The sequence below is a fragment of the Thamnophis elegans genome, chromosome 4 (assembly GCF_009769535.1).
Source record: "Thamnophis elegans isolate rThaEle1 chromosome 4, rThaEle1.pri, whole genome shotgun sequence".
In the NCBI taxonomy this organism is placed as follows: Eukaryota; Metazoa; Chordata; class Lepidosauria; order Squamata; family Colubridae; genus Thamnophis; species Thamnophis elegans.
In genome coordinates this window covers 83,855,855-84,000,033 of record NC_045544.1, presented here as the reverse complement: position 1 = coordinate 84,000,033, position 144,179 = coordinate 83,855,855, and the positions used below count along the sequence as shown (strand labels likewise).

The 144,179-nt window shown below is 38.8% G+C and overlaps 1 protein-coding gene across 8 annotated transcripts; it reads right to left on the bottom strand.

Annotated features, from left to right (window-relative positions):
- Positions 1-47,789: 47,789 nt before the first annotated feature.
- Positions 47,790-119,666, bottom strand: LCLAT1 (lysocardiolipin acyltransferase 1). 8 transcript variants are annotated; one of them, XM_032215522.1, is made up of 8 exons: positions 119,558-119,666; positions 111,238-111,461; positions 102,558-102,713; positions 101,112-101,280; positions 90,948-91,146; positions 84,961-85,107; positions 80,413-80,529; positions 47,790-49,733 (listed from the first exon to the last, which is right to left on the bottom strand). In XM_032215522.1, exons 4-8 carry the CDS (start codon positions 101,274-101,276, stop codon positions 49,234-49,236), a joined length of 1,128 nt encoding a protein of 375 aa, XP_032071413.1. In that variant the 5' UTR covers positions 101,277-101,280; positions 102,558-102,713; positions 111,238-111,461; positions 119,558-119,666; the 3' UTR covers positions 47,790-49,233. The 8 variants fall into 8 exon arrangements, with proteins under 8 accessions (XP_032071413.1, XP_032071411.1, XP_032071412.1 ...); XM_032215520.1 differs by lacking the exon at positions 102,558-102,713; XM_032215521.1 differs by lacking the exon at positions 102,558-102,713 and having other exon boundaries at positions 111,238-111,431.
- Positions 119,667-144,179: the final 24,513 nt, after the last annotated feature.

Genomic DNA, 144,179 nt, shown 5'->3' with positions numbered 1-144,179 from the left:
GATGTAGATAAATAAATAAATGGATGGAAATAACACCCATTTGAATCTGGAAAATTCCAACAACACACATTTCCAAGTAGCCAGTTCCCGCAAAGGATAATGGCCCCAAAGGTACATGAATTAAGTAAACAGTTTTAATGGCTACTAAGAAAGCTAGTTCCTGTTCATAGATTTTCTTTTGTCTATTTGACTTTAGTTATACAGGTGCTACTTAGTCCTTTTTGGAAAAAAAAAAAAAAAAAGAGGGGGGACCAATTATGTAAGAATTCCAGGAAATCAATCAGACAGAAACAAAGAGTGCAATTCAGAAACAGAAATGTCTTTTTCCTTCCCATCATCCTTATAAAAACAGCTCCGGTAATCAGCCCCTTCTTAAAATATCATCTTCAGCAGAGGTTTCTGTCTGTCCCCAACAACTCCATTGTCACTGTCAATGGGAAACGGACTCACTCTGGCATTCTGTGAATGAATTGGAAAGCCGAGCAATTAGGGAATAATGAAACTATTCATCCTAAAATACCTGCTCTGTCTGCTGTAAACAAGCAGGTTTCATTCTTGACTTTTGCAAGCATTTGTCTATTTTGAGAAGCAGTGCAAAGGCAATGATTCATGTCTGCATAATGCTGGCTATATAATTAAAGACAAAGGCGGCCCTCTTGGGAAGCAGTCACCAAGGAGCTGAGATTTGGTGTTTGTATAATAACAAATACCATATGTTTCATAGCACTCATATAGCCAGAGGCTGACCTGATTGGCCCTATTAGATACCTGGCCCCAAAAACTCAGAGGCCTCTCCAAGATCCCCACATTCGATAAACTCAACCTGAAATTATGGCAGCAGACACACCCAAATTGCAAAGTGGTAAGTTTGCTGAGCCAAGTGGCACATTCAGCAGTTCTTTCAGCAGTCTTCACTTAAAAGCTTACTTTCAAAACTATCTGGTCCTTCTGACAAAGAAGCTTTTTCATAGGACAGCAGTTTATATACAGAAACCTTTTTGTAAACATAATTTACTCCAGGTCTGCCATGGACCTGCCCCACCACTTGACTGACTTGGTGGCTTGTGACCAAGAAAGAGGGCTGATGACCTTGCTTATTTAGAAGTTAAGTTGGGTATCGTATTGGCTGAAGAATTCTAAAAACTGAAGCTGCAACCATCTGGAAGGCAACAGATAAGGAGAGTCTTAAACCATACTTGTAAAATGTTTTAAATACATGAAAGCATTACAGCAATGTTAACTTACAACCTTTAGAAACACTGGTGGCTTCCCTTTTTCTGACAGTCATTTGGTGACTTTTGTTTGACTGCAGCAAAGAAGAAAAATATCATTATTAGCAATAGCAGTTAGACTTATATACCGCTTCATAGGGCTTTCAGCCCTCTCTAAGCGGTTTACAGAGTCAGCATATCGCCCCCAACAACAATCCGGGTTCTCATTTTACCCACCTTGGAAGGATGGAAGACTGAGTCACCCTGAGCCGGTGAGATTTGAACAGCTGAACTGCAGAACTGCAGTCAGCTGAAGTAGCCTGCAGTGCTGCATTTAACCACTGCGCCACCTCGGCTCTCTGTGTTATAGTCTTACCTTATTATTCATCCCACTCTGGTCAGAATCAATATTTCTTTTTTTAAAAAGGATCATATTTAACATAAGATTTACTTGATATAATGCTACAGTAACAGTATGCTGTTAATGTATTACAGATGGTATGCTGTAAGAAGGTAAGGCTTATGTTTCTCTCACAACTTCTATGTTCCTTTTAGCCAAGCAGGTTTTGTAACTGCCTTATATGCTCTGCTTCTATAAATCCTATTTTCTAGTTCACTGTTAAATGAAACTGTAGTCTACATCCTCTTCATTATGCTTCTATTGTATTACCGGTTTTTCTCCCAATCCCTTAACTTGATCCTGGTTGCAGAATTTTGCACAAGATGAAACGTGTTCATTGTTCAGCCAAGGAAGTTTGGCTAAACAATATCAGCAACCTTGTATTTGACTAAAAATTATCTATGCATCCTATTTTTAAAACACTGGACAGCTTTTTAGATCATGGAAAATTGCTGGTGAGTATCACGACTGCTCTTGAAGTGTGAAATGGTTGTGTAGATGATCCGCTCAATTCCAAATTCTTGAAAGATCATAAGGATGCTTAAACAGTACATTAAAGTTATACAACATCATCAAATGAAAGTAGGAACACTGTGATGGATTGAGAACTGTTGCTTCCTGCATTCTGCACTTGAAAAGGTTATGTTCATCTGTTATAGTCAGCTTTCTTGGTAAAACTTGGAGGAAAGTTCATTCAAAATTGGCATTAAAATCCTAGAATCAACTCTAAAATCTAGAGTGAAAGGGTAGAAAGACTAGGATAGACAAGAGCAACTCTTTTCCATTCTTCCTTTGATTGATAGAACTCAACTGCTAGAACAAAATAACATTGACTACCACTATATGTGCCTTGGGACGTAGTGGCTCAGTGGCAAAGACACTGAGCTTGTCGATCAGAAAGGTCGGCAGTTCAGCAGTTCAAATCCCTAGCTCCGCATAAGGGAGTGAACTCTAGCTCCGCATAAGGGAATGAACTCCCGTTACTTGTCCCAGCTTCTGATACTCTAGCAGTTCGAAAGCATGTAAAAATGCAAGTAGAAAAATAGGAACTACCTTTGGTGGGAAGGTAATAGCACTCCGTGTGAATTCGGCATTTACTAATGCTGGCCACATGACCACAGAGACATCTTCGGACAGCGCTGGCTCTTTGGCTTTGTAATGGAGATGAACACAGCCCCCTAGAATTGGGAATGACTAACACATATGTGGATGGGGAACCTTTACTGTCACGTTCTGAGCATGCTCACTAAGTTGTATAAAGGCGGGAGATAGCCGACAGCTGATTGGCTTACCATCTGACAGCATCGAGTATACAAAGGGAGTTGTCAGATGAGAAGCCTGCTGTTCCTGTCTCAAGCCGGTTCCAATTGTTAGCTTGTTACGTTCAGGGAATACACTTATTAGCCCTTTTATTTCTGTCTCCGCCTCAGTTCTTCGGCCATAACCCACAGTCCTAGTACACAATACTGGCGATGAGGATGGGATTGCCGAACTGAGGTCGGGAGCGAGCTGGTCACTACGAGCTGAAGTCACTAGCTGAAGTCACACTTTTGGGAACCGAGCTTTGCCACTCGCGATGAGACATCGCTGCTGATTCTGAAAGGAATGGCCACCCTAGTGTTCGCACTGTTCAGCCAGGGCTCCAAGACCTGGGAGTCATACATAGCCCGGTTCGAATGTTTCCTGGTCGTGCATGACATTACGGACTTGACGGACGAACAAAAATGCACATTTTTCCTGTCAGTTTGTGGGTGCGACGTTTTCCACACAGCGAGGGCTCTCACAGCCCCTGACCCCATCAAAGCGGTCCCATGGCAGATGCTAATGGCAAAACTCAAGAGTCATTACGCTCCATCACTATCTAAAATAGTCCACTAGCACGCATTCCACCAAAGGAACCAAGGTGAAGGAGAGTCCATCAATAATTACGTGGCCATGCTAAGAACGGCAGCTCTCCATTGTGAATTTAGAGACCTCGACGAGGCCCTACTTGACCAGCTGGTTTGCGTCATCCAGGACTTGAGGCTTCAGAGGCGTTTCTTAGCGAAGGCTGACCTGTCATTCCAGTCCGCATTCGATGAAGCCCATACCGCGGAGCTGGCTGCGACCTCTCTGGCTGCTATTAAACAAAACCAACCCACTGCCTCTGCTCACCCCTCGGGAACGTACAGCATGGCTGCGGTTCACCAAGGGGAGGTGAGTGAAGAGTCAGAGCCTGAGGAGGAGGAGGACATCAACCGCCTTAATGAGGCAAACAAAAAGGGCTTTGCGAGAGGCAAGGGTGCCCCTAAATTTGCATGTAGTGGGTGCGGAGGCAACCACGAAAGAGCTGAATGCAGATTTAGGCAAGGCCTCTGCCAGCACTGTGGCAGGAAGGGCCACATTGCCAGAGTGTGCTTGGCCGCCCAGCCGATGTCTGCTCCAGGGTTCCAAGCTGACAGAGTTCGGAAATTCCGCAGCATGCCAGAGGGTCCTAAGAAGCTGAGAGTCGAGTGCCACGCCATTCTCCGTAATACACCAACCAGTAAAGCAATCAACTGGTAATTGTGCCACAGCATAAAGAAAAAAATACAGCTGATGGTCTACATCAAAGGGGCCCCGTGCCAGATGGAGCTCGATACTGGCTCTGCCACATCCATTGTCTCCTGGAGCACCATAAAAAGACTCATTCCACAAATTGCGAAGTGCCGATTGCAGAGCTGCAATTTGACCCTCAGAGACTATCAGGGAAACCTGATCCCTGTCATCGGCACTAGCAAATTTAAGGTGCAGTTCAAGGTGTTTGAAGGCAGGCTTCCGCTCATAAATGTGGAGGGAAGGCTGCCCAGTCTGCTTGGCCTGGACTGGTTTGACTCCCTTGGCCTGCAGATCAGTGGCATACACATTGTTAATAATTCTGACCTGGACTGCCTAGTGAGAGAGTTTCCTGCTGTGTTTGATGGCCAGCTGGGCCACTACACAGGCACACCTGTGTCTTTCAACCTTGACCCGTCTGTGCCACCTATCCGAATGAAGCCACGGAGGGTACCAATCACCCTCAAGCCGAAAGTGAACGCTGAGCTAGACAAGCTCGTTGCGCAAGGGGTCTTTGAGCCGGTGGACCATGCACGGTGGGAGACCCCCATCGTTGTGCCAATCAAGCCGGATGGCAGCGTCAGAATCTGCGGTGACTACCGCTGCTCCATCAACCGCGCATTGCCATCTAATGCCTAACCTGTGCCGGTGGTTCAACACCTGCTTCACACCTTGGGCAAAGGCTCCATCTTCACAAAGCTGGACTTCGCCCAGGAGTACCAGCAGCTGGTGGTCGACGATGACGCAGCTGAAGCTCAAAAAATCATAACCCACCGAGGCGCCTTCAAATGCCGCTGATTACAGTTTGGGGTAAGCATTGCCCCAGGCCTGCTTCAAAGCTTGATGGAGCGGTTGCTCCAAGGACTCAGTGGCGTCGTCCCGTACTTTGACGATGTCCTCATTTCTGCCTCCAGCCATGAGGAACTGATGTCTCAGCTGTGTGCTGTCTTGCAGAAATTTCAACAAGTAGGACTGAAGGTGAAGTGAGAGAAATGCCAGACTGCCATCCACCAAGTCGAATTCCTGGGGTTCCTGGTCGATGCCCAGGGCATCCACCCCATTGCTGCCAAAACCAAAGCTATTGTGGAAGCCCCTACACAGGCCTCAAGGGCTGAACTCCAAACCTTCCTTGGACTACTAAACTTTTATGCCGTTTTCCTTCCTCGCAAGGCCTCCGTGGCCAAACCACTCCACTGCCCCTGGGTTTGGGGCCGCAGAGAAGCCACTGCTTTCAGAGCAGTGAAACAATTGATGGTGTCAAACACTGTGCTCGCCCAATATAGTGAACACTTGCCCCTGTTGCTGGCCTGTGATGCTTCTCTGTATGGGGTCGGCGCAGTCCTGTGCCACCAATTGCTCAACGGTGCAGAGGTCCCGGTGGCGTTTTTCTCCAGAACCCTTTCCTCAGCAGAAAGAAACTACGTGCAAATTGATAAGGAAGCCTTTGCAATTGTTGCCGGGGTCCGCCATTTCCACCATTATGTCTACAGCCGCCGGTTCCAGATCGTTACCGACCACAAGTTGCTCCTTGGGTTGCTGGCTGGGGACAGGCAAGCTCCGCAAGTTATGTCCCCTCGAATGACCTGATGGTCTGTTTTCCTAGCCGCTTATGACTACTCCCTAATCCACTGCCCAGGCAAGCAAATCGCCCATGCCAATGCCCTGAGTAGATGTCCCCTGCCAGATGCTCTTGAAGACCCTGTGCCTGTGTCTCCCGTGTTCCTGGTAGATGATCTTGGCCTGCCGGTCATGGCTGCTGACATCACCCGATTGTCTGCAAAGGATCAGGTAATCTCCCGGGTCTTAGAGTGGGTAAAAAGGGGGTGGCCCAGGGATAGCGTAGGGCCAGACTTCCTCCCATACAAAACTCAGTTGCCGGAGCTCTCTGTACAAAGTGGCTGCCTGTTATGGGGCCATCGAGTTATAGTCCCGCCCTCACTGAGGCCTACTGTCTTGCAGCAGTTTCACTGCGTCCATCCCAGCATTGTACAGGCATAGTTACATATGGTGGCCTCAGCTAGACCCAGACATCACCGCCCATGTCTCCAGGTGTCCCCAATGCCAAGGCTCCCAGGCAGCTTCCCCTAAGGCAGAGCCTCAGGTATGGGAACGGCCTTCATCTCTGTGGTCCCGCCTACATGTTGACTTTGTGGGCCCCATTCAGGGGCAGGTCCTCCTCATTGTGGCACGTTCTCCAAATAGCTGGAGGTTATTAGAATGCCATCCACCACTGTGGATGCACTGATAGGGGCCCTCTGGAGATTGTTCGCCACCCATAGGATCCCGGACGTGCTGGTGTCTGACAATGGACCTCAGCTGACTGAGGTCCAGCCAAATTTGAGGCTTTCCTGGCCTCGTTGGGTGTTCGGTATGCCTTGATCTCCCCGTTTCACCCGGCTAGCAACGGTTTGGCGGAGCGCATGGTTCGCTCCTCCAAGGAGGATCTTGCCAAAATGAGCCAAGCCAGTTGGCAGGAATGCATCGATGCTTTCCTGCTGGCCCATCATACAACTCCATCCCCAAAGTCCAACGTTAGCCCTGCGGAGCTCTTAATGGGTCGCCGCCTTAGAACCTCCCTTGATTGGCTGCACCCCAATTATGCCAATCCTAAGCCCTTAGACTCCAGGGGAGGAATGTGATCTTTCGCCCAGGGGGAGGCGGTATATGCTAGGAATTACGTAGGCCATCCCTTGTGGCTGCCGGGCGTTGTGACTGACCAGACCTGGCCCTGTTCTTACAGGGTGAAGCTGGACAATGGACGAGAGTGGAGGCGCCACTGCAACCAGTTGCGGGCCAGACAAGGAAGACCAACGGACCAGCCTGTCCTGCACCAGGGGGAGAATGGCGCCGCAATCAGAAACGCAATTGCCGCGAGCGATCGTGCAGCCGGCCCAGAAGTTCAAAACAGCGACTTACCTGGTGGGCCGGTCGAGTCCTGGGTGCCTCTGCATCCCGTGCCACCGCCATCCTGCGAGACAGAGTCCTCGGAAAGTCGACCGTCCACCCCAGGCATCGAAAGAGAGCTGCGCTCTTCAGGCTGAGTGGCCGGCCTACTTGCAAGACTACGCTTGCGCGAACATGGAGGGAAGGAGTGTCACATTCTGAGCATGCTCACTAAGTTGTGTAAAGTTGGGAGATAGCCGACAGCTGACTGGCTTACCATCTGACAGTGCCGAGTATAAAAAGGGAGCTGTCAGATGAGAAGCCTGCTGTTCCTGTCTCAAGCCGGTTCCAATTGTTAGCTTGTTATGTTCAGGGAATAAACTTGTTAGCCTTTTTATTCCTGTCTCCGCCTCAGTTATTTTGGCCATAACTCACTGTCCTAGTACACAATATTTACCTTTTACCTTATATGTGCCTACATCCATACATTTGTTAGGTAAGGAACTGCTGTCATCCCCAAAGAACTCTGAGAGCCAGCTTCAATACTTCTGTAAGAGGGACAATACTAATGCTGGGCTCAATGCCTATTTGCCTTTTATCTCAAAACTGTTTTGACAATGCACATTCAGCTCCTGTATATGATAAATGTAATAGAAAGAAAAGCCAAACCTCCTTAATAAATGTGGCCCAGAGAAGCAGCATTTGGTGCCACCATATAGCTATGACTCAGCAATTGACTTTGCACGGTGTAGCAAACTTTCTGGAGTTGGAGAGAGAAGAATCCCATCAGGTACCAGACTCAGAAAAACTGGTTTAAGAGGATGGGAATTCTCCTTATTCCTGAACTCCGTACTTTGCATAAGTTCCAATAAACAGTGGCCATTTCTGATATCATGGCACAGTTGAATGATGGGAAAAATGCCCCAAATAGCCCCTAATCTGTCAGGTACCTCAGACAACCTTTTACCTCAGAATGCATGAGGTTGCTAGGGTATTAGGAAATCAACTGCTGTTGCTATGGTAATGATAGTTCATCACCCTTCGATGCACAGAACAGATGAGTACACAAGTAAATTATAGGAAAGGCTTGGAAACAAGCCGGCTTCCTTTGCATCACAGGGAATTGTTCAGGTAAGAGAAGCAAAAGGACTTTTCAATTTTATTAACCTTCCTACAATACCAGTAACACAAAGAAAGATGGAAGTTTTGCTATATATGGATTTAAATAATTAATTTGTAAAATAACTGTGACTTTAGCTGTTTGCTTGGCTTCAACAAAATACCATAGGAATGGTGTTATGTAGTGGTAAAAGACCCCTTTGAGACCGACTTCACTCCTGGTGACTTTGTTGACCTACCCAAATAACTTTTATGACAAAAATTCCCAAAAGTTCCTGGTGGCCTTCCAAAATTCTGAATTCAGCTAGGGTTAGATCAGGGGCCCTCAAACTTTTTAAACGGGAAGCTAATTCATGATCCCTCAGACTGTTGGGGGGCTGGACTGGGTGGGTGGGCATGGCTAGGAGGTCATGTGACTGGGTGGGTGTGGCCAATTTAGTAGTCCATTAAACAATACACACAAGTTAACTTTAATTTGTTTTGTTCCTGGAGGTGTTTTATTTGCTTTTGTTTGCATGTTGCTCTTATGGTTGACTTTTCTTTTTACCAGATCATTTTTTTCAGTTGTTTAAGTGTCTAGTGGTCCACAAAACTCAGTTTTGCAGGAATTCTTCTCAGCCCCGAGAAGCTTACAATCAACAAGTCCCTCTCCCTCCCTCTCTCTCTTTCCCTCTCTCTCTCTCTTTCTGTCTATCGCTCTCTCTGTGTAACTCTCTCTGTAGCTCTCTCTCTTTTCCCCTCTCTCTATCTCTCTCTTTCTTTCTGTCTGTCTATTGCTCTGTCTCTCTCTCTCTCTCTCTCTCTCTCTGTCTCTCTGTGTGTGTCCATCTCTCTCTCTCTGTCTGTCTATCTTCTGGAGGTGGGGGAGGTCAAAAACAGAGCATGTGGATGTCCCGGGAAGCCTCCGTGCACCACATGTTTGGCCTGCAGTGCCACTGGAGGCAGAGTGGGCCAAAACAGGCCCATTTTTGGCCTCATGGGGGAACCACGCATCCTGCTTTTGGCCTTTTGTTGTGGGCCGGCAGGTGGGTGTGGTGTTGGGGGTGGAGCAGACTCGTGGTCCTGCGCAAGCTGTAGTTTGAGGACCCGGGGTTAGATAGATACTGGTACCTAGTTAGGAATTTAAGATAAGTTGCCTCAATGTCAAAACAGAAAGTTTTTTTCTCTTTCTCTTAAATATCTTGTGAGGTATCAAATATCTCATAGCATGGACTTTGGGACTGTTCCAATATCATAGGAGCTTGCTAATGTAAGGAGACACCATCATTACAGAGTGGCAATAATTGGAATACCAACAGAGGCAGAGGAAGTTGAGGAAAGAACCAGGTTCAGCTCTAACACAACTCTGGTTAACTCCATCTTAGTTGTCCTCCTGCCAAATGTTGTGCTTCAGTCCAAAGGTCTTCTGAAGCAGCAAAAAATGATCATGCTCTGTGCTGGCCAAGAGATGTCTATATTCTTCAGTGAAAGGATGTTCTAGGTGTCTAGACTACCTCCAACTGAAGTGAACAAAGTTACTCAAGAAACTCCTTTAGAGGGTTGTCAATTTCAGAATTAAAAGGAAATATGCCAAGGAGAGAAAAAAAGGGAGGAAAAGAACATAGTGCTTCCCATAAACTTTAAATAACAATGGTTCTAGTTTCCAATTAAGGAATGTCTTCATGAGGATTATCCAGGAGCCGTTGGAGCTGCCAACAGACTCTGACAGCGAGGCACCCTATGAGTCGGCTCTGGAAGATGTGGAGGACCCTGGACAGGGTTCAGACTCCAAGCAGGGACCAGAGAGGCTGATTGGCCACCAGGAGGCACCTGAGGCATGGAGCAGCGGGGAAAGCCAAAGGGAGTTTGTCCCTGATGTCAGGCTCTGGAGCAGTGGTGAAGACATCAGGCCCTGGAGCAGTGGGGAGGAGCTAAGGGAGTTGGTCCCAGACACCTGGCAAAGACGGGCAGATAAGCGCCGGCAGTAACTACAGAGATATAGAAGATAATTGGGACCAGGTGGTTGTGATTAGGCTCCTCCCAAGAGAATATATAAGAAGAGACTTTGGGAGGAGACCTTTTGCAGGACACAACTGTTATACTAAAGCTGGAGAAGCTCTTGTGTGTATTTCTTATCTGTGGAAGTCTGGGTTGCTGCCAAAGTCTTGTCTGTGTGGTAATTACTGTGAATAAATTGGCTAGCAGTAAACTTGTGTCGCTGTGACTCACTGTACGGAGGGGGGGTCAGAACAGAGGGCAGTGAGATAAGATAGTTTCATGCTTTCTACTTTCTTTTTGTAAGCTACTTTTGCACGTTTTAGCACAGAAACAGCCTCAATATTTGAAACAACAGTGCAAATTTCACCTAAAGTCCCAAAGAAAGTAGAGCAGCACACACATTCTCTTTCTTTCTGTCTTCAGAATGAATTTGTAAATACTGCTTGCACAAAAGCAGGATTCAGAAGGGGTGCTGCCTTGCAAATTTCATGCAATCATAATGTCTTTTCTAGAGTTGTAGCAGGAAAAAATGAACGGACTCTCTACTTAGAGCAAAACCAAAGCATGTGAGATGTCAGCCCAAAGTGCTAAATTGATCTACTAGCCTTAGTACCAAAAATATCTGTCTGGTTTTCCTGTTCAGGATGGGCTGCAGCTAGTTTTCTACTTTGCACTATCCAGTTTTCAATATAAATTAGCTGTGATATAGCATCAAATTCAGGTTTAGTAGATGCCATCCAAAGTATGTCTTCATGATATCTTTATTTTTTTTACAAAGCAGGCACGTGTATGATTTTCTGCCATAAAAACAAAATACAAGCATATAATATGAAATTTGTTACTGCCAGAAGCAAGGTAGCAGATGGGAAGAGATCACTCATGGTTCTTCACCCTGGTTCACCGACAAAACTGCACTTGACTAAACCGCGCCCGACTAAACCGCGTCGCTGACGTCATCAACAGGGCGACAACAGCGCAGAGACAGAAGCACACTGTAAACCCTAAACCTAAAATTAACCCCTAAACCTAAACCTAACCCCCCTAAACCTAATCCTAATCCTAAACCTAACCCTAAACCTAACCCTTAACCTAACCCTAAACCTAACCCTAAACCTAACCCTTAACCTAACCCTAAACCTAATCCTAACCCTTAACCTAACCCTAAACCTAACCCTAACCCTTAACCTAACCCTAAACCTAACCCTAAACCTAACCCTAAACCTAACCCTAAACCTAACCCTTATCTTAAGTTGAATTGGCTTGCTTTCAAAGCGCTATTTAAAGCGCCCTTCTTTCTCCGCACTGGCTGTTGTCGCCCTGTTGATGACGTCAGCGACGCGGTTTAGTCAGGCGCAGTTTAGTCGAGCGCGGTTTTGACAGGTCACGCTTCACCCTGCTTGCTCTCTACAGAGAAATGTAGGATTGGTTGATATTTCTGTTTTTTCCACAAATGGACAGAATTACTTTCACATTGCAATATTCCACTAACACACACACACATATAATATAGTATGCACAATTTGATATGCTTTTTCAGATGCTTTTTGTAATTTTATTTTGGGAACTGTTGTTTTCTTTCTATGTTCTTCTGCAGTTTAGAAGGCCTTGTACGATAAACATTTATGCACAACAAGCCTGTAGTTCTCTCCCTTGAAATGTTTCTTGGTGAGCACCAATTTGCATTTTAATCTTAGGCTAATAATAATAGTCATCATCTCTACCCAGTCCAAGTAAATAATCAGATTTGCCTGAACAAATTGATGGGAAAGTGGTGTCATGTTTTTCAAATCATGTTTACAGCATCAGTTATCCTGAGGTCACAGTCCTTTGCAATTTGCATCAAATTCACATTAACACTATAGTCTGGATAGGCAGATAAACTTTGGGAGGAAAAAAATGGAAGTGAAAGGAAGGGCTTCTAGTTGATTAGGATCTCATGACCTTTTGTTCTTTTCAATCTGGGGAAAGTGTCTGTATAAATAAATGAAAAGAGGCTGCTAGAAGTGATTTCAGATTACAGCGAAGAAGGAAGATGCAGGTTAAACCAAATGGTTCGATTCATGCATTGTCTTAAGTTAAAATTTGACCTGTTGAGATTGGGTTTAGTGTGATGCACGAAGCTAACATTATGATTTATAAACAACAGTTTGTAGCTTAACACATTTCATGACTTACAGTAATATACTTTGACAGCCATAATTTTGCATGATAAATTATCTAACCCTGTTTCTTTGCCTATGAAAATTATTTGGAGAGCCAAATTCAAGCAATCTGAATATATCTGTAGGGTGCCACGTTGTGTACCCATGTCTCCTCGCATTTCCATGCTCAGTAAGAAATGCCAAAGCAAATTTATTTACTTATTTATTAAATTTATATGCCCCCCTTTCTAGCAGTCGGAGGTGACTCTGAGCAGTGTAATAAAACCTACTGCTATTAAAAAACAATTATAAACATAAAAACAGATTAAAATTACACAAGATAAACTAAAAACCATGGTTTGGAGTGGAAAGGTGGTGGAGACTTCTCTGTTTCTGCATCAGCTTTTCCAAACTACAGCTTCTCCTTCAGAGCCCTATGCTACTGATACTTCTCAAGACCAGGAGAGAGAGAATGTGAATCTCACTTCCTGCAGCAAGATGTTCCCAAGGATGAGACCATGGCAAAAAAGGCTCTTCTCCTGGACCCCACCAGCACAATAGTTTGGCTGATGGGATCCATAATAGGCCGTTTTTGACAGCATGAGTGGGATGGACAATCCCACTGAGAAAAGAAAACTCAAATATTGTGGACCTATGTCATAGGGTTTGCCCTCTCTGCGGGCACGCAAGTCATCGTCCCAGTTTAGCTTTACAATGCATGCACGCACACCTCCCACTGGCCAGCTGATTTTCAGGTCTCTGCCGTGCATGTGCAGGGGGCGAGACACATGTGGGAGATGCACATGCATGCTCCAGGGGCCACATGCACATACTGCGGGGGTGGAGGGCGCATTCTCCCCCCCACACACACACAGCCCATTTTTGCTTTCAAGATGAGGCCTACTAGGTCCAAAATGGGGTGCAAGGGGTGCGGGGAGTGCTGGGGAGTCATGTGCACATGCGCAAGGGGGTTGCGTGTACATTGAATTGAACACACGCTTTTGGCACATGACAACAAAAGGTTAGCCATCATTTCCATAGGGGGCTTTAAAGGTCATGACCAACACCTTGAATTAGAACTGCAGCCAGTGTAGCTCAGGACTCTGTGGGGCTGTAATGCAATCGCTTTTGCAGACTGTATCGAATTTGTCCATTAAAGTGGGGTCTAATGGTGGCATCTCAAGGAGAGGGTAGACACCTTAAAGTTAAGGTGACAAGATTTTCAGATTGGTAAAGAGGGACACTTTTGACCCGGGGGGGGGGGGGGCGTGATTAAAAATTTTATACGGAGCAACAAAAATTTTCATACAACGCCAAAATAGTATTGTAATATTTTTTTTATTTCAACATAACTACAATTTACAAATATAAATTGTAACTGTTGCCAAACATCAAAATGTTGATCACATGACCATGAGGATGCTGCAACAGTCGGTAAGTGTGAAAATGGTCGCTAAGTGTGAAAAATGGTCATCAGTCACTTTTTTCAATGCCATTGTAACTTTGGTCACTAAATGAACTGTTCGAAAGCTAAGACTAGCTTGCATTATAATGCCTTATGCTAGCTTACATTTTCAAGAGAGAGAAGCTAAACTCCTTATTAGAATTGAAATAGAAATGAATAGAGTAGAGTAGAGTAGAGTAGAGTAGAGTAGAGTAGAGTAGAGTAGAGTAGAGTAGAGTAGAGTAGAGTAGAGTAGAGTAGTTTATTAGCCAAGTGTGATTGGACACACAAGGAATTTGTCTTTGGTGAATATGCTCTCAGTGTACATAAAGAAAAATAAAATAGAATACATTTCAAAATATTGTGCATAGAATTTTTTTTAATGGTTTATTTCAATTTATTTTGGATATAATCTTTTTTTAAATAGTCTAAGACAATTAAAAAAAAGAATCCACACAGAATAAAACTATTTTAAAAAAATCCTATGCACAATAAATAAAATATTATTTTTAAATACATTAAAAAAGAAAAGAAAAAAACCCAGCTCACTTACCAGCAGGCAGGCACTCCAAGTCAATCCAGAATGATGTAGATGTTAATACAAAGAACTGAGCAAATTAAAATGGTGACATTAGTCCCAGGGAAATATTTTTCAAAGAAACCTTGCCACCTAAAAGGGGCGGGGGGGGGTTCAGTTTTCTTGTTTTAACATTTTAATATCTTCAATGAAAGTACTAAGACATAGAGAGGGGTTAGAGTTAGACAGAGTGTCTTTTGTCTTGCCCCAGTTAGGATTTCTTAAGCAAATCCACTGCGCTTTCAACATGAAGCCAGAAAATCAGGACTTTTTTAAAACGCCAGGGGACGCGGGACAAATTGTTAGAAATCATGACTGTCCCGCCGAAAGCGGGACGTCTGGTTACCTTACTTAAAGTGTGCCAGGAACTCTTCCTCTTGGAATGATGCATTAATCAGTCTGTGCCCACCCAGAATTCAGTTTCCTGGAAGCTTTAACCAGGAGGGGCAGGGATCTAATAAACAAGTAGTTATGCTAACAGCCCAGAAGGCCCTGTCCACTTCCTCAAGTCCTGCCTTAGGACTATGGGTACATTACTTGGAACACTGATACCAACAGGATACCAGAGGACTTCAGAGGATTACACTGCAGTTTTCATCATTTTTAAAACCACAAGGTAGGATCTTAGTAGCAGTATAACCTGTGTGGTGTTGAATTCATTCTTTGTTTCCTTCAGCAGCCCTTTTCAGCGTACTCAGCTCCTCCATGAACCACAAAGAGTGTCAGAGCCAATGAGCAGGAGAGGTGCACCAGTGTAATCCTGCCCAGAGCTGTGGATGCTTTCAGACCTTGTGGCTCTGTAGCTTCTGCAGGGGTGTGCAGCAGTGTCCCTGGGATCTTCCCTCGCTCCCTTTGGAACCCAAATAGATCCATTAGTCATCGAGGGGGTGGACCATTTGAATAGAACCCCTGTGGAGAGGGGCAGCATAAGAAAATCTCAACAGTATAGTCTGACTATGATAGAGAGCATATTGACAGAACCCCCCCACCAGATCACATTGCCAGTGCGCCAACAAAATTATATCCAAATAGTGACCATTGTCTTGAGACAGACCATGGATGACCTGGGATCGGCCCATGGAGAATATCAGAAGACAAATCTGAAAAAGGAAGACAGACCAACTGAACATCAGTTTTTGTGCTTCCAGGATATATATCCTGGATACTAGATCATTCTTTCTCAATCTATTTTCTTCCAAATATATTGTCAAGGATGTGTGTGTGGCACATCCATTTAATATGTGTGCGTGCATGTGTGTGTGTGTGTGTGTTGATATACATACAAAGGAGCAAGGTTTTGATCATGCTGATATACCCATCATCACTTTTTGGCCTCTTCCCTCTGAATGTCCCTTTTTGTTGTTATTGTTTCCAAAATAATTAAGTCAAAAAGGGCATTAACACCAGTTTCAGGAAGGATGTGCATGCTGTTCAAGACAGCTTCTATAGAAGCATTGTGCCATTTATTGCCTTACCCATTTTCTGTTTGCATACAATTTCCTTTCGGGGTTATTATTGTCATTGAATTGTCCATGGATGCCTTAATGCTATTGTATTATATATTAGGTAAGCCAGTGAGAATCAGCCAGTCATTGGGGGGGGGGGTATGTTTAATAAATAAATACATTCTTTAAGCCAAAATCTATCTTTGAAATCTTTACTGATAAAAGTGGAAGCCACTTAAATAATGTAATCATTCACTTTTTATTCTTCCAATCCTATGGAATATGGGGGGGGGGGGGGGGGTAGGAATTCCGTAAAGGTGCTCAGGGCTCTTTTTGCTAGTAATATAGTATTTCAAATGCTGAACACAACAAGAGCAAATTTGGTTTGGTGGGGAAAAACTGGCAAAAGAAAGTGGTAGTGCAGTGTTAGAATGCAGTATTGCAGGCTAATTCTGCCAACTGCTAGGAGTTTGATCCTTTCTGGCTCAAGGTTGACCCATCCTTCCATCCTTCTGAGGTTGGTAAAATGAGGGCAACATGTTGTCTCTGTAAACTGCTTAGAGAGGGCTATAAAGCCCTATGAAGCAGTATGTAAGTCCAAGTGCTATTGCTATTAAATTTGAAAATGGGCTACATCTAGCCAAAGCATTGCTCCATTCTGACACCCCTCCCCAATTTTCCTCCCCTTCCAAATTTTGTGGCCCAAAGAACAGCAGCTATTATGGGGTTAGAAAGAACTGCAGAAGGTCCAAGGAATAATTACATTTGCTTTCCTTGTTTGGTTAATGAATGGATTGCAAACATTAGCGCAGAGAATAGGCCAATTAAAATCAGTGGAACTAATTTAAAACTTCCTAATTTATATACTGTATATGTATATGTATATGTATATGTATATGTATATGTATATGTATATGTATATGTATATGTATGTTTGTGTGTGTGTGTGTGTGTGTGTGTGTGTGTGTGTGTGTGTGTGTGTGCAACATAAAAAATGGCTTTCTGCCTGGATGGCTCCTAGGGTGAACCAAAAGACGGAAAAGGGAAGCAGTATGCTCCCTCAAATATTTGGCCATACCAGGGGTTGTGACACAATACATACCTATTTCCCTGGTTTAGCTGATAAAGGAGGAGAGCCTGTGGCTTAGTGGCTAATACAACTGCCTGACATGTGGTACAGGCCAGGTTTGATTCCCAGTAAACTGATGAGAGCTAAATAGCTTGAAATAGATGTGTACTAGTCTCCCTTTATTTATTTATCAGCACAAATGCAAAACACACACACACACACACACACACACACACGTAATATAAATATATGTATATTCTTCCATATATTATTTTAATTATATCTGCAACCCATTTGAATCTTTCTGGAATTAACTATATCTTACCAAGAATCCAGACCAGCTCAGTTTTAATACTGCTGCTTGTCAACTCCTCATTTTTGCCTTTGATTCAAAGGAATACATGCACAAAAGAAAGTGAAAACAATGTGAAGCTGAGAATGATGCTACAGAATTATTTCTCACAGCATTTTTGCCAAGGAGAAATCTTTGTGGTTGTCATCTTCATCACTTCATCTCCATTTGTAGTTCCAGTTTCCACAAGTATTATTCTGAAATCTAAGGAAGAAAGGAAATTTTCAAACCTTTGACAGTAGGCACATGTTCAGAGTATATAACTGTTTCATGGCTGAAAAATGACCCTTACATCTCCGTTAATAACTGCTATCAAAGTCCTATGTGAGCCTCCAAGTAATCTTTTTTTTTTCCATTTTTTTCCCATGGACATAGAAGATTTTCAGAATATTGTCATTATGTCTCCTTTAGATCTTTGTGTGACCTCTTGTAATTTGAGGACATCTGATTCAGCTGACTGGAAGGCAAGTCTCAGCCAACATCTTTTAGTAGTGAATCTCCTTTTCGCTAAAGATAAAATTGCTGGCATTACATAAAAGCTTTGTAGATTTGATTTCTTTTCTTATAGTCTAAGCACTCACACACACAAAAATGGGATTAACAAACTCTTGCTTCTGCTTGGAGAGTTGTGTTTGCAGAAAATGGAAGATGTGATTTGGTTCTGCAGAGAATTACTTGGCTGGCCTTGGATATTTTCTCTGCCTAGCCTACTATATAGCCTACAGTACTGATAATAACAATTATTATAATTGTCCTCTTTATGAGGAAAAAAATGGGAATGTGTTAAATATGTGACTACAGAATAATATGATCTATGTTTAATGTAATTCAATCTAAAGAAAATCAAATCAAATTTTTGCCCTGGTCTGGCCAATTGTTTAGAATTATGCCCAAGCACACTCATCAAAGAGCAAGTATGGCCCTCAGCATGGATTAAGTTCACAAAATTGTAGAACTGTGGAAATGGAAGTGACCACAAGATCATAGGATTAACATCTGCAGGAAAGTTTGACTGGCTTTAGGTTAAACTTTTCTTTAAAGGTGGTTGTCCAGAGACGGAAAACCTATAATTTCTGTGGGTGGACTTTCTGTTTCTGCCAGGAAATTTATCCTTATAATTAAATGAAATCTAAGTGGTTGCAATTTGTACTTAAGTTTCTGTGGAACTAATGGAAAATAGTTCTTCACCATCTTCTTTATTGGCATAAAATTTAGTTCAAATACTAAACTCTATTTAGTATTTGAACACTAATCTCATGTTTCTCCTCAGTTTCCTCAGACTGAACATCCCAGGTAGTATCTTCAGCTTTTTTTGCCCGTATGTATGTATGTATGTATGTATGTATGTATGTATGTATGTATGTATGTAATCTCTGACTATTTTTCTGCAAACATGTTATCTACAACCACTCATGGTCAGGCTGGAAGCCATCTACTTGGAACTCTGACACATACTGTATTTCAGGATGAGGTCTCAACCTAGGTAAAATAGACAGGAATATAAAGATTTGACATGTCTTTGTTAGAAAGGTTTATTCTAAAGGATTAGGCCTTCTAATCTTTGTATCACACTATTGTGTCAATGAACACCACCATTTTTTCTCCAACACAATGCTATGGAATGAAGGCTCTATATTTCTTTCCCTAAATGAAGATTACGTTTTCCCTGTGGAAATATAGGTGAAACTCAAAAAATCAGAATATCATGCAAAAGTTCATTTATTTCAGTAATGCAACTTAAAAGGTCAAACTAATATATGAGATAAACTCATTACATGCAAAGCAAGATAGTTCAAGCTGTGAGTTGTCATAATTGGGATGATTATGGCTTATGGCTCATGAAAACCCCAAATCTCAGAAAATTAGAATATTACATGCAATCAATAAAACAAGGGTTGTACATAGAACAATATCGGACCTCTGAAAAGTATAAGCATGCATATATATTCAGTACTTAGTTTGGGCCCCTTTTGCAGCAATTACTGGCTCAATGCGGCATGGCATGGAAGCTATCAACCTGTGGCACTGCTGAGGTGTTATGGAAGACCAGGATGCTTCAATACCGGCCTTCAGCTCTTCTGCATTGTTCGGTCTCATGTCTCTCATCTTTCTCTTGGCAATGTCCCATAGATTCTCTATGGGGTTCAGGTCAGGCAAGTTTGCTGGCCAATGAAGCACGGTAATCCCACGGTCATTGAGCCAGGTTTTGGTGCTTTGGGCAGTGTGGGCAGGTGCAAAGTCCTGCTGGAAAATGAAGTCAGCATCCCTATAAAGCTTGTCTGTGGAAGGAAGCATGAAGTGCTCCAAAATCTCCTAGTAGACAGCTGCGTTGACCCTGGACTTAATGAAGCACAGTGGACCAACACCAGCGGATGACATGGCTCCCCACATCAACATAGACTCTGGAAACTTCACACTGGACTTCAAGCATCTTGCAGTGTGTGCCTCTCCATTCTTCCTCCATACTCTGGGTCCTGGGTTTCCAAATGAGATGCAAAAGTTGCTCTCATCAGAAAAGAGGACTTTGGACCACTGAGCAACAGACCAGGTCTGTTTTTCTTTAACACAGGTAAGACGCTTCTGACATTGTTTGTTGTTCAGGAGCGGCTTGACAAGAGGAATATGACATTTGAAGCCCATATCCAGGATCCGTCTGTGTGTGGTGGCTTTTGATGCACTGACTCCAGCCTCAGTCCACTCCTTGTGAAAGTCCCCAACACTTTTGAATGGCCTTTTCCTGACAATCCTCTCCAGGCTGCAGTCATCCCTGCTGCTTGTGCACCTTTTTCTTCCACACTTTTCCCTTCCACATAACTTTCTATTAATGTGCTTTGATACAGCACTTTGGGAACATCCAACTTCTTTTGCAATTACCTTTTGAGGCTTTCCCTCCTTGTGGAGGGTGTCATTGATGGTTTTCTGCACAACTGTCAGGTCAGCAGTCTTTCCCATGATTGTGATTCCTACTAAACCAGACTGAGAGACAATTTAAAGGCTCAGGAACCCATTGCAGGTATTATAGCTTAATTAGCTGATTAGAGTGGGATACTTTGAGCCTAGAATATTGCACTTTTTCACAATATTCTAATTTTCTGAGATTGTGGATTTAGGGTTTTCATGAGCTGTAAGCCATAATCATCACAATTATGACAAATCACGGCTTGAACTATCTTGCTTTGCATGTAATGAGTCTATCTCATATATTAGTTTCACTTTTTAAATTGCATTACTGAAATAAATGAACTTTTGCACGATATTCTAATTTTTCGAGTTTCACCTTTATATCTTGTTTTCATTGATTTAGTCCTTCAACTATCCAGACTAGATTACAATCTCATTCTGTCTTCTTGAGTATGGACCCTATCTCCAAACTTTATGTCACTGGCAAATTTGAAAAGCGGTGGACTAATTTTGTTATTTAGGTCACTGATAAAAATGTTAAATAATAGTGGTCCCAAGACATAACTGAGTGGGACTCGACCATTGCACCATACCCTGAATCTATTGAAAATATAAATGGGATACCAAACATAAAGCACTTTGTGAATTGAAAAAAAAAGAGTAATGTGAAGAACAAATGTTTCCCAGATATCTCAGTGTCATTGGTCAATAGCAATATTTTGAAGAAAGGAACTCCAGGGAACATCAATAACACTGTCTAAAGCAGGACTGTTAAACTTCTGGCTCTCAGGCCAAATGTGTCATGCGCTGGCCACATCCACACCCGATGTAGCAAAGGAGAAAAAAGTCCCATATGTTACGTGTTGCCACTGTGATGACGTGAGTTTGACATGACTGGTCTAAAGTGTAAAGCAGGACCAACAGACAAACAAGCCAGCAAGTTTGAGAAATAAGCCGAATGTAATCTTGGAAGTAGAATTTAGGTTTCATTCAGATATGCAGCCTAAAAATACCGTATTTTTTGAACTATATGATGCACCTTTTTCCCTCAAAAAAGAGGCTGAAAATCTGGGTGCGTCTTATACACTGAATACAGCATTTTTTTGCCTCCCGAACCCCCCCCCCCTTCACCAAAATGGCTGTACATAGCCTTTAGGAGGCTTTCAGAGTGCTTCTGGGGGGGCTGAGGGGGGCAGAAATGAGCGAAAAATGGGGCATTTTTTTGCTCAATTTTGCCCCCCTCCATGCCCCAGGAGCACTCTATAAGCCTCCTAAAGGATATGCATGCCCTTTCTTTGACAAAAAATGGGCCTGTTTTCACGAAAAATGGGCCGTTTTTTCTTGTTTTTGCTCCCCACCTGCCAGGAGCACTGTACAAGCATCCTAAAGGCTATTCATGCCCTTTTTTGAGGAAAAAACAGGGCTGTTTTTGCAAAAAATGGACTGTTTTTGTGAGGTCTGCAGAGTGCAAAAACTTTTTTTTAATTTACCTCTTCAAAATGTAGGTGCATCTTATACCCCAGTGCGTCTTATACTCCGAAAAATATGGTAACTAAGAACTCACACAGACATGAAAGAATAACCAAAGACACGGGATTTAATTAGGTTTCAAGAATTTGTTGTTGCTCCAAGGAATACTTGACTGAACAGAAAGCACTCTAACTTCCAGTGATGTGCGGTGAAGGATACCGTTGGTGAGGCAAGAGCGGTGAGTCCATCCCCAGCCAGCCAGCTACCCACCCCCACCCGACCTGCTCCCTGCCTGGCCGGCCAGCTGGCACAAAGACAAACCGCTCTTCTCCTCCCAGCCAGCCAGCCACCCGACCTGCTCCCAAGAATGTCAGCGGGGACAGAGGAGGCGGGGGGCGAGGTGGCAGAGCGCGGCAGCGGCGAGAAGCAACGTCCCCGCCGCTGTCTCGCCGGTCGGGTGGGGGTGGGTGGCTGGTTGGCTGGGAGGAGAAGAGCGGTGAGTCTTTGTGCCGGCCAGCCGGCCGGCCAAGCAGGGAGCAGGTCAGGTGGGGGTGAGTGCTGGCTGGCTGGGGAGGGACTCACCGCTCTTCTCCCAGCCAGCCAGCCACCCACCCCCACCCGACAAGGGCTCACCGCTCTTCTCCTCCTCCTCTTCATCGTCCTCCCCGCTCGGTGCTGGGCTGGCTGCTGAAGAAATGGAGGCGGGAGAATCAGTGCCTCTTTTGCATATTAAATCTTTTGCTTTTTAACTCCGCCTTAACTTTTAAAAGGCGAAAAATTCCTTAAGCAAAAGAGGCTCCAAATTCTCTCGCCTCCTCCTAGTTAACACTGAGAGCAGACACCAAGCCACTGTGACTTGAAATCTGGTAGCAACTATCCTGGCTTTAATTCATTAAAAAAATATTTAAAACTCTTTCCTTTCTCTCAAGAGACTGGGGAGGCTCTGCCTCCCTTGCCTCTAGTGACTGCATGTCCCTGCTAACTTCCAGTCCAAATGTTTTAGTGGTAGTTTGGATAGTTAAACACAATGACTGCAGGATTTAAAGGTGCAGTACTTCACTGAGAAGCTCTCTCCAAAACCTCACTCCATGAGACATACAAATCCTTGGACCAGCAAAACCCTGTGTGTGTGTGTGTGTGTGTGTGTGTGTGTGTGTGTGTGTGTATGTGTTATGTATGTAAGATATATACTTTCTTTTGAGAACAGGCAACAGAATTTTTGATGTGTGCCTTATCTTTGGTGCCTCACTGATATTTTTTTACTAAGAAAATTATCTTTTGTGTTTTGCTGAAGAGAAAATAACATATCCCTAGTATTGAATTAATAGAAGCTTCCTAATTCAATTTTAAATTTGCTTTTCAAATTCAAAGTACAAAAAGCACTAGGCAGATGCTCCTCACTCAATTTTCTTCTATTAGCTCAAAGCACAATATGACTATACCTGCTATTCATCTTGTTTTTGGTTCCATAAACACCACTATTACAAGAACTGCGGTGGTTGCCAGTTAGTTACTTTCTGGGTTAAATTAAAGGTGACAGTTGTCAACTTTAAACCCTTTCATAGCTTAGAATCTGGGTATCTCTGGGACCCCTTATCTCAAATAGATAATAAGCTCTCCAAACAATAAGATCCAGCAGAATAGTTTTCCTTCATATTGCATCTCTCATGAGATCATAAAAGTGAGCCTTCTCAATTGTTGCGCTTCATCTTTGGTCTCTCCTAGGTATCTATATGGCTTGTTCCCTACTGCTTTTTAGAAAACCCATTAACATGTCATTATTCCAGCAGACTTTGTGGGTCACTGGTTTTTGATTCTATTCCATTTTAACAACAGAATACTTTTGATCATTGCTAGCTGGTTCCTGTTATTGTTCTAATTATACTTTTGATTACCCACCCCATAGTTTATGCTTTAACCCAATTTGCAAATATCAGGGTGTGTGCCATTCCTTTGTGGCTTGTGCACCCAGTAAAACAAATAAATAATAACGGAAATGGGGACTATCACCTGTAGATAAGAGAACAAGAGTAGACGTGTGCACTTCAGGAAGAGATTAAAATGTACATCATGACCTTTTAGACTGCCATGTGGTGGCATCCTTGGGCTTTCAGTGAGAGTTTGCTGCCAACACTGAACTTAGAAATAAATGCTTATGTCTTCATTTTGTCCTGGTCTTCGTAGGATATGGTCAAATAAAACTGACATTTAAAAAATATTAAGATTGTATTACTGAGATTATGTTGATTATAGGTGGCCTAATCATTCCTGCAAAATCAAACATTTTTCACTGAGTAATATCCACAGAACATTTTAATGAAGGCCTCTTAGAAGAAGAAAACAAATGTCCTATTTTTCTACAGCCTTCTTGTCCTGCGCCATATCTGGCTGCACCAAATGATGCATAATGCTATTTTCATCTCTTCCAATTAGATTTAGTACATTTCCATCTTTGATCCGTCCATTTCAATATTCATTCTTCAAAGTACACTTAAATAGAGACAAGAATAGATATATATGGAAATCATTCACATGCTGTCTAGCATAGCTCAAAATTTTATTTCTATTGCTCAAGACCTAACTGACCAGGCAACGCTTGTTATTTGCACCCACTTTGCCAAATTGAGAGAGATCCAAAGTGACCTTGCATAGGATCACTTTCTTGTCAAAGGAGACAATAGATAAATATCTATTAAAATATGATGAATTACAAACATGCTGAACAACAAAAGTAACATATAGTCCAGAAGAGCCTCCGATCAAATTGTTCAATGGTCATAAGTTATGGATGGTGCGCAAAACATTTAGATGTTACCTGATTACATATTCCTGAACTATTCCTCATGGGCAAAAATATATAGGATCTGTTTCCTTGCCTGATCTACTCAAAAATGTTCTCACCAGTGGTGGGATTCAAATTTTTTTACTACCAGTTTGTGGGTGTGGCTTGGTGGGCGTGACGTGGCTTGGTGGGCGTAGCTTGGTAGGCAAGGCAGGGGAAAGATACTGTAAAATCTCCATTCCCTTCCCATTCCAGGGGAAGGATACTGAAAAATCCCCATTTCCCCCTGATCAGCTGGGACTCAGGAGGCAGGAGAATAGATGGGGGCGGGGCCAATCAGAGGTGGTATTTACTGATTCTCCGAACTACTCAAAATTTCCACTACTGGTTCTCCAGAACTGGTCAGAACCTGTTGAATACCACCTCTGGTTCTCACCTTAGAACAAGACAACACAAAGAAGCGTTTGTCTTTAGAGATTCTCAGTCATGCAGGTCATGGTTGTCCCAAATGTGGTTTTTCAAAAGGCAACTGGAGTTTGTTTTTTCAAAGTCCAGTTGACTTTTGAAAAAACACCTTTGAGACAACAAAAACAAAGTACAATTGCCTTTTGAAAAAGTGTCTTTGGGACAAAAAATTATGAACACGTAAACCAACTGATAGATAGATAGATAGATAGATAGATAGATAGATAGATGGATGGATGGATGGATGGATGGATGGATGGATGGATGGATGGATGGATGGATGGATGGATGGATGGATGGATGGATGGATGGATGGATGGACAGATGGACAAATCCCTGATTCCATTTTACAGCCATCATTTGCTCTAGAACCTGGGAAAATAGCAAGATCTTTTAATATCCTCCTAAATGTTGTCAGGATGGGAGCTAATGGGATGTGGGGGATGATGTCAAGGGGAGGCAACTTCTTGGTTCTCACAAGATGACACTGCTTAATTGACAGGACTCTATGTATCCACTCATTGTGTGAACTAAAACAACTGGAGACTATTGGTCCCTCAAAGAACAAAGTCCTATACAATGAAGGGCTTTGTCTGCACTTTGAATTACTCTCAGAAATCAATCAGTAAGCAGTGCAGCTAACAGAAAAATAGGGTGACGTAGGCATAATCCCTGCCCTTCATTACCTTCTGTGACAGCTTAGCTTCCAAGTCATATTCAAGGGCAGTTCAAGGTAGAATATATCACAGTAATCTATTTTCTGTTCCTCCTTTGTAACTGCAAACATCTTAAAATACTATTTTCCTACAGCCATTTTGTTTTTTTCTATAGAGCATCTGATGTAACTCTACCTTCTCTAGATGAACAAGTGGAAGGTAAACAAAGAAATATGTGTATATACAGTTCATAGGAATGGAATTTCCATTAGAGGTCTCTAGCATTTGTTCAAAGATGACATATACTGATAATATTTTTAGATCTAGCAGAAACTATTTATTTATTTATTTATTTATTGAATTTAGAGGACTCCGGGCGGCTTACAAAGAGGAAGGAAAAAAGAAAAGAAAAATGAAAAGAATAGTTTAAAATTCGCAACACACATTCAATCTAATCGGGGCTGGACCTTAGCAATGAGGTCAACAGCCCCAGGCCTGCTGGAACAGCCAGGTTTTAATAGCTTTCCTGAAGGCCATGAGAGTGGGTATGGTCTGGACCTCTGGGGGTAGCTGATTCCACAGGGTCAGAGCAGCCACAGAGAAGGTCTCCTCCGGGGGCCTGCCAGCCGGCACTGTCCGGCTGACGGCATCCAAAGGAGGCCCAATCTGTGGGATCTTATCGGCCGTTGGGAGGTATGTGGCAGTAGGCGGTCTCGCAGATACGCTGGTCCTAAGCCATGTAGGGCTTTAAAGGTTATAACCAACACCTTGAATTGCATCCAGAGACCAATTGGCAGCCAGTGCAGCTTGCAGAGGACAGGTGTAACATGGGTGTATCTCGGTACACCCAATATTGCTCGCGCGGCTGCATTCTGGACTAGCTGTAGTCTCCGAACACTTTTCAAGGGTAGCCCCATGTAGAGCACATTGCAATAATCCAGCCTTGAGGTGACCAGGGCATGAGTGACCGTTTGAAGTGCCCCCCGGTCCAGATAGGGCCGCAATTGGTGTACCAGGCGAACCTGGGCAAAGCCCCCCCCCCGGGTCACAGCCAACACTTTCTCTTCCCTCCTCCCACTCCAGTCAAAAAGTACATTAAATCACATCACAACACATTGAATCTGGAGAAATAAAATGGTTGCTCACTGTACAGATTTCCTCACTTTACAGGGATATTTTAGCAGATGGATTCATTATGATTTATTTGAAGCTATGCATTAAAGCTAATTACATTTGCAAGTTGAAAAAAAATGGAGAGGGGTGGACGGACACTATTCAACAATCCTTATTCATCTCTAGAATTTCTTTTTTTCCCTTTCCTCTCCCTTTCTCATGAAAACCAGGGTAAAAACCTATTACAGTAATCACTCTGGCTCAAATCATTGTACTAAACATTTCTGGCCAAGCATAGCACTAATTTTACATTTCATTTTTTGAAATGGTGCCGCTAATATGCAGTAACTTTATAAATGGCTTGACAGTTTCTAATGCTATGTCTCTGGAGCATGAAGTAGACAAACACAACTATACCAGCGGTGAAATCCTCTGAAGTCTGCTACCGGTTCGGTGAGTCTGCTACCAAGAGCATGTTTTGCGTGTGCATGCGCACTTCACATGCAGCACTAAAAAAGGAACATTTTGAAGCCTTCCCAGTCTGCAAAGGTAAGTAGAACACTGTGGGGTGGGGAATCCACTGTGCCACGCAATTTAGATTAGCTAGAAAGCAGGAAATCCGACGATTCTAGCTAATATAAATCACACATAACAGCTGATCATCGGAAATACTGTTTTGCCTGAACTGGTAGCATTTTTTTACTATTGGTTCAGGCAAACAGGTAGCACTTTTTACTACTGATTCAGGTGAACTGATCCAAACCGGTAGCATTTCACCCCTGAAATACACCCAAATCCATCATGTGATTTATTTGGTTCTGGTTGAGTATTCTGTATGAACCTATCTTTATTGTTTACTCAGTAAACATGGTTTAACAAGCAGTTCTGTCATTAGGAATTGTCACGCTGAGGCTATCTTTTATATATCACCATCTACATTATTAGTTGCATAAAATGATCTGAGAACAGGGGTTTGTTGTGCAACTTCTCTTTCCTACTACATTTGATTTGTTATTTTTTAAAGACTTCCAGTAGCTAAACTAAGGCTGCAATCTCATCATCTGGCCTTTTTGCCAAAAAGCAACTGGTTTCTTCTGATGGTTGCAAATGCAATGACATACACGTCATTTCTCGGTAACGAGGAAGGCTGGCCTGAAAGAGCCATTTGCAATTTTCTAGCCAGAAAAAAAAAATGGGAGGAAGACTTTGGCAGTTTCCAAGGAAAGGATAAATTCAGTGGTGAGACTTTAATTGCTTCTAAATAGCCTGGGGAAAAAAACATTGTTCTTTTAATTGCTGGTGCCATAAAACTATTATTGCTCTGTATTTTATCTATTAAAGCCTAAATACTTCTTAATGCTGCTGTTTGTCTTAACTGTGATGTTTTGCATATATGTTTTTTTCTTTCAGCTTCTGATGATAATTGTTTATGACGGTGTTTGAAAATATATTTATATTAATGCAATTGTATCAGATGTTCCTTCCTTGTGGCCTTTTCCCATTTGCATCTATCCACTGTATGAATATCCCCTGACAACATCATTGCTCTGCCACATCCCAATGATATCATCACTGTGTCACTGTGAAGAGGAAGCAATTCCCAGGATAGGGGAGGGAATGCATTAATTCCATCCAACTGAAACTCTAGGACCCTCCTTCAAAATTGCACTGTTGTAATTTCTTTTCCACTGCAGATGAATGGGAAGAAATTGGATTGTCAGATGGAGGCACAGCAGGATAGGGTCATGACACTGACCTTGGAGAGGCACAAACTAGCTATAAGGGCCAGCGAAGAAGGAAAATGAAATATGGATTTGGGATTTTCTTCAGATGACCCTATGGGAATCCCTTCCAATTGTCCTATTCTCAAATTTAAGGACTGAGATCCAGCTGGATCTGACATTTGGGCTGCTTGTTTGGTCATTTGGAAGGGGAGAATCTTGAAGAGGGTCTCAATATTTTAAGGAGGCTGGGAGTGAAGGCGACCATATTCTTCAAGAGAATTAGGAGAGTTCCTTGAGGGTATAAATGTTGGACAAAGATGATACACTTTCTTTCTCACTTCATACAAACCTCAAAGGTCAAGCAACTGAGTTCTGAGCATGTGAATAAGAAATCAGTCTGAGTTGGTATTCCATCTTAAAATGAGACTGACATCTGCCCAGATTCAGTGCTAGTGCCAAGCCCCACATTTCAAAACAAACAATGTTCCTAGTTACTGCTGAGCTTGAATGAAATCTTTCTCTGCTTTTGGAAGCCCAGGTACATCTCTCACTAGAACTTGCTTTAAACAGCAGCCACCAAAGATAATGTTTGCTTTGGCTTATAAGCATCAAACTGAAGCAGCATGTGGGCTACAAAGTTAAAAATAGGAGTTATGGAAATAGATTCCAGAAATAGAAAATTGGATTGCTTGCATGTGACTGGGTTTTTTTCCCCCCGCCCTTCCATCAGACAAACCCCACCAGCCGCCAGTGGGATCTGGGGAAAAGATGCGTCTCTGCTTCTTTGTATTGGAAGGGAACAAGAAGGTTGGTGCTGTTTACTGAAGACTGACACCCCATAATGGATGAGGCCTTTTCCTCTCCTTGGCCTCTTCCCTGCTGCTGCTGGAATAAAGAGAAGGCCAGCTGTGCCTGCACTGGGAGCCACTTTCCGTGACTTGGCGCCTGTCAGGCACGCTTGATGGTTGTGTTGCTTAATTAGGAGATGTGAAACTGCAGGAGCTGCACGCAAGCGATAAAGGTGGATCTTTTGTATAAGAGCGTATAAAAATAAAAAAGCAATTTCATCAGGCATAGCTGAGAAGAAACAGCCTTTGCAATTTCATGCTGGGAAAGAATGGAAGCAGGGGAAAGGGGGGAGGACTGAAGACACAGTGACGAAGGAGCATCAGCCACGGAGAGAAATGGAGCAGAGCCGAGACAGGAAAATATGTACCCAGAGAACTCTGCCAAGAGGAGAAATATTTCTCACCCAAATAAATTACACTCTCACAGAAATAAGAAATTTAGAGTCGTCGTCCTCCTCCTCCTCCCCCTTTACAGGCCATTTTTTAGATACTGTTTTCAAACATATCCTAATTCCACAGCAGTCAACAACATGCTCTTTCTACCTTCTGTGTGGTTGTAGGTCTTCCTGAAAAGTGATTGGGCTTCAGTGTCTAGCCTGGAGATCTCCCGATGCTATGTCTCTGATTCGAGAGTTTGGGAAGTTGAATTCCCAAGAATCTGGAGAAAGTTGGGCTGTTACTTGGTTTCCATTGGGCTTTCAAGTGGCTAACTATTCCATGTTTTTTTTTCAGAATTTTTTTTAAAAGAAAAAGCAGCTGGAAAACAAGATAATGCTGCAAACTGAAGGTGACAGCCTCTGGACATTCTGTGTAACTCTGTAGTGAGGCAGTGACTGTATGGAAAAAAAGCATCTTGACACTAATGCTCCAGGATATGTACTCTTTAAAGCAATTCCTGTACATGACCGACAGATCTGAATGTGGCATTTTCACACAGCCAATGAGCAATTGCCACCCAAGAGTATAAATAAGTGCAGTCTAAGCTAAAAAGAGCTGAATTTAAGCCACTTGGGCATATTTCTTTTCATATTATTATGTCCAATGTTGTTGGGAGTGTAACTTAGTATGAGGTGTAGAAATATCCTCATTTGAAAGTCCCCAAAGGAAATCTGAAATGAAGCATACCATATTCATGGCTGTTATGTCTCAAAAGAATTACTACACTTTCTGCTTTCTTATCAATTGGATCATATATACAGAATGTTTGTTTCGAAAGTTTGGGGTTGCAAGATATTGCTGATGACCTTTTCCATTATCTTTTTGATTTCTTTTTCTTTTTCTGTTATTGTCCTGATTGTTGGTGATTCATCCTCTCCCCCCCCCCCCACACACACCCAAAGCAAATGTAAGGCCTCCTCTTTCTTGGTTTCTTTACTCAGTTTAGATGTCTTAAGTGACCAAGCAACCATTCAAAAATGGGATGGGATGAGATGACTCAGGAGCAGGTTCTTCTGGAAAAGAAAAGAGAGAGATAGAGAGAAAGAAAAAGAATGAACGACACTCATTTCCATTCCTCTCTCGAAATATTAATATATGGTTTTATTTTATAAAACTTAATAGCTCTGGATTCTTGAGAGCTAGTTTGGTTAAGACAACAGGCTGGGAGACTGTGAGTTCTAATCCTGCCTGAGCCGCAAAGCCAATTGGGTAACCATGGGTCGGTTATTTTTTCTCAGCCCTAAAAAAGAGACAAACAACTTCTGAAAAAACCTTGCCGAGAAAATTTGTTCAGGCAATCACTGAGATTCACACACAATTGAATGGAAGAAAATAATTCCAGACAAAATAAAGCAGTTCTTTAGAACCACATAATAGGCTTATTTAATGTATTTATTTATCTACCATCTCTATTTTATTTAACAAAGGTATACTAACCTTTGTTAAATATTATCTAACTAAATATGATGTTGGCTATTGTTGAGTTTAATATTTTTTTTACCACTCTATACAAGAAATAAAATTTCTTCTCAAACTTTTTTTTCCAGAAAAGAAAAAGTAGATAAATTCTCACAGGTGGCCAATTCCTGCAATTATCACAGATGACTTTTCCTGCCTTTCGTTGTACAAAGATTTGTCTGGTGGTTTGCAACTTCACAGATGGCTTGACAAGGGAAACGTTAAAAGGGGAATCAGTCTGTGATGGGTTGTTTTGTCCAAAGCAGGAAGCCGGGATACACATGCCAACAACAGGGTGTGTGTGTGTGTGTGTGTGTGTGTGTGTGTGTGTAGAAATACAACACACAGCAGCACTCTTTTTCACCTCACAGCAATAAAAGAGCTCAAAAAGACAATGAAAAATCTCTTAACCAGCTGGAGAATGATTTGGAAAAATAACAAGGAAAAGATAAAAACTTTTAGGAAATTGGAGATGCAAACTGCAGCTTACTACTACCGCAGTTTGATAGCTTTTCAATGGAATTAGACAAGATCACACAAAGAGGCCTATTTAAAGTAATTCACCTTCACATCTGCCTATCAGTGAAGACAGGACAACTGAGGAAATTTCCATCATGGCCTCCTTATGGTTCCCCAAAAACTATGATGGCAGGTACTGGGGACTGTGTGATACAATGAGACTTGAAGACTTGGATGTACAGAAGAAGCATCAAGTTTGATTGCCAGTATGGGGAGTGAAATGCTTTGGATCTGCAGTGTTAATGGAGTTTAAGAATGGGCAGCATGAGGCTTGAGGATTCTTTCTAGTGTCCCTCTTGAATGATGAACTGCCACTGTCTGGTGTGGAACAGAGGAAAACTATAATGGAAACCCTAAACCAGGCATACTATATTTAAAATACAAAGCTATACCTCTCAGTCTCCCAGTTTGTATGATGTGGTCTCATCCAATTTTCAGCCCCCCATTTTCTGTCCCCAAATGTGCCACTCCTTCCCTGCTGAACATCTCCCTTTCCCTGCTTCTGTGCTTGAAGCAGGAGTTAGCCTGGCTTATTTACTAGTGTGATTTTGTATAGGCTTTAAGTTTGTTTGATTGACCTTGTCAGATAACTAACTGCACTTGGGTATACACTAGCTGATCCCTTGGGACTGAAAGGATGTTGAATTTAGTGAAGTGGCTCTTGAACTGAAATGGCAGGAGCCACAACTGAGAGGTGATACACAGCAGCCCATTCAAGAAATGTCTTTCTTTAAGCCCTTTGGAAATGTCATAAGAGAAACACTTCAGACTTTTCATTCTTTCCATGAGCTCACCCAACAGGCTGCTAACTTTAGGAAGGTTGGCCAAAGATTTCCAGCCCCACTGCACACACGGATGGACCTTAAAAAAAAATAAAAAATCTCAAAGTTATTTTAGTCACTCAATTGAAGGGCATTTGAGTCACGAGTAGGCATCTCAAAAGGATAAATAGAGGTTAAACTGAAGGAAGCTATTTTTCTCCCTAGAATTTGATAACTCATCTAATAAAATGAGGTTATGATTTTTGGTTTTTTTTTTAGTAGAGGTCATCAGTATTTGCTTTTAAAGAGTTAATCAAGATATTTGCTAACACTACTATTGAATTGTCCCAGCCTATTTATAAAAGGGTATTTGAAAAATAGCAGCAACTATGGAGGCTTGTGACATGATGCTTCTATTACAATGGCTTTATTTATTTACTTAAATTTATTGGCTGCCCAACTTACAACAGGGTAACTCTGGGTGGCTTGCAATATTATTATTATTTTTAAAAAAACCTATACAGTTGAAGCTGAAATGCCATTCTAGGCAGATAATAATAGGAAAATGCTTATGTGAAATGAAAAAGCATGTAGATTAGTTGCAAAAGAAATGTAAAAGCTTGCAATCTAGATGGCACCTTAACCCTAAATATATAGTATCTAAATCTAAACCTACATAGTTTGGGATTTTTTTCTTCCTTAATCAAAGAGGACATGTTTGTTTCATTCATCAAAGTGCTTCCAAAGCACTTCGCAGGTCTGCAATATGGAAGACAGAACCCAGAAGAAACTGGGATAAGAAGGGAAGAGGCTGACTGAAAACAATAGAACTTAAAATACAGTAAAGATCTGTTGGCTCAGGGAGAATAGAGGCCTGCTGGTGACGGCTTTTCTTCTTTCCCTCATATTGTGTTCTGTTACAATCTGTTGGAATCACTGTGGCCTGAAAACAGTTAAGGAGAGAGGAAGTGCTTAAAACATGATTCATCTTTATTTGCTAAGAGATAATACTTTGTTTGTTTTTTCCATTTTACTGAAACATGGTGGTCTACTTGATTTCCTGGAGGGGATTCTGGTTCCCTGAAGTTCATTTCCTGAAGGTGGGGTGGTGGTGAGGTGTAGAACAGAAGAAACTGAAAATCTCATAACAACATGTAGTGGCCTTCCTTTTGATTGTTAATGGGTTTCCCAGCACGTTGACTATTTAGATATTCACAAAGGCTTTCATAACTGACATTTACCGTTAGCAAGCATGGACTGCTTAGTGATGGCGGATGGAACAAAAGCACAGCCAAGGTGTATCTATATTGGTGTGGTAATGAAATGATCAGGTGAGCCTTAGGGTAGAGGAAGAGAGACACAATTGTTTGCTGAAATGCTGAAAGTACATTTGCACCGTAGGTATACAGGTCATGGTGACTTTCTTCTTGTTCATCTTTTGAGGCCTGCAGAGTAGCCCTAGAAGTCCCAGAGAATACCTTGAGTGAGGAAGGCCAATATTTTCAGTCTCTCTCTGGCAAAATTAAAGTGTGTTTCTTAACTTCTTAAAATTCCCATGTTGCTCCTGAATCTCTACTCACAAAACCCAAAACAGTCTTGGAAAGTTTGCCCTGCCTACAAAAAAAAAGTCAAGATAGCAGTCAGACTACATGAATATAAAAAAGGTACAAGGCTTCAATTAGATGCATCTCTTGACTTACATGGATGGACCTATGAAGTCATTGGGAGATAAACAAAAACTCAGATAAGACAATCATTTTAAAACATCTTTGGAATGTTAGTTAGAAGAACCTCAAGCAAATATAGATATTTAGGAAAATCCATAGGAACATAAGGCTTGATAGCAGTTTGGACTGCAACATCTTGATGACCACTACATGGAAAGAAAATTGGCTAATGTTATTTCTCTTTGTGGCCATCCTATATAGCTAAGAATATGTCACCCCATGACTTGTTTATAGGACTCCCTGGACTAAATCTGGACCAACATCTTCAGATTTTGCTTGTTAGCTTTGAACATTTATCTGGATGACACTGAATAAACATTTTGAATGGTTGTTGTACAAATAAATAAACAATGCTGGAAAGAGCTACCATCTCATTGAGACTTTTAAATTTACAATTCACATTTGCATCACCAATATAAAACTGTAGATAAATACATTTAAAAAAAAACAGTAAGGTGGCAACTATGCTTCTTATACATGGGGAGTAAGATCTATGTTTCTTATCATATGTGAAGGCAAGACTGTAAAAAGCATATAGACTTTTAGAGGTAGGGTACATAGGAATAAGTGAGCATATTGGTTTAGCTGTTTATCATTCATTCCTATTTAATCTACTTTTAAGTTAAACTGTCTAAGACAAGTCTAGAGAAAAAAAACAACCAGTACACTGTATCACCAAAACCAAAAGTAAAGAACCAGCTCTTCTTGTTTTAAAGTTGTTTTTTTAAAGCAGAAAGAATTAAGAACAATGCATTCATAGAATAATATCCACCTCCAGTCTCCTGCTGACACACTTGGCTCCTTGTACCTGGCACAATGAGTGAATCATGAGGTTTAGTGTTTAGCATTTTTGTGTGAAATGAAAAAAAAAATAGAAAAAAGAAGAACTATTAGGGCCCCTAACAGAACATTGCGTACTTAGGTTTAAAAAAAAAAATGACTTACAGTATATCACAATCCTGAATCTTAGTTCCTGGCAGGAACAGCCTACATTTGTCATCTCAACATTTCTTCCAGTAATCCTCTTAGATGCTGCCATAGCCACTTTCACCCCAGTGGGATGGTAAGCAGCTTCTAGCTGTGATTCTTTTGTTAACTGCCTTACCAAATTTAACAGGCATTTATGAATGTCTGGTGAAGGGGAGCATCACCATTCTCTGCTTGTAACTATCTAATGTTTTCTCACCATTCTCATCAATTTTCCCTCTGTGAAGCATCTAATAAGGAGAACCAAGGGGAATAATTGCACAACGTGTTTGGATTGGAATCCTTCAGGAGCGCCTTAAGGCTCCCCAATGAGATATGAGTAAGGTGACCAGACATCCCGCTTTTGGCGTGACACCCCCGCTTTTTGATGCATTTTCCCGCGTCCCGCCCGCTTTTTTAAAAGGCATGCTTTTTTTGGCGCTGGCAGCTCCCGCCCATCAGCTGCTGGGCTGGCTCATCGTTCTGTTCTATGCTACCTACAAATTTAAGCCAGCCCAGCCTGCTGCTCACTGATTTGATTGGCTGGACTCCAGCCAATCAGTGAGCTGGCCAACCAGCTCACTGATTGGCTGGACTCCTTAGCTGAGGACGCATGGGCGAGTCTCCATTTTATTTTGTCTTTCTTGTTGGGGTTGCAGCTGCGCTTACTGGTGGTGAGTAAAATAAATCATGTTTTGTAAAAAATTTTACTCGGGAGTAAATTTTACTTACTCCCGAGTAAAAATTTTACTAGGGAGTAAAATTTACTCCCGAGTAAAAATTTTACTCGGGAGTAAAAAGCGGCTGCCGGTCACGCAGAGAACTTCCATGTGGTTCCATCCAGACTTGCCGCCCGTGCTGGCTGTGAACTCCGCAAAGCCAAAGGGGGAGAAGGCAGGGGGCTGTCTCCTCCTCCCAGCCCAGCAAACAGTCCTTTTTTCAGCTGTGCAGACAACTTCCACGTGGCTCTCGCAGCCCGGCAGAAGCATTTTTTCGGGGGAGGGCTCTGCCTTAAGCAAGAATTGCATTAAAGACCAGAACAACAGGTATTTCCTTATTTGCCTGGAGAGACAAATAATTCCTAGGGATACTTGCCATGTTCTTTCATCACCATGACGATCTTATTTTTTTGAGCTAAATGTATTTTTCCAGTTTGAATTGGGCATAATCTTTTTTTATTGATCCACTGTCAGGAAGAGGGATTATAATTTAAAACAGATGATTTCAGTGGCATCTTTTTTATTAATTTAAATTTCTTTCCGTTCTCCATACCCATCTTCTTGTATCAAATAATAGCTGTGGATTCATTGGTATTAAGTGTATATGTTTGAAGCAGTGCAGGAAATCTTGAAAACTTATGAATTTCTCTCCCCTCTGTGGCATTAGGCCTTAGTATCTGATTTGCTATATAACTTAGCAGTAGTTATTAGCACTCTTGGTGAATGATTCCCTTTTCTCAAATTATCTTGAACAATAGTTTGCAATCTTTTCATATCTTGCATCCAGCTTTTTAAATTTATTATTAAATAATTTGTATTCTATCAGGGGCTTTCAGCAGTTTACAGCAACAAAAATGCCAAATAAAATTATATTATTATAAAATCATTGTAACAATTCCACAAAAACAATAAAAAGAAAATCCAGTGATAAAACCATATTAAATCCCAATGGCTCTAGAAGACAGAATAATTTGTACAGCCTTCCTGAATGGACAGCAGGTTAGGGCTCCCTGCTCTGGAGGAGGTTTCCAAAGGATGGGCACCAGCTGAAACCTTCCTCCTGAGAAAGCCCTACCTTTGTCATGAATGGGATTACAGGGCCTCCCCAGAAGATATTTAAAGCTCTGGTAAGATAGCTTTGAGGGGGGTGGTCTTTAAATATTTGGACTTTAAGCTGATTTTGGAACATCTGTAAATTTGAAAGCACAAAAAATGCTATTGGCTTGTTTCCAGATGAGTCATTTACTGTAAGGAGTATAGGCTCAATGTATTTTAAAATAATATTTTATTTATTGTGCATATGATTTTTTAAAATAGTGGTATTCTGTGTTGATTCTTTTTTTAAATTGTCTTAGACTATTTAAAAAAAGATTCTATCCAAAATAAATTGAAACAAGCCATTTTTAAAATTTCTATGCACAATACTTTGAAATGGACTCAGGAGTCATGATTGACACTGAGTGAATTTGCACTTTTAATAATCAGGAAGATACAATGGCATTGAAAAAAGTGACTGATGACCATTTTTCACACTTAGCGACCATTTTCACACTTAGCGACCGTTGTGGCATCCTCATGGTTACGCGATCAAAATGTTGATGTTTGGCAACGGATTCGTATTTCTGATGATAGTTTGAAATGGTGACAGTATAAATTATTGCTGGTGTAATACTTAACAATGGTTTTTAAGGATTTCTTTTATTTATAGAATACCTTTTTTATTATTTTGGGGGGATTTTTACTTTTAAATTGTTTATAAAATGTATTTACTACAAGAAATGTTCCTTTTTGCAAATGTGATCTTTGCAAATCTTTGTGATGCAATATGTTCAGACCAGGTTTATGTGTCTCAAAGTGGCTGCTATTCTATGGGCAGGCCAGGTTGGTGCAAGGCAGCTTTGCCAGATTTGGTGTGTTTCACCCTCATTGAATTTTATATCGTATAAAGAATGGAAGGAGGAAGGAAGAGAAAAAAGGAGGAAGGGAGTGAGTGAGGAAAGAAGAGGATGGAAGGAGGGAGGAAGGAAGGAAGAGAGGGAAAGAGCAGAAGACAGATAAGGTGAAGGTAGACAAGAGGAATGAAGGAAGAAGTGAGGAGTCTTGAGGAGGGGGAAAACATTTAGTGACCAAAGTTACAATGGCATTGAAAAAAGTGACTGATGACCATTTTTCACACTTAGCGACCGTTGAGACCATTTTTCACACTTAGCGACCGCTGCGACCATTTTTCACACTTAGCGACCGTTGCAGCATCCTCATGGTCACGTGATCAAAATTTTGTTTGGCAACAGATTCGTATTTATGCTGGTTTCAGTGTCCTGGGGTGACCTTTTGACAAAAAAAAATTTTTTTAATCAAGCCCCCCCCCCCCCCCCCGGTCATATGGTCATATACCTGCAAAAGTGAGAGGAGGTAAATCTGATTCAACCACATTTTGAACTTAATCTGCTGATTTAGATACGTTCAGGAGTTGCTTAATTTGGATTCAATCAAAGGGAAACTAAATTGAATTTGAAACTTCCAGAGGTTTCCATAGTGATCTTGAAAAGAAAGGAAGGAAAGGAGGGAGGGAGGGAGGGTCCAAGTCAACATAAGGTAATTCATACAAGCCCTGAACATTTTCTCCTCTCTCCCCTTAATTGGGAAACCTGACTTATCAAAAGTTTCTAATTGTGGTTAGGTCAATTGCAGTACTTTCTTATGCTTAGAAGTTTTTTTTCAGTCATTAAATAGGTTTTTATCCAGGTATTCTCTTTCAGCATCTTTTTCCTGTCAGTTCTTAACAGCTACTTAAGCAAAACAGGGCCTCATATTTATGGCTAAGATTTTCAGGAATCTATATGCAGCCCCACAACACTGAAAGGGAAGATAGACCACATTGTAAGGATGGAGGTGGTGAGACCCTTTCTGGTTCTCCCCCTCAGTGATAATTGAACAGGACAATATGATTGAAGAGACCTTCACATGTGTTTGATAGTAAATCAGATTACATTTATAGTATTTGGACTGCAACAATAATTAATTATTTTGGTTGCCATCTATTGGTGGGCTGTATTTTTGCAGCCCAGAGTTCAGTTCCACTTCAGATAAGTAACATTTGAAAGACAGTTGCAGAATAAGTTGCTGAAAGGTACTGAGGTTTGCATGAACCACATTTCCAAACACCAATGCTTGCTATTTTTAGTGTACCTATGAAATAATGAACCACTTTTTAATTGTATTTTTCCTCCATAAAATATTTCATTTTTACTCTTAATGTTAATATTAAAGGTAGAAAAAATTCTGGTGATTTATCTTCATCTGATTTTTTTTTTACATCTCAAAAACTTGGCATTTTAACAAGGGTGTGCAAACTATTTATATTCACTTTACATCAGCAGCGGATTTTTTTTTATTAGCATGGATATTACCATGGCTGCACATTTTACCCTGAAACATCAGGAATGTGATAATTTAATAATGAAAATGAAATTATATTAATCCTCTTGGTGCTTTTCAATATTCAGAGGATGCAGTTCTCCAAACATTTTTACTAGGAGACATAGATTGAATCACTCATTGTATGTGTTGATGTCTCATAAAGCTAATTCTCAAATTATAAATAAAATAAAAAGAGTGTAATGTAGACACAAAAGGCAACAGTCATCAAATCACACACACATACAAAATAAAAATTATCCATCGGATTAAAACTTAATCCAACCATATTTAAATGTCCCAAACTCACCGCAATAAAAGTGCTGCCTTTATACATTTTAATTGGAGCAATTGTAGTCTTTATGCTTTATGTAGTCTTAAGGTCTGTATAGTTAAAGCTATGATTTTCCCTGTAGTATTGTATAGCTGTGAGAGTTAGACCATAAGGAAGGCTAACTATTCAAATGCTTTTGAATGGTGATGTTGGAGAACACTCGAGAATCCCTTGGACTGCAAGAAGATCAAACCAGTCAATTTTAAAAGAAATAAACCCTGACTGTTCTTTGAAAGGACACATACTGAAGCTGAAGTTCAAATACTTTGGCCACCCAATGTGAAGAGATGACTCATTGGAAAATACTGTAATGCTGGGGGGGAAATGAAGGCAAGGCAGAAGTGGATGGCAGAGGATAAGATAATGGTTACATAGTGTCACTGTTGCAATGAACATGAATTTGGGCAAATTCAAGAAGGAGTGGAGGACAGGGGCCCCTGCAATACTATGGTCCATGTGGTCACAAAGAGTCAGACACAACTTAGTGACTGAACAATAACAACAAATATTTATGCTTCCTTTGTCTGAAATCTTCATTTCTGTTATCATATATTCATTTTTATAATTTTATACATTACCAGATAATATACCTTGCAGATAATTATGATTATTATTAGCATATGGTGTTATCTCATTAGCTAGGAGACCACAATGCTATTGCAGAGTAGTAGTTTGCTTGCCAATTTACTACCTCTGTTGTAGGACACACTTGCATGCTCCTGAGGTGTGCCTCAGGAGGGCAAACTGGCTTCACACAAGAAAGAAAGTGGCTCTTCTTGCAGCAGCATCCTAGGCCCCCTCCAATCCCTGGAGCCATCTCACAAATGGGGCCCTCAAGCAGGAAGGTTCAGACCCAGCAGGAATGTGACTGCCTACCCAGAGAACCAACTTGTCTCCCTGCTTAAGTGGTATCTATTTCTCTACTTGCATAGAGCATGCTTTCAAACTGTTAGGTGGACAGAAGCAGAGACAACCGATGGGAGCTCATCCCACCACATAATGCTAGGACTCAAACCGTTGGAGCAGAAACCATTTTCGGCATCATTAAGCCACAGAGCTACCACACCTGTTCCTCGAGATAATGATTTTAAGAGAATCAGTCAATCAGTTAATTATAGTATTCTAGAGCGCAAGACACCATCATATTTCCACTTTCAGGGCTGCCACTTTGACAATTCACATGTTAAATACTAGATCACCTGTCAGATACATTTGCCATCATCTATTCTTCCTCAAGGGGGAGTTGTCCCTGACCTTATCTCTGTCCTTATTTGCTGTTAAACACACCATGCACTCTAACTAAAATAGTTTCAGAGGAGGTTGGTTATGCTGCTGGCAGTATCCTTCTGGTCACTCAGACTCCTTTTACCTCCAAGTTATTGTCAGATCAATCTGATTCTACTTCAGTGATTATATGTACTACTGTCTGTACAATATGCCTCAATTGTTCTTCAAGTAGATCTTAGACATTTCATATTGGTCAATAAATTGTGTCCATGCCTAATTTTTTATATGTGCCTTTATTAATTATTGTTTTTTTAAATAATACTTGCAATCATTAGTGTGACTGTTAGTAATGTAGAAAACCAGCTATTCTAATTGATCATTTTAATTGTTTAGCCTTTTAAGTTATAATAATTCCTTTACACACTATTATGTTTTATACTATACCAGTGATGGTGAACCTATGGCATGTGTGCCACAGGTGGCATGTGCAGCCATTTGTCAGGGCATGCGAGGCGCTGCCCTGTCAGCTGGCCAGCACGCATGCACGCGCTAGCCAGCTGAGTTCACCCTTTTTTTAAAGCCATTCCCCCCCCCCCCGGGATCCAGAGGCTTTATAGGAGCCTGGGGAAGGCAAAAAGAGCCTTCCCCGCCCCCCAAAGGCCCTCCAGAGACTTCATGAGCTTCCCTGAAGCCTCCGGAGCACAAAACTCTGGCTCTACGGGCAAACCGGAAGTTCGGGAACGGACTTCTGGTTTGCTTGGAGGGTCGTTTTGACTGCTCCGGAGGCTTCAGGGAAGCCTCCTGAAGGTCCCTGAAGCCTCCAGAGGGCTTCTGGGGGGGGGGGAGGCTGTTTTCGTCCTCCCCAGGCTCGTATAAAGCCTCTGGAGCCTGGGAAGGGCGAAAAAAGCATGCACACTGGGGGGGGGGGTGTCACACATTGCATTATGGGTGTGGCGCACCCGCACATGACCCCCCCCCTGGGCTTATGGCACGCGAGCCAAAAAAGGTTCACCATCACTGTACTATACCATTCTAGTCTCTATAGTTACAATGTCAATATTTGATATAGTGTTAGGTGCAAGAAATAAGAAACCAAGGTCATTCAAATGAGCTCAAGTTTAATCAATGCTAGCTCAATACAAAAATCTGAATAACTAACAGTCAAGGCAAATTGGCGGTAAAAAAGAGTCAGTGGAATTCAAGGAGAGCTTGAGGAATAATAATAGCGGGAACATGTTACATCTATCTAAGCAAAGGCCAGGTTGTCCTATTGAAGTTTTCCTATGACAGTCTGCCAATCAAATATATCTTTTTTTATCTAAGCAATCAGTTTGGTCATGCCAAACCATGAGAAGCATTGTTCTTAACTGTTTCTATAACTGCATGAAATGCTACCTTAAAAGATATTTGCTTTTAATTTTGTTTCTTATCTAAACTAATAAGGATTCTCCTATTCATCCTGGGCCAAAAAAAATTTGCTTTCTTGATAAAATGGTTTCATTATCATAGTCTTTGCACTGCTTCCTGATACATTTACCTAATTATTCAATAGTTTTACTCTTCTTGGAAATATTCCAGGTTTCAATTAAGTTTATTTGCTCTATGCATCACTGAGGAAGCTTAATTATGAAATCTGACTACTACTACTCTAATCCATCTGACACAGGTTTGATGTAATATATGTGTGTTATGTGTTCTTAATACTGTTGAAATTAAAATATTACGTTCTGTTGAATTTCTGTTATTTCAATTGAATTTGTGTAGTTTTCTTCAGCACCCAGTATGTCAGTTTTGTTTAGAAGTAACAAACCATGTCCATGATTTTTATTTTCAAATCAGTTGGTTACAGTTTGTGGAGAACTGTATTTTCACTAAAAAGTGGCATCCTCTTTTCAACATTTTTTTATTCTAAAAATCCTCTGTTGACCGATTCTGACTGAAACTGACATTCCTCTCACTTTAAATATCAAGCTTAACAGGTCTGCATTTGTGTGTTCTATCTGTGTACCTCTGGATAGATGTGTCATATGAATAGGTAAACTCCCAAAATTTAATCCAAGTGTAGAATTAGTTTGAATTAAGATGATTGGTAGACAGATAAGAGTTTTACATCTACATAGTCCCATGTCATTTTGAGCTAAAATAACTTCTATCGAGTGGTACCAGTTCGTGATAGTAAAATACATGTCTCAGCTGGAAAAGAATCTAGTAGGCAAGAGTAATGCTTCACCACCTTGTACAGTTGATTGGCATACTAATGAGATGGTGCAATTACTCATCCCCATGGTAATGTAACCTTGTTTTTTTATTTTGTCTCTTCCCATGAAATAACTGACTCTTGGTCTCAAAGCCAAGTGATTGTTCTGTATCTACACAATTTCATCTCTGACGTGAGCATGCCTGGCTTCTAGCCTCAATTTCACAATCACCTCAAGTAAACTGTGTGGTCTGAACACCGAAGGGAGAAATCATCTGCCCTCCCTGCTGCAGGTATAGTTTTCAAATGAGTTCTCAATATGAGGCTGCTCTAGGAACTCAACCTTTCTCCATTCTACTTTTCAGCACTGTGGTCACATTGGATGAGGGAGGGTTGAAATAGGAAGAGGAGTAGGTGAGTAATTCCCCATTCCCTATTCCCCATTCTCTTTGATGTTGTCAGATGTGATTGTACCATGATGTGTATTTTTATTTTTGAAAAAAATCCATCTAAAAAAGCAGAAGAAAAGTGACAGCTTCCCACCTACTTTTTGCACAAACTGGACAGTCACCAAAACCAACCAGTTCTCACTTGACTCGGTTTTCTGATATAGTAGTCAATTTGCTCTTAAGAAGTAACAAACAACTATTTATACAGCCCAAGGAAACCTCTAGAACAATGTTTCCCGGTGGTGGCAATTATGGGATGAGTGGACTTCGATTCCCAGAGTGCCCTTGCCAAACCTTAAAGTTGACAAGGTTGACCCGAAGGTGCTTTTTCAAGAGGCAACTGGACTTTCTGATTTTTCTGTGAAGACGTTTTGCTTCACATCCAAGAAGCTTCTTCAGCTCTGACTGGATGGTGGGGAATGGAAAGATTTATATTCCTGTCAAAGAAAAACCAGAAAGTCCAGTTGCCTCTTGAAAAATCACCTTTGGGACAACCATGACCTGGATGACTGAGAATCTCTATAAACATTTGCCGAGGTTGAGAAACACTGTTGTTGTCAGGTCCACTTCGCTCAGTAACCAAGAAAGAAACCACTCAACTCCATTTTGCAGAATTAAAAGTACTTTTACTGGTCATGAGTAGATAGTAGCTAGGCAAAGCAAGGTCTGAGGCAAAAGCGCGCGTAAGCCTAGATATCAATATGTGACCCAACCTCTTCTCCCTGGTAACCCCATCCCATAGCCCAATCCATACACCCCACAGATGTCATGTGGGAGACATCTTTAAAAAGCATCATCAGGCTGGTATGCCGGACAGTTGGCCTTGGTGGCAAATCCTTTATCTGCAGCATGCGCAGTAGATGTTGAGAACAACTCCTTTCTTATAGTCACTCCTGTGCTGACACTTCCCCACCCACATACAATGTCCCCCCTCCCCGTTTCTATGGCAGCCGAAAGCAAGCAGCAAAACAGAGGCTGACAATTGTAGAGTATCCTAAAAAACCTGAAGTAAATGAAAATATTAGCAGTACCGTAATGTAGCAGTGTGCAAGTTTTAAATAATTATCTTTTAAAATGTTGAAGACTTGAATTTCACCCCCTCCCCTCCCAAAAAATCCTCTTCCAAATCTGCTATGGAAGAAAAGTTCCTTTAGAAAAACTCAGCTATCTGCCTGTGGGGCTAAGACCCAGCATTTTACCTATGCTCTGGAACTTGAATGGGGTTGTAGCTGGAGTTGCAGGGATTCCTGGAGCATCTGGAGCTGGAGTCAGAGCTGGACTGCTTGGAGTCACTCCTGAGCCAGAGTTGACATATCTGAGGTACTGCAATTGTGGGCTTGCTTATTTGTAGAATGACTACCATGCTGGGTGTGGCTAGCGGCAAACTATAAGTCTAACTGTTGATGTGGTTCCACAGCCCACTCCCATCCCTTTGCTCCCTGCTTTCTACCATATTGCCTTTTTTCCTAGGCAAGTGGGCACACTGCCCAATAAACTCCTGGATTGCAGCTTTTCCCCGTTTTTACTTTCTAAGGTAGTGCTAGTGCTTATGCTTGCACTCAAAGTAATGAGTAATACTAGACACTGTCTCTTTACACTTCATCTTTATTGAAAAGGCTATAAATGAAGTTTGGTGGGGCAAAACGTTGACAATGCATCAGAAAACACCGTATAATATTAGCCCCCAGACAGCATTGCTGGGTGAGAACAGAATAGAGCCTGCTTCTGCCAAGCCCTGTGTTTGAAACAAACCTCACTGGCTTTGTGTTATGAGTCAACCAAACTGCTGTATGTTAACAAGAATCACTAAGTCTGTAGGAAACTTTCAAATTGATTAACTTGGCTTTTTTATTGGCATCGGAAGCAAAAGACACACTAAGGGTTGAGCAAATTCAGAATTTGTTTTCCATTATTGAAAACTGAGCTAACCTATTTTTTTTCACAGTCCCTTACTCTTATTTTCTATGTTTTTCCTCTTCCCATTTTTTATTCTGATGGTTTAGGCCAGAGGTGTCCAAACTTGGGAACTCTAAGACTTGTGGACTTCAACTCCAAGAATTCCCCAGCCAGCTGGTTGGGGAATTCTGGGAGTTGAAGTCCACAAGTGTTAAAATTCTCAAGTTTGGACACTCCTGGTTTAGGCTGAGTGAAAAATTATACAACAGAACCATTCTGGTTTGTCAGAGTTACAGAGAGAAAGAACCTAAGTTGCTGCAAGCATCTCCCCAGTGCTGAAGCACGATTGGCTTAAAGGAAAAGATAACCTATTCTAAACATAATATATATATATATATATATATATATATATATATATATATATATATATATATATATATATATATGTGTGTGTGTGTGTGTGTGTGTGTGTGTGTGTGTGTGTGTGTGTTCAAATTGCATTTATTACCAATGTTTGACTGCTCAGGTTGTGTAGCTTCACAATACTTTTTTTTAAAAAGAAAGTACTTTAAAAGGCCTGGATCAATTGCAGAATGTGAAAATTGACGAAACAAATAGGAAACATTGAATAAATGGTACTATATGACCAATAAAAAACCTCCAAAGCTATTTCCTAGTTACAACAGCTCCAGTTCTTGTCACTTTGCTATGTGATTCTGCACAAAACCTCTCCATTTAAATGGATGCTCCTAAAAATTCATACCCTCAACATTTCCAAACTTTCATTCTATTATGTGCAGAAATATAGGTGTCAACTATGACAACTATTATGCGAGTTAATTACTGCCTGGAGTGCAACAAGGAACCAAGAAAGTATTAAAACTTTCTAATAAAATCCAGCTCAACTGTTCTTAATAGAAGGTTTTTCTATTTTCAGGATGGCCTCTTAGACTCAGTAAGAGGAAATTCCAGGAAATTGAAGTTTCCCCCGCTGGGTTTCGATTATAATTTGCTGACATGTCTAAAGCCAGTTACTTTTAAAATGATTTAATAAATAATAACTTGTTTAAATAGGTTCGAATGAGATAATCTCAGTTTGTATATTTGCACTCATATAACATCACAATGTATTTACGCTTTTAAGGCTGAGAACCTTAAAAGCAAGTCCAATTGTTAGCAAAAGACTGTAGGATAGAACTTATACACTTATTTTATGAGCACAGATTACTTTTAATCTTATGTCAATCTTAGTGTGTCATCTAGTGTATTATGTGCCCTTTGATGGGGGGGGGGCAAGCATCATTTGGTGATGGATGTTATGAAGAGATGAGAGAGTAGGCAGTAGTGATGGAGGGCATAGGGTGAAGACCAGGAGTGGATTGTTCTTAGAGAAGGCAGCCTTGATGCTTGGTATCAATGCTGCATTCCAAGCCCTGGTAGGACTATTTTAGGCATCTGCCAGATGTCAGTTGAATTCCCCCCCCCCCCCCCCGATTTGTTGTACAAGTTAGCAGTCCATTTGAACTTGTGGCTACTGATCGAGTTCAGGTGGTAATCATGGCCAGGATTTACACAAATCCCTCTTGTGCACTAGTTGCACCTATTCCTAGAGACAAGATGCCTTAGTCACTTCTTGGTTAGACTACAGACTACACAGGGCCATCCTTGAAAAGCATTTTGAAGCTACAATTGGTTCAGACAGTAACAGCACATACTCAGTTTTGAGTGCACCATGGTATGCTCATGTTGACACTGCAGCTCTGGGTGCCATTAAAAATGCTGGTTGTCATCTGAGGCCCAGCATAGCATAGAGCCAGGATACTTTAGAACTACAAGTATCCAATTATTTCACTCAGCCCAACGGTTAGATCTGGCATGCAGAGCCGCCCAGGGAACAGCAAAGGACTGGCCCACAGTGAAAACAGAGCTTGGGCGGGCCACGGGCGGCTCTCCTGAGTTCCATTTTCACTGGCAGAGGGTTGCAGGAGGCTGTCACAGTCAAAAACAGAGGTCAAGAGGGCTTCCCGAACTCTTGTTTTCGCTAGTAGAGGGTTTGCAGGAGGCTGTCAGGGCTGAAAACAGAGCTCGGGAGCATGTTTTCGCTGGCAGCGTGCTCAGGCCACCACTGGTGCCCCTAAAACGAATGAGCTGGCCACACCCCCTGACAATGTCTCCTCCCCAAGTCAAGCACAACCCCGTTGCAGCCCTCAATGAAATAGAGTTTGACATCCCTGTGCTAGAGGATCTAAGAATAGAAAATTCTGTAATGTCATGAGATTTGGACAATCCAGTCAGTCTTCTGGAAAGCTTTAGAGACTATGCTTCCTTCTCAGACAGGGGAATTAGGATCTTCATGGACCCCAGTATGTGTGTCTATTCTGAGTCAGGATACAGTTTCGTGAGGAATCTTGGTTGGAATTCACTTTTAAAGACTGTATTGGCTTATAACTTTTATATTGTGTTATGTTGCAATGTGTTTTGCTAGCTACCCAGGTTAAGGTATAAAGTCATATAACTTAAATAGTACCAATTTGCGTTTTAAATTCTTTATTGTTGCTCTAGAGTAAATATATTTTATGGCTAAAACATTGACATTTTGATAACATTGGTAATCTAAGACCAGTTTACAGACCTTTCATATGCCAGCAGCTCTTAATACAATTTATTTATAAAATGGTTGTGTGAAAACTTACTATAGGGGCGATGGGGATTGAAAAAGATGTGGAAATAGCTATGACATTTAATATGTTGAACATATAGCTTATCGCTCTGGTATTATTAAAATTCAGAGAAATCTCTTGGCCTGCTGTGTTAAGTGTAAAAGATGAGTGAAGTGCAGCCAGTTCAAGATTTCACCGTAATTCCATTAAAAAAAAAGGAGGGAAGATGTTCAGCCATAAAAAGAAAAGAGGGTCCAATTAGGAAATTTGAAAAAAAAAAAAAAATCTAATTCATTACATGGAGTAGAAGCTGGGGGGGGGGAGGGGGGCTGCTTATGGTCAAGCATGGACTGATTTCACAAACGTTCTTCAGTTTTCATGCTAAAAGTATTCTCCTAATTCAGATTTTGAGAAAGAAGACAAACGTTAATAGAAAAACCTTAATGTTTCTTAGAGTAATAATCCAATGGGGAAATTTTAAACATTATTTCTATTTTCATACAAAGGGAAAATGAATTTCTATACTTCATCCAGTTTCACGTTGCTTTGTCTAAGCATTTAGCGGTTAGGTTTGCAGGGTAGCTTAAACCTGAATTGGAGATGGACTACGATTTCACCATATGACAAACAATTCACAGGAATGGAATCCTGAAGATGATTTAGGACTTGCAAAAGGACAGTGGGGTCCAGCTCAGTTACCTTTACTAGCACCTTTACTTAGAGGTAAGCCTTATTGACTTTTGGATTCCCCCCACCCCCAAATATAATAAGTTTTAATAGTTCAAAACTGACTATCTTCATTTATCCGTTTTGTTTTTTCTTTCAATAGATCAAAATATTTATTGATTTTGATGACAATAATTGCATCAGCTATTTAACTCTATATATAATGGTAGAGAAATGAAGATAGTCAACTATTAATTGTGTAATAACTTGGGACTTTCAAATCTCATACATTATTTATAGCAAGGCACTGTAAGAATCACAGTCCATAACTTTTAGCTCCCTAGTTTGCCCAGCAATTTAGAGCTATGTATTTAAACAATTCAATGGATATAAACTTTGATTGGTCAGCAAATGCTTTTCCAGCGTGGTTGCAGAGGCTAGCTACGAGAGGAACATTGATACATTCAAAAATTAAAAATTCAATATGAACTTTTGTCCTTTACAAGAAGAGTACAGTGCATTAACCAAAACAGCATTAAGAAAAATTAATTCTCATGCAAAACCTCCTTCCACTATGAAAAATTTATGGCACATCTGAAAAGTGCTCACAAACAACACCCATCCAAACAGTACATACACCAGTTAAATTTAATATCTGTTTACATTGGGTAACCTGCGTCTATTAAAAAATTGATGACATGCAAGTTCTATTAATTCAAGTCCACCAAACAGCTTTTCTTGCACAGAGAAAATGACAACTACAACCACAAAATACCATCGTACAAAGTTGTACATGTATAACAGTGCAATCGAAAAGAGTGTGAAAAATGTCCAATACAAGAGGGAAATGCACTTAACAACCAAGACTCTGAGCTCAGATTTACAGGGTGGGATTTTGCTTCTCCCTGACACATCAAAGTATTTTTTGCCTTCATAGAACTGGCGCAGCCGTTCTTCTTTTTCTTCCCAGCGCTTCTGACACCAGAGTTGCAAGTCTTCCGGAGAGGTTGGCAGGGATTCTACAGAGTATCTACAGATGTGAAAATGAATTTCCTTGGGAAAATTTCCACACAGAAGATGTTTCTCAGTTTGTGGAATGTTTTGAGGATATGCCACTGTTATGTCATGAACAGCATCAAGGTTATTACCTAAGAAGAAATATAATTATAATTATTAACATTATAATACCATCCTCTCCTCCCCTTTCTCTCTCTGACAAACATACCTAACTTTCTTGCCTCCTATTTTCCCCACCACTACCACACTATGAAATGGCTTGAGATGACAGTGACAAGCCCAAAGTTATCCAGCCAGCTTTCATATACAGTATCTGTAAGGTCCAGATAGACAGAGAAATGTTGCTGAAGGCTGCCTAGTGTGTAACAGAAATCTGATCTAGTGGCTTAAAGATGTGCTAAATCAGAAAAGTTAATTAGATTCTTCAATGTAGGACTGGCAGATTCAAATATTTCCAGAAAACTATCAAGTAAGGTATGACAGATAATGCTAGGCACACAGGAGAATAATCACCTAAATTGCACAACTTCATTCCGCCAGCAGGTCTAGGACAACTTACCGCAGCCAACTTGTAATGGCCATCTTGCTACGGCCAACGTGGCACAGCCATCTTTAACCATGGTAAAGGTTTAATTTGTTGTTTAAGAACTGTGGTTTTTTATCCTAGATATACTTAATTTATTGATTTTATTTTTATTTGTGTCTATTTCTGCATTTATAAAGGAAATAAATTAAATTATTAATAAAGTTGATTAATTTAACTAACATAATTAAATACTATTACAATAGGGTTTTTTTTAAAGACAACATAGGAATATTAGGAGAGCCCATTTTCAAGAATTCAATTTTCTGCTACTTTAAATATGTTATTGTTTGCTAAAGTTTTTAAATTTTAATGGTTTGAGATGAATCTTGTAAGTTAAACCATCAGCTAACAAATAAAATAATTTAAAGCTATACTTACAGTATTTATGTTATCTACTGAGTTGTTCTGAAAACGTTTCTAAGTAAAAAAGCTGTACTAAATTAAATGTACCATATGAATAAACTCTTTTGAAGTGAAATTCAAAGACTGAACTTTTTTCCCCAACACATGCTATTGCAGCTGGGGTTGAAAGAGTCGCATATGCAAACGATATTGAATATTTTAGAGGCAAAATTCTATCTTGGGCTATTTTTACAAATATGGAGAGCAATTGTTAAAAAGTGTACAGAAGAAACTTTGTATGTGAGATTGTATGCAGCCCTTTGGAACACGACCCAGTTTTTATCAAAATAAACCTCCACAATATTCATGGGATAAATCCACAGTAAAGTCATATATTGAGTTACAAGAATATTTTAAAGGAATAAATGGAGATGTCTGCTTGAAAATAGTGGGCTTTTGCTTTGCCAAAGTATTGTACCAAGTGGTACTTTAGATTCAGTTCAACCTGCTATTCAGAAGATCAAGTACAAGAACTTAGCTGGCACATCAGTTACAGCCTACTTGGACCAATAAGCCTTAGAAAACTGATTATCATCCTTATCATTCATGTTTTGTCTCCTTCAATGTGTTCAGCATGGGTATACTTTGAAGATGGGTCAGAAATTATAGCTGGTGCAAACTGAGCAACCAGATTGTAAAACAAAGCCCAGTCTTCTTTTTAAAATTGTTTAATTTATTTTCTATTAAATACATTTCTTAGTGCTTAGTAAACATTGAATTGTCTGGGTATATAATCCCCTTAACAATACAAATTACATTCTTAATCTCAGGCCCTTTTTTCCAACCATTGGTAAAATAAATTCCATGTTTAATAATATCCTACATCCTCTTTCTGTTTAATTTTCAACCTCAATTTATCCATTTATGCACAATCTAGTATCTTCTTGACTATTTCTTCATCGTGGTATATCTTTATTTTTTCTGAATATTATGCAAAAATAATCCTTGCTGCTGTTAAGATATGTAATATTAAATACATACTTTTCTTATCAAGTTTTTCTGATATTATATTACACTGAATAAAACAATTCAGATTTAAAATATACATGTTTTCCTATGATCTTTTCTGCCCACCTGTGTATCTTCGGCCAAATTTTTGCTTTGACAAGCTGGGGGGGGGGGAGAACAAAGCCAATTCTGGGGTTCTATACTGTCTACCTATTGGTTTCCAGGCCCCAAAGTGCTGGTTATAAAGCTATGTTTGACCTAGTACTTGAACCACTTTGCCAAGCATGATTCTCCTAGTCAAATATCAAGAGGAGTCATTCAAAAATACCTCTTCTCCTTTTCAGTTAAGAGCAGTGGGAAACTGAAGAAGGGAATCTTAGCAGTGACTTGATCATTAGGGAACCCAGTCCCCAGAGGGGCATCAACTCCAACTCCCCTTTCATTCTGGATAGCCCTTAAAATCATTTCATTTTGCGAAGCTTGAAGCTCAAAAAAAGACTATGGACATGTTAGCATCAGAAATCTCTCTCTCTCTCTCTCTCTCTCCCTCGCTCTTCCTTCCCACTACCTTTCCCTTTCTAGCAGACAGGTAAGTGATGAAAGATTGCAAGACTTTGTGGGAAACACAACAGTGAAAATGAAGATCATGTGATAGCAGCAACAGCTAGTAAAACTGAAGCAGCCACAACCTCCCCAAATTTCATTTCCTCGCGAGTCATGGGTCCTGGATTGTGGACACATTTGATATTACCCCATTTGAAATAACTTGGTTCAAAAAATGTTGCACTTTGTGTCACACTGACATCCAGCTAAAGATCATGATAAGAAGAGTTTTAAGAGTATATAGATTGCATTCTCTTCCTTTAAATGTTTTAAAATAAATAGCTATTGCTGCCAGCAAATCAGCGATAATTGTTATACTTAAAAAGATGTGAAAATCTGCTGTTTAGATTACTTGTTATAAAAAACATGAAGAACCAATTTCAACAGAAATCATAATGCAAATTATGTGTAAAATGAGATAAGTTGTTTTCGTTCCAATAAAACCTCTAGATACAATAGCATTGCCAGATGTTTCATCAAGATCTAGACTTGAATTTTTCAACAGTCCTTTAAATCAGCCGCTACAGAATGCCTGTAGTTTCTTCCTGATCTTTACAACTAGATTTTAAGCATCATCAACAATCCTTTGAATAGCTTTAAAGTGAAAGACTGAAAGGCTACATGATATATTTACATATTCATTAATGTGACAATTAAATTAGATGTAATAAGATAGCTAATGGTTTTTTAATTCAAGTTTACTGTGAATGCCATAGCTATTATATAATAATCAAATTCTGAAGAACGAAGTAAACATTCCCTAAACCAATGGGGTCTTAGACATCGATACATCAGGATTCTCTTTTGCCACCAAAATTGCTTCTTGAAAGGAAAGTCCTATCCATCAGAGTGATTTATGACTTGGAGGGAGGGGACGGTCATTTCCAGCTGGATCAGCAGACATAAGACATAATGAAGCTGGTGCAGGAGTTGTAATCCTACTTGGGCAGGAGGACTTAGCTATAATAATGTATGCCTTCATTATCTGGGTGCCCCTTTAAAACAACTAGGAAACTACAGCTCATCCAAAATGTGGTGGTGCGTGGGACATGGAAGCATGTAACATGGATTTCATGCCAACCTTGGTTGTGGATTTGTTTCTGGGTACAATTTAAGGTGCTGGTTTAAACCAACATACATCTTTATGACTTGGAACCTGAGTATCTGCAGTACAATCTATTCTAAACAGTACTAGTTTGACTAATCAGATCCAACAGGGAGAAATTGTTAGTGATTCCCCATTTTCAGGGCCTTGAACCAAGAAGAAAGGAGGTGCTGCTTCTCAATGGCAGTGATGGATTTTCTCTTTCTTTCTTTTCTTTCTTTCTTTCTTTCTTTCTTTCTTTCTTTCTTTCTTTCTTTCTTTCTTTTTCTCATTCATTCATTCCAAACATTTATATACTTGACCACCCTCTCCTTGTTGGTATTTGGAACTTTTAAAGAACATTATGGCTCTGCAGTTGCATCACCCACCCTCCCCGCTTACAGTGTGAAGCTTAGCCCAGCCCAGTCCAGCCCAGTAGCATGGCACAAGGGGATATTTTTTGGGGGCACACTGAGGTTCTGAGGTTGCTTTCATCACAAAATCCAGCCAGGGTGCCTGGTTAGCAGTTGGAGCAAGAGGTTGGTGAAGGTCAGCTGGCAGAACATATGGCATAACATAACATTAGCTCCATCATGCAACCATTGTTGTTTCTTCATGAATCCTTTGATTCAGGCATAGGGCATAAGGCATAAGGCATAAGGCACAGAGCCTGATAGCCTTTATGATAAGAAGTGGCTGATTAGAATGCAACCTGTATGAACTCTGAAAGTGACAGGTATTTAAATTCATGAGAGGATGGGGAAGAAGAAAAGAGCTTACAGCTGCTAACTGGCTGGCACTAAAACAGTTTCTGCCATACCAAAATGCACAAGTGGACAAATCTTATTAAATTCAATTAACCCAGTACTCTGGGAGCCTCCTTAATCTGAAAAGGATTTAATGAAAAGTCTCGGCTTCAATAAACACTCTTTAATTATGAGTAATATTTATTCATAAAGAATTTGTTTCAGGATTAACCTGAGACCTGTAGGAAACCAAATATATCAATATAATAATGTAATGCCTAATTAGAAAATAATTGATTCCTAACTGTAATATACTGCTTTGTAGCACACATAATTGTTTAGTACAATTGCTTTTAAGTTGTTGCATCTGGCAATAAAAATGCAACTCCGTAAAAGAGAGAAAGGATTGGAATTAGCATTATGCCTTACTGAAAGTCTTCGGTTAAGTCAGATATTGCTCCTTGCTTAAAAAGTACAGCCTTGGTAATGGCAGGAATTGGGAGTGGAATTTCTAAGCAATGCAGTCATAAGTGCAATGTCACATGGCCACATCATTCACTGACAGAAATCCAGGTAGTCTTCATTGTCAATAACCAAACCTCACTGGTTATTCGGTGAGGACACAAGCCAAGCCTTGCCAAGCTTGCAGTCCCAAGCCTTGATAAGTAAGGGATTGCCTCTTCTGCCTCCTCTTGAACTTCCCCACCCATTTATTTCTCCCTATCTCAGCACTTTTGTCTCCACCACCTACTGCCTGCCCCTGCCATGCCACACTGCCTGCCGCCAATGTACCAGTTGGGCTTTCTTTCATTCTGGTGCAGTCTGCGCTTCTCTCACGCTCTGCCCGGGGCCTCCATTCGCATGCCAGTCAAGCCTTCTGCTCATGTCCCACCCAGGTCCTTCTTTCACTCTTTTTAAAGATAATTGACAGCTTATGTGCTGAATTTGGCCTGAAAAGCAATTGCCTCAGCTACAAATGTTCCACAAGATATGTTTGTTCACAGCTGTATTCTTAAATAGCATCTTAGTATTTTACAAAATTCAAAATGTGTACGTATTGTGATACGTACAATAGGTATTGTATGTGAACTGTGCTTTATTGTATAGTTTACTCTTCTAGCTAGAACTGGATCTCACAATCTATATTTCTATGCACTTTCCTAAGTGTAAACCTTAGCAAACACAGAGATTATCCATCATAAGACAACTGTATACTTATGAATTCAATTCTGCAATAGTTAATTGATCTCTTAAGGTTTTCTTGTTTCCATCAGATTGGTATCAACCTGTTATCAAAGCAGGTAAAACTAAAGTAGGCATTAAATATAAGGTAGCTAAATTTAATTTCAAATTCAGATACTTTTATAAAAAACTTTATTGAAAGATTGTTAGAAAGGCTTTTAAGCACAAAAGACTTATTCTTTTGTAACTTTCATAGAAAGCTATTATAATCATTCTTTCATATAATTTCATTCATTTATTTCACAAATAAATAAGAATTTATGTAATTTGAAAAGGTGCTTAAACAAAGTTATTCAATTGAAGTTCCTATCATAAATATGTGTTACTGTGTGTGGATGTAAAAAAGAGAGGTATATATAAGCGTATCTAGAGAATCAGAATCAGAATAGAGCTGGAAGGAACCTTCAAGGTCTCCTAGTCCAGCCCACTGCTCAAGCAGGAGATCCTATACCATTTCAGAGAACTGACTGTCCAGCCTCTCTTTAAAAATCTCCAGTGATGAAGCACCCACAACTTCTGAAGGCAAGCTGTTCCACTGGTTAATTATCCTCACTGTTAGGAAGTTTCTTCTCAATTCCAGGTTGCTTCTTTCCTTGATTAGTTTCCATCCATTATCTGTCTGTCAATTCCATTTATTTATGCACTAAATATGCACTATGCACTAAAAACACATTCATGACTTGAGTTGTGTAAAGGACAAGTGCTTACATTGTGAGTGTATTTTTACAGATGACAAAGAACAGCATTTAGAATTACCTATTTATAGTAAATGACTTTTTAGACAATATTCAATGTGAAGTAAAATTGATCAGATTCTAGGTCAGTCTCAAAAATAACCCAATTTTTAAATGTAATGCTAAAATGTCAAATATATCTATTGTTTAAAGTACCTAAGTGTCCTAGATTAAGTAATAGTTTTATATTTAAATGGAAGATTACTACTGGGTGTGTGTGTGTGTGGATGGGAAGGATGAGAATGAGTGAGAGTTTTTTAATATTTAAAATATTTACACTAGAATTATTATGCTTCCTATAAAACCGCACCAAAACACTGATTTTTCAGAAAAATATCTTGTAGTTACATATTATCAAAAATTGCTTTTCATAATTTAAGTCAAGATGACATCACTGCATCAATATAAAAGTTTGTTAATCACTGATAGTTATAATATATGGGACAATATTCCAGTTCCCTAATGTTGATAATCAGGAGTCTCCACCGACGGTGGGTTCCGGATCCCGTTGCAACAAGTACACTGCAACGGGGGCGGGCGCCCTCCATGTGCAAGTGCGCACATGCATACCCACCACCCACAAAGCTCTAGCTGCTCAGCAGAGCGTCGCCAGGCACCGTGCTCTGTGTGCATGCGCAAATGGCCCAATCTGGTAAAGAAAGTAGGCAAGCGGGTGGGCCCTCCAGAGCACCATACAGGAAGGTTACCTGGTGTTCCCAGCAGGCACAGGTAGTAACCTACCATTGGTCTCCACTTTCTTTTGACAAAAGGGAGGACAATATTTAAGAACATTTTTAGATTAAAAAGGGTGATTAGAGGGAGCCAAATATTAGATAGCATGGAAATGATGATGATGATGTTCATCCAGTGTCTGAAGAGGACCTTGACATCTAACAGTTATGGGCTGTCCATGATATGTCTGCAGGTGGCTGGTAAGCCCTATACAGGCACACAACATTCTGCCACATGTCGGGCAGATGTGCAGGCACCATGTTGCAGCTCTGGCTTTGCAGAGTGCTAGTTTCTCTTGTCCTATGGTTGTTCTTCTGTCCTCAGATGTCTGGCAGCCTTGGTGGATCACCGTGTGCCATGTCGGTCGATCTTGTGGGTTCCCCAGGAGGTGGTGTCGATATCCAAGGACTTGAAGGAGGCTTTCATCATGTCTTTCTATTGCTTCCTTTGTCCCCCATGCAATTGCTTTCCTTGAGACAGCTCACCATAGAGCAGCTGTTTAGGGATGTGATGGTCTGGAATCCTTGCAACATAGCCTGCCCAGCATGTGTGGGCTTTCATCAGCAGGGTGTGATGGCAGGCTTGCTCTGGAAAGGACTTCTGTGTCTGTCATCTTTTCCTGCCATCGGATCCTCAGAATTCTACAGAGGCAGGTCGGGTGGAAGTGGTTCAATTGCCTAGCGTGCCTCCTGTATACAGTCCAAGTCTCACTGGCATACACAGGGTAGTTAGCATTACTGCTCGGTAGACTTTGAGATTTGTAGCAAGGCTTATTCCATGGTTGTCCCATGGAAATAAGTGACAAGGGGCTTCCTGGGAGGAGCTTGCTGGTGGTGGCAGCAAAAAATCAGCTGCCTCCGAATTCCTGGCTACGTACCTGTTTAGAGGATCTTCCATCTGACGTCTTATCAGGTTTTCTTATCCTTCAGGCAAGAAGGAAAGAAGAAACTGTTTTGCTGGCAAATGCTCTTCGATTTTTGCAGCTTTTGTGCTTGCAAGGAAAGGGGGGCTAGCCCAAGGCAGAACGGCTGTCCGTGCTGGGAACTTCAAACTGCCTTGTGCAGGACAAAGTAAGACTCCCCCACTCTGCTCAAAGTTTTGTTTGATTTAATCTTATCACGAGCTGAATCCATTTCCGTGCACAATAATTGTTTATCAACATTTTAGCTTCTTTTCTTTTTCTCCTCCGAAAAATTATTTACTTAGAGGCTTTTAAAATGGCGCCGAGCAGGCTGGTTTCTCCGGTAATAATGAACACTTTTTGTTAATCCTCACAAGAATTCACAAGAATCCAAAACAAAAGAGATTGCTTATCACATGTTTTGGTTTCACAATAGGCCAGCAGAAGCTTTTTAATTAGCTTTATTTCTACAAGAATGTTACTCCTTCATTAACTTTGCTTATCTGGAAGTTAAATGGTGATGAATCTGCTGAACGGTCTTGTTACAATGTTTACTCACTGAAAGTTTTGCCAAGCCTTAACTTCAAAATAAAAGGGGAATTCAGCCTCTCCACTTAAAGCTGCATATTCAGGCAATAGAGTTTTATTAACTGCAGGCAGATAAATTTTGAAATGGCTTCAAAACCAAATATTAACTTGAAGTTGTAAATTTTTTTTTCTTATTACTATTCAAAATACCAGCTTCAATTTTGTAAAAGGCTTTCTTACCCAGCTGCGTTACAAGATGGCGATTTTATAGCTTCTGCGTTTGATATATGACACACTCAATCAGCTCTATTCTCCTGAAGACTTCTCCTTATTAACTGTTAAAAATCTATAAATAGTATCCCATTTAAAACCGAGGGGAGCAGAGACTTTGTTTGTTTGTGCGTTTTTTATAATGGCTCCCAAATCGAAGCAGTCTAAGCGTTTCCTTAATAATACATCTCAAGAAATTGTTACAAAATCGCTGCCCTTGCCTCCCACGCCCTCCACTGGAGATCTCTTAACGCAAGAATTTCTTTTTGAAACCCTTAAAGAGTTCAGACAGGAAATTAAACAACTTTTATCGGACTTATATGATAAACTGGACGCCAAGATTGCTCAAACAAGGGAAGATACGATCAGAGTTATGACTGTTATGACAGGCTATGTTTCTGAAATGGAGGACAAATTGGAACTTTTGGAAAAAACTAATTCTAATTTGACATCTAAAATTCAAACGTTACAACAGGAAGTTGAAAATGCTCAAAAACAACTCGTTATGATAAATTACAATAAGACTGCGTTTGCAATAAGAGTCAGAGGATTGCGTGAGAAGGAACAGGAGAATTTGAAACAGACCTTTTTTGAAGCTTTCAGACGTTCGGTGGGAAGTCCGGGATTTAACTTTGATTGGCAGATTCAAAAAATTTATCGCCAGAACTCGTGTGTAGCAAAACAACGACAGCTTCCGAGGGATATAATTATATATTTCACCACAAGAGAATCCAGAAATGCGATAATACAGAAGTTTTACAATAACAGGCTGCGAATCGATGGACAGGACTTGATTGTTTTTAAAGAAATACCATCTCAAATATTAAGAGCAAGGAGGGACTACACTTTCTTAACTGAAAAACTCAGAGATTCCCAGATACAATATAAATGGGAAGTGCCATCTGGTATCACAGTCACATTTGAGAACCAAAAATATCGTCTCAATTCTGTTTGCGAAGCCCGAGATTTTTACTACAAAACCCTGAAGGCGGGACTTCCTGATTCATCCGGACTTGGAGAAAGACAAGGAGAAGGAGAAGATAAGCAGCGGGACACGTGGCTACAAGGCGGCGGGTGTTGCTTTCCCTTTCCGGAAGGGCAGAAGAGTAAAGAATAAAGATCCAGCTATGCCTTTAAAATACTTCTTAAATTTTTAATTTGAATAAAATTTCAGGACTCCTGTCTGGTATAAAATGACAAAGCTGTATACCGATGAAGAGATATTGAGACTGAAAGAAGCGGTGCTGAATTTGGACATATATTATATGGGACTTATATAAGACTTGTTTGAATCTTAATTTAAACTGCGCATGATCTATTCTTTGGGGCGAGGAGAGCGGAGATCATCGTTTTCTTGGATTGTGGTTTGGGATGAATGGAGTCGGGTGCGTGGGGTAGATGGAAGGGTAGTGAAAGATCAATTAGATTATCTTGATCCAGAATGTAAGCTGATTTTTGTATAAATTGTTATTTGAACACAAGGTTAAGAAAGATTATCTGGAGAGTCTACACGAGGGTGGAGTAAATATGAGAGGAGCAATGGATGAGGATAAAATATATATGCGGACACAGGTAAAGGCAGGATGGGAGGTATAGAATTTATATGCGGAAGCAGGTAAAGACATTGTTTAAAATTTTAAAAATAATGAGAAGCTGAGTTTAATGTTAGAGAGTATATTGACTTCTCTTTCTTGAGGGGGGGGTTACCCCCCTCCTTTTTTTTTCTTTTTATTATTCTTTTCTTTTTTGTTCTTTATTTTTTATTATTTTTTATTATTTTGTAACTTCTAATCTATTTAGTTTCAATATACTCCAGACTTTGCTTGATAAAGAACGATGCCGGGAATGGGACCTGGGAAGTCGGAAGGGGGTCAGGGAGGGGGGTTCAGGGGGTGGGTGGGGGGAGGGTGGAAGTATAGACTCAATTTTCAGAACAATGAATGCACTTGGATACTGTTGCTTTTTTTTCTTTTCTTCTTTCTTTTCCTTTTATTTTTCTTTTGTTTTAGTACAAAACAAATAGACCAATGAATACTAGAAATACACCGAAGCGAGGTGTAGAGGGAAAGAAGAGGGGGGAATTAAGAGGGAGTGAGAAGGGAATGTAAGGAGGGTGAGATGGTGGGAAGGGGAGAAGGAATGGCTGAGGGGGAGGGGAAGTAGAAGAGGGGATTGTTGGAAGGGAGAAATGAAAGTTGGAGGGATAGAAGGAAGGGTGTATGTAGGATAGAAGTGTTATGAGTTGTTTATTGCTTCTTTTTTTTTTAACTGCACAGTATTTAAGTGATTGTATAAAGGAAAATGAAAATGTAATAAAAGAATCTTTGATAAAAAAAAAAAAGAAGTTGTGGGAGCTTCATCACTTGAGACTTTCAAGAAGAGATTGGACTTCATTTGTCAGAAATGGTGTAGGGTCTACTGCTTGAGCAGGAGTTGGACTAGATGACCTATAAGGTTCCTTTATAACTCTATTAATCTGTTAAATCGGTCTGTAAATAAAGTGTATAACGTTAAAAAAAAAAAAAAAGAAATAAGTGACAAGGGGAAGCTTTCTTCTTTTTTTAACACTCTAGGACCAGCAGCCATCCAAATGAAACTGACTAAAAGAAATATGTCTGAATTGTTCACAGTAAGAAAAAAACAGAAAAGAAACAAGAAAACAAGTCTTTTACAAGATAGAGTATAGCAACTGTATGTAGGACAAACAGGCAGAAGACTAGCAGAATGCACCCATGAACTCCAGCTAGCAATCAGAAGACATGACAAAACAACTCCTTAATTTCACAACACATGGACAAACAATTTCTCCAATGAGAAATTGAGCATCCTATATCAAGCCAAGTCCAAAAATGCCAGAGAATTCCTGGAAGCCCAGCACTCCGCTATCCAACAGGCACATAGAGATAAACAACATTTACATACCATTCAAAATATACAATCAAAACTCCACAAAGGAAACAAAAGGATTAAAAACATATCCCTAAAACAACACCCATATATGAGCAGTAATTAACATTAGACCAACAATAAAAAAGTAAACAGCACTCTAATCAAGGAACTACCAATGCAGACAAACAAGCTAACAGTAGCAATAGGGAATAAATGGGGAACTCATCAAATTTGCAGATGACACCAAGCTGGCAGGAATAGCCAACACTCCAGAAGATAGGCTTAAGATACAGAAAGATCTTGACAAAGTTGAACATTGGGCACTCTCTAATAAAATGAAATTCAATGGTAAAAAGTGTAAGGTTCTATATTTAGGCAAGAAAAACAAAATGCACAGGTACAGTATAGGTGATACCTTCCTGAATAGTAGTAACTGTGAGAGGAATCTTGGAGTCCTAGTGGACAACCATTTAAATATAAGCCAGCAGTGTGCAGCAGCTGCCAAAAAAGCCAACACAGTTCTAGGCTACATAAACAGAGGGATAGAATCAAGTTCATGTAAAGTGTTAATACCACTTTATGCTGCCTTGGTAAGGCCAAACTTGGAATACTGCATTCAGTTTTGGTCACCACGATGTAGAAAAGATGTGCAGAGAAGAGCAACAAAGATGATTAGGGGACTGGAGACTAAAACATATGAAGAACGGTTGCAGGAACTGGGTATGTCTAGTTTAGTGAAAAGAAGGATTAGGGGAGACATGATAGCAGTGTTCCAATATCTCAGGAGTTGCCACTAGAAGAGGGGGTCAAACTATATTCCAAAGCACCTGAGAGTAGAAGAAGAAGCAATGGGTGGAAACTAATCAAGGAGAGAAGCAACTTAGAACTGAGGAGAAATTTCCTGACAGTTAGAACAATTAATCACTGGAACAGCTTGCCTCCAGAAGTTGTGAATGCCCCAACACTGGAAGTCTTTAAGAAGATGTTGGATAGTCATTTGTCTGGAACGGTATAGGGTTTCCTGCCTAGGCAGGGGGTTGGACTAGAAGACCTTCAAGGTCCCTTCCAACTCTGCTATTGTATTGTATCACTCTGACCAATGCTGATAGGGTGAGACATTAGTATATAGTAGCAATAAGCATTTAAGACTTACTGTATTTTTTGGAGTATAAGATGCACCTTCCCCCCCCCCCCCAAAGATGAAAATCTGGGTGCATCTTACACTCCGAAGGTAGGTCCACCCACCGGCTGACACCCATCCTTCAGAGGTTTTCGGCCTCTATGCATCACATTTTTGGCTGGTTCCAGGAGGCAGGGATCCTCACTTCCACTCGGATTTTGATAATGAGCAGCACAGATCTTTTTATCCATTTAAAACAAACCCTATCACCCTACGTGCATTTAACTAGAGAGAGTGGGATGATTTTCATGGAGGCAGAAGCTGATCACCCTCTGCCTGGGTCATCTGGAGAAGGGGCGGGAAGAGCTGCTAGCCACCTTGCCTTACACTTCCTGCGCAGCACCTGCTCCACCAACCAAGTCCCGAGCTCCATGCTTCCCTAGGCCGCTTGCGGAATCAGGCTCGAACCGAGGCAGCAGAGGCACAGAGGGCTTGCTGGGAAGCCCGGCACTGTGTTTACGAGATGGCAGCATCCAGGAGGATTGAAGTGTTGTGTCTTTATCAGGCCTTGCTGCAAGAAAGTCAGGCTTTTAACACCTATGGCTATAGGTAGGAAGAAGGGGGCGTCTCGGGAGCAGAGCCTTAGGTGCCAAGTCCCTCTTCTGTCCCCACTCCAGTTAAATGTGCATAGGGTGATGGGGTTTGTTTTAAATGGATAAAAATATATGTGGTGACAGTGCTGATGCTGGTAGGCAGAGGCAAAATTCTTTTTTTCTAGTCCCCTCCCCCCCCCAAAAAAAATTAAGGTGCATCTTATACTCTGAAATAAATATGATATATACCACTTTGTAATGCTTCTACAGATTTTGTTAAACATTTTTTAGAGTCAGCATATTGCCCCTAACAATCTGGGTCCTCATTTTACCAACTCTGAAGGATGAAAGGCTGAGTCAACTTTGAGCTAATCAGGATCTCACAGAGAAGTGTTATTAGTCTTGCAGACTTAGTATTAGTTTACTGTTGGAGACAGCACTCTTCCAGATATGAATTGCAGAGGAACGATGGCAGAAAAGTGTTTTGTTTCCATGCCTTGCTTGTGATCACCATAGAGGCATCTGTTGACTACTATGAAATATAAAATATTGAATTAATATGGTTGATCAGGGTCATATTCATTAGGGTTATTCCTATATTTCTCAAATTTTTATCTTTCTGTAACGTGTTGGGCCAGAAAGCTAGAGAAAATGAAAAGAACATTAGAAATTGTGAAGGGAAGGTTGTGCACAACTGTATACACTTATTTTGCTTTCCCCACAATAACACTTGGCAATGAAATAGATACAGAGAAAGTTGGAGGTTTGTATAGCCTACTGATTTGGAACAATTTTATAAGTACAGTCAGGCATATTAATTAGCTATCAGAATTATTTTTATTCATTTTATACATTTTATAGATTGTCTGGCTTCCAAGACCGATTTTCAAATTAAAATTACAGTAATGAACTTTCTCTAATAAATCAAGTAATATTATTAATAACATATACTGTCTAGACTCTTCCAATCAGACTTGTGGAATAAAAATAGTTAATATGAGTTTTTAAAAATTATTATTCTAGTTCAGTGATCCATGGTCTTCTTTTGTGATCACATCAAAATAATAAAAGAAAACAGATATTTTGTTAATTATTAATACAGGAGCCTCATTAGGTCCTTTGAAGGGCTTCCTGTTTCAAGGATTATATATATTTGTCTAATGTCTTCAATGTCCTTTCAGAGTGCTAAAAAAAGAAACAGCAAAACAAAGCAAAAACCCTGATAGCAATAAAAAGAAATATGGAGTAGTGATTTATTTAGTACAGGAGAGGGCTGCAGGAAAGTAGCATAAAGTGTCCTGCAGCAGCACGTTTTACAAAAGGAATTAAAGCCATGAAATTAACATTTTAATGAAGCAGACTACTGACGTCAAGACTAACTCACTGATTGCTGCTTCCAGGTGGCCTAATGAGATGAAAATGAAGTTTATATCCTCAGCTAGTCTTAGCCAGGCTTGTTTAGTGACTATGATTGAATTTAAATGAGAAGACACTTCTGTGTACAAACATGTCTAGGCTGGTTAGTGCTTGCTTAAACTTAAATATAACAAAAAGCTTAAATTAACAATACTTCAGTTAACAAACATTGACATTAAAGCTGTAGGGATTATTTCTTCTTCTTTTAAGAAAAAATGTGTATGCCTGTTTGTGTGTGGATGAAGTGTGCATGTGTATAAGAATGTCAGTTTCAACACATACATTCAGTATCTGTTCTCATAAAGCTGCCACCTTTTAACTCTAATTTAGTTTATAGAGTTTTATCAAAGGAGACTATTTCTTTTTTGAGATTCTGAAGAAATATTGTTTAGAAGACAGTGTAATTGGAAAATTTGACATTAAACCACAGATAGGCAATATGAACAAGATGCTTCCTATTTTTTTTAACCAGATACTCATTCTCTTTTTCACTTTCCCTCTCTGCAAAGGAAAAAAAAAGCAAAGCATCATCTTCCAGCACAGTATTGAGTGATAAGAATGCTTTTAAATCTCCTAGATTGGTGGAGCGTATATGTGGGACAATTTTGTCTTTTGAAAATTGTTTTATAATGGTTATATAAACTGATGTTTCTTGACCTTGGCCACTTTAAAATGAGTGTTGACTGAGGAATTTTGGAAGTTGAACTCCACCCATCTTAAAATGGCCATAGTTTAGAAATACTCACGTAAACCATTTTTTTTCATGTAATTTCATTTGTAAAGAAACAAATTTTCCCCAACAACTATATTGCGGTTACATTTATTGCATACTCTCAAAATTCTAAACATCCTCTCCTGTGGATGCCAGAGAAGTTTCATATAATTTTATAATCATTATAACTCTGAAGAAAAGCCTCTGTGCAAATGCAAGCCATTTATAATCTTTTCTAGCCATTCATTCAATAAATGACTTGCTATTAGCAATGATCAACCCAAATCAATGTCTCAGATTCGGATGATGTAAGTATTTTCAAATGTAAATTTTCCAAATACTCCAAAATGAACTGCACAGAACTATTTATGGTAACTAACCTTGCAGAAGATATCAATTAAGATGCATAACACAAAAGTATCAACTAAAGGCTCCAAAAAACACAAGGAGAATAGGAATTAAAAGGGCAAATATGGCTCAGTGTATAGGGAATGAAGATCATCATCATCATAGTAATAAAGTTTCTACAAGACTGGTATAGTTGGGCTATCATACTGAGCAAAGATCTTGTAGTGTGGGAAAAACTGTGAAAGGGAAACTGCAGCTTTTATATTTGCTAAAAGATACAGAAAAACAAAAATAATTCATGGCACAGAGAAAGTAGATTTTCCTTTCTCTCTACTAATGGCTCTCAAATATAACCCTATGCAACTGTATATTGTAATGTTAAAGCACAGCAACTGAAGGGTTTCTTCTCAAATTATTTAGGGAAGCAATTTCCATCAAATGTACTGAGGGTCACCAAGATGAACATAAACAATTTTAAGAGAGGAACTGGATAAATTCTTGGAAGCCAAAATTACTATTTGTCATTATGGCAAAGGCCTATTTAGAAATCAGTTATTAAGGTTACTTAATAGTTCTGGCCCATATGATTTAAAATAACTGCCCAGAGAACAGAACATTTGATTTCTTTTAACCCTTTGTTCTAGCGAACAAGAGAATCAGTAGAAAAACATTTTAGAGATCATCTTCTTTAACTGCCTTGACTACAGCAATTTTGTTTTTCATGACAGGTATTTGGTATTTTAAAACCCCATTCAATGGACAAATCTCTAACCTTTATAATTTAAGCCCTTGGGTAATCAGAAATTCCTTCCCTATTTTAAGATCAGTAGATTTTATACTTAAAAATACATTTTATTGTCCTAAGCTTTTTCTATTTTTCTAACATAATTATAGTTTCTATTTTTCCTTATAGGATTCTCTGGATTCTGCAAGAACTACATTTATCTCCTATAAGTTGGATGCTAATATTACTTCAACATTACTTCATCTCTGAATGTCATTTTTTTACAACCACATGAATACTTAACGTGAATCAACTCTCTTATGTTTTAGAGATAAATCTTGAGTGAACACTAAAGATGCTTAATGTAGTTATTGAAGAAATCCATGTTTAGGATTCATATAGTACATTGAATCATAAACAAATAAATTGACAATCACCATTAAAAAACAAATTTAAAACTAAACAAGCTGTGTGAATGGAAAATAATGTGTGATATTGTCCTACAATTACTGAAAATTTTATGAGACTTAGATGCATAATTATAGTAGGAAAGGAAACTATATTCAACAATCCAATGTTAATAATAAACAAAGTTTGAAGTCTATTACTTAAATCCAGTATTAAAAATGTATTTCCTTCATCATACAATAAATAGCTGGATTCCTGGCAAGCACTGCCTGCATTCCAAAGCCATATGGTAAATGCTAACAATGTGGAAAATTGCAGTTAAAACTAGTTAAAAATAGTTCCAGAAATACCTTCAGAAATACCCCATTGTTTTTATGAAGCAATCAACTTACATTTCTATTTATAAGAGGGGAATTAAGCCCACTTTGAAACTCTTGGGATGATTCAAATTGTACAGCAAAATTCATTCAGATTCCCTTAGAAGGGACCTGAGGTGTGCCATGACAAAGTTGCAGGAAAGAACACTATATTAATGCACAGAGAGTCAAGATGTGGCTAAGCTGAAGCCTCATTTACTCAAACATGACATTTAGGGGGTACCCATACAGTACCAGTTATCGGAAAAAGTATGTTCAAGAAGAAATGAAACTTTTTCCAATAGGAGTCCCTTCACAGGGTTTCAAAAAAGGAGTTGAAAACTACTTGTTTAATTGTGTGTTGAACAGAATGTAGTTAAAATCTAGCCAAATCCCTGTTATGGATGTACATGGAAGATAGCATATTTGAATGTTTCCTTCTATCAAAATTGTCTTCCATAAAGATCTAAAGACTCTGCAGCTACCAGCTTTCTTGTCTATGGCTTACCAAAACTTTCATTTCCAAAAACATCTATCATTTAGAAATTGATATTCAAATGTCCCCCCTCAGAAGAGTATCCACCTCATAAATAATTGCCTTTAGATGGATTTTTCTAGAAATTTAAAGGAAGCCCAATTGAATATTCTTTCTCCTTTCATGTTTTCCTCCTAAGAAGGGTTTGCAATTGAAAGTGATTTTTTGAAATGCTTTTCAAAGAAATTCTTCTCTCTCTTCTATAGATATTTCTATGCACAAGTGCACTTACAAAATTTCCCATTGGGAGCAGTGATTCTCGATGGTTCTGCATATAAAAACAGATTCTTATAGGGTTCAGACTGAAAATTTCCCACCTCTACTTTGGAATTTCTATATACAAAGCACATATTCTGCCTCTGAGCTATCAGCACGTCCTTCATGAGTTATGCTCTCATTAAAGTCCTCCACAGATATATAAATTACTGGATTATTTTTAGGTTTTCATGTTCCAAAATTTGCCATCACTTTGCTATCATACACCTGGAAAAATAGGCTATTTATGTCAAGGCTCAAAAATAAGATAATCTAATTAGTAATGTGTTTTTAAATTGTGTTAATATTTTCCCATTTACAGAAATATTCCCAAATCCATATAACTAAATTGAAATGACGTTAAACATAAACATGTTGGTTGAACTATTTTTCCTTGGGACTAGCACCAGCCTTAAAGAGTGTCACGTATATTTCATTGCTATTCTATGCATGCTATAGTTTAAAATGGAAAGTACTGTTTGTTGAATGACATTAAGTGGATTGTATTTGCACTTAGTTTTCCAGTGGTTTTGCTATATTAATAATGGAACAGAGGGCATGATATCTTTCAAGTACACTAGTTAAGAAAGGGGTTTTCATTATCATTACAATATAGATTTATCACAAGTAAGAGTAACTCACATATCTGGTGGTTAAAAAAGAATTGGTTGCTTTTCAGCTTTTAATCAGATATGCACTAAAAAGGTTATTCTTAATTCCTGTCCTCAGTTTTTTTCCTTCAATGATGCATGGATAATACACTTTCTCACGTAGTTGAAGTTCAGAGCAGATTATTTTTAGCACTCTCAGGCCAAATATATCCTAAATCAGAAAATTGCACTAAACAGGGCTAATAGCTAAATATAACTTGTTGGTTGGGGAAATGCAATTTTAGAACATCAGAAAAATGAAATTCAAATTGCAAGATACTTAAGCTGCTGATAAAGATGTGAGAGACTTGGCTCTATTTTCTATAATCATCTGTTTTTTAAAAAAATTAAAAAGAGATATTGTAAGTTGTTAACACAAGCTTAACTCTTTACAATTATTTGGATAAAATTTTGTTAGTTCCAGCAAATATATTCTGCTCTGTCAGCTATGCTGAAAGTAAAGCAAAGCAATGTGGTTTGGAGAAGCCAAAGATTTTTGGCAGGATGCTGAAGAACAGAATTTGAGATTCTGCAAATGTAACATATGTATGATAATGAACAGACAAAGTTAAAGACTAAATGGAGAAAATGGAATCACTGTCTCTGTCAGCCAATATTCAAAGGCATAGCCCTTATTTACTGAGTTGTGCCATCAGGCATCTTTTCATATGTTATATTCTACAAGAAAGCACACTCATCTGTAACAGGCTTAGAGAATGGCCTTTGATAAGTACTATTCTATACCTTTCTATAGATTTTTAAATCTGAGTGGAATGGATAGTCTAACTGACTGACCGATTGACTGAATAAATGTTTTTAAAGCAGTTCTATTAAAACTGTAAGAGGAAGAGTGGCACAAAATTCTTAGAATTGAAAATACCTTAAATGTTTATGTTTGAGACAAAATATGCACCTGACAAAGATCCTGAGCATGTGCTTCATTGACCAGATATAGTGATAAAACTCTAACAATATCAGCAAGCAAATAAAATGAATGTGAAATGTGAGGATGTAGGTTAAATTGGATATGATCTGGACTAAATTAGGCATAATTTGAACGTTTTGGAAAACAAGTGCAAAGAGAGGGAAATGAAAATTTTCATAGAAGACCTTTTTTTACAAAAGGCATTCTATATAGTAGCCTTTTCTAGGGATTTGCAGCTGTTTCTTTAAGTTATTTTAGGTTTAGGTTACTTACTTCCTTATACATCTGCTTATGCATTAGCAGACAAAACCAATAAACCTAAACCTATTTTGTCTGCTAATGCATAAGCAGGTGTATAAGGAAGTAAGGTATTTTAAGGTCATGTTCAATAATACAATCCTTAAACTCCTGCCACCAATTACTAAAATTTAACAAGACTTCAGCAATATCTTACAATTCTTGTAGTATCTAAGCTTAGAAAGTTATCACACTTGTCTTGAAAAATACTGCATGCTGGATTGATTACTTTTTCATATGCAGGATTTATCCAGCAGAGTAATCGGTACCTTCTGAATTTTTCTTCTTTATTGGATGTAACTTAATATCTCTGTCTCTATCCTAGAATATAATTGGTCAAATAAATTTGATAAACAAAAATGTTTAATAATATATATGTTTTGTAGGAGTAAAACTAAATTGAAGTTTGTTTTCCAAGTGTTCTTTATTTTGTGATCTATATTTAGGGAGAGAGATGATTTCTGGCTCCAGGGTAACATTTTCCCAAGCATCTCTGCCCTTTTTGTTTTAACTTTTCAACTTCTGTAACTATGGCAACATGTAACTAGAATAAATATACTTATATTTTAAGAACTCTTCAGGAAAATCTATCAGACTGAAAAAATGTAAGTCGGCTCAAAATAGACCAAAATATGTACAAATCGGGAATAAAAGGGAAGAAAGAAAAAAGTCGAGGCACATTCTGCTTTTCAAGGTAGCTAAAATCAGCAAATTAAATTCAGTGTCAATATATAAGGCAAGAAACACATTTAGGATATAAATGAAAAGCAAACATAATGCTAATGTAGAAAAGTAAAGTTTTAAATTTCATGTATTTGAACTGCCTAATCAGGAAAGATATAGTCACATTGTTTAAATGCTCATGGGCAAAAATGTATTGTGAACATGGTTGTCCTCTAGGGGCCAGTACTGTTGTACTGGAGGAAAAGACAAACATTATTCTAAATAGAAAGATAAAACTTTCCCTCCAATGAATGTGTATATCTACAGATTGTTTAAGCTTAGCAATATACAATAAGAGAGGACCTCATGGTTATAATTTGCAAATAAAATAGATGTTAATATCTTCTGTCAACAGCTATTTTTTGGGGTCTGCACTACATATAAATTATTATCTAAATAACCTGTACACAGAACACTTTTAAGGCCAGGGATACTGTTTACAGAAAAGCAGGGCAGCAATTCAGACATTCATATATTTCATATCCCAGTAAACCAAGTTCAAAGAAATCTTTTAACTATAACGTAATATAATAATATGTTTTGACTCATTTTTGTTTCCCAAAGAAACCAATTGCAGCCAGCAGGTGTTACATTACTTGCTCTCTTCTGCACACTAAAATCTCTGTCATTTGCCCTATCACAAATGCAAAGGAAAACGTTTTCCAAGTTCTTCAGACTTGTAGAAGCATCATTTTAAATCTATTTTCTTTCTAAGATGGATCATCTCCCATAGGAACTTTCCTGCACAATTATCCTTGTAGCTCTGTAACCGAACTCTGACTGATATCCTCTTGACGTTATAGGTGACGGCCTGATCTTTCCCTAAAGCAGTGGTTCTCAACCTGTGGGTTGGTACCCCTTTGGGGATCGAACAACCCTTTCACAGGGGCCGCCTAAGACCATCGGAAAACACATATTTTTGAAAAAATACAGAAAACTTAAAATAATTTTATGGTTGGGGGTCACAACAACATGAGGAACTGTATTAAAGGGTCATGGCATTAGGAAGGTTGAGACCCACTGTCATAAAGCATGAGAAAGAAGTTAGGGGCTTTTTTGTTTTTTAAGAATACAGAATAACAGAATTGGAGGGTCTTCCACTCCAACCTCCTGCTCAAGGAGACCCTATGCCATTCCAGACAAATGGCTAATCTAGAGCAGGTCCTATTCATCCCCTGGTTTGAATTTTCCCCAAAACTGCTCTACATAAAATATCTCTCTAGAGATTTGGTTTTGCTTTCTGGCTCTCATAATTTCAACAGAAATGGAGGCATAAGCCTCAACAGAGCAAAGCAACTGAGGATGCAAGCAGAAAAGCTGGGAGGGTTTGGTTTTTTTGGGAGGTGGTGGTGTTTCCTACCTCTAAACTGCACCCAGCCCTTGCCATTATGATGATAGCTGCAGTAGATACTCTTTTTCCTTAACTGGGAGTAAAGAAGACAACTTTCTATGAATATTACTCACTCTGTATTTCTAACTTCGTCTAATTTATTGGAGCTGCTTTCTTGAGATGATCTCGAGAAGCTGCTATGTGGAACACATGCGGACAACCTTCCATTCTCTGCTTATGTGGAGAGGTTTCAAAGCACAAGTCTATTCATCGTTCTTTGGTCTTTACTATTATTGGTTTTGCAGACACATCTTCAAAGCCATGCCTCTCCTGAAAGTCCTCTTCTAATGCCTTTCCTGATGATGGTCTCACACTCTACAAACTATTTCATGGTTACTATATGTATTCCAAATTAGTTTCTTCTATGATAAGCATATAGATGGTTGCAATTCTCATATATCTCACAATGGGTTCAACAGCATTTTATTTTGTTGTTGTGATTGTTCAGTGTTCAGTAAATTCCAGGTCTTGATGCAACGCACATTATTGAGAACCCAGATGGTTGGGGACAATATGCTGACTGTAAACCACTTAGAGAGGACCGTAAAGTACTGTAAAGCAGTATATAAGTCTAAGTGCTATTGCTATTTTACCAGTTTATCAGTAGCTGTTCTTGTCAGCTCATATATATTATCAATGGTAGAATTTAACTTCCTTATCTTTTGTTAATCTCTTTTTTATTGTCCTCAATTTTTCCGAGCATTAGGATGTTCTCCAATGATTCTTGCCCTCATATTGAGTTCAAAAAATCTAGGCTTATAAGCTTAATAATAATAGCAAATAAGTTGTTATAGTTATTATTATTATTGGTGCTGAACTCATACTGTTGAATTCATAGATTTAAAAAAGACTGAACTATATTACTATTGACAAATATTAAGACTGAACTGTAAATAGAAAACAACATATTCCACCTTTGAGAATCTGAAACTAATCACACTAGGAATACAAAGTTTCAAATGTTATCTTTGACACACTCAAAAATCTAGCTTTTGGTTAGAAAAGGTATTTTATCTCACAACAGGTTTGGAGCTGTTGTGAGATAAAATACCTTCCAAGCTGGTTGAAATAGCCCATTTTGAAATGCAAAACAGCTGTTTCGTAGTCAAAACAACTGCTTCAAATATGAAACAGGGTATTTTGATTTCAAAATGTTCATATTCAGAATATTTGCCTTTGTTTCTTTAAACTTATCACCCCTCTCTTTGGAGAAGCCTATCAGCTCTATCAAAGGAAATATTTCTTCTCAATCCATTCTTTCCATCACTATTTATATACATTAGGGATACTGCCTTGCATAGAATAGTGTGAACATTTGGATAACACCGAGCTTTCATTATACTTATTCTACAATCAAACAATTATTTCAAATATAAAAGAGGTTATTCAGATGTTCACATTCAAAAATCATTGCCTTTGGTCGTAGTGTGCCAAGTCTCTTCTGTTCTTATGACTGGCAAGGAATATTACATATGGCTCTAGTAATGATTAAGGTCAGTAACCCACTTAATAAAAATGTAATATAAAACATTATCTCAATACAAGGTGTTCCAAAGCTATAATATATATATATATATATATATATATATATATATATATATATATATATATATATATATATATATATATATATATATATATATATATATATATATATATATATATATATATATATATATCATGATATCATCATGCAAAGATGAAGAAGTTGCTAGATCCTTTTTTGTAACCCCTATTGCGCCTTCCTACAACTCCATGGAACAGTCTACCTGTTGTTTGTTTTTACGTTTTGCTATTATGTTATGATTTGCAAGGGTTATTGTATATATCATGGGTAGCCATATATGTCTTTTAGATAAATAAATGGACAACTACGACACAGGTCAATTTTCTAAGAAATCTTTCCTGGAATTATTGGAAGTAGATAAAGTGGCAACCTTGTTCCCCATTTTTGCTTTTACTTTTTACTACTTTAAACCAACCCAGAAAAAGAATGGACAAAGATGAAGTATATATATGAAAGTTAAAGAACTAAAGGGAAGCCAAAAGAAGAAAATGACAAATGGGAAAAAAAAGAACATAGCAATCATTTCTGGAGGGCTTATCTCAGCCATTGGTTCTTCAGTCAGAACATGAACACACACGTACATGTTCTAAACATGTAACAAAAAAAGGACAAAACAAATGCATTGCATTTACAAAATGATTTTTTATAAAATAGAAACAACATCCTGATTCACTTTTAGCTTTCACTAGTCCTCAAATGGCTATATTTTCTTGGATATCCAAAACAGTGTTTGATTAGTTTTGAGCTCACCTGATATAAATGATAAATGATTCAGCTTTTCAAAAACTAAAGCTCAAAATTAAACACAGGACCGTCCTGTCTACTTTTTTAAACTCAGCAAAGAACCATCATCCCATTTCTATCTGATTTCTCAGATTCCTGATGTTTCCATACTTTATTATATCTGCCTGTATCTAGTACGACAAATGAAGTTTTCATTTACTTCTTTCATGTGTGAAATCTCCTTGGATGAGATTACTTGCCATTCAATACAGATGGTTATCAAGTGAATTTAGTTGGAGAGAACATTCCAAACTCATGGAATGACCACTGGAAAGACTCAGATTCAAGTTGCCACTTAACACACCTCAACAGCAGAAGCCCTCCCAATCAAACTTTTAAAATATGATCTTGGAGTAAAAGTAGGAAATATAAGCAGAAGCATTTTTTCATGGTCCAAGCAATGAATATCAGCACCTTGAAATGAAACCAGAAACCAATTGAGAGTTAGTAAAAAATAAATTAAGAATTGGCATAATATACTCAAATTGTTCAGTCATGATCAGAATTCTGGCCACAATTTTTTATACTATCTGAAATGTAGGAAATATTTTCTTGAGTAGTCTTATGTATATTGTATTCTAAATAAGAGGTTACTAGAAGAGAAATTATCATAGTGAATCAGTATTTTGCCACAGTGGGGCCATGACTGGTTCAACAGCCTGAACAGGCGAAATATGTTTTGGATCACAGAAGTTATTGCATATTTATTTATCACTTAAATGGAATCACCCCTAAATTTCATCTTTTATGGTTGCAATTCCATCCAATACAGGTTGAACACCACTCACCTGTAGAGATAAATCATCCACTAACATCACATCTTTCTTAAATGGACTGAACTTCAATTTGCTGGCCCTCATGCAGCCAATTATCACAGTCAAGCACTGATTCAGGAATTCAACTGCCTCACCTGGATCCAACAAAAAGGAGAAATAGAGCTGGGTATCATCAATCTACTGATGACACTTTACTCTAAATTTCCAAATGACTTCACTGAATGGTGTTATGTAGATGATAAACAGTTTGGGGAAACAAAGTGGAATACTGCAGAACCCGTACAGTATAAATGCCATGATGTTAGTCTCCCCAAAGTAATACTATTGTTCATAGTATCAAAAGGGGGTATTAACCATCAACTTAAAATTAAGATTTTTCTGGGCCCATTTTTTCCAGGTGGTGGTCTCAATATGTTATTATTTAATGATGAGATTACCATTAATATATAATATCCCAATTTAGCTTAAAAAACCCATTTCTATTAAATATGATTATCATGAAAGCAAGGGTTAAATAAATACATGGTTAGCTGAACCAATCAAACAACATATTTATATCTTCATGCCTTAAAAGCCAGAATGAAATATATCTAAAGAAACCTGATCAAGCAGGCTCCTCAGACTGAACTGCTAGAAATGTAGAGTTCATATCATGTAAATTTAATTGATGTTGCCCTCAACTATTTAGCATGTCACAGCATAACTACCATGAGTTTTAGATGATCTCTACAGAGATCTCTAAAGATTGCAAACCACTTCAAAAAGCTCCCCTGGATAATGCTGGAGGAGAAAAATGTTTCTTTTTTGCCTCCTTCATCAACACAACAGCATTGGGAGACCTGAAGAGCCACAATAGAAATAGATTCTTCTGGACAAAATCTATTTATGAGATTGCTAAAAGATGACACAAACTTGATGACACATAATCAGTTAAAAATTACAGTACCATTACAAAGTAGGTTCAATAATGAACTTTTTTCATTATTGTACAGCATGTACAAGACACGTTTCCCTCATTCTAATCATCTCCCAGCTTGCTTTCTCCCTATTCAATGAGATTTTTACTAAAACTCTAAATAGGCTCTTAATATTTAAAATGCCATATATTCGGAGCACCATCCTTCTGCCCAAGTTAAAGTTAAATAAAACAAATCCAGAGCACGGCCTGTATTGCCCAAACTCTCCCTCACTGCTTAAAGGTGCACACTCCATCACAGGTCTCAGAAAGTGTGTTTTATAGCCTATAAAGCACTTCTGATTGTTGCAAAACATAGCATGTTCACGTGCTCATGATCTGGGTTATTGGCAAACTGTTCAGACTAACAACTGGTTGCCAAGTGCCTTACGATCATCATTTGCAATCTTCTCTGCTGGGTCCCCAAAGTCAATGACGAAGCTGCAGGGAAGGCTACAAGTTTCTGCCACTTGATAGGAGCCTTCTCATCTCTGGAGGCAGGCTGTCAAAGGATTTCAGCTCTGTGTCTGCTTGGATTTTGGCAAGCCAAGTAGGCATAAGCTGAAATCTTTGGCAGGCAACTCTTTCAGAGATCCCAAAGTAAAAGAGTAATCTGCTGATAATTTTTGTTTTGTGTTGCTTTGATTTTAAAAAAAATGGCTGAATCCTACTTCAATTGTCAAAATTGGTTTGATTGCTAAAATTAAAGCAGGAATGGAATTGAAATCCTTCAGCAGGCAGCTCTTTAAGCTAATATCAGAGTGAAAGAGCTGCCTGTCAAAGGATTTTAGCTTCATACCTGCTTGAAATGTCAAAGTTGTTTGGATTTGTTTGGATTGCTGAAATTGGTTGGATTTGCTGAATTTGCTTGGACTGCCAAAATCCAAGCATGCAGGGCAGTGGTGGGTTTCAAACTTTTTTAGAACCTATTCTGTAGGTGTGGCCTGTTTTGTGGGAGTGGCTCAGTGGTCATGTGATGGGGTGGGCGTGGCCAACTTGGAAAATGTGGTGAAACTCACTTAACAATGCTCTTGCTTAGCAACCAAAATTTTGTGCGCAATTGTGGTCGTAAGTTCTCTTTCTTTTTCTTTCATCTTTCTCTCCCACTTTCATTTTTCTTTCTTTTCTTTCTCTCTTCCTTTCTTTCTCTTTCTGTCTCTTGCTCTGTCTGTCTGTCTCCCCATCCCTTCCTCCCCTTCTCTGTCTCTCTCTGTTTATTTCTGTGTGTATCCATCTCTCTCTGATTCCCTCCCTCCCTCTCTGTCCCTCTGTGTTCCTCTCTCTCTCTCTCTGTCTCTCTCTCATTCACACACAAACACACACACACAAACACACACAGACACACATATACTGTGGTCACCTTGTTGAGTGTTCTAATCACATTTGAAACCTCAACACCTGGCCTGCATTTATGGTTTTTTGCAGCATTCTGCAGTCATAGGACCAAAATATATGGTTAAAACTACCTGGCACCAGCGTTTTCCCCTGGGGGGCCCCGCAGAACATTCCAAAACCGATGCCACCACATTTGTCCTCTTTGGGGACAGGTCCTCTTCAGAAGGATGAGGCCCCGCTGGTCCCCTCACGTTCATCTTCCGGCCGCATCCCCACACATGGAAAACATAAGCGCGCGCACACCCGCACAATTACAGCCCGGAGCAGGACCAAAGCCCCTCTCCCAACTGGCCCTTCCTCCTTCAGAGGGCATTGGAGGGAAGCTTCTCACCTGGGCGAGTGAGAACAAGTTCCCGCCGTTACGAAGTCTCCGAGGCTGTAATTGTACGGGTGTGTGTGCGCACATCTGTTTTCCATGGTCTGGAGCCGCGGTGAGGCTCTGCGCGGCCGACAATGACTCCAGAGCCCCCGCCCTCCACTGAAACTTTTCCATTTCCCAGAGCTATAGTGAACTTCTTTCCTTTATGTGACTTAGATAGAGAAGATCCAGTGCAGACATATTCCTTAATAAATAAACTAACATTATTCCACTGAAACAAGTGGAATTTTATGCTACGTAATGATATTAACCAGAATTTTATCTCTGTCATACGTTTCAGAAAAGAGTGGATATTAATATATGTAAACAAAATACTTGATTAGTTGTATTTCTTGCATGCAGCAGGTACCTCAATAAACTTCATGTAATAAAAATGTACCCAAGACACTTTGAGGAAAGAATATGAATCAACTACCTTCCTATAATGGCTCTGATTCAGAAGAGGAAAAGGCATTCATGATCTCATTGCTAACATATGATGAATAATGGAAAAGCAAGTCAAAATACATATATTTTTGCTGCATTAATTATACTAATACATTTGACTCTGTAAACACAGTAAGGTCTTTGCCTTGGTTTGATTTTTATACCAAGCAACTGTAGCCCCAACTTGTTTTGTATTGTTTTATTACATTAAAATCCACTCAAAGTTCAGAGTTAGGCAGGACCCAAATTTAAATAAATAAACAGGATTACATTTAAATACTTCCCACCCTATCTGCCTATTGAGAAAATTGCATGATGATCAGGAAAGAATAGTTGGAATTGTATACATATCATTTAAATAACATAAAAGAGGGAAACATGTACATTAAGGTTCCATGTACAGTCACCAAATTTACTTAACTTACAGGAAGAATGCACCATGGGAAATGGAAGAAATAACAACAGGAATTAAATTTATTTGATGAAGCATCAATCTCAGACATTCTGGTAATAATACTGAAATGGCTAGATGGCTAGAAGTGAAGAAGACTTAAGGAATCTCTTGCTGAAGGTGAGAGAGATTAAAAAGCCAGCCTGCTGTTCAGTATTAAAAACAGACTATAAGATTATGCCAACTGACCAAGTTAAATAGCAAAGAACCTACAGTAGCAAAGACTTTAATTTCGTAGGCTTAAATTTTCACTATAATGAAATAAAAAACCTTCTCTTAACTGGGAGAAAAACTATGTTAGAATGAGGCATGCCTGTGAAAACTGAATGAAAACAAACTGATATCTCTAAATTGTGATACTGGAGTAGATTGATTAAAAATAATTCAATAGCCTGCAAGAAAAATGAATAATTCAATCCTAGATGAAAAGTGCTCATTTTAAGCACTTATAATGAAGCAAAATAGATATTTTGAACACACAATAAGAAGACATGGACACTTGAGGTGTTTTTGAACATTTAGAAACACCAAAAACCATCGGAAAAGAGGCTAACAGAATACATAATACCTACATTGTACTTTTTTTATAAAATTGCACAAATCTATGAAAGTTGTTAAAAGCTCATGCAAGCATGAACTTTTAAGAAATAACAGTCACTGACACATGATGGCGAAATGATGTCCATTGGATCGCAAAGAATTGGAAGAGGCTGAACACATTTTAAATAGCTGCAGCATGACGCTCAATATTTAATCTGACAAAACATGAAAAGCATTTGCCATTTGGGAAATTGTATCAATTTAATTTAAGTGCAGTCCTCGACCTAAAAAAAGGTTCAACGTTTGCATCTTCCTCCCAGACAGCAAATCTCTACTTCTCCTCCTCTTTGAGATCACTAGATCCTTGCTAGTACTAGCAACGATGCTTCTCCCGTGTCTTAATGATTGCTGAATATTTCTTTTTCCCATTACCAACAAAAGTAAGGAAACACTGATGCCTTCCCTCAGAGTATTGTAACTTCATGGGAAAATGGACAAAGCATTCTGGGGAAGCATCAAAAAGATTCAATCTTCATCTAGCCCACAGTTGCCAACCCATAATCTAGAAAATATAAGTGGCCAGTTACTGTAAATGTCAATGCCGAACTAAACCTGGTTGAAGCCATTTTCCTAGTTCATCGTTGCCACACACTAAGGGAGAGAGGGAGGCAGGAGGTTGGAATGCCTTGCTAGACTCAACATAGATCTTTCTGGTGGGAACCAAGGTCATCTCCCAGGTAATAGGAGGAGAAGAGTGCTTGAGGAGCCTGTCAAGTAACCTAATTGGCCAACTTGACCAGTGACATTTGGGGAAGGGGTTATTGCTGGCTTTAATTATGCTAAAACCATGGGGAAAGATTCAGAGTTGGTTTTCCACTAAGTGTCCCAATAAGATGTATCTGATAAAGAAGTTATTTGAAGAAATAAGTGACCTCGGAGTTCTGATTTGCCTTGGATCATTAGTCAGAACCTTCACATTAAGTTACTTTTATGGCTCACTTCACCAAAGAGGCTATAAATGACTTTGAATTTTTACATTATGTTGTGGATAATTCTGGTAATATTGTTTTGACATTATTACAATCTCATTGTTGCCAGAAAGGGCAGAAAACTGCAACAAAACCTACAAAAGTATATTTTGTCTCAATACCAAACTTAATTTCCTTACTTCAGAATGCAAAATTCACATAGATAATAGAAGCAATTTAATACTGCTGGCAACTTAATTGGAAGTGATCAAATTACTTCCTATTTTAAGCATGGAAAAAGTTTCCCTGTGTAAATAAGGAAGGAAATCTATTGAAACATACAAACCTTTTAAAAGATATTTTAAAGTAATGGTTCAAAATAATTAGCCACCAACAGCATTTCTCATCTAAAATACATTATTTTGAAAAGAAGAGCATCTGAACATGCATTACCATCTCTTAAATGATCCACTATAAAAGTGAAGCCTGTAGTTCTTGGGTGCAAGACATATTCATACTTCTGAAGTCCATTTTTTTCAGCAAATTTATCACTGCGGGCTTTAGTTTCATCTATAGACAAAAGTAGTAGGAAAAACAATTATTAAAATGCCTTAAATTTCAGCACTACAGAGAGCATCACTAGCATAAAGGATCAAAGAGGTTATAATAGAATGTATTTATTACAATAAAAAATCATCACAAAAAACTTCTTTCACTTTCTGAGGAAGGAGGTTCCACGTCGCAATGTCATAACGTGTGGTCTCGATACACCGAGACCGCTGTTGACACTTTTGCCAATGTACGGTCCATTGAGACCTAAACCGTCCCATAGAGACGGTGATCAGGAAGACGAAGCCTTGCTGGTCTCACAGACATCGCAATGTCCCTGATAGACCCAAGGGAAGTGCTTCAAGCCAGTGGTAAACAGGCAGCTCCCAGGCTGATGAAATCGGGATGCTCCGGAAGGAAGGAAGTGAAAAGAGAAAATGAGTCCATCTGGTGAGGTATTTTTTTCTATTTTGCTAAAGACTTCCCAAAGAAATTTTTCTTTAAAGTCAAATTAGATCCTTAAGCAAAAGAACTGAGCGGCGAAACTAACCCTAATTGGATTGCTGTGGAAAGCTTTGTTTTTCTTTGTAACTATTCTTTGTGGATTGAAGTGCTTGCAGCATTGATTTCTTCTTCTGCTTTTTGTTGCTTTATTTTTTGACTTCTGGATTAAAACCTTCCTTCTTATTTTAACAATTCTTCCTATTACTTGTTATTAAATCTCACTAAAAGAAATCTAAAAAACTTTGTTTCCTATAAGCCAGAGATAAATATTAAAAAGTGAGAAGTAGCACACTGCCACTCCGAGGTCAGAGGCTGGGGTTTTTGAAACAACGTATCTCTTTTCTTTCCTTCTTTGACTTCACTGACTTTGTAGCTGAAGGGTTTGCAACTTTTTTTACAGAAACTGATAAAGAGCCAAGGGCATGAACTGTTTTCACAGGTGCCCCTGAGAACTAATTTGGCAGGGGAAAGAAAGGGGGGGGGGACAGAATCCTTCTCCTTTGAAGACCATAAAAGAACTTGTGTTCAAGTCAATCTAAAATAAAAAATAAAAGAGGCCTGGAAGGCTAGAGTGGCAGTTGCTAGTTTTCCCCCCCTTTTTTTCTTTATTTCTTCTGTTTTGGAAACATGGATCAATATTCAGATGAGGAAACCTTAAAATTCCAAAATATCTTGGCTGGAATTCAAAATCTATTGGATATGGGACAATTGAGAAGTTGGAAAGACTAGTCTTCCTCACAGCAAAAGATGATGGGGTTGGAGCCCCAAAAATTAAAGGGCAGATTGAAGATGTAGAAGATAAAGGTAAGACAATAGATGAATTTATCAATGGAGCAAATGTGGGTGAAAGTGGAAAGAAGGGAATATGGAAAAGGGAATTCCAGTAATTGGAGCTCTACCCCAAATTTCAGGACACAGAAGAAAAACAAATAGTAATGATGATGGACTTAAGAGGAGAAATTTTTTCAGAAGCAAGATTGACAACCAAAGACAAGCTAATTTGAGTAGCAGCTGGTGGGCAATGAGATTACCTGAGAGACCCTTCAAGCAACAAAGTGCGGAGAGAAGTCTATACAAACCTTATAAAGGAGATAAAAAGAAGACTGACACCACAATTGGCAAGAGAGATAAGACTGTTTTGTTACTGGAAAGATACAGGTTGACAATGAAAGTTGATAATAAAAAATTAGTTGATTTTAGTGATTAATAAGTAGGAATTTTGTAACTCTTAGATTGTTTTAGATTGTTATCAAATGTTTATTTGCTAACAATTAATTAACTATAATAATAATAATAAAATGATAATGGATACAGCATAATGATATATACATGTATTGGCAATCTAGTAAAAGAAATTTGGATATAAATTGCAAATTGTGACTTGGGAAAAAGGCCTATAAATTTTATTAACAAATTTTTATTTAGATCTTATTATAAAAGTGTAAGGTTGTTTTTTGGGGGGGAGGGAGTGTCTGACGAGATGGGACATAAATAGTAAATGATTTTTAGCCAAGTATAATACCAACAAGGAAATGTCAATGAACATTGTTTAACAATATATACATGGTATGGTATTGGCAAAAGTAACCCTGGACATAAATTCTAAACAGTGAGTTGGGGGGGGGGAAAGGGGGGGAGGTTTAGAAACTTTATTAATTGACTTTTACTTAAAAGATGTTGTAAAGGTGTAATGTTATTGGAGGATTTTTTGAAATAGCTAATGAATGCCATTATGTGGTTGTGTGTTTAAGTATGAATGATTTGAGGTAAAAGCATGTTCAAATAATTGTAGTCAAATGAGAATTGTGGTACATTGATAGTAAGATATATAAAGATTTTTGATTTAAAATGTATAATCTAATATGAACTCTAAGTAATCTGTTCAAGAAATGCATGAAAGTTATCTGTAACCAATCAACACACTTTCTACAAGATGTAATGAAGGATGATTCTTTTTTGTGTTTTTGTTCAATTAAAATAAAAACACATTTCAAAAATAAAAACTTCTTTCACTTTATTACATAAACATAGACAAGCTTTACTCCCATGGTCCAATTCTTAGAATGCAGAATACATCTGTCAGGAGACAACTGTCAGCAGCAGTCAAGGTATGCCTTGGTCCAAAAGAGTTTCAAAAATTGCAGGAACCAGTCCCAAAGCTTGAATCAGCAATTCCACCTAGAACCTATTTATTAGGTTTCATAGGATTACAGATCCAGAACCCCAATGTTATATTTTTTAGACATTATTTCTTTTCATTAAAAATAAGAGGTAATGAAGCACATACAGATGTGAGAAAACCTTGCAAATTTAGATATATATTTCCATTAACCAAGAAGCACAAGTTGTTAGTTTGTTTAAACAAAAAACTCAATCTTCAATCCTCAGCCTATCAGATTGTCTCTTCCAAATCAACAGGAAGAATGAAAGAACTATATTAAGTTCAAATACTAAATTTTGTTAGTATTTTTTTTAATGAACAGGAAATGTTTGGGACATTATGTATCCAGAGAGAATATAATGAGAAACAGCATTAGCAAAGAGCAATGATACATGTCAGGACTTGTGAGGGAGTACTCTATTGAGTATATTAACATTGAAAACCAAATCAATCCAAACAATAGAACTCTTCAAAATAAGTTTCATTTTTCTTTTCCTATACTTAAATGGAATAATATTATCACCATCCTTAAAAGTTTGAAAAACAACTAACAATGCCTGAAAAACTAATAAAATAATGTAAAAGACTGAAGATAAAATGTCACATATTTTTTCACTTTAAACATTTTAAATTAAACCTACATGACACAGACAATTATAGATAAAACAACTTAGTATGGCATAAAATCATGCCAAAAAGATCCTAGATATGCCTCAACATAAATATTCTACTAATTCTATTATCAGATTTACAAAAATATTTTCCACTATTTATTTATTCCAAGCAAAAGTAAACATTTAACTTTACTCATTTATTCTAGTCATTACTAAGTACTGAAGTGTGAAAGAACAACTATTTACTTAATATTATATAGCATTACTTTGCCTGGCAACACATTCTAAGAATGATTTGACTGGGAGACACATAATAAAAATGAAAGATCTTCCACTAACTAGTCTAGTAACCTGGCCAATAGCATTTTGGCAATACTGAACATCTTGATTAATTCTGAACATCAGTGGGCTGACTTGATTTATAAAGAAATGATGCTTTAGTTGAATAGAAAGAACAAAAAAAATATTGCACTTTTTTTAAAAAAAAAACCCAAGACCGTAATTAAATGCAACCCAACTTGTATTTAATTAGAATGTCAGTATTTTTTGCAAGCCTGATATTGACACATTATCCTTTCAACCATTGTTCACTTCTGTGCTGAATTGTTTTTCTTTTAAGAACCCTATAATCCCTTAATTTGGGAAAGAGTCAGGGCGGCTGAATGGAGCTGAATGTTTACTGGCCAGATGCCCTTCCTGATACCTATATAGAGATTGCAGCAGTTATTTACTCTTTGAGCCCCGAGAAACATCCGCCACTACCTAGGATTGAACTTTCAACTTTCTGAGTGGGAGACAAGCATCTTCACTACTCGGCCACCATGCTACTCTTCTGTGCTGAATTCTGGATGTACATTTTTAAAATTCTATCCAAAACTCTTTCACAATGTACATCAATTCTATGACCATATTTTTGGAATTATCAACACTAGATTAATTATATATTTTATATGTGGCCCAAGACAATTCTTCTTTACTCAATACAACCCAGGCAAGCCAAAAGATTGGACATCCTTGCTTTATGAAATGTTTACAAATAACTATTTAATGTTCTGGATTTAACGGTAAAATCTTTTTCTGGTATGATATTAATGTAATTCAACCTACGTATAGTATTTTCAGCAAATGTCTTAAGTGCATTGTAGAGCATTAAATTAAGTAACACTGAGCTACCTGTGAGATCAGTTCCTTCAGGAAAGATGAGGAGCTGTAGGGGTTCATGGATATCACAAAAATAATCCAGCATATTTCCAAAATGATGTTTGTCTTCTTCCCATTTCCTCTGAATGAAAATGAAGGCAGCAACCTGCATGGCCCAACCTAAAACAAATTTGAAGAATTTCTTAAACACTGAATTAGTTATTTATTTGGATGGTCCCTGAACATGATTTAGATTCCCAAAGTATACAAAGATGCTTGAATATAAGAACTAAACATATTTCTTAGTAAAAATATATCATAGTGTCTATGATTATATTAAAAACATAAAGATGTTGAGATATGCTGCTAAAACCTGTGGAAAAGCAAAACTTGTGTTAACTGTTTGTTTTTAAAATCAAATCTGCATTAATGCAACAAAATGTTGCAGCAACAATGGCTTGATCCCAAAGAATTTCTTCCTATAAATTATTTTAAGAAAATGTTTCATAATCTATTTTTAAGGAGACTTTGAAGGGGGTACAGGAAAAAATGATCCCCCTTTCCCATTCTGCTAATGTTAAGGGCTAATTAGAAACTTATATTTCTACTGGAATAAATTCTACATTTTGTTTCTCAGGGATGATTTTAAGAGGAAACAGATGTCTAACCAAACTGTCAAAGTTTGCAAAAAAATGCATGCTATTACTTCTATTTTCCTTCTGAACTGAGTTTAAACATTAAATCCTTCAACATTATGAAATATACATGAGTCTAAGCACATTAGAGAATTAGATATTAAGTATAGAACTATCACATTATTATTGTTTTAAAAAAGGCAAAAAAAATAGCAGGGCCATTTCAACCCATTCCAAATTCTATTTCTATTAGTAGACTTCTGCATTATTTAACATTTACCATTTCTACTGTTATTAATAACTGAATAATTTCATTTTCCAATTTAGTACCCTCAGGATGTATTGGTACTATAACTTCTAAAATTCTGGGGAATTTTCTCAACTCCAACACAGCTGAAACCATCCAAAGTTCAGGTGAAGCTGATCTTGTGGTTCATCACATTTCAATTGTTTATTTATTTATTTATTATAAAGCAGCCAGATACTTGATATTTCCCTACAGCCAAATAATTCCTCAAAATTATATGCATACTATAAACCATAGATACCATCTTATATGTTATAAAGCAGCAATCACCAATCTTTCCTGCATGATGGATCAGCAGTAGAGGGGGAGGAGAAGGGATGGTTTTGTACGTTCATGTGCCACTTGTGCAAATGCAGCTTTGCACACTTGCCCACCAGTTGCCCACCCCAGTTCCCAATGGGCCACAGCCCGGACCAGAGGTTGGGGGTCTTTGTTATAAAGTATAGAGATTGGTCTACAGATCAGTTTTTGTAGCACCTTAGTGTTGATGAGGCAAAACAAGCTTGTTTCACGAATATTTCTGAAAACCAAAAATTACACATATACACACAGAGAGACAATATTTGGGAAAGTGGCTGTACAATCAGTTCTAGGCCAAACTTCAATGCTGGATTGCAACAACCAAGAGAAAAACTAGAAGAAATCTTATCAAAATGCTTAAAACGAAATTGTGATTTAAATGATTTTTGTTCATTGAAATTACTATTGATGCCATTTCTTCTAATAAAGCTTTCACTGAAAAAAATGGATTAAGATTTAAACTTGATTAATTATCAAATTAGATAACATGCATCTAATGTATTTACCTCTTATTTTCCATTTCTCTAAAACTCATGTTCTTTCCCCTTATCTGGATCAGCATTAAAATTCATATTGGAAAAAAATGGTATCCAAATTTCTGGTGTAAACAATTCAGTAAAAATGATAACATTATAAGGAACACTTTCCAGCATGTGGACTCAAAGCTAATTCACAATATAAATAACTTTAAGTAACTCTAAGTCTGACAGCTCTTGATAGAATTGCTGGAAGACATCATATGACACTGTTGATCAGACTCTCACTTAAAAAGGTCATCACCTACAATCCACAAGCTATTTATACAAGGTTTAAAGGAACACAGGACGAATACACACACACACACAAACAAAACCTTTGACTCTATTCAGATATTGGCTTGTATGGTATAACAACAGACTTCTCTCTAAGGAATTATGGATATGTACAAGCATAGTGACAAATTCAAGCAAAATACAAGGCAATTTCTGGTTGGGAAATCACTTTAAATATAAGTGGACTGTTGCAAAATAAACTGTTGTTTGAACAGTATATGGACTCCTATTTGCAAGGATTTTATTGCACAACCCATCTTCCTATCTATTCCATCTTAACAAACAGGTATTTCTAAATTATTCTCACATTCCCAATTGCTTTGTCTTTATTCCCATGTTTCTTCCCTTACATTTCTGTTCAATTCACCTTTTACACTTTCTCTCCCTTAATTAGCCTTAATTATTTATCTGGTGCTAACATTCTTTACTTTCTCCCAACAGGTGAGGGAAAATTCTTTAGCTCTCAGGTACATGTTCTATGGCTAGGCACATTCTTACCTCTTCACACTGACAACACTTTGAGCTTGTTGGTGACCCTGTTCGAGGTGCTATCTCAGCTACTGCTGTGTATTTTTAGGAAGGAGCATCCTGATTTGCTCCCATGTCACCATCACCAGCTTTCACATTAAAGGTACCATAACCCATTATGTTGTACTTGGACACACTATGTCATATTGTCAGTCAACCAGAAACTCTTTGGCCTCTTTTCTTTGGGCACCACAATCATTGTGCCACCTTCTCTTCAACAAATAGCAGCTACCATATTTTTCGGAGTATGAGATGCACCTTTTTCCCTCAAAAAAGTGCGTGAAAATCTGGGTGCGTCTTATATATAGAATACAGCATTTTTGGCCTACCGAAACCCTGCTCCCTTTGCAAAAATGGACATGCAGGGGGTTTGGGAGGCTTGCAAAATGCTCCTGAGAGCTGGGGAGGGGAAAAAACGAGACCCCAGGAACACTTGAAGAGCCTCCCAAAACTCTGCATTCCACTTTTTATGCAAAAAATGGCCTGTTTTTTTGCTTGTTTTTGGGCCCACCTAGCCCCCAGGAGCACTCTACAAGTCTCCCAAAGCTCTGCATGCACCCCCCCCTTTTTTTTTTTTGCAAAAAATGAGGCATGCAGAGGGTTTGGGAGGCCTGCAAAGTGCAAAAACCTTTTTTTTTAATTTACCTCTTCAAAATCACGGTGCGTCTTATATTCTGGTGCGTCTTATAGTCTGAAAAATACGGTAGTTCTTTGAAAATCCATCCAAAAACCCCAAGACAATGTAATTCTATTAAAAACAACCAGCTCTACTTATTAGCTTCTAAAAAAATAAGAATATACAAGCGTGATGTACATGAGAGATGGATACAGATTACCTTGAAACTTTGGCTGTCCTCTCATAATGATTCTTCACATCTCAGCTATTAAGTAGTTTGGAATAATTGTTTTGTAAACATTTTCTCTGACTTGATGCCTCTAACTTTATTTTTTTTATTTCCTATTTTTATGGCATTATCATGATTTTGCTCAAGTTGTTTATTGTTACTGCCCCTTATTTATGACCACTGGATTTTTAGATTGTATTGTGAATATTTTAAGTGTATTTATTCTATGTAAGCCTCGAAGAAACTTTGCTGAATTGTGGTGGGATACAAATGTATTTAATGAATAAAATAAACAGCCCGATACCCGTGTCATGCTTTGATACGATAACCTCACACTGTAATGTTCTATATGCAAAAGTATAAATATATAAGGACTTTATTAATACTAAAAAATAGTATGGTGAAAGGCTCTTCAAGAATAGTAGACCTTGTAGCAATAGCAATAGCAGTTAGACTTATATACCGCTTCATAGGGCTTTCAGCCCTCTCTAAGCGGTTTACAGAGTCAGCATATTGCCCCCAACAACAACAATCCGGGTCCTCGTTTTACCTACCTCAGAAGGATGGAAGGCTGAGTCAACCCTGAGCCGGTGAGATTTGAACAGCCGAACTGCAGAACTGCACTCAGCTGAAGTAGCCTGCAGTGCTGCATTTAACCACTGCGCCACCTTGGCTCTGTGACAGTCTTGCATTTGAAAGTTTCATTCTTTTAAATTGATTTCAATATATACATTAATTTAAGTTTTTTTTAGATTACTTATATAATATTACTTGAGGTTTTACATTATGTATTTATTCATATCTGAAGAAATTCTGTACAAGCCAAATATGCCAAAACTGGCCAACTCCACTGAGATACAACTAAAGGCAAATAATACAGACACTTCTAAATAGCTACTCACTTCAACTTCATACACATTTTACAGTTTGGTGCTGCTGTGAAATGAATGAATGAACGAACAAATGAACAAATGAATGCTAAAGTATTTTTTCATAGTTAACAACTTTGTGGAGTTTTTAAACTAGCACATAGCTCATTTCCATGCATCACTGATTTATTATGAATGCTCACTTCAGCAGCAAAGGCTGTAACAACATTCATGGATAGAGACAAAGGTTCTCTTTTTTTCTTATTTTGACAAATTAATGAATGTCAAATGGTGGGAAGGTAGTTGTCCTATGCCCTGTTTGTGAGCCCCTCAAATGGGTATGGGCTCAAATGGCCACTAGTACAGTAAAGCTCTCAACCAAGGTTACATCTTCATAATATTGTACATGCTTTGAATAATTTATTTCTAGTGAATTTACATTAAAGATAAAACAAAATAAAAGCAATGTTTTGAAAGTTGCTCCATATAAATTGTGGTGGTCGATACCTTTGCCATATCTGAAAGTGCCTGTTTGTATCTTAACTTTAGTTCTGTTCTTGCCAATTATAAGACAAAACAAAATAGAATGTGAAGTCCTTGATGGTCTCTGAGCTTGGTTGTTTACTTGCAGATAGGAGCCAAGTATACCTATATCTGACTTCTTTTAAACAATTTGATTTCAATATTTTAATTGTAGCTTGTTGAAAATGAAGAATAGGAGCACGTGGTGCAGGTCTTATTGTTCAATAAATACTAAGCTGATTCCCACTTAACTCTAACACTATACAATTTCTATACTGTCTCACATAAATGCCAACCAATAATGTAACTACTAATAGCAGAATTTGGAATTCTGAAATGAAAATAAATTTTCTTGATAAGAGCTAAAACATACAAATAAAAAAGACCCAAAATAAACCTACTCAATAATTTCTAATGACAAATGTTATCTATTAACTCAAGTTAATACATTGTTAAAGAGAAGCTTATTAACCCAATCTCCTCACTGTGGGTTTGTCAACAATATCTTTCACTGTGGAAAGCAAGGTAGAAAACGTGAATGATCTAATCCAGTATGGCTGTCATACAAAAGACTAAAAACAAAAATACAAATCAATTTGTATGATATATGAAGAGAAAATTAAAAAAAAACATTTGGAGCAAGATCTATATTTGCTTTGGTAAAATGAAAAGAAGACTACCGTATTTTTTGGACTATAAGATGCACCTGATTATAAGACACACCAAGATTTTGAAGAGGTAAATTAAAAAAAAAAGTTTTTGCACTGTGCAGGCCTCCCTAACCCTCTGCACGACTCATTTTTTGTGAAAAACAGGGCATGCAGAGAGTTTGAGAGGGCTTCAAAGTGCTCCTGGGGGCTGGGGGCAAAAATGAGCAAAAAATGGCCCATCTTCCGCTCATTTTCACCCTTCCCAGCCCCCAGGAGCATTCTGCTGCCTCCCAAACCCTCTGCAAGTCCATTTTTATGAAGGACGTGGGGTTTCCGGAGGCTAAAAATGCTGAATTCAGTGTATCAGATGCACCCAGATTTTCACCTTCTTTTTGGGGGGAAAAAGCATCTTATACTCCGAAAAATATGGTATATATAATGTTAAACACTTTTATTATCCTGGGATTTTTCTCTCCAAGAGGCTCCAGAGGGCCCTCAGAGCAGTTAACAAAATATTTTAGACTATTATAAATAAATCAATCAATAACGTACCAAATCCCGGAATGACTTTGAGACTAGATTTGAGGCAGATTTTTTCAAGTCGGAGGTAGCTATATCTCAGCAAACAACTCCATAAAAACATCCAATCCATTCGTGTTCGATGATTCATGATTATGACACTTCTTTCTCCGGGGATGAATCCATCACCTGTTATGACTACTTTTGACCCAAACACTATCTCCAGCAGGGCCTAGATAAAAACAAAAAATATTATATGACAATCCTACAAATGAGCTAAATATCTCAGAGCAAATATTAACACTGATCAAATTTTTAAAAAAGCATTAAATTGCACTAATATTTTAGACTAGTCTATGCTTACCTCCACAAATACAATATAGCTTTTTTTCTTTGAAAAGTTATAATTTACCTGAAGAATGTGAAAAACTTTTCACAATAATATAACTGCATAAATGAATATAATAGCAACTGCATGGCTAGGCAAGGTGAATCTAATACTTCAGCAAATCCTTTGGTCAGTAACTTTTATTTCAAAAAAAATATGTACAGATTCTTATCACAAGAGATAACTGATTTGAATAAAGTGTTACTCTACTTCAGAGGATTGTTAGTTCTAGTTCTGTTTTAGGCATGAAAAATCAGGTGGATGACTTTGGGACAGTGACTCTCAGTCACTGTCTCAATTCACCTACAGACTGCTGTAAGGAAAATAAGCGGAAGGAAGAATATTAGGTACCGATATGCTCACCACCTTGAGTTATTCATAAAAAAAGGATGGGATAAAATGTAAAAAAAAAAATAACCCAGTTCTGATCTTGAATTTTATGTAACAGGGAACAATCTGCCTGGTATTTACAGAGCTCTATCTGACTTTATTTTATTTATTTTAAAAATATTCAAATGGGTTCTTGAAATGCTTTCTGTAGTTTCATACACATTTAAGAGAAAGTTTATATAATGAATTCATTTCATTCTGTTTTTACACCTGTTGTATTTTGCTCTTATCTTTCGATGTTTTTATTGTTTTTGTCAACCATTTCAAGTTTCTGTTATTTAAAATAGGCCTCCCAGAAGCCTCCAAAAAATCTTTTTAGAACACTAAGCAAGTATCAATGAGCCCAGCAAAAAATAGAGTTAAACTGGGGTACAGAGAAGCACAGAGACCAATTTGCCTTTGGTATATGTGTTTTATAACTGGATTTGTTCCCAAGGCAACCACTTTGCCAGAGTACCCAGAGATGTTTTTAAAATTCTAAAGGTTTCCACTAGCCAAGAAAGGTTGCCTAATCCTGCTCTGGGCTATAAAAGAAAGGAACAATAAGCACATAAGATAATTATAGACAGAAATGCGGGAGATATTAATTTTTCAACCTCTATTTAGGGGGTTGTTGATACATCCAGGAGTTATACTCTAAAGGAGTAAATCAATAATTTTCAGTATTTCTTCAAACTCCAGTGGAAACTTAGCTTAATTTGAGGGTTGGCATATTGTTCAACCACAGAGGATGAAAGAAAATGTTGGAGAACTGTGGGGCAATCCTTACTTGCTAAACACTGAAGCAGTGTCTTACTGAATCACCACATGGTCTGAAAGCAGCTTTAGTTATGTTGTAAAAGTAACAGAAAACAGACATACTGTTTCAAATTAGACGTATTTAGTTATAAAATCATAAACATCTTTTTCACATGAACCTCTTTGCACAGCACTGAATTGGTGCTTGTGGAAGAGCCACTTGCACATTCATAAAGTACGGTGATTAGTAGGCATTATTTGGGCAGCCAATGACCAAGGACTGCTCTATGAGATACCACTCTGCAGATTTCAGTAAGAGGCTTTGGAACGCATTGACCAGTTTAAAACATTTTTTCTCTTGCTTTCCTTCTGAAAAGAAAATGGGAAGTTATATTTCTATGATGTGGCAGTTTGCCATCATATTGTTATACAGGTAATTTTCAAATTACAATCATTTATTCAGTGACTGTTCGATGTTATATTGATGCTGAACAAAAGGACTTGCAACTGGTCTACAAGATTGCAGTCACTGCAGTGCCCCTATTGTCATGTCATCAAAATGCAGGTGTTTGGCAGTGTGCCCTGCACTTAGCGCTACAAGAGCACTATAACTCCGTCTTCCCATGTATCTCACCCCTCCACCTGTGCCATTGTGGCTTTCTGTACTTTGCAGCCGCCAACACTCTATCTGGCTGGAATCGTCTTTCTCAATACAACTGCTGGCTCTCCGAGGCTTTCTTCCCAAGGTCACACACAGTGGCTTCCTTGCAAGATCTGGGGAAGATGGCCTCGCCTGGCCAGCAGCTGCATTATGAAGTGCCAGGGTGGGCACAGCTCATCAGTAATTGGAGCAATAAGACTGATGGTCAGTTGCAGTGATAAACACAGGGTGGCAGGAGACTGTGACTGCAAGGTGGCTGGAGTAGCTGAGGCCACAGGGCACTATGACTTTGTGCCATGCCGCTAGGTTGGCTATGACTTTCAGGAGCTATTGCTTTGGAGTTCTGTGGTTTTCCTACATCAGACTTCCTCACTCTTGGATTAAGGAATGCACAGAATGAGAAAGAATGTTGGTCTTACCTGAACGTGTCTTTTCAGTAGAATAAAGGGAGGGGTTATGCGTGTGTTTTGTCACAGCCTGATTGGTCCATAGACTGAGGGAAATTTCTTTAATATTCCTCCTTTCCCACTGGCTCCCAGTTTCCACGATGTCGATGGACCACACCTGTAAAAACACAAGAACACCAAGGGACCTCCCAGCCCTCCCACTGGCCTATCTCTATACTTAACTAGGGCGGGTCGTAACCCCTCCCTCTATTCTACTGAAAAGACACGTTCAGGTAAGACCAACATTCTTTTTCTAGTAGAATCGAGGGAGGGGTTACGCGTGAGACATATCCAAGCTTAGTCCCGGGGAGGGAAACTAGGACCCAGGTGAGAGGCGGCTGCCACCCGCTGTAGGACCCTGCGACCAAAGGACGCCTCCAAGGAGGTGAATGCATCCAGTCGGTAGTGACGGATGAAAGGGGTCATGGACGACCAAGCGGCCACCTGGCAAATGTCCTTGAATGGGGCCCTGGTAGCCCATGCTGCGACACTCAGCATTCAGTGCTGACATTCAGGTGGAATGGACCGTGATCCCTGCCGAGGGAGCCTGACCAGATGCCTCATAAGCTGTCGCTATGGCCTGCCGCAGCCACCTGCCAATGGTGGCTGAGGACATCCTGGCTCCTAAAGACCCGGGCTGAAAAGAGACAAAGAGAGCCTCTGATCTGTGTACCCCCGACGTTCGCCTGAGATAGATACGCAAGGTGCGGCGGACATCCAGTCGGTGCCAGAGATGCTCCCTTTTGTGGGAAGGGGCCAGACAAAAATTAGGCAAAATGATCTCTTGTGCCCTGTGGAATGGAGTGTTCACTTTCGGGAGAAATGTAGGATCCAGACGAAGGACCACCCTATCTTGATGGAATTGGCAAAAATCATCCCTAGACGACAGGGTGCCCAGTTCCGAAATACACCTGGATGACGTCACTGCGACTAGGAAAGCCACCTTGAGGGAAAGTAATCTAAGGTGGAGCATTCGAAGGGATTCAAATGGTACTACTCTCAGTGCTTTGAGGACAAGGGGCAGGTCCCAGGTTGGAAATCTATGTATTGGGGGAGGCCTGAGGTTTTCCACCCCCTTTAGGAACCGTTTAATCAAAGGGAGGTGAGAGAGGGTGGAGGGACACCCCCCCCCAAGAATGGAGGACAAAGCCACCACCTGGCGATGTAGGGTGTTATGGGAGAGGCCTCCATCTAGCCCCTTCTGTAGGAACTTGAGAATCTGGGCCACTGAGGCTCCGGTGGGGCTGATACCTAGCGATGTACACCACCTAACGAACACCGATCACGTGGAGTTGTAGATCCGAGTGGCCGATGGATGTCTCGAGGCCTCAATGGTTGCTATGAACTTGGAGGATAGGTTAGCATTCCTTAGGAGTCGCCACTCAAATGCTAAGTGGTCAAGTGGAGCCACTGAGGCTCCGGGTGGATCAGGACCCCTTGGCACAAGACAATCTCCTCTCGAGGAATCCTCCATGGAGGGGAGACTGATAGTTGGACTAGGTCCGCAAACCAGGGCTTCCTGGGAAAATAGGGGCCAGCATGATGACGTACACCCTCTCTGTCACTACCTTACTGAGGGTCCCCGGGATAAGGGGGATAGGGGGAAAGGCATAAAGAAGGCCTGGCGGCCATCTGCTCCTGAGTCTGTGCCGTTCGCGGTTCAATTCTGGAAGCAGGAGAAGAATCTCGACAGTTGAAAGTTTGCTGGGGTAGCAAACAAGTCCCCCCGCAGGGTGCAAAACCTCCAGCAGATCTTCTGGAACAACTTGGGTAGGAGTTGCCACTCGCCGTTGTCGAGGGTTGCTTGGCTCAGTCAGTTGGCCTGATGGTTGGATGTGCCCGATATGTGTTGACACCAGTGATGACAAGTATCTCTTTGCCCATGAACCGATCTTCAGGGCCTCTAGCCAGAGAGCCCGGGAGTGGGTACCCCCCTGACGGTTTATGTGGGCCTTTGTGGCTACATTGTCTGTCAGGGAAGCACATGACATCCTACAAGCAAGTCCTTGAAGTGTTGGAGGGCCACGCGAGCTGCCTTCAGCTCCAGCCAATTAATGTTGTGGCGGAGATCTGAAGCAGTCCAACGACCCTGCGCCAGCCTGGAGTCCATCAAGGCACCCCAACCGAACAAACTCATGTCCGTTGTCACTGTTACTCTGTTCAGCTCCCAGGGCCGCATGGACTGAACCTGGTACCTGCTACAGTGCTGGTAAGATGGGTGTTGGAACTGTCTGTCTAACCTAAAGGAATTGTATTTCTGCTGGTGGTCGTGCTCGGGGGCCCTGTAAGAGGGTCTACAATATGGAGGAGGGTGAGAGTCTGACTTTTTAGCATAGGAGGGAAGGACCTTTTTCTTATCCTTGTTCTCTATTAAGATGGGATCTAATGCTTCCCCAAAAAGATTAGCGCCTGTGTAAGGGGCCACCACCAAATTCCATTTGGCCTTGTTGTCTATCTGCCAAGTGTAGAACCACAACAAGCACCAGGAGGTTACCAACGCGGCTACAGCACTGGAGGCAAATTTAACGGCGTCCAGGGTTGCGTCGGCCAAAAATTGAGAGGCCGCTATGATTTTAGTTATGTCTTGATGCAGCCGCTCATCCTGGATCGGAATACTGGAGTTGACGGAGCCACATAACAGTCGTGCAGTTAAAGTAAGAAGCCGCCGCTGATTTGATTGCCCAGGCGGATGCGTTAAGGTTCTTGCTCAAGGCAAGTTCCGCATGCTTGTCCTCCGGCTTCATCTTATTAGCTGAATCCCTAGAAGCTACAGAGGAGGAAGAAACCAGAGCTGCTACTGGGGTATCATTGCTGGCAATTGCAGAGCCTGAGCAAAGGCCTGCTCTACATTGTAGAAGCGGCGATCGCTGCTGCCTAGGTTGGAAAAGGTAGGACGGACGGATCCACTGCTTCTTTACTACCTCAAGAAACAGGGGGGGGGGAGCAGGAATCTTCTCCTTGTTCATCGCAGTGTTAGAAAACATAGCCAGATTGGGGTCCCTAGGTTGAGGGACCGTTGGATCCCTAGTTCCGATCTTAGTGGTTTTCCTGGCTTTGTGTAACAGCATTTTAAACATGACTGGTGGAAACAGACCCGGAAAGGCGGGGGGGATCAGGAGGAACCGAATCCTTGTCTTCTGAGAAACCCATGTCGTAATGATTGTCCTTCCCAAAAATGGAAACTTCGCTGACCATGGAGGGGGATGGGGGCCTGAGATGCTGTTGCCTATAAACCCCCGGGGCCCTGCCAGATTGAGGAGCTCTATCTCTCTGGGACATACTGGGAATGCCCCGTGAGATGGCCAAAGAAATGAATCTTTTAATACTTTTAGGCAGAAGATCTAGTTTTCAAGGTCCTCCTGCAATGGACCTGGTAATGGCGGCTAACCCTGCAGAGGTATGGTAAGACCTAGAAGGTCCCTCCAAGGGGTCCGCATCCCCACCCACAATGGCTCTTGGGGAGATAGAAGAGGAAGGGGAAACTCCCTGCCTGGAATACCTATGGGATCTAGTAGGGGAGACTGAAGGGGAAGAAAGGCTGAAACCTCTGGGGGGAGAGCCCAAAAGGATGGATGAGGGCCTGATAGGAGATCTGGATCTGCTGGCCGAGTTGGGCCTAGTGATCTGGGCCTGCTTTTCTGCTCTGGCAATGGTTTTCTCCAGAGCCCTCTGTCTTCTAAGTTCATCACTTGTTGCGGCCCTGGAAGGGCGTTGATCAGCCATGGACTTGGAGGCCGCGGCCCTGGTTCTTGGCCTATCTAATTGGTCTTCCCTGCCTCCTTTATGGGCCTCTGGTGGGGCCTGGGGAGGCTCAGATCTTGCTGCCATTGTAACACTCACGTGTCCGGATTCTAAGGCCACTGTAGGTTCCACCAGTAGCTTGGCCTATGGGAGCTGTGGATCTGCGTTCAGTTCAATGTCCTGCTGGCCTTGATTAGTGACCACGACTGAGGGCGACCAGGCGGTTCTGCGAATGGCCTCAACGTGGCGCATTTCAAAATGGCCGCCGGAGCTTCCGATCGCGCTGCCGAGTGGTTTGGAACGGCCGCAGATTGCCTTTTAAGTGCCGCGGCTCTTCTTTTTAATCGCTGCACTCCCTGATGATCTGGAAGGCGCGGCAGAAGGCAGCGATCACGAGGAGCTAGAGAAGGACAGTGTGATGGGGGAATTTCCGTGCGCTCCGAGGAGGCTCTCAGCGCCAGAAAAAAAGTCGCGGTTTCCCTTTTAAATTATGCAGCTGAAAAACTTGGCTTGCACCAAGCTCCCGGAAGCTGCGCTTCGAAACCCGTCACCCATGCTGGACCAGAGATCAGACAGGACTCCTGGCCCACAGAGTAAGAGGGCGGTGCCCCGAAGGGCTCTCCTAAGCTGCGTGAGGCAGAAATGACTGCCCTAAGGCCGAAGCTGAGGTAATTTAGAATTTAGAAAATCAAATCAATCAAATCAATTAATCAATTACAATTAATTCACAGTAATTTTCCTATCTAAGAGCCAAAGTAGTGCTTGGACCAAAAGACTGAGAGGAAACTGGGAGCCAATGGGAAAGAAGGAATATTAAAGAAATTTCCCAGTCTATGGACCAATCAGGCTGTGACAAAACCCACGCGTAACCCCTCCATTGATTCTACTGGAAAACGCTAGTGACATTAAAGGTGGGACATATGTTAAAATACTTTGCAGGCTTTTAGGCAACAGTGAGATAAACAAATAAAATGGAATCCAGAAGTATCTAATGTACATTCGAAGTATCAGACATTTAGAATCCATTTTGAAATGACAGAAATTGCATATTGTTGAGTCTTCTAAATGCTATTATTACTTAAGGAGACAAATAAATCCTACCCTTATGAAGAGAAGAGTTGTGTTTATATAAAACCATGTTTTAACAAATATTGATTTATCTCAAGCTACACATTAAAAGTTTTACTATTAGATTAATGCTTGCATTAAAAAAAACCCAATCCATTCAATCATGTCTGCTTTTCAGAGACTGCCCGCACAAGTCCCTGCAGTTTTCTTGGCAAAAATTTTCATAAGTGGTTTGCCACTGCCTCATTCCTATGGCTGAGAGGTAAAGAGGCTGATCCAGGGTCATCCAGTTGGTTTTGTGCCTAAGACAGAAGTAGAACTCAAGGTTTCAGAATTTATAGACTGATGCCTTAAACAAACTGGCTCAAAAAGTGTGTCTAACCTTGCTTAATATGAATATTAACATCTCTCTACTGACAAATCTGCCTGGTGACTTTATGAACCTTGTTTTTTTTAACATAAAATAACAATAATATTATAATTTAAAAAGTGGAAATAGACCAACCATTTAGCTAGATTAGTCAAGATAACATTTAAAAAGAGGAAACAAGATTTAGGTGTGGGTAAAACTAAAACCTAGTGAATATTTTTTAAAAAAAGCTTCATTATTATTAATAGTAATACATCAGAACTAACAATAAGTGGTTAAGAAGCTGTTGTTGAGCAGGCAAAGGGCAAAGTATCCCAAGGAGAAGAGATCTGATGGTATAGAATAAGCAAGGTAATCCTGACAAAGGCAAGATTTTTTACCAAAACGATGAGAGATTAAAAAATATTTTAAGTCTATAATAAACACAAAATGTGTAAGAGGCTATACAGACACCTCCCTAAAGCAATGATTATAAGAATGCGAGAAGGGATAGCACAATTGGACTTCTGTTATTATATTATTAGTCAATAAAATAGGCTGCATTTTAATAATAAAATACTAGTTTCAATAAAAGTAGTTTCAATCTAACAAATCAAGTACCACTGTATTTTCCATTCCAAAGTAGATTAATACATTTTTAATGGTTGATCTTTTTTGATACTCATCTTAGTAAATTGTGGGTCTCAATTATTTCAGGGAAATAGCCATTTTCTTTTACTGTCTAATGTTCTTCCAGTTAACTTGCACATTTTTCTTTGCAGAAAATGACTAAGTCACTGAAGCTAAGTATACTTCTTTAGGAGAAAGTACAATTTAATCCGATGGAATGTATTTCTTACTCAACATGTAAAAGCAGGAGGGGAGGACTAATTATTATATTTAAATTACAACTCCTAGCATGCTTCATTCTTTGTTTGATTGGAACTACTTGAAGATGTGATTTAGTAACATTCTGAGGGCCTTACCTATACCCACACCACCTTCCACTCTTCACTTTTTAATTCTACCTCAACTTGTAGTAGAACGGTCTATAGGGGCTCCTCCTCAGACGCACCATGGAAACGTTTTTAGTGTAAATCCCTGGGATTTTAGTTTGCTCATCTTATTTGGCACTCAATAAAGCAACAGATTTCTGAAATCATTTGTTGGCAGTATTTTTAGAAAATAATGAAAGACAGAACTGCCATTTTTCCTTCATACCCCTCCTCTACAATCACACTTGCTACAGATACTTTTTGAGGAAATGGTTTTACATATAATTATTTGGAACCTGGAAGTTCTAGATATTTTCAATTAAAGGAATGAGCTAATCCTCTTCTTCATTTGTACTGGCTGCAATATTACACACTTTGCTAAAAACAGCAAACTCGTTCAGAATAGAAATGGGCAATATTTCCCTATTTTGCAAATTTTATATTCTGTTTCTTAGGAGTAGACAAATTGCCAATTCAAATAGTCAATTATATAAAAAGTGAGAGCATACATGCACAAAAGTTCACTGAAGTGTTGAATAATTCAAAGGAACCAATTTGATGCATTGAATCAACACTCAGTTTAAAGGAATAATTGAATCAAAGCTTTGCATAGCTTAAGAGCTAATATTATTAAGTCCTTTGACACTAAGTTTCTCAACAGCTAATCAAATTTCCATAACCTGGTTATCTAAAATGAATTTGATTCTGATAGTCCTAATGAGGTAAACAAGCTTCTTGGAACTATTAACTTGGCCTCTTGTGTTTTAGAGCTATGACCCTCCTAATTAGCCAAGGCTTCCTGGGAGACAATGTGTTATTGAGCCTTGGGTGGGGAGACAATATGTTATTGAGCCTGGGGGGGTGGGGGATTATCCTTGAAAAAGAGGGTGGCTCCACCAACAATTAAAGAAAGCTCAAGAAGCTACTCCTGAACAATGTTGGACAATTTTCAGCTCCAATTTCTCTTTTTAAGGAAACTTATGAAGAAAGCAGTCATGCTACAGCTTCACAGAATCCTGCAAAAATCCATTTATACCACTTTTACTCTAGTTTTCTGGGTTTGGGACCAAACAATGCTGTTTGTGTTTGTTGATAACTTCTAATGGAAACAGGATGGGGAGAGCACATTCATCCTACATCTCCTTCATCTTTCAGAGACTTCAGGACTGATTCTGTCTCACACAGTGATCATTCAAAGTTATGACGGTGATGAAAAAGTAATTCTGCAACCAATATCTAACCAATATATCTAGCATAGTTGCCATTTATTCACCAATCCAAAGCTACTACACCAACCTTATTTAAACATTTTACACTGAGCTTTAAAGCATATTATCTGGCATAACACAAGTAATATATTATTTTGGAATATGGGAGTGGGATGGGGAGGAGTTTATAAATTACAGACATAATCAACTTACCACTGGAAGTGTAAACCAAGTGGCCACAACACGATCAGTAAGCCAGCGATACCAAGCTGGGGAAATAGGCATCAGTGGCAGTAGGGGACCAAGCATGAAGATGCTTCCAAAAAAACTTCCCAAAAATAGTGCAAGTACAAAATAAATTCCTTTCCATAGCACCATGTTTCTGAAATACAATGGAACAAGGATTTGGTAAACAGCTTTAATACTAACTTCTTCCCCAAACAGTAACTCTTCTGGCCATTCTAGTACTGGTTTTCTATTTTTGTTTCTAATTATTTGTTTTACACATTAAATAAAAGCAGTAATTTATGTACACAGAGAAATAATTTATATATGCCAAGAAATAAAAGTGATAAATCAAGTGATGGTTAGCTATCAGCTGGTGATACCAGTGCCCCAAACATTTATTTTTGAAATGAACTGACTCTGAACAGAGTATCTCGGAACAGATTCAAATAACTAATTTTGATATTTTAACTAATTAGAAACAGTGGAATTTTCTAAATTCTGCACCTCTTCTATTGAAAAGAGTGCTACTGGCCAAAATCTTGGTTGCAATACACTTTCAAATAAATTTAATGCATGTCAAACTTAATTACTCTTATAAAATATACATCAATTCCATGACAAACATCTAATACTTAATGAATCAGATGCATAAAACAGATTTCCTGATTAAATATGACTCAATTCCAGAATATCCCATCATTTGCTAGGAATATTTCCATCTTAGTAGGCAACTTCCTACCATTACCCAAATTTGGAAACACTAGTTTTCCAAATTACAATCTATAAATAGGCTATCTCATATTATTTATTACAGTATTAAACTAGTTGTTTGTAAAAAGAGGGTGCTCTTGTTCACAACTCTGAAGAGCTCTCTAAAAGATCAGTTTAAAATTGCATACAATAATTTGCACTGGACCGATAGGAAACTGATGTTTTCAATTTTAGGGGGGAAATAGCAGTGGAAATAGCAGTCATAAAAAGGAGGGGTTTGGGAGGTGGTTGATAAATATCAGAATATGAATATGAAGAATGCAAGAGTGCAATTCTCCCCCCCCCCCTTGCAATTTACGTAAAATCATACCCACAGATTCTAAGATTCTAAAATACTTTAGCTTTAACATTTTGTTTTCAAAGAACAGGTAAATAATGACAATAATAATCATCATATTAGCCCTGCTAGAGCCACATTTAGTTGAATTCTCAATTTTTCTTCAGATTAACTGCTTTGGTTTTATGAAACATTAGCATATCAATATATAAGTTCTCTACGGCTCTGAAGGGAGCAAGAGGCGTGGTTACAAGAACTTTGAACTCAGTCCTTGGGCAGCAAACTGAAGTTAACGCGTGCTTGGACACTCCAAGCAGCGCCTAGGAGAACTCCTTTTTCTTCCAAAAAATGAACAATTAAGGTTATGGTAACAGTAATCCTACCTTCTTATTTGTGACAAATTCTATTATGTGAAATAGGAACATTATATGTTTCCATGACAATTTTGTTATTTCTTCTAGGTTTTCAGATATTTTCCTTCTCAATTGATCCATTACATTGAGATTTCACTGAAAGGGTTATCATTTTTTTCCTTCTATCTACAAGATATTTAAACAATATTTACTTTGACAGTTTACATATTTGGGTTATATTACTTCTGTCCTTTATACGATGAAAATACAAAACATACTTCTTACAAGTCACACCTTGTTAGAAGTTATAAAAATAGGAAGCCTAATTCAGATCACTTAACAATTTTTCAGTTCCCATTCAGCCACTAATTTCATAAAAGAAATGAAACAATATGAGATCCATTCTTAATATCAGATTAAAAAGATGTGCTTTTGTTTCTAAAATTAAAGATGTCCAAAGATCTGCATAATTTGATTAATTTTACTGTGCAATTCTAACTAAAAAATGATCAGGAATACCACAAATGCCACAAGCTGTCTTCTAGACCGATGAAAAGAGAAGAGAAGAGAAGAGAAGAGAAGAGAAGAGAAGAGAAGAGAAGAGGTCTGTTAAATAGAATTATCTTTTCGGTATATGACAAATGACTTGAGCCAACAAATAAAATTAAGTTTCATCAAATTACTAAATTTGATCAGGGTAGTATTTCAGTTTAAAGCAACTAACAATAAAACTTTTCTTAATCTTTAGAGATACTAAAATTTCAATTTATTCTTTAGTCAATTATTAAGCAGAAACCCCATCCAACAAACCATTTTTTTCAATGAACTTTAAAATATTACAGAATATCTTCTACTAAAAGAATAAAAGAGAAGAATGAAAACCAAGCCAGAACAAATAATCCAACTCAATTTCAGTGTAAGATAATATCCTATGTGTTAAGCTTGTATGCAGATGGTACTTGCTTCCTCACCCTCTGAAGCTTTCTTTCTTTTACACTTTACGATGGAACAATGGAACCAGTATTTTAAAAAGCCTAAGAAAGAAATGCATATATAAACAGTGCACTGGAAACATAAAAAGCCCATAATTCCCTAGCTCATGCTATAAATTTGACAAATACTGTAATTTTTGGACTATAAAATGCACCTAAATTTAGAGGAAGAAAAAGATAGAATTTGGCCTCTGTGCGTTGCGTTTTCGCCCTCCTCAGCCCCACCCTGAAGGATGCTGGTCCTCACTCCAAATGAACAAAACTTCACCGCAAGACACATTGAGTATGTCACTTCAACTTCGCCGAAAGCTGGGAAGTCCTAACAACAGGTGAGTGTCCTAACAGCTCTGACAGACTCAGTCCAATCAGTGAACAGACGAGGTAAACCCATGCCTGGATGCTATCTCCACCGCAATGGAGAACTGGTGTACTTTTGACGAAAACGGGACATACGGAGCATTGCAGAGTGCTTCTGGGGCCAGGGAGGGTGAAAATGCGACATGTGGAGGGTTTGGGAACCCAAAAATGGGCCCGTTTTCAGCAAAAATGGGCTGTGCAGAACACTGCAGTGCTTCTGGGGGTCTGGGAGGGCAAAAATGCAACCCCCAAAGGGCTTGGGAACCCCAAAATGTACCCATTTTTGGCAAAAACGGGTTGTGCAGATTGCTGCAGTGCTTCTGGGGGCTGGGCAAAAATGCAATGGGTGGAGGGTTTGGGAGGCCAAAAATGCCTGTATTCGGTCTATAAAATGCACCTACATTTTCACCCACTTTTGGGGGTGGGGGAAGATGTATCTTATACTCCGAAAAATATGGTACATATACCCTTTTTTGAATCATTTAATGAGTGTGATTTTAGATTGTGGACTATAGGAATAAACATCACATTTTATTAAGAGCAAAACATGTTCTGTTTGCATTATCTACATATTATATTTGCATTAATGAAAAAAAAACTTTTCCATGAATCTCAGAAAGTATGTAAATCTCAAATTATCTCAGATTACGAAGATTACAGTTAGTATTCACTTACTGATCATATATGTTCAGCAAGGGTAGAAGTCATGCCAGTTCTGAAAAAAAATACTTTTATAGACTATTTATAACCATTTGCAAACTTTGCAGTATCTCTCAGTCATCACTATTACAGTTATTATTCAGTAGAGCAGAGATTAGAGACAAAGAAAATAAGCTGTTGCTCTTCTAACCACTGAAAGTGATCTCAAAGTCTGTGGGCCAGCTTACAGTAGTCTCCTTAAATCTCTTTCTCTTCCTTCTATCCACTTGGGGGGCAGAGGTAGCATGTGATTTCTATAGGCAATAACTCCTTTGCCTGACTCTTTTTATTGGTGTCAGGATCACAATTATCTTGCTGTTCAGAAGAGCAAAAAGCTTACTCTCTTCAAATCTCTCCATTCTGTGACGGGGAAGCAGACAATTTCTGTAGGCCATTTCTCCTTTGCCTGACCCCGTCCGAGTGGAGAGGATCCTGTGGAATAACCTAGGGAATAACCCAAGGAATAAATGAAAATAAAAATAAAGGGAGCTACAATATCTCACAAGAAGGGTCTGAGTCCAGGTTGATGCCCAAGAACTGGAGCTTAGCAAAAGACGTCCTATAGGTCGACTGAGTTTTTTGAAACTGAGCCTCTGAGGCAACCAAGAGGCGGAGCTACAATCAAATTTAAACTCAGTTCCTTGGGCAGCAAGCTGAAGTTAACCCGTGCTTGGACACTCCAAGCAGCGCCTAGGAGAACATTCCCCCTTCCCTTCCCAACACACACAATAAGGAGAAAGTTAGATTAAGAGAAAATGAATCATAAGTGAACCAATGAGCATTCATGCTTGAGAATTTTCTAGTCCAGTATCTTAACCAATACACTACTGGCTTTTTGAATTCATTAGATTATTTGCATTTATGAATTTTATAGACATAATAATTTAGTTTGAAAGCTGGCTGCATGACTATAAGCCAGCAACTCTCTTAGCCCAATCCACTACCAGGGCTTTTATTATGAAGAAAATAGGAGAGGGAGCATTATATATGCCTTCTTGCACAAAAATAAAGATGGGATTTGAACTTCATAAATAAATAAAGCACATCTACTACATATTTTATTAACCTATTGTGCTACAAATTTAAAGTTCATAAACTGAAATCTGAAATAAAACTTTTGATTGAAAATTTACTACCTCTTTCAGTAAATAATTCTCTAAAATTCTTAAATAAGCATAAACAAATTTCAATTATTTTGTTATACTTTTATTTTCTTCCTCCTGACCTTTTTGCTGATATTGTTGGTCAGGTGATCTCAATTTATAAGAAATATACACAAATACAATATATGTATGTGATATATGTGTGTACATATACAAAATACATAACTGTACATAGAATGTCCTCACTTATATCCATGCAAACTATTTAAATCCATCCATCCATCCATCCATCCAAAAACATTTCAGTGAATATCCCAAAGGTGCTTTTTCAAGAGGCAACTGTTCTGAAAAAACACCTTTGGGAGAACCATAATGTGGATGACCAAGACACTCCATAGACATTTTAGTAAATACTTTTAAATATTTTGGTGCATCTGTCTTTGCTTGTTTTTATTTTTTGTTTGGAGGACCATTGTTCTAATCCATTGTTGCTAATTTTGAAAAAAAACTTATACTTTCTTCAAGGAAATTATTAACCTCTTCAAGAACCACATGGAGGGACTAATTCTAAATAGGAGAAACATGATTAATTGCTTTCTCAACTATTCAGAGCAAAGTGAGATGGCTATCAATTAATAAGGAATATTAATTTTTCTACTGACACAAAACTATTCAGAGAAAGAATAAATTCAATTCAACCAACAGTGATGTTTGAGAGCAATCTCACTGCTATTTTCAATAACTAAAGAGTCAACAATAATTTGCTCTGCTAAGAATGAACTCATCATTCAATTCTCTTTGAATTATTCTTAAGAACATGCAATTAAATAATCCTCAATATTTTTTCAGGTCATCTTACTATTTCAGCTAATAGTCAGCCAGCTATTAGTTGAAGACTATCCAGAAATTTCATCCATTCCACAATATAGTAGTCTGGCTGATGTCTGACCAGTCATACTACTTGCATGTTATATGGCTGCTGTAGGAGCTTCATTGACTTCATTCTGTCTGCATATGCAATTCAAAGTGCTATTTTTAGCTGTTTGCATATTTCGAAGGGCCAGTATCTAAGAGATGGCCTTTCCCAGACAGATTTAACCTGCCTAGTCTGAACAGTTAAAAAGCACCAAGTAAATATCTTCATCTACCCTGAAGTGGAAGGGATGCAGTGGCTCAGAGGCTAAGACACTGAGCTTGTCGATCAGAATGATTGGCTGTTCAGCAGTTCAAATCCCTAGCACTGCCTAATGGGGTGAGCTCCCGTTACTTGTCCCAGCTTCTGCAAACCTAGCAGTTCAAAAGAATGTAAAAATGCAACTTGAAAAATAGGAACCACTTTGGTGGGAAGGTAACAGTGCTCCGTGCGCCTTCGGCATTTAGTTATGCCGGCCACATGACCACAGAGATGTCTTTGGCCCTCACAAAGTACTGCCTTTGTAATGGAGATGAGCACTGCCGCCTATAGTCAGGAACAACTAACACATATGTGCAAGGGGAACCTTTATCTTACCTTTACCCTGAAGTGGAGGCCCAATGATGGACTTTCTTTGTGAAGTCCATTCTTTTCAGACAGCAAACATATCCCGTATAGTGAGAAAGGCTCCTACTCCCCCAGCTTTTGAAAGCTGGTAAAACCTAGTTATCCCAGAAGACCTTTAGGATTGACTGTAGAGTCATCAGTGGCAGTGTTAAATTTGATGTTATTAATATTAATATCATTCAGATCTCTACACTACATTAAAATTATATGGACGAGATGGTAAATCGCTCCTATAAAAAATTAAAATAAATCTTCATGAGGACTGATGTATGTATTTCAAAATCACATACATGTTTTCAAATATATATGAATTGTGTGAATATGTATGAATTTATATTCCTATTTTTTTCTTTTGATTTTGTCATATTCTTTTTCCTTGTTAATTTCATAATGCTTTAAGTATTTGCCTTTATTGTTCATTCCTTAATTTTTTAAAAAGAGGGACTCCACTAATTTCCAAAATCCTTTCATCTAGCTAAAGACATTTAGCCTAGTCACTGATAGGATATCCCAACAGATTTGCAACCCATTTTTGGAAGCAGTATTTTAATATGTTCATTCTTAATAAAAACTTCCTTAAAATGTTATTGTCATAACTCAACACTGGTTTCAACATTCTTGACAGCCGGCATTTCTTTAATACATGTTTCAAGTGGATTAAGCATTTCATTGTTTCAAGAATTAATTCCTGTTCAAGGTAACTACTAAAACACGAAAAGCTCTGGACTTTTAGTCTTGAAGGCTATATTGATTCTAAATTATTATTATAGAATGCTGTACAATATTTTTAAAAATACAGTAATTTTACTAAATATTTGTTTAGGATATATACATAGCTACTACTTTTATTTTATTTATTATGCTACCATTAAAGTTTCAACTGTTTATACTACAAATACACAAAAAACAGGTATACAGGCAGCCAGTAAAAAGCTTTTAGCACATGTATAATGTAATCTCTTTGAGGCTCCCCTAACTTTTCAATTCTTTTTGTAGTCTAGCTATAATTATAGCCCCACGCAGAGTGGTTACAGTGATCAAATCTGGAGATAGCAACATGTTGCACCACAGTTTTTTTCCTCTGGATAGAACACTGCATCAACCAAAATTGATAAAGGGTCTTTCTGGCTTGTACCTCTAACCAAATATATTCAGATCTAGAAGTACCCTATACATTCTAGAACTTCTCCATCTGAAAGAATGCAATCCAGTTTAGAACAAGGTGATTTACCACCTTACTGTAAGTATGACCTCTCATAATGAACACCTAGATCTTTTTGGATTCACTTTCATTTAACTTGCAAGCAGGCATTTACATGGGCTCACCCCATCATTTTTGGGTGCCAATACTCTTTCAGAGTAGGACCTACAAGATGCCATTCCTTGCGGTTCTTATTGGATAGACAATCCCAAGATAACCAAGTCCTAAACCAACTAGCATCTTTGAACTGCTCCTGGAAGCCAAACCAGAAATAGAAGAACTTTTCAAATAGTAGCATCACTCAGGTTTAATGAAATTTACCCTTAACTTTGTGAGCTGCTGCATTGTGGGTCAGCTATAGCTTCTGGATGGTCTTTAAGAGAAATTTCTGAGATAAACACAGATGGGACTGATCCAAAGAAAGAGAACTAACTCTGAGAAGGGTCTGCTTCAGGGCCCTGATGTTAGCCTTCTGTCAGCAAACATTTTCTTCTAGGATCTGTCTGTACAGGCAGATTCCACTGAGGGTATTTCCTAATATTATGGACAGTGTATGAGTGGCAGTATGGTGATTATACAGTCTATTAACTGGGCAAGTACAATATGTATAAAATTGTGCATGCGGTCACCCAACATGTTCGTCTTGTGGTGAAAATGCAACCTTATACATATATATTTGCTTAAAGGTTGAAGTAAAAGTATTAATAAAGTAATTGTTTATAGCTGCAAATTTCAAGAAAAATAAGGGTGGATTCCCCTATCTAGTGTAAAACTGCCTAATAAAACTGTCTTCCTCCATTTTGCTGCTAAGTATGTTTATGAAACACCTGTATTTTTTAGGATTCTGGCCCCACAGCACCAAGATCCCATATATAGAGGGAGAATGTGGTAACTTCCAGGAGCCAGATATAAGCTATCTTAGCTGAAACAACAACATATTTTCTAATAATTTGCAGATGAAATCGGAAAGACTTTGAGTGTGGACGATTATATAAGGGAATCTTTAACAAAATTGTAATGGGATATGCTTCTGTTTAGTATTCCAACCAATTATTGCATCTTCCAAAATGTTTGTGTATATATGTATATACATATGCTCTATTTTCCCCTTGCCCCATGGGCTTCTAAACAGCCCAAAAAAAAAGGATATTCAGGAGAGCATGTGGGGACAATGAGGATTAATCTATCTCCACCATTAGATGTTGCTGTTTTAATTACTAATTCTACTTTAATGTTCTTTGTTGCTTCATGTAACCTGCACAGAACAATAGAAAACTGAACAGCCTATGAACCATATTAAGTAAATAAATAAATAAATAAATATTCTCTGGTTTAGCTGTCTTTAGAATACTCTCAAGGAAGCAGCTTTTCCTGGGTATTCTGTTTTTCTTAAGATTGTATTTCTGCACAACATACCTCTTTTTGTAGGTGATGTTTTCACTTTATAAGGATACTGTATTAGCATTCAACCTTAACATATATGATAGCTATCAAAATAATACTATTAGGATACTCAATCTGATAGCCAGTAAGGGCCAATATAATTTGATGGCACATAATCATCATTTGGATGAGCTTGACTTTTTATGAACAAGTGCAGCAAACTTCTAGGATATTTTTTTTCTATTTAAGTAAAAACATGCTCAATATATTAACATTTTAATGATGGCAATGCTCTGTTCATTTGTTTTGGCTACAGTGGTTGTACATTATTGAATGTCATTCAACATTTGGGATAAAATAGTAATGTATATACTGCAATGTTCTAAGCTAAACCATACTTTGATATTAAATGTAATATTAAAATACTATTTTCATATGTAAGAGAGAAAACTGACCCTTGAGACTACATGGATTAATGTAATTGCAGGGGGGGGAGGAAGAATTGCTTTTAGTAGAGTGAATTCTTACTTAAATTTAAAAAGTATTTAAGTTATGTTTTGGGAACTGAAATTCAAGATATGTGGGATAACAAAGTTATAAATTGAAATGTCCATTTTGGAATGAGGATCTTGCCAGATATAAACACTGGAAACAGTGGATACTTGTCAAGTTTTATTTAAGATTTGATTTGAAGGGAAATAAATTTAAACCTTATGTTCAGAACAACTTTCTATTTTATGGAAACATTTTCTCTGAGAAAATTTTTTAACTGTACTGAAAGCAGCTTTAAGAATTTAAATTAGCAAATGGAGAAAGAATATTTCAAGAGAAATAAAAACAGGCAACAGAGGAAGTAGGGTAATAGGAAAGGCACTCATTGTCCAAGACAGGAACTAAAATACGCTGAAGAGGATTAAATGCAACAAAGAGGTGTGGTTACTACACTGAGAAGCAACACAAAGGAAAACTTTGTGCTGGCATGGGAGGTGCTTGGCATGGGAACAGATAAGTATTTGGGGGAAGCAGGGAAAAGACTATAGGATATGCTGCATTATCCAAGGGCAGTCTGTATGGATATCAAATGCAACTCACACCAATGAGCAATCACATCTTTTTAAAGTGATGCCCGCCCACCAAATGATATTCATGTTTCTAGCTTTCTCACACGCCATTTACTATATACTTTATACTACAGTCATGCAGTCCTCACTCCTCCTATGTCCTTACAGAAGCAATGAAGTACCAGTAATTCTGACTGAGTTGCAGTCATTTCAACAAACTGCAAATTATTTTATGAACAAGATGTCTAAGTCACAAAAATAGACTGGGGGAGGGCAGATGGAGAAAAGATAGAGCTAATACTCAACAAGTCTAAAAGTTTAATCTCATTTTTGGTGTTGGAAAGTTAATTGTCAATTCGCAAAGCATCCCTTACCTGCTCTCGGGTTGCCATAGGCAGGGGGATGGGAAAACGAACTTTGCAGGTGCAGTGAAGCAGTAAGTCAGTCAAAACAAAATCACATTCCATCCATATCTCTGTCAAAGCTGTCTCCGGGGTTACTCACAGTGGCCAGAGGGGAGTGATCTATAAACCGGCGAAATTGCTGGAGAATGTGATTGATGACACACCTTGGAGGGAGGGGGGAAACAGGATCAGAGCTGGAATGTAAATTACGTTGGATCAGAGTTGGCTTCACTTGGAACAAGCTCCTTATAAATAACAGAAATTCTTTTGAAGCTTGGCTCGAGGCTCCTGATTTAATTAGGGCATCATTCGAACCCTGACATTAATATGATCTAGTTTACAAAACTATATCTACTCTTGCTTCTTGCCAGAAAAAAGGTGTCCTCCCCCTCAAGTCTACTGGAACAACTATTTTACAATACAAATAATACATTTTAGATGAAAATTTTACTTGCTAAGAGTTACAGGCTCATAAAGTAGCCCTCAACTTACAACCATTTATTTAGTGACTGTTCAAAGAGGGAGGGAAGGAAGGAGAGAAGGAGAGAAGAAAGGAGGGAAGGAAGGAGGGAAAGAAGGAGAGAAGAAAGGGGGGAAGGAAGGGGGGAAGGAAGGAGGAAAGGAAGGAGAGAAGAAAGGTGGGAGGGAAGGGGAAAGGAGGTAGGGAAGGAAGGAGGGAAGGAAGGAAGAAGAAGTAGGATTGTTGTAAAATAAGATGGGTTTATGGGATGGTAAGAAAGCAACTTCAATTATATTGTCAACTGTAGGGGAGAAAAATTGTTACAAATACATATTATTAATAACAGTTATGAGATCATATAATTGTGAATGTATATATGAGAAATAAAAATTAAAAAAAGAAAGAAAAAAGAAAAAAATGATTTATGACCATTTTTCACACTTACAACCTTGCAGCATCCCCATGGTCACATGATCAAAAGTCATCCACTTGGTAACTGACATGTATTTGTAATGTTACGGTGTCCCAGGGTCATATGATCACCTTTTGTGACTTTCTGACAAGCAAACATAATTTGGAAGCCAGATTCACTTAACAGGATTATTAACTTAACTGCAGTGATTCACTTAACAACTGGGTCAGAAAACATTGTAAGATGGGGCAAAACTCACTTAACAACTGTCTTGCTTAAAAATAGAAATTTTGGACTCAATTGTCATAAGTTGAGGACTATCTATGCTCCCATCCCCCCCTCCATTTTTAGAATTTTATATAAGAAAATACAAAATCCAAGTAGTTATTGATTTTTAATGTTTTACCACACTGAGTGTAAAAAATAAAACTGTAAATGATATCTGAGTAAAACAATCCTATGAGAAAGAACTGAAGAATCATCACTTCCTAAGTAGAGTCAGTTCTATGGTTCTAACTAGGTGCCCCAAAACTACTCTGGCCCCAAGCACAAAATGTGGCAATACAATTAAGCAAAAATAAGTTTGGCACCTGAAACAAAACGGAATGGTACCCAAGGACCAGAAAAGACACTTGTCTTTAACTCTGGAGATATATATTGGTTTAGGTTAAAAAATGAAGGTATTTGAACTTTCTTTCCTCAAATTTGTGCAAATGATCTGACCATAAGAACAGATATAACTGAGGATCATAAATGTATCTGTGTATTTTGGAAAGCTAAAATCTATGCTTCAAAGTTTAAACTTAAGCTTGCCACAGTTTTTGACTGGATTTACTGACCTCACAGAGATATTCTGTCTTCCAACATCTTTACTAGAGTATGCAGTTAAATGTTTAACATGTTTTTTTTTTAGAAAAAAGTATAGTAAATTAACAGATCTAAATGGGTGCTGTAACTATCAAAAATGTTGTATCTTAATAGAAGGCATTTAATTTTTCTCCAATGAAAATTGCCCAAGGAGCTCAGTGAGGATAAGTTAAGTATGTCTATATATCAAGAACTTCCAAATATATAAAGTGGTAGATAAACTTTAAAAGGCTAACAGTGAACAACTATGGTTCTGTATTCATAAAACTAGTTTTAGGCCCAAGAGTATCTACACCACTGTTTATTATTCGAGAGTACATTCTATTGTGATTTCAACTGTTTTGTTTACATCCATGATTTGTGTGCTATTGCTAACAACTTTTTTTTTCAAATTAACAACAGAATTGAATAAAAGGTTTCTATCATCAGAACGAAAAATAGAGATGCTTTTTCTCTCATCAATCCTGTATATAGTACGTCTTCAAAATCTTTAGTTGAGAAAAAAAAAAGTCCTAGCATATCAGCATACTTTCCGCTTGATACTATACTGGGTTCTGAATGAGTTTTTCTGTATAAATGTACATGCTACATACAGATATACAACTTCGGTATAGCAATAGCAATAGCAGTTAGACTTATATACCGCTTCATAGGGCTTTCAGCCCTCTCTAAGCGGTTCACAGAGTCAGCATATTGCCCCCAACAACAATCCGGGTCCTCATTTTACCCACCTCGGAAGGATGGAAGGCTGAGTCAACCTTTGAAGCGGTGAGATTTGAACAGCCGAACTGCAGAACTGCAGTCAGCTGAAGTAGCCTGCAGTGCTGCATTTAACCACTGCGCCACCTCGGCTCCTCGGTATAATTTCAATATTGTGGCTGTTTTATATCATGCAGAGAGTTTGCATTAACTCTTGTGGAATTCGGTTTGTGATTCTCACAACAAAGTACAAATTGCTTCAGAACTCTCTTTTCAGCTCCAAGAGCACTTCAACATATGAAAATTCAAATCATTCTACGAGCTTTCAAAATTACTTCCACAGACCTCTGGACCCTATCCTGCGTTCATCTCCAAACTTGTCTTCCAAATTCTTAACTTCAATTTATTTGAATCACAGACTTGATGGTTTCCAGGAAGAAAATATTTTGTATTAACAAAATCATATTGTATTCATTTTGTATTTTCAGTTGTGCTATTAACTACATTAGCTTGCCACTTGGTTATTTTTACTGTTGGTAGTCTTAAATTACAAGTACCAATGCTCCTTTTTGAAACCTAAAGTTCTCTAAAAAGGTTTTATGTAATGATCAACATTTATTTATAAAATGAATGGAAAAATGTCATTACAGAATCTATATCTACTTCCAAAAGGCTGCACTACATAATTCAAAATGCTGTGTTTATAAGACACTAAACGATTTTTAAACAGTCTAAAACAAAATTGTCACCGATAAGCAATTATCTTTTTCTTCTCTATACTGCCTGTTCATAGACCATTCTTTCCATGAATTATTTGCAATTCTTGACTTGCATAAGACTTGTATAAATAAGTCTTGGGAAGCATTTAAGGAAAAAGATTCTCAAAGCATTTCTGGATAGAATACACTCAAAAATGTTCAAATTACTCTTTGCCTTGCAGACAGGTTTTAAGAAAACAAATCTAAAAAAGGAAGATATTTAAGAATCTGGATTATTTCTGTAATAATCATATAAATGTTCAGCAGACTGGAAATGTTTCAGGTTACCTTTCAAAATTTTATAAGTCTACAATGGCTAATGGAATCATTTTATCATCATGATTGTTCCTGCAAAATTACTGCTTTATAAAACACCCATTTTCCTGATACAATTTGATAAAATTAACAAAAAGTAACTTGCCAAAAACTTAAATATAAACTTCAAACCAAAACAATCACTTTTGAATTCATGTTTATTCTTTTGCAATCATTTATTGAAGGAAAATTAATGATATTTAAAGAAACATAAATATAGGCAAAACACAGCATACATTGAAAACAAACTGAAAATAACTGCGAAGTCATGTATCCCATGAATTCAAACATGGAAGCCTCATGCTTGTACACCTATACTGATTTATCTAAATAAAGTTAAAAATTATATAAAAATTTCAGAGGAATATTTCATATGTTATCTGAGGGACTGTCTCTTGCTGGTCACATCAACCTGACCCATTAGAACAGGGAGTCAGGGAATGTTGCTGGTCCCATCCCCAAAGGAGATACACCTGGTGGGATCCAGAAGAAGGGCCTTCTCCATGGTGGCTCCCTGTCTCTGGAACATCATTCCCCTGGAGATTAGAATGGCCCCCACTCTAATACTCTTCCAGAAGGTGCTGAAGACCTGGTTCTGCCAACGAGCCTGTGGAACCCCAAAGTGGGATGGAGCCTATTAAATGGCTCATGTGATCGGCTGTCGCTGGGGCAGGAGGTGTGTGTGGGGGGGAATGATTTTATTACATTGATTTATTTGATTTTTTAATTAGTTTTATTGTTTTTAGATGTGGTTTTTATATTATGTAAGCCGCCTTGAGTCGCCATGGGAGAATAGGTGGCAATATAAATTTAATAATATAATAAATAAATGAATAAAATATGGAAAAGTGCTGTAACAGGAAGACTTCCCTACTTATTTATATTCTCTGCACAACTTAGAAACCCAATTTTTAATATTCCAAAAAAGTATTTTAAAAAATTGAACAATTAGAACCGCCCACCACTGTAGGTGAAACAAACTACACAACCCTGTTTGACCTTGAAAAAGCTAAAGAGGGTCAAACCCAGTTAGTACTTGAATGAGATAAAGAAGTCCAAGGTTTTCAGATATTCAGCCAAAATGCAAAGGCCCACAAAAACTACAGGACAGGATTTGATAGAGGACAGGAACAAAAATTGATCTTAATCTTTCTTCTGAATGATTTTGACTGCAAGAATGATACACTTTGAAGAATAAAAGAAAAAACAAATTGGCTAAAGTTCATCATAGATGAAAAGCTATTGCCTCTCTCTCATCATATTTTCCATTTCTTTAAAGATATTTGCAGAAAGCCTAAAGATTATATCAAATATTATGCAAGGAGATTTGTGCTCATGGAGTGGGCATTCCCAAATTCCTTCTGTTCTGTCCCCATTCCCAAAATTGTTTTAGAAATTTCTCCAATCCACAAATATAAAGAACACACAAGAACATATTAGGAAACTGATTCCACAAGCTTATTCTGTTAAACTGGGTATTACTGAACCAACTTATTTTGCAGCAGTATTTTGAATGATGTTAAGAAAAGCCCATTCACTGGCAATATAACGAGCACCATAGATTCTTTTTTTTATCTCTATTACAGTGCTGCTATATGATGCTCATTGTTCTCAAACTGAGAGCATTTTCTCCACAAAAAATCCTAACAAGTGAATAGCTCTTCATATAAAAGGGCTTCATATACTTGAAACACAGGCATCTAACATGAAATACAAGTTTAGAACTGAAGGCATAGTTCTGCTTCAGGACATTTAAGGCCAATGAAGAAGAAATATACACACAAGGCAAGAAATCTGGGACAAATGCAACTGAAAATAATTAATTTCAAAACATCTCAAACACTTTTACACAATCTGTTTATCTCCCAATCAGTGCAACCATCGCCCACGGATTAAGTCCAGAATCCTTGGTATGAAAAATATTGGTCTACAATCCTAACCCTATACTCTAGTTCCTTCCATAAGCCTAATTAGGCAAGACTAATTAGGGCGAGCCAAGGTGGCGCAGTGGTTAAATGCAGCACTGCAGGCTATTTCAGCTGACTGCAGTTCTGCAGTTCGGCTGTTCAAATCTCACTGGCTCAAGGTTGACTCAGCCTTCCATCCTTCTGAGGTGGGTAAAATGAGGACTCGGATTGTTGGGGCAATATGCTGACTCTGTAAACCGCTTAGAGAGGGCTGAAAGCCCTATGAAACGGTATATAAGTCTAACTGCTATTGCTATTGCTAAGACTGTGGATCATTTTACACTATCTATTTACACGACCAATCAAAATTATAACAGGCACCCCAAAAGCTAATATATTTTTGGTGGATAAGACACACCGGAGTATAAGATGCACCAAGATTTTGAAGAGGCAAATTGAAAAAAAAAAAGTTTTTGCATTCTACAGACCTCCCAAAAATGGTCTGTTTTTTGCAAAAACGGGCCCGTTTTTTTGTCAAAAAAGGGCATGGATAGCCTTTAGGAGGCTTATAGAGTGCTTCTGGGGGCTGGGGGTGGGGGAAATGAAGAAAAAAATGGCCCGTTTTTCGCTCATTTTTGCCCTCCCCAGCCCATGGAGCACTCTATAAGCCTCCTAAAGGTTGTGCACGGCCATTTTTCAAAGGGGTGGGGTTTCAGGAGGCCAAAAATGCTGTATTCAGTGTATAAGATGCACCCGGATTTTCACTTTTTTCTTTTTTTTGAGGGAAAAAGGTGCGTCTTATACGCCAAAAAATACGGTATTTATAACTTGATTTTGAAGTTCTGATGTGGTTCCCCCTGCAATCGCATAACCACATTTTGGCATTTAGCAACAGTCTGTATTTACAGCCATTTGCAATACTGTACAGTCACATGACTGCTATTTATAATTGTTTTGTTGGAAACTGATGTTTACTTCCTGTTTCCAGCAAAAATGCACCATAGCAAACGATGAGTTTACTTAACAACTGCCATATCTGCTTAAATACCACCATGAAAAATGTCTGGCTGCATGAAGCAGAGTGTCATCTGTCCATGCCAAGTCAGGTTCTTGGCAGTCTCATGCCACTGCATTCTGTATCAGTTGAAATTTCGGAGTAATATTCAGTGACAGTTCCATACAGAATGCATTGCAATAGTCAGGCCATGAGGTCACAAGACATCTGTAGACTACATGACTATCTGGAGGGGCACTCAATCCAGGATGGGACACAAAAGGCAAAGCTACCACCCACTCTTCCATGATGAGAGAGGTTGTTGAAGTTTTTTTGCATCTAAATTAACAATCTGCTGGTGAGAGTCATGTACAGTATTTACATAACTACATCAGCAATAGAAGACAACACCTGAAGCAGATTGCTTCAGGCCACAGAATAAAAACAAAAAGGAGGCAAGATGAAATTAATCCAGACTTCTGCAAATGATGCTCTGAAGTTGTAGTCAAATTCTCAACATTCTAGGTGAAAATGAACACTGGACATTCAAGTTTAAGTTTTAAACAGTAACAGTCAGAACTAATGCAACAATGTATTTAAAATAAATCTTAAGCAGAAAGCTCATTTTTCTATTTACCCTTTTAGCTACTTTTCCTTTCAATTCAGTATGACTTCAAAGTAGACCTGAAAATAACCGAATAACAAGAGTTGGAAGGGACCTTGGAGGTCTTCCAGCCCAACCCCCTGATCAAGCAGGAAACCCTATGCCATTTCAGACAAATGCTTGTCCAAACCCTTTTTTGGGATACATCCACAGAAAAAGAAACACTCAAAGGATATCCACAGAAAAGCAACATCCCAAAGTATCTAGAATATACCCAATCCCCTTTGGCAGTCCTCTGCCAAGCCAAGTCAATGGGGAAGCCAGGAGTTGTCTCACTTAACAACCATGTTGCTAATTTGACAACTGCAGTGATTCACTTCACAGGTGGCAAGAATCTGATATTTTACAGGTAAATCATAGCTATTTATCTGTGCTAATAATTTCATAAGGAGCTACTACTCTGTGAGGTAAGGTGTCACAGCTCAAATGCACCTTTGTGGGGGTTCATTTCACCAGCCCTTCTCCCAGAGAGCTTTGAGAGTCAGCACACTGAGCTTACAATCAGCTACAACTGTTTCAGGGCTTACAGGAGTGGATCCAGAAGACACCAGTGTTCATGCAAAGATTAAGCACCTAAACTATTGTCCACCTGTCTGATTTTACAACAGTATAGCAATTTGGTCAACAAATTGGGCCAGATTAGTAGAAATTTGCTGACCGTCTTAAGGATATGATGCTTTGTAATAGCCAAAGAAAATGCCATATTAGTCTGTTATTTGCAATTCAAGACTAGATTCTTTTCTTCGGATTCCTACCATTCTATTCAGTTACTTCTCCCAAGAGCCTAAAATGACATCTCACAACAATGATAAGAAATATACACCACTACGATCGAAATGCCAAGTCCCGTCATTTTCAGCAGGGCTTTTTACTTGTCAAAATTCAACACTTCCCCCCATCTCGAGTCATCGCTGCCTCGAAGAAAACGAGGAAGCTTCCCTTGAGGACCTCGCCTACCTTTTATTAATGGACTATGAACGTAGGTAGCACAGGTTATTAACCACAGCAGGAGTACTCCTGCCGCGGCCCTGGATCCTCTCCCCCCCCCCCACTTGCTTTTAAAAGATCGGGTTCTTTACAGCTACCCCTCGAGGGCGGTTGGACCAGTGGGTGGGGGCGGGAGGGAGGGCGGGTAAGGTCGAGCCGAAGGAACCCCCGTGTCGAGGACACCTGACCGCCTGCCCTCCGTATTCCCTCACCGCCGGCTTCCTCACCGACAATTTTCCAAGGAGAGAGAGAAGGCTGCGGCGTTTGTAAATTCAAGCCGAGCCGACGCCCGGTTCCACTCAGCCTGTGCAGCCCGCCATCTTCGATTGCCCGAAATACAACGCTCGACCCTGACGCTTTGCATTTTGGGTAGCGAGGGAGAGGCGAGCGGCGTTCCAGATGTACCGGGTGGTCGTAGCGCGGATGAGACCGGGCGTGGGCACCGAGGCAACTCCTATGGCTTACCTAAATCTGTACTCATATTCGAAATGGGACAATACAGGCAGTCCTCCACTTGCAAAGGTTCATGTAGTGACCGTTCGAAGTTACAACGGTACTGAAAAAGTGACATCATCATTTTTCACACGACCGTTGCAGCATTCCCCATGTTCACGTGATTTACATTTGGATGCTTCTAGAATTTAGAATTCTTTATCGGCCAAGTGTGATTGTACACACAAGGAATTTGTCTTTGGTGCATATTTAGTCCCATATTTAGGACGTTTGTAGTGTCCTGGGACCCTTTGGTGGTCCTCTGCCAAGCCAAGTCAATGGGGAAGCTAGGAGTCGTCTCACTTAACAACCATGTTACTAATTTGACAACTGCAGTGATTCACTTCACAGGTGGCAAGAAAAGTAGTAAAATAGGGCAAAGCTTACTTAACCAATTGCTCACTTAGCAACATAAATTCTAGACTCAATTGTGGTCGTAAGTTGAGGATTCCTTGTATTTTTCCAGGGTGAAAGTTTAGATCAGGTTTCTCCAATCTGGAGTCAGATGGCTTTGGGTTATAGCAACCACCATTGATGGGAGAACAATGGGGAATTTAGCATGCAGCATTTCAAAGACTAAATTGAGAAAGCTTGATTTAGGCATTGGCGCATCTATCCAATATGTGTTTCAATGTATTACACTGATGCTAAATTCTGTCCTGAGTTTTACTGTGGTTACAGATTTGAACTGTGATGTGCTTGGGTCATTTTGAGTACTGAATTTTAGGCTCTGTGCTGAAGAATTCAGGTGCTTAATTTTTGCATAAATGCTGGTGTCTCCTGGATCCAATCCTGGAAGTCCTGAAGCAGTTGTAACCAATTGCAGTTTGATCCTGACCTGCTCAAGATTGATTCAGCCTTCTATTCTTCCAAGGTCGGTAAAATGAGGAGCCAAATTGTTGTAGGTAATATGCTGACTCTGTAAACCATATAGAAAGGGCTGTGAAATACTGTGAAGTGGTATATAAGTCAAAATGTTATTGTTATTGCTATCATTGGAATTCCCAACCATCAGTATTTGTTTTTCTTTTAACAACCCTTACATCGGGATGGACTGAGGCAACTATTTCTTCTATAATAGCTTCAGTTTCTTCACCCTTGTTCAGACCTAAACTACTTCCAAAGGGAAAAAAGATAATGAATTTCCAAATATTAATAATAGCTAACTGAGTAAGCAGAGACATTTGTCAAGGTTTCCACACATCAATCCTGTATTAATTCTTCACAAGCTCAAGGCCAAAAGAATCAAATTGTCCATTCCATTATACATGAAGCTTTTATATTTGGTCAGTAGTGTATCACCATTTACTCCGAGAAGTATTATTTTGGAGTTAACAAACATTTGTTAATACATTTTAAAAGACTGTTTTGAATGGGTTTTTTTTAAATATAAAGAAGGGGTTTGGACAATCAGCTCAAAAGTGAATCAATAATCCCAAAGAAAAACACAGACAATGGAAAAAATGGCAACTTGGATTGAGATGCCAAGATAGATGTAAACTTAAAGTCAGAGGAATATTCAAGAACATGGCAATGACTGAAAAGACAAGCAAATACAGTAAAAGCAAAAGCTTGACAGTCATGGCTTTGTAATCACCCTGGATCATCTCTTAGAGTGAACACATTGGGAGGCTTAAACCATCTGCTACTGTAGCAACTATGAAACTCATGAAACCTAAACTTGTAGAGGAACTTAAATGTTTGCCACCTTGAGTTATTGTATCTAGCTTTTCTTATTTTTACAAATAACAGTTTATTATTTATAAAATTTATTGGCCACCCATCTTACCATAGCATAACTCTGGGCGGCTTACAGTTACATCTTAAAGCATAAAATGTTAAAATCAAACCTTACAACCAAAGAGACAAGGGGAGGGCAGTGACAGAGTGGGGGAGAGTTGGAATGCTGGGGCTGATGCCTCCCACGGCAAGCATCTTCTGCCACCATGACTGGTATGGGCCAGTCCCAGTAGGGTGAGATGGTCCCTCAAGTAACCTGGACCCATGGCATGAAGGCTTTAAAGGTGATTACCAACATTTCCCACCTGGAAGAACACCAGTAACTACTGCAGCTCACAGAGCAGTGTCACACACACACACCCAAACTATCCACATTGCCGCACTCTGCACCAGCTGTAGTTCCTGAATACTCTTTAAGGGTAGCCCCATGTAGAGCACATTAAAATAGTCCAGTCATGAGATGATTAGGGACTGAACAGCTGAGTACAGGGAATCGTGGTCCAAGAAAGGTTGCAACTGGTTGCGTAAAAGCTCCTAGCCACAACTGCCTAGAGTAGAAGAGACGAGAAGAGTTGAAAGGGACCTTAAGAGTTCTTTTAGTCCAACACCCTTCTCAGGCAGGAAACCCTACCATTTCAGACAAATGGTTGTCCAATCTCTTCTTTAAAACTTCCAGTGTTAGAACATTCACAACTTCTGGAGGCAAGTTGTTCCACTGATTAATTGTTCTAACTGTCAAGAAAGTTCTTCTTAGTTCTAGGTTACTTCCCTCCTTGATTAGTTTCCATCCATTGCTTATTGTCCTGCCCTGGGGGAGGGGGGGGCTTTGGAGAATAATAATGCTCATGGCACCCAATCAGTATGGTGCTAGAGCCTCACTCGTGATAATAAAGGCAGCCACAGCTAGCTATAAGGATGACAACAGGTCCTTTGTGAGATCATGATTACTACAGACAATTACACATACAAGTATGTACAGGATGGAGTTTATGTCACAAGTCACTATGTACCTTTCACCTTTGCTTCCTTCACCACCACCATCCCCATGACAATATAGGTTGCATCTTATAAAGTTAAATCATTATATACAACAGTGTATATAATATTAACCTAACATTTTACTTTTTTTGAATGATTTTGACTTGGAGTACACCTATTTTAAATGTGCTGATTATATTCATATGTCAAAAATAGAACAGCAATGCAGCTTTAAGATTTTCTATGCATACACAACACACACACACACACACACAGAGATTATTAACTAATTCCATCTGATTAAGCTTACATTAAAGTGACTAAAAACAGCTGTTTTGATAAAAAGCAAATGTTTATTCAAAAACTGGATATGTGCTATTAAAGACTCAGGGACTTTATTTAAAATGGAAACACTGATTCTTATAGCCAAAGACAACAGCTAAGGCAAGAAAAGAATGTTCAGTATTTGGCTAAAAGAAGGATATGATAGACTGGGAATTTATGCGCAAATCGTAAAGGAATTATTTGGTGTAAACAGTTTTAACTTCAAATACATGGACTTCAGGAGAGAAACTTTGTTTGATACAAGTGAGACAGGTCAGTATGAAAATCTATGATACAACCAAGGTGGCTGTTACTGTACTGGAGCTATCATGAATGCTATATACAAGTAATCCTTATTTAGCAATCAGAATTTGGGACTGGCAACTTGATTGTTAAACAAAGTAGTTGCTAAGTAAAATTGCAACTATGTTTATAAATTTACAGGTAGACCTCAACTTACAGCTGCTTACTTAATGATGATTTGAATCAATGACAGCTTCTGAAAACATCAGTTATGACTTGATTTCAAACTTTTAACCACTCTATCCCTACAGTCACATGATTGCAAATTTGGGCATTTGGCAACTGGCTTCCATTTATGACTTGCAGTATCTTGTAGACACATAATCGCGATTTGTAGTGCATTTTTCTGGTTTCCAGCAAAAAAAAAAACCACCACCACTAATTAAGCTGGATACACACTTATGACTTGACTTACCACCACAATAAAATGGTCATAAAATCGGATATAGTCACATGATAATTTGACAACTGCAATGGTCAACAGCCTATGACATAAATTCTATTCCTAACTGTGATCATAAGTTGAGCGCTACCTATACTTCAACTTTCCTTTGCTTTACAGACCTGTGAAGGTCATAAAAACAAGGATTGGTTCCAATGTTATTTTTTCATCACCACGCTAACTCGGAACAGTCTATCTGAGATAGCCGCTAAACAAGAACTATCTGTAGTTTAACTTTACTATTCAACAACAATACAATGGATTCAGAACAAATACTGTAAAATAACATTTTAAATTAATATTTCTTATTAAACGTATCAAAGTATAAAATACAAATGAAAATAGTGGGAAAATGGGGGAGGAAAAAGAGAAAAGAAAGAGGTGTAGGATAAAGACAAAAAAAGAAAGAAAAGCATTGACTTTCTACATTTTTAGTGCAGTAAAATAACGAATATTACAGCCTCATCTTTTTATTTTTATATACTTGATAATTTATTAGCTGTTTCTATAACAACAATCTTATCTAATCAGCAAAACTCAAAGTCAGCCTTTCATTTTTTTCCATCTCAAGTGCAAAATCCAGAAGCAGTTTCCAAATAGAGTCAAAGTTGAATGTATTCTTTTCTTGATTAAAGTTAATTTAGTCATCTCTATTAGTTCCATCAGTTTTTCCAGCCATTCTTCCATTGTGGAAATTAAGGTATCTTTCCATTTTTGTGCATAAAGCACTTTTGCTTCTGTCAGCAAATATAACAGGAAAGGTTTTTTCAATTCTTTGTCCATTAAGCCTAAAAGAAAGATCTCTGGTCTAATCCTTATATTTACTTTAAGAACCTTCTGTATTAAACTATGAATTTTCCCTCAATATTTCTTTGCTTTATCACAAGTCCATCTTCTTTGATTGAAAATGGTTTTAAAAAACCATTCTATACATTTACATTCCCACCATACATTTGAAATAACTTTGTACGTCTTTGACAATTTATCATATGTTACATATAAACAGGCTAAAAAGTAATTGTTAATTACTATCCCATCGTTGTGGTTAACTACAATGTTGTTCAACTAGATGATATATATCCACTTAAATTAGGAGGCAAATAAATTAGGAGGCAAAGCTTACCAGAATAGCTTCTTGGTGTGTCTGGTCAAACACTTAGATCAGTCTTCCTGACCTCAGATAAGCTATGAAAATAATAGCAGACAGTAAAAATGAAATGCTTGAGTACAGCAATTATAATTTAAAGTAACCCTGCTCAGTATGATGCCTGCCTTTCAAAAATGTTGCACTCTGGCTTATTGCAATAATATTTGAAGACAACTATCCTGGAGAAGAATGTAATATTTCAAAATAGCTGTTAATTCGAATCCAATGTCCAAGAATTTCCATGATTCATCATTTGTAATTTCTACTCTACAATGCATCTTTCTTCAGCTTTTGGAACTCTTAGTTTAGCTATTATATAAACCTAAAGGTTTTCTTTATGCTGCTCAATTTGTCTTGTAGTTGAGCCTTATGAATTTGGACACATTTATCTTCTGAAGAAAGGTAATTACAAACTTTGGTGGCAGCATCTCACTAGCAGTGCCATCACCCATTTAAACATTAATGACAATTCTTATCTCTAGCTAAAAATAAAGTGCCCTGAGGATAAACATAACAATGCGAGCATGCAGCAAAAAGGAGAAATATCAATGGTTTTCTAGAAGGGAAATGTTACAAACAGAATTTGTTTTGAATGAGTACACACATGACTTTTATCTTGACCCTCTGAAGCTGTGCCCTTGATTTGTGGCTTTCATTCTTTTGTTTCAAGGCAAGTCTTTTGTCTTTATTTAGCCATCATCTACTTATATACATTGGAAATATGAAAATAGGAAGGACTGTTTTCTTTTTGCACAATGCAACAAGATGTTATTCTTTCTGGCCACATGTACAATGGATTTACATCACAGCATGCCAAAAAATGCCTCCAGGAAGCATTAGTCTTAGCTGGATCCTGAAGGTTTTTTTGTTCTAAAAGAAATGAAACATTTTCAAATAGTTTCTGTCAATGCTTTTTAAATAAAACGTGGAGTTAAATATTCCTTTGTTGAAGAGCAAGACTGAAGTATTTTTTTTCACTGACACGGCAATGACAAAAGTTATTAAGAAGCATTAGATGCACACTGACACACACGTAATATGTATGAAAGATAGTGCCTATTAAACGAATATGTTTTTTCAAGTTTGGGTCTGTTCATAATTGAATTATTTTATTGCTGTTATTACAGTGTTGTAATTATAACTCATACATCTACCTAATCATGGGCTGATATATATCTTTGACTAACCGCAAGGTCAATTTCGTGACCCATAATATAGAATTGCTTTCATGTGGAAAAGTAGCTTCAATAGACACTATGTTGCTCCTGTGACAAATGAGGTGCCCCTGAATTGAAATGGGTATGTCCCAAGATATACTTTTAAAGAAGGAGTAGGCAACTTAATGTCCTTCAACAGTGTGTGATCATAGCCACTACAGTCCCTTGTCATCCATTGGCCGGGGCTGATTGATACTGAAATGCAAAACTTGTGAAAAATACCAAGGCTTCTGTCCTTGTTTTAGGATTGAAGACAAGTAGTCTGTACTATATTTGTTTGAACACTATCTGTAAAACTAAATGGGGCACTCATGGCCCTCCAGATGTTGAATAACAATTTCCAGATCTACTTAGAATAACTGGGAGCAGAAGTTCAGCAACATCTGAAGTAAACTATCCTCCTCTCTAGTAAACTTCTGGCTTTATAAATGTATTTTGAAAATATTGCAGCAAATTTATTCACATCACTAAACCTTATGAATTGCTCTGGACTAGCTTTTGTATGTGAAATGAGAGAAAAATAGTGGAATATATACCTCTCTTCTTGGTTTGCATCTTAATGGGAGCAGTTTATTTGGGAAGATGCCAGAAAGAATTTGTCTTTAATTTTGCACTATGCAAATCTAGCTTTATCTGTTTGATCTCAATTTGACATCATCAATTACTTGCAGACCTAGTTCTAGCACATCTTGAGGCTTGAGCCAAATCCTTTCCTTCCTAACCAAACCCAGCATTGGAGGTTTCCTACAGCTTAAGTTGGCTGCTAAAATAGCATGTGGCTTTTTCAACATCCTGGACTCTAAACTAAAACCAGGTGCTGTATTGCAGTGCATGTAATAAACAGTGAGATCCATCAGCGCTGACAGGAGAAGGGACCATTAATCCCAAATGTGAGAGATGAAAAATTAGTCACTGCAGGGGACTGACTTTGTTTATTTGTTTATTTATTTGCTGGGTTTTTAGTTGCTCCAACCGTAGTGTCCCTCAGATACAGGCATGTATGCAGTATGTCTTTGTTACAGACATATTTACATCAGTATCCCAGATATTGTTAAGAACAATTCACATATTCTACAGCTGTTCAGCTGTATGAAAGTTCAAAATAACATAACATCTTGAAAACAAATTGAAAGAGCGGGTCTTGTATATGTTTGAAAACTCAAAAGCATTGGAGACAGTTTAATCTCTGGTTAGATGGTCATAAAGATACCAAGCCACGAAAGATTTTAAAGGAGACAGCCTGTGCCTTCAATTGAACATGAAGACAAATTGATAATGAGTGCAATTTTCAGAGCAAGTCTTACATGTGTGTAAGGGCACAAAGGCTAGAAATAGGCCAAAATAGAAAGTTATACAACAGATTTAATGACTAAATAGCGTATTCTTGGAGCATATTTTTTGCATACCTGTCCCTTTTTATTATATAGAGAATTAGAAAAATAACTGAATTTAAAATAGTGATGTCTCAGAAAAAAGAATGTAATATTTTTACTGCTGTATATATTATTTTCTGTTCTGAATTGTATTATCCTTGTTAATATAATTACTCTCCCATTACTCTCCCATGAGTAAGTTTCAGAGGTGATATTCAGCCAGTTCTGACAGGTTCCAGAGAACTGGTAGCGTAAATTTTGAGAGTGGGCAGAAAATGAGGATTTTTCAGTATCCTTCCCCTACCACACCCACAGAGCCATCCCATAGAACCTGTAGCAAAAAAAATTGAATCCCACCACTGGTACGTTCCATGGTACAATTACCTCTGTGAAACAGTCCATTTAATAAATTCCTTATAAAAGGGAGTCCTCAACTTAAAACAGTTAATGACTGACTGAAGATATAGGAGCCGAGGTGGCGCAGTGGTTAGGGTGCAGTACGGCAGGCAACTTCAGCTGACTGTTATCAGCAGTTCTAATCTCACCGGCTCAAGGTTGACTCCGCCTTCCATCCTTCCGAGGTGGGTGAAATGAGGACCCAGACTGTGGGGGCGATATGCTGACTCTGTAAACCGCTTAGAGAGGTCTGAAAGCCCTATGAAGCAGTATTTAAGTCTAACTGCTATAACAGCACTGAAAAAAATGACTTATAACTGGTTTTCACTCGTATGATTGTTGCAGCATCCCCATGGTCACATGATCAAAATTTGGGTGCTTGGCAATGGGCATGTGTTTATGACAGTTGCCCTATGCTGGGGTCATATGATTATCATTTGTTGCTTTCCCAGCTGGCTTCTGACAAGCGAAGTCAATGGGGGAAGCTAGATTCTCATCATAGCCATATGATTCTCTTAATAATTGCAATGGTTTGCTTTACAACTGTGACAAAAAAGTCTTTAAATGGGTTGCAACTCACTTAATAACTGTCTTGCTGAGCATCGGAAACTTTGGGTCAATAGTGGTTGTAAGTTGAGGACTACCTGCCAACATATTCTTGTCACCTGTGATTATTATTATGGAATGTAGAACTAGGATCCCCAAGAAAGTTTGTAAACTGAACCAATGAATGAATAGAAAAAGATAATTACTGAATGAAAGAAAGAAGAACTAAAGCCAAGATCATAACTATTCTATCTCTGAAGTAAAGCAGGACTGGATCTGGTTAATACTGGGATGGGAAGTCACTGGGAAACATCAGCCTGTCATTGAGTTCCTGGTAGGCAGGGTGGAATACCAAATAATTAGCAAAACAATATCTGCAAACCCAGCTGTTGAAGCAAATACCTCCCTCCTTCATTCCCTGGCAAAATAAACACAACAATACAGTGACATTTTGCAGGCGTTAGGCCCGTGTGCATTTCCGAGCATGGTGTTAATGTGGTAGGGGAAGTCTGCTGGTGGGAGAGGAGAGCTATGATTGTTGCAATTTGTTTCTGGAAAGGGTTGTGATGCTCCGACCACTGATGTTGAATGGATTTTTCCAAGACCTGCAGTTCATAGCCTACATGGTTTTATCTGTTTCTGAAAATAGACAGGATTTTTCTTTACCAGCTGCTCCAATCGGGCTATAGAGATGGGAGGAAGGATTACAGGGATAAATTTGGGTCTTGTCAAATAAAAGTGGCTTTTCCCATCACATATAGATATCTTGCAACAACCTCACCTAACCCTGTTATCCCCCAAAGAAAGCACAAAAAAAAAACAATAGAACAGGTGAAAAGCCAAATAAGTTCAAGGACCATTAAGAGCATGTATTTTTGATGCTGTATAAACTGCTAAGATCAGTTATCTGTGTTGGAAAGCTGCCATGGTTTGCTCCCAAACCATCTAAAGCTTACCCTTAAATCAAACATACATTTCCATCCAGTTCTGAGTGAAGAACTGCTTTCAGAAATGTTTTCCCTTCAATCTTATGCCCTTTTTCTAAAACAATCTGGGATCAGAGCTTCCTTGTCAAATCTTGACATACTCAGTTTTGGAGATATTGAAGGCCTGGAGACAAAAACATATGAAGAACAGTTGCAAGAATTGGGTGTGGCAAGTTGAGAGAAAAGAAGAACTTGGGGTGATATGATACCAGTATTCCAGTATTTGAGGGGCTGCCACAAAGAAGAGGGAATCAACTTATTTCCCAAAGTACCAGAAGGCAGGACAAGGCAAGACAAGGATGGATGGAAACTAATCAAGGAGAGAAGCAACCTGGAATTAAGGAGAAACTTCCTAACAGTGAGGACAATTAACCAGTGGAATAGTTTGCCTTCAGAAGTTGTAGGGGCTTCATCATTGGAGGTTTTAAGAAAAGACTGGAGTCACTTGTCTGAAATGGTATACGGTCTCCTGCTTGAGCAGTGGGTTGGACTAGAAGACCTCCAAGTTCCCTTCCAGCTCTATTCTGATTGAAATTGAGAAAAGAGTATGGACTACATGTTTATGCACAGGCTCAAGCACAGTCAGTCAATGTAGGTACTGTAGCTGATGTTGGCATTCTAGCTTTCCTGACTAACAATTAATGATCTTTAATTCAGACAGGTGCTCATATCTATATGCAGCTAGCAAGACAAATTATATATTCATTAAGTGCTGATGATTCCTATATATAGAAATAGAATAATTGCCCTTGAAACAATTGATTAACATTTAAAAAGAAATGAAAGGAGAAGCAGAGATTCTTACTTTGTTACCAAATGTCACCCAGTAATCATTCATGCCTAGACTGTCCTTTTCATCATCCAGAGATTCAATAGGTCCAAAGTGGCAATGAACAGGGTAATAAATCAGCAGTGCCGCATGGGGTGGTGGGGGGACATAAACTAAGTGGCTTTACAAAGTTTTTCAGAGTTTTATAGTGACTGGAGGTACTGTGCTTCCCCAAAAATATGACCTACTCTGAAAATAATTCCTAGCTTGATTGTGCTCCATATAAGCCATACACCCTCCCCCAAAGCCCTAATTAAGACCTCACCCACTCTAGGGTATGCAGATAAAAATTAAGCTAGGGTGGGGATGGGGGGTGGAGTTGCCCTACTACTTACCTTTGGACAGTTGCATCCAGGCCTCACACACTCCAACATCTGCGTTGCTGGCCCAATTCTTCTGCAGCCAGCAAGGCTTTCCTGAAGGCCTCTGCAGCTGATAACAGAGCTCCAGATCAATCTTCAGGAAAGACTTGCTGGCCGCAGAAGAAGTTCCCGAAGGTCTCTGCCAGTGAACATGAGGCCGAGAGGCGATGCGTACAAGTGAGGTGAGTCAGTGGACAACATTCCCCCCCACCCAAAAATTAGACCTGGTGCCTTTTTTGGTGGCAAAAAAATATAAAACAGGGTCTTATTTTCAGGGAAACATGGTAGTTTAGTGTAATGTTTGGTTGGAGCCTTTGCTTTTAAATATTTCCTGGAGCTTACCTTTTGTCATGTAGTTTGAACAAGCAGACAAATTAAGGCAATATGTATAATTTGCTTTCTGTTGGCTAACCATCTTAACATGTGACAGAATGATGTTGATCCCGTTGCACCATTTTACATAAAAGTGTTCCACATCCGTAAAACAGGCATTTTTGGTGGCGGCCCCTTCCTTGTGGAATGGTCTCTTCTCGCCAAAGATCCCCGGTGCTGTTCATCTTAAGTAAAGCCACAAAAACTTTGGCTCTTTTCATGAACATTTGGAATTTGAGCAATATCTGGCACAGAGTCATTTGTTTTTCGTTCTCTCCCTCAGTTTGTACATTATGTTTTCACTTGTTATATTGTATTTATTGGTTTAGAGCAGAAGTGGGTTTCTACCAGTTCGCACTGGTTTGGGCGAACCGGTAGTGGAAATGGAGACTGGGTCACCAAACCGGTAGGGACGGCAAGCTTGCCATGCTCCTGAACCGGTTCCCTGCTCGCCACGGCATGTTTTTTTGACATTTTTAATGTTCTATGCATGAGCATACCTATTTAAAGGCAATGTGTGCATGCAAATTGCGCATGCACCGAACCAGCAGTAACGCTGACAGAAACCCACCCCTGGTTTAAAGATTTTTATGAATGTGACTGTTCTGAGGGTTTCAAAGTGAGCAGGATATACACTGGATGGATGGATGGATGGATGGATGGATGGATGGATGGATGGATGGATGGATGGATGGATTATAGCATCTCTACTTCTTGAGCACAGCTTGGAAAGAGTTTGCATGAAAGCTGATAGGAACAACAAAAACAGGTCAGTTTTATCTTTGAGAAAAAAGCTGTATATTTCCTAAACAAAGGTTGGGGTTAAAAATCTATAATAAGCCACGGTTTCTTTAGTCCTGGCTTGTTTGCTGAATACCACCTGCCTGGCATTAAGCATAATAATTATTAATATAATTTAAACAGGACTTTCTGTCCTCATGCAGATACTTTCACTCTGTTTCACACATAGCAGCCAGACTGTAAACTGTGATTGGCAAACTACACTGGTTGTCTTTGTATCATATACTCAACCAAAACCAAAATCTATTCTAGCTTTGTATGACTCCTGTTTATTACAGCTTTCTCAAGTTAGATATACAGGCAATTTGCATAATCTCCCACCATTTCTGGAGGGCACTGCTGTGAGGAAATCTGATACAGTTTATAAGAAAGCAAAGGCCTAAAACTGATTGCTTTTTAATTGATTGATTGATTACATGCCATCAAGTTATCGCTGACTGTTAGCAGTTACATAGAAAGGGTTTATTTGCCCCTAACCTTCAGGTAGTGGTGCTATTGTAACCAAATCTATGCATCTTGCTACTGGTTTTCTCCTCCTCCTCCTCCTCCTCCTCCTCCTCCTCCTCCTCCTCCTCCTCCTCCTCTCCCCCCCCCCCTTTTGGAACATCAGAGCCTTCTCCAGATTGCTGGGTCTTTGCATCTTATGTCTGACATGGCATAATTTGAGCTTGGTCATTGGTGCCTTGGATGAGAACTCTGAACTGATTTATTTGATGACCTATTGGTTTATTTTCTTTTGCTACTCATGATATGTGCCAACTCAGGAAGCTCAAACTGCCCAAGGGGCTGCTGATATAGTTCTACAGAGGAATTACTGAGTCTGTCATCTGCACCTCTATAACTAACTGGTTTGGCTCTGCAACCCAACAAAACAGACACAGACTTCAGAGGATAATCAGAACTGCAGAAAAAAAACAATTACTGCCAACCTGCCTTCCATTGTGGACCTGTATACTGCATGAGTCAAAAAGAGGGTTGTGAAAATATTTACAGACCCCTCACATCCTGGACATAAATTGTTTCAACTCCTACCCTCAAAATGACGCTATAGAGCACTGCACACCAAGACAACTAGACAAAAGAACAGTTTTTTCCCCCCAAACACCATCACTCTGCTAAACAAATAATTCCCTCACCATTGTCAAACTATTCACTAAGGCTGCATTATTATCACTATTAGTCTTCTCATTGTTCCTATCACCCATCTCATCCTACTTATGACTGCAAGACTGTAACTTTGTTGCTTGTATCCTTACGATTTATATTGATATTGATTGTTTCCTGACTGCTTATTTGTACCCTATGACTATCATTAGGTGCTGTATCTTATGATTCTTGACAAAAGTATCTTGCCTTTTAATGTACACTGAGAGCATATGCACCAAAGATAAATTCCTTGTGTGTCCAATCACACTTGGCCAATAAAGGATTCTATTCTGTTCTATATTTATAGGACTCTTCTTCCATACCAAAATTCAAAAGTACCAAATGCTATATTGCTTTTTCAAAATGTCTTTCACCATTCTGATCTTTGTAGGTCATAGCATTTGAATACCTTTTCCAAGGCCTTCATGGCTGCTCTACCTAGTGCTAGTCTGCAGTGTATATTTTTTTTGAGCCTAAAACTGAGGCTCTTAAAAGAAACCCGATTCCCTGCTTCGTGAAAGCAGTTGAAGTAGCAAATAACCCAGCTTCCCTTGGTAGCGTTTGCATAGGTCAAATTCTTCCAAAGAGAACTGTATCAGCTCAGCCTATTTTTCTAGATTTCGTCTTACATTTTTGCATAGCACCCAGGGGTGCTGCAAATACATATTCATCACTGCACTTTAGATGGAAACTTTCCTAATGCCTTGCTTTGAAAGTGCTCCAATCATCTGCTTTTCATTTTCCCCTTGTGAACAGGGACATAAGCAAATAATGCTTTTGTGTGACAAGAGGGCAACCAGATGCCCCTTGGGGAGTCCATAAAAGGCATGAAATTAAACAAAAAGCCTTGACATGTCATTTTGATACTCTGGGGAACACTGCCTTTAAACTTAAATGTTTCTTATGGCTGTCATAGCTTGTAAGGCATGATAGAATTACTCTTTGTAGATCTATCTAAGCCTTTTCCCAGCTAGTGAGAAAATATCGGTATCCCATTCAAGCTTCCTTTTTTTCTGTGTTGAATCTTCTGCCAATTAGCTTCAATGGATAATTTCAAAAAGTCCCAAATGATTCCTCCCCAGATAAAGCACACAAGCTTGCTTAGGCTGCTAGCAAACCAGAGTTGCACAACAATCAAAGTCTCTGTTAAGCATGTGAGAGCAATGGCAACATAACAGACAAAACATCAATGCTGAGTCCCAGCATTTGGTACATTTGGGATGCATTTGGACTTAATGTGCAATGTGAACCCGGCCACTTGTGGTTTTTCTAATAAAACATGGTTAAACAAACCATAGCTAAGCTCAATGTGAGACCCAGATGTCACTGGATGGCTAGTTTCACATAGCACACTGAATGAAATCATGGGTTTAGCGTATTATATTCTAATATTCAGCTCTACCATATGTTCAGTATAATTCTACCTGCAAGCCCATCCTATTTCAAAGTAAAGTCAAATTGATTCCCCCTCTCTTTGTATCTACAGCTGATTCATGAGAGAAGTAAAACTAATCATGGAGAAACAAAAACAAAGATGGTTGGGAGGACTCTATGGACTCTCCCATTAATGACTTCCAGGAATTTCAGACAGGAACTTTCCCTACCCAACTAGCCTGCCCCAATTTGAGATGGGAAGGGACACAAAATGGGGACTCAGCCACTGGCAGAGGGTGCTTCCTTTGAGAGGCAGGAGTCTAAGACAGGAATCCCAGAGGGCTGCTTTGCCGAATTGTCTGTCTGTCTGTCTATCTACCTACCAGTATCTATCTATCTATCTATCTATCTATCTATCTATCTATCTATCTATCTATCTATTATCTGTCTGTCTACCTATCTACCTACCTACCTACCTATGTAGCTATTTATCTATTTATCCATTACGCATGCAAATTTCAAAAAGAAATGTAAGAACAAATACTTCTGTAACCTACCTACTGCTCACTTCTATAAAAGCTCCAAACAGTTCAAAATAATGTGAGGCTTATCCAGAAAAGCTTAAATGAAATTAAAAACCAAAACCTAAAGTCAATTTCATTGATAATTTCCTAGCCGCTGCACACGCTGCAAACATTGACACCAACAGCGATTGGCTACTTGAGGAAGGAACCAATCTTTATCATTAATCCCCCAAGACATTCCAGAATAGTCAGCTTTTTTCAACACCACCGTGGTTGCTATCCATCTGATCTTGGATGGAGCATTAGGAAGCAGGTAATGACAAGCTATTTCTAAATCTAAACCCTAAAATGTGGCAAGGAAAACTGATGGTTCTGATGCAAAGAAGGAGCATTTGTTGAAACTTGGTGGCTTTGTCCTAATGCTATATTGCAACATAGGAGTTAAAAGAAATGAGAAATGATGCCATTGCAAGAGACACAACATGGGGAAAATCGAGAGTAGGCTAGCCTGAGCAAATAGTGAAAGGGGAGAAAGAAGGTGGACCTGAAAGAAGAAAACGGGGGTGGGTGGACACATGTTGCTCAGGAGACTGTGTGATTCGGTGGCCTTTACAAACCATTATTGAATCAACTAGTGGAGGTAAAAGGGAAGCTGTTAACCAGCTGTCCAGGCTGAAATGTTTATACAGGTCAGTGACTAGCTGCTGGACTGAAGGAATGTGCCATATGCTGTAGCTAGTAGGAACTGGGTATGAAATGGAGATGTTCCAAAAGGTTTCAGGATGGAAAACAGTCCTTTTGAAGCCAAGCTTCAAAAGTACATTGTAGGGGGTATATTTCAGGGTGTGGGTCATTGCAGGGGATGCATTGCAATTGGTGGGAATGGGTGTAGGATTATGTAAAATCCTGCACTCAAGAAATGGTGAATGGCTTATATTGGCAATGGGGCAAGCAGAAAGTACAGATCTGCCCAAATCCCTAATCAACTTTATATGTTTTAAAGATACCTTTGGACAGAATAAGGAAGAAAGTACTACTTTAACTATGGTACAGCTGTGATAACGTAAGCTTTTTGTGGTTAAGACATCAGGCTAGAAACTATGAGGCCATGAGTTCCTTAGGCAGGAAAGCTGGCTGGATGACTTTGGGCCAGTTGCTCTCTCATAACACAACCCATCTCCCAGGGTTGTTTTTGTGGGGGGAAATAGAGTAGTAATATATTTGCTGCCTTGATTTATTTATAAAACTAATAAAGGTGGGATATAAACAAGCAAGCAAACAAATAGTTTTCCCCACTATGGAGAACCAGCAACAACAAAAAGGATGTTTCCAGAACATGTTTATGCTGAATTATATGAAAGAAGAGAAAGGTCTTTAGGATTACTGGTGATAGTTTTCCTCATCTATTCCTGGAGATGCTAAGGTTGGATTCTGGACATGTATTTCTTCAATGAATTTTGGCCTTTCTTGCTATGAAACTAACCACATGATTGAGTCTGTTTTTACTTCAAATTTTCCCATGGTTGTGATGAAAAAAGCCACACGCCCTGAGATAAGGTAGGGGGAAAAAAGATGACCTTCATTAGTTTTATTCTATAGAAAAAGGTGGCTTCAGTTCGGATCCACAGTGATTAATCAAGAGCTCAAAGCAAAGATGATTAAGACAACCTCTATAAGACTTAACTTTCCAGTTTTAGTTACCATTTCATATCTAATTGCTACCTGAAAACAAAATGCAGTATCCAAGTTTGCCAAACACTTCCAAAAAGATACAGGAAATTGAGGCAAATAATCTATCTGTTGTGTTGTGAGTTTTATGGACCTGGAGGCATGTGTTTAGTTGTTTCTTCACTCCAGTGATTTCAGATTGGCTCTCTGCTATCTAAATTTATCTTAATTCCCCTTGGGAAGTGCTCTAGCAGACGCTTGCATAAAAATCCTGCCCGGAGCACTTTCTGGCATGCAGTAAGGAGACTTTAAATAGCACAGTGACATACTGCAATAATTACTCATATTAGCACTTTTGTTTAAACTGAACTGTATATGCCTATGTCTGCATGCATGAATGCATAGCACATGAACTGCCACCTAATATCATTCACACAGTGCACTGTTCAAGCAACCAGCTCAAAGAGGGGACAATGGAAGATGCTAAATCTGAGCTCAGCCTAAGTTGTAGTTCACTTGGGATTTCAGGCATACCTGTGTTTACTACATTCATATACTGCATGTCATTTATTCTATAAATGTTCACAACACTATCTCTGCATGAGGCCATTCTTCTAGTGCTCAGATGTTCATTTTGAACCAGTGTATAAGGTAATGAGGATAGAATTATATCTACTTGCAGCTATGGAGCCCACTGTATTTTCAGCAAAAGGTGTCAAAAAAGCATGGGCATGTTCAAGTTATATATCAATCACTTTGCTGAAATTCTGGTCTGCAGTCACCAAACAATTTATACTAGTTCAGGCCCTTTCAGATCAGGCCTGCAATTAGGAGCAAGCAGAATCCTATTTTCCCTCTTCATACCAATGTGTTTAGACTATATCTGTACAGAACTTTTGTTTTATTAATCTACTGCATATCACTAGAATAACTCCCTTCAGTTCTTCTACTCTGCATTCCTCTCAATTTTATTTTCTCTTAGGAAAGGCACGGCAGATTCTCTTGCATAAAATATAAAGGTAAAGATTATGTTTGATCGTCTCTCTGTGTGTGTGGTTTGTAGGCCATATAGGATTTCACATAATAGCAACCATGTATTATTTTCATATGTAAATGCAGCTGTTGATCTCCCTTACTTTTGGTCTCTATGAGGCAAAGGACTGAAACCTATATGCACATCTGACACAAATAGATGGTTTATCAGAAACAAAACAAACCCATCTTTTTAAATCATTATTAAGTGAAGGAGTCTGATATTTTTCCCCTGCTGGACATAAAATGCTCACTTTTCTGTGTCTCATCTGTAGTGTGTGTGTGTGTGTGTGTGTGTGTATGTATATATATGTATGTATATGTATATTATGTATGTATATTTTCATGGGTGTAGGTATGCTGGTCTTGTTGTATTTGGCTTTTCCCGTGTAAGATTGAGATTATCTTGGCAACGTTTCAGCGAGGTCTCACTCACTAGGTTTTGGCCTTAACGTATGATCGGAACTGCCGTCTTTCTATAAATCTTGGTGGGGGTGTGTGGAGTGCTGGCTTTGTTTCAGTAAGTGGAATGATTGGTTGTGTGGTTGTATCATGATTGGTAGATTGGTGCTACTTGGTGCTGGCTGTGTCCATTGCTGTTTCGTGTTGTAACGGCCTGGGTGATGGGTGATGGGTGATGGGTGGGGCTCGTTTGTTGACTAGCCTACCAGACATCTGGAAACCAGGCTAGCCTCACTGCAATGTTTCCAAGACAATCTCAATCTTACATGGGAAAAGACCCGAATAATTTTTATATATATATATATATATATATATATATATATATATATATATATGTGTGTGTGTGTGTGTGTGTGTGTGTGTGCGCGCGCGCGTGTGCGTGCGCGTACGTACACAAACACACATACATACATACATGCATACATGCTAATATAAGATCCACATTTTGGAATATATCAGGTCCTATTAACCATATTAACATCAGTATAGTATTTAGGGGAAAACAGTTTTCATTGTTAAATAAATTGGCAACTGTATTTGATTCCTATAGAAAAATCTGCTGATCAGGGATGATTCAGTAGTGTTTTTCCGCATGGATTATTATTAGCTGCTTGTATCATATGGTTGTTCTTTTGAATTAGCTGCTTGTTGGCAGTATTGCCTCCTCAGCAAAGTGTTGCACTGGTGCTAAGATGTTTGGGCTCCAGTGCTAATACCTCCATTGTACATATAAAATAGCCTCTGTATCTACATTGAGGGAAGTATGCAGTGGAGTACCCCAAGACTCTGTTTTAGGACCAGTACTCTTCAACATCTTTATCATTCACTTGGATGAGGGGATAAATAGAGAACTCATCAAATTTGCAGATGACACCAAGATTGCAGGAATAGCCAACACTCCAGAAGATAGGCTTAAGATACAGAAGGATCTTGATAAACGTGAACATTGGGTGCTATCTAACAAAATGAAATTTAATGGTGAAAAAAGTAAGGTTCTACATTTAGGCAAGAAAAACGAAATGCACAGGTACAGTATATGTGCTGCAAAAATAAAAGGAAACTGGCTGGAGCACCTTAAATATGCTGATGGGCCCTGACCCTGGCCAAAGTCTCCTGGGCAGGATACAGGCTTAGGATACCCAGATAGGGCAGGTTTTTGTATGCTGGCAGGCCCTATAACCAGCACCAGGCTTCCCAGAGTTTCATGTTCCTGAGTCACCCTCACATTTGCTACCTCAGATTCTGTCTGCTTAATGATATGCAAGATCATTTAACAACTACAAATGGGATTGCAGTTGTTGAGCAAAATGATCATGTGACATCTTGCTTAATTACTATTTCATTCAATGTCTCAATTATGGTTACAATTTGAAGACTACCTGTACTGTCAACTCCTCCATTCATAAGTTCCTCTTTCTTCTTGTTACATGACCCAGAGTGGAGCTGCTATTAAGGCACTGGAAGGAATTTCAGAAACCATGCTCTGCATACTTTCCTTACCTTGTTTATTTATGAAAATACTTTTGCTTAACCTTTTGTCCCAGTAAGTTGACTTTAAATTCAGGTGGCTCAAATCCAAGTTCAACTACTCACATTACAGTAAACCCACTGAAATTACATGAGAATTACATTGTGATTCCAGAATGGGAAGAAACACAATAGCCTCGAATTGTGATTTAAATCCATGGGATTGTTTAAATCTGCACACAAACACGCAACAGGATCGGTTTTGATCAATAATTATGTTTCAACCTTACCTTCAAAAGTTGTATTACAGAAATAAATTGGGAAAAGAAAAAATGGAAACTTACCTAGAAAACCCAAGAGAAGGCAAGGATAGGTTTGTGTATGTGTAAGCTAAATAAAAATTAAAAGAAATATAGAAATATAAAAATGGCACAATTTGCATTTTCATAAACACTATTTGGTCCTGGAGATTGAAAGTTGAATAAATAACTTGACTGAATAAAAGCTATATATCTGATGCAATGCAAGGAAATCATTACATTATGATTGAACTATGTTGTCTTGCTTTGAGGATCCATTTACACACGTACCTCTACATTTCAGAGTGGTAAATGTCTCCTGATGAACATCCAGATGTGAGTTACAGGAAAAGCTGAGAATACAAAAACATCATACCTTGGCCTTAATCTCATTTTCATTACTAATTTTCGTTGTTGCACAATGGGTGAAAATTCTGGAAATTGCAAGTCTTAATACAACTGGAGAAAATCAAGGGAGAGAAAGTAGAACAATAAAGTTATATACAGTAGTACACAACAAGTAAAGAAATTACATTTAAGTAATTTGGCGTTAAAATTATTTAGTTCTGTGTAATTCATTCCATAGTTACAATATTAATTAACCTCTGTGAGTATGTATGGTATGTGCACCCTCGGGGTGCACATGCTTTGTGAGCATGAAGAACTCACTAGTATGATACACAAGGAACTTCTAGTGCTTCACAAATCAGTTTCAAATCAATATTTTCAGGCTTAAGTTTTTGTTGCAAGAGCTAATATAGAATCTGAACAAATATGGTTTTCCTAGCCATAGCATGCTTTCTCCAGTTCATTGTTCATTGTATGATATCATTTCAGTTGCCTGGCTGGATGTTTGAAACTTAATGGGAGAAGAACAAATGACCCATAATCAGTGGCAAAGAATCAACACATAAATAATTTCGTGGCAGAGAAATGAAACAGCTGCTCATGCTCAAGCTCTCCTAAGCTCAATGCAGAAATGTGGAGGGCTTTGCTGGCACAGCAAAAGGGATCAAGGCAGGGCAGCCGCCTTTTCACCTTCAACCTATCTGGGAGAAAACATGCAGGACTGAACTGTGTAGAGAGACAAATCCTTTCATGGTGAGGTCCAGTTTCATAAATATTAAATCACAGATTAATTCTGCCCCGAATCAAGTGGTCTCTGAGTTATTGTGTCATGTTTTTTCATTGTATTTATTGGCTCTTGTTTGCATTAAACAACTTACTTGAATTGGTCTTGCAATTTTCATAGAACTCAAAAATATATGGTTCCTAATGTACATTTATCTAACTCCTTCAATCTGTGATCAGTACTCTGTCACAAAGAGGGAAGAAAATAACAAGAAGCAGCTTCTTACTGATCTCTAGCAAAATGGGATATATCATCATCCACAGCAACATAACAATGCCGTCATCTGGAGGTATGTTTTCACTCTTTTAATGTTTGGAAAATTAATAGCTGAAACCCATTGTTCCTTTAATGTAGTGACAAGGTCATTAGTGGCTGAAAAGTAGTCACTTGGCAAAGCACTGGGTTATTTTTGTTTTCCTTTTAAGCTAATTAAACAGGATTTTTCTTCAACTGTCAAAACAAGTTGGGAACATGAGGAAAACAGATATGAACAGAGTAGTGAAAAAGTTAGTACCGGGCTTCAGAGATTTTGTCCAATGTGTCTTTCACTCTGAATGATGCAGTATGTTAAGTATCACAGACATCAATTTTTTTTTATCATCCTGATGAGAAATGTCGTGCATTTGACTATTAGTAACACTGCAGGTATTCATTTTGGTGCTAAGTATGCTGTTTTTATCCCAAACAGCAAGATATAGAATTCAGGACTTGGTGTCCAACTTTCAAGAACTCATGACTTCACATTTGTGATGAATTATATAGAAAAGCAAAGGTAAGCAGAGTTGTTTTCTTTATTTCCAGTGCTTATATACCACCTACTTATCAAGCTTTAGGTACGCACAATAATAACAAAAAAAAATACAATCATAAATCAATCCAACACTAAAACATTGAAACCTACCAAATTCACCAAATTAAAATACAGCAACATAAACATAAATTACAGTTGTCTCTTTGAACAACTTTCTTCCTGTTCCAACAGCTGGTTGAAAAATCCATGCATCCACTGATTTTTCTGAAGATGACAAGCATCAGGATGATCCCTATATCTACAATAAAAGCAGTTTATTGTAGGAAGTTGGGGTGCTACCAGAGTGAAGGTCTAACTTTGACCTCCGCTTCCTGATTACTGCATGTAAGATAAGGATTCACACAGCTTTGCTTCTGGGCTAAAGGAATATGTTGGACAGATTGTAACCAGAGGAGACAGTCCTGCAAGGAGTTTGGGTTTGAAGGCCATTAAGGCTGTGTACTTTAATATTATGAATTTGATTAGTATCCAGAAACATACTGTTATCTAATACAGTACCCACAATGTAATTGTCACACTAAAATGGCTTTCACCTTTCAGCATGCAAGATTCTGTCATTAGTTTCCAGGTGATCTTTGGAGACAGATCCAAATAAAGCTCATTGTAATCACCAAATTTAAAGGTGATATGAGACTGGATTACTGCCACAAGGACCGCCAGGTCCAAGAAAGGCTGAAACTGGTGCACCAGCCACAGCTAGGCAAACACACTATTTGGCCTCTACCTGGTGATCCACCCAGGACCAATACCTTTGGAAAGAGTGTGACTCCTTTATGAGGAGTCACTGTGTTTTACAGGCATTCAGCTTGTTTCATCTTGCACAGTCCTTTTCAGCTTCCAATTGAAAATGATCTCCAGTTCTGAAAGGACACTTATAACTGAGTATCATCAGCATATTGATCATATTTAATTCCAGCCTTGTATATGATCTTCCATAATAGCTTTGTGTAGATGTTAAATATCATGGTATGTTGCTGAACCCTATGACAGCTAAGAGTCAGATGCTAATTTTCCAACTCAGGAAGAAATAAATCCAGTGCAACAGAGATCCTCCAGAAGGACACCATGGTCCATAGTATCCCATGTGACAGAGATAATTAATTGCATCTGAAAAGCTCTATTCTCCAATCCAGTATCCAACCCACAAAAAATAACTAATCATTTCCATATCTGAATCTGAACCCTGACTGAAAGGGGTTTCCATTAATTTGAATTCTAATGGACTCAGGATCATCTTCCTCCTTAAAGGGCTTTCCACTAATATGCAGGAAAAGATATTGCCTGTTTGTCCAAATCTGGAATTAATAGACACTTGTCATAGGCATTCATTGGCTGGCTATGGACTGAGGAAAGAAAGTAGTAGTTAACAAGTAAAGACACATGGCTTAGAGAATCTGGAGCATAAAGTACCCAGATGTGACAGTACTGTCTTTGTGGTTCTTCATAAAAGCGTACAGTGGGATGTTAACAGGGTGTTCCAGACACACATGTTTTAGATTATTTTGTTCCCCAACTCTGCTGGTTTAAAATTATACTTCTAGTCCCTGAAAGCTCATAAAGCTTCCTTTAAAAGCTCATAACATTTAACTTACATATGTTTACAGCCTCCAGATATAAACAGAATTCATTTGATTTTGATATATTTATACTATTGCTTAGATGTCAGTTTCTATCCAACTGAACATTTTATTTAAGTAAAGGAATTTGTTTTGGTTTTACTTCATTGAATGAGATCAATTGTAAAAGTAACTGAAGATATTCTTCTAGCCAGAAGCCTGGCTCTGATGCCAAGTGTGCTATTTTCGATTTGAACAAGGAAACATGAAGAAAGTTGGATTCAAAAATTTATACTGTGGTATCTTCAGGATTTGGTAGCTAAAAAGGCAGTGATGTTTAGGAGTAATTTTAATGTAGCATTATTATGAATCACATTAATTGTTATGGCAATAGCTTCAGCACTGAACAGCTATAGATTAGACTCGTAGTCAGAAAAGATTGCTTGGCCATCATGTCCAACCTTCTTCTTCGTTCAGGAATCTGAATTTACCTGTTCCTTTGACTGGTTTCTACTTGGACTTATCTAATTCTGGGAACTCAGCAGTTTTCTCAGAATTGAATAAATACTCAAAACTACTCTTACAATAAGGAAGTTTCCCTTCATACAGTATTCATTTTTCAACACAGGGCATTGTCCCCAATGGAGCAGAAGACAAGCCCTGTGAGCCTAAGGCTATCTTGCTCACTGATCCATCTCATTTGTATACCAGTGAATCAAGTACAGATGCTTAGCTATTTGCAACAATCAATAATAAAGCATGTATAATATGTAATCAACATTTAGAACGTCTTTTGTAAAGATATAAATGAAAATAATATAGGGCAACTGGAGCAAAATTTGTGCTTTTGATGTTTGACTCAACAATGATTCATTTAACAGTCCATGTCCAAGTTTCCCCATTTGGTGTGATCCAGCTGTTCTTGGACTGTACGCAACTGTACCAGACAGCCCTGCCAATATTCAAGGCAGATAAGCTCAAAAATTTTGGAGACGCCACACTGCTTACCCTTGACCTAGTTCTTAATTTTGCTATTCATTTTGAAATATGCACACTCAACATATTTCAAC

Coding starts and splice junctions, on each gene's coding strand:
- LCLAT1 (XM_032215522.1), bottom strand. CDS start 101,276: ATGGTGCTATGGAAAGGAATTTATTTTGTACTTGCACTATTTTTGGGA. Junction 85,108..90,947: donor CAAAGTCATTCCGGGATTTG/GTACGTTATTGA, acceptor AATTTGTTTTAG/GTTGGGCCATGCAGGTTGCT. Junction 80,530..84,960: donor TGAAGGAACTGATCTCACAG/GTAGCTCAGTGT, acceptor TTTTGTCTATAG/ATGAAACTAAAGCCCGCAGT.